Raw genomic sequence first — 144,179 nt, 5'->3', positions numbered from 1 at the left:
AGTGGTGTTTGTAACATGTTGTCAAGATTCATATCATTCTCCGATGTTTTATTTTTGAGCAGTGTATCACTCTAGGAGATGTGTGACATTGTCTCATCAGTTGTAAACATTGTGTTATCAAGGTTATAAATTTGTGTTAATCCCTTCATTTATAATTAATTTTGCACAATTCTGTGCTAGTAATGCACTGAACCTCATGGCTAACGTATCTCTGACAAAGAAACAGTTCGAGCCTTGCATTCCTCTAAATATGGAGTCTCATTTTTATATCACTCTCATTGCATAGGTCTCATCAGGTAACATTTTGTTTTTCTGGAATAATTATTTCAAAACCAGATTCAGAATTTACTAATTAGGACACAGGCCTACTCATTGTGTTGTCTGTATGTAGGGATCATTGCTTGCTTACCTTTACTTACACCATAAAATTGTGGCAGCAACATGCTATTTACTTCACCACCACACCTAAGCAAAGGTATCACTGATTATAAAAGAAATTTTTGCTTCAGTTGGCATGGAGATATTAATATTTATTCCCTTTGTGTTTCATGCAAGACTGGATAAATTTTATCAGTTATTAACTAAGCAACTATTTATGTTGGGACTGTCTATCATACTGTTTCCCATAGTTGTAAACCCTAAAAACCACTGAAAAAATGAATGAAATAAGTATTAGTGTCAGTTGTTTTGAGAAACAGCTGAAATCATTAAAATTGAACAAAGCTCCATGTCCCAATGGAATCCCTGTCAGATTCTATACTGAATTTGTGACTGGGCTAGTCCATCTTCTAACTACAATCTATCGTAGATCCCTTGAATAATAATAATAAAAAAAAACCATGCCTAGTTCTTGGAAAAAAGCACAGGTCACACCCATCTACAAGAAGGATGGCAGAAGTGACTCATAAAACTATTGTCATTTATTCTTGACATCAATTTGTTGTAGACTCTTAGAACATATTCTGAGCTCAAACATAATGAGTTGTCTTGAACAGAATAACCTCCTCAATGCCAACCAGCATGGATTTCAGAAACATAAATCATGTGAAACCCAACTTGCACTTTTCTCACAAGGCATAGTGAAAGCTTTGTATAAAGGCAACCAGGTAGATGCAGTATTTCTTGATTTCTAAAAAGCATTTGATTCAGTACCTCACCTACACTTACTGTCAAAAGTATGATTTTGTGTAGTATTAATTGAAATGTGTGACTTGGTTGAGTAAGTTTTGGTGAGGAGGTCACAGCATGTTATCTTGGATGGAGACTCATAGTCAGATGCAGACATACCTTTGGGTGTGCCCTTAAGGAAGTGTGTTGAGACCCTTGCTGTTCATGTCGTATATTAATGACCGTGCAGACAATATTAATGGCAAAGTCAAGGCCTCACAATGGCTTCCATGGAATTACTCACTCCACCTGAGCCACGTACCCCTACCTTCTACCTATTACCCAAAATCCACAAAGAGAACCATCCTGGCCGTCCCATTGTGGCAGGCTTCAAAGCCCCAACAGAACGTATCTCAGCTCTGGTAGACCAACACCTCCAACCTATCACCTGCAGGCTCCCATCCTACATCAAGGACACAAACCACTTCCTAGAACGCCTCAAATCCATTCCCACTCCTCTCCCACCTGAAACCTTTCTTGTCACCATAGATGCTACATCCCTTTACACAAACATCCCACACACCCATGGTCTCTCTGCCCTTGAGCACTACCTCTCCCAACGCCCACCCGAAGATCTTCCAAAAACCTCGTTCCTTATCACACTTACCAACTTCATCCTCACCCATAATTACTTCACTTTTGAAGGCCAGACCTACAAAAAAATCAGGGGAACTGCCATGGGAACCAGGATGGCTCCATCCTATGCCAACCTCTTCATGGGCTGCATGGAGGAGGCTTTCCTGAAGACCCAACAGCTGCTTCCCCTGGCCTGGTATAGGTTTATAGATGACATCTTTGTGGTCTGGACTCATGGTGAAGAAACACTCCTTAATTTTCTCCATAACCTCAACTCCTTTTCGAATCTGAATTTCACCTGGTCCTTCTCCAAAACCAAAGCCACCTTCCTGGATGTTGACCTTCATCTTGTTGAAGCTCACATCCACACCTCTGTCCATATCAAACCCACCAACAAACAACAGTACCTTCACTTTGATAGCTGCCATCCATTCCACATCAAACGCTCCCTTCCCTACAGCCTAGGTATTCGTGGCAAACGTATCTGCTCCAGTGACGAATCCCTCAACAATTACACCAATAACCTGACCAGTGCTTTCCTCTCCCGCAACTATCCTGCAGACCTTGTCCACAAACAGATCTCCCGAGCAATACATTCCTCCCCGTCCAACAACAATATTCCTAGCCTCAGACCACACAGAAGCATCCCCCTTGTCACCCAATATTATCCTGGCCTCGAATACATCAATAAATTACTCCGCCAGGGATATGACTTTCTCAAGTCAACCCCTGAAATGAGATCATCCCTTGACAAAATTCTCCCCACACCACCCAGAGTTGCCTTTCGTCGTCCCCCTAACCTCCGTAACATCCTTGTTAAACCCTGCAATATTCCCAGACTACCTTCTCTACCCAGCGGTTCCTACCCCTGTAACCGACCCCGCTGCAAAACCTGCCCCATGCATCCCCCCACAACCACCTACTCCAGCCCCGCTACTAGGAAAACATACACAATTCAAGGAAGGGCCACGTGTGAGACTACACATGTCATTTATCAGCTGACATGCCTGCACTGCACAGCCTTTTACATCGGTATGACAACAACTAAACTGGCTGAGCGCATGAACGGACACAGACGAACTGTCCGCCTAGGAGATGTCCAATACCCAGTAGCGGAGCATGCCCTCCAGCATAATTCTAGGGACCTAGGAACCTGCTACACTGTACATGCCATTTGGCTTCTCCCACCCAACACCAGTCCCTCTGAACTGCGGAGATGGGAACTTGCACTCCAGCACATCCTTTCATCCCGCCATCCCCCTGGACTAAACCTACGTTAAACAACCTCACTCCCATTTACTTTTCAGTCTTCTCCTCTTTCCCTTTCCTCTTTAGCCATTCATGCATCTTTCCATCCTATATCTTTATACTATACACCTCTTTACTTCTGTATGCATCCTCTTTGGTTTGAAGCTGGCACAGTACCTGCAGTAGAATATCTTTGGCTTCCCTCTGACAACCATGCCTCCATCCTTGCTACCTTCCCTGTTTTCCTTTCCCTGTTGCTTCATAACCTGGGTTGTGAGTAACTAAATCCACTTTCCCTTCTTCCCTTTCTTTCCCCTCTCTCCTCCCTGATGAAGGAACATTTATTCCGAAAGCTAGGAGCTTAAATTTTCGGTTGTTTTTTGTGTCTCTATCGGCTGTACTGAGCTGAGGTAAGTACTGGCCAGCCCCTCTATCTCTTTGTTAGTAATTGTTTCACATCTTTATATGAGATTTTCCATTAATTAGTTAAAGTCAGGCTTTCTGCAGATGACGTAGTTATTTTTAATGAATTACTCTCTGAAAGAAGCTGTGTAAGTATTCAGTCAGATCTTGATAAGATTTCAACATGCTGAGATTGGCAACTTGCTTTAAATGTTCAGGAATATAAAATTGTGCATTTTATGAAATGAAAAACAACAGTATCTTATGACAATAACATCAATGGGTCACCGTTGGAATCAGTCAGCTCATACAAATGCCTGGGTGTAACACTTTGTAGGCATATGAAATGGAATGATCACATAGGTTCAGTCACAGGTAAACCAGGTGGTAGATTTCAGTTTTTAGTAGAATACTAGGGAAGTGCAATCAGTCTATAAAGGAGATTGCTTATACATAATTCACGAGACTGTTTCTAGAATATTGCTCAAGCATGTGTGACCTGTACTAGATAAGACTGACAGGGGATATTGAACTTATACAGAATGGTCATAGGTTTGTTTAATCCATGGGAGAGTGTCACAGAGATAATGAAGGAACTGAATAGGAAGACTTTTGAAGATAAACTTACACTATCCCAAGAAAACCTTTTAACAAAGTTCCAAGACCTGACTTTAAATGATTACTCTAGAAATATACTACAACCCCCTTTTTATTGCTCACATAGGGATCATGAGGATAAGAAACTCTAATAACTGGTACAGTAGGATGTACCCTGTGCTAAGCACCTCACAGTAGTTTGCAGAGTATAGATGTAGATGTAGAAAAAGCAAAGAGAAACATTGCAAATGTATTTCACACACAATGGATATGCCATCAGAAGAACAAGAAACAAAATCAAGGTGGAGCAGAACTTACTTCTCAATTCAGGATCACCACCTACAACATAAATTAAATAAGGGGGAGTGGGCAACAGATCATTGACTTTCATGTTCTGAAAATTTTGCTACTTCTTGGAAAACTTCCTAAATGCTTTAATGAAAATTTCCCCCTACTGTACATCATAAAAAGTAAAACATAAAGTCATGTGGATTACTGAAGGTATAAAAAATGTCTAGTGCAACAAAAAAACAGATACATATGGAACTAAAACGTAACATAACAACTATTAATTCAAACAAAACATAACAAAAGATGAATACTCACAAGATATGAGTCTGTACACTTTACACAGAAATGTTAAGTTTCCTGTGTGAAGACCATGGTGGCCACAGCTCTGTTTCATGCAACTGGATGTACTTTTTCAGCAGAACAGGGCATTAACCCTTTAACTGCTCTGGACGTGTTAATGCGCACACATTTGTACCTGTCCCTGTGTGCTCTGAACTTGTTTATGCACATTGCCAGTCCTTCTACCTGGTACTCTGAACATGTCTACAATTTCAGAGTACCAAGTTAAGGACTTGTTGCCCATGTAGACACGTTCAGAGCACATAGGGACAGGTACAAAAGCGTGTGTGTTAACACGTCCAGATCAGTTAAAGGGTTAAATAACACTGATAAATTTAATATTGTGGTTTCACATCTGGACTTAGAAGTGACAGAAGAAATAGAAGAAATTTTGCACAACAAAGTTATGCTGCATAAAGGAAGCTCTCATGCATCATTACATATTGTCACCGGAGATGTGATTACAATAAATTTGAAAGATGGGCAACAAGTTGAAATGTAAATGAATTGGATGACACATAATGCAGAGAGCAATACCTGATCAGTCTGAAGATACTAAGTCACAGTGTACACACGAAGTAGGTAAACTCAAGGAGCTTGTGTTGTAACCAAGTGAAATGGCTGATTCAGCCTTGTTTGCATACTCGAATGTAATAATGATCTGTAATTGATATGTTATGAAAAATATTTTTTATCCAAAAGTACATTGAATGAACATAAACAAATACTGAAACATGCATTTATAAAATGCTTGCAGTTAAAATCTATATAAGGAGTGGCACCAATACCTAATTAAGTTTGGTGTTACTCAAGTTATTGTCATATTTGTTGTGACATGATTTGTGATGGATTAAATGTATCATAAAGCAAATTATTTAATCTTGGCCCCATAATTTCAGTAGAAGTTGATTACTATAACATAAATTGTCTGACAAATAGCAAATCCATGAAAATAACTGCAGAGAAGAGATATGCCTGACCTTCAAACACAAAGAAATTGAAATCTGAGTATCAACTTTCATAGCCAAATGATATATTTATGTTATAAAATCTCTGTAGCAAGCCCCAAGTAGGCCCTGAATTTCTGCCTGAACAATATATACACATGCTATGGCTTTGCAAATTCCCAGCAAACATCTGTGCCATCAATGTAATACAAACAGACTTATCACTGCAAGTCTTAACAAACAAGGCAGATGCCATCACAAACAGCTTTTGTGAAATTTCATGTGTGCAAAAATCAACAACAGCCAAGACAGCAACCCCAGAAAGTGCCCCAAAACCCTGGAACATGTAAGAATACTTCCCAACAGCAGCATGCATCTGAACCCACCATGGAACAGCTGGCAGTGCAAAATTGAAAATCTCAACATTTAGCTAGTGACACACCAACTAAAACTGCAAAGTCACAGCTGGAAAAAAGGAATCACTGCCATCACCAAGACTGGGTGGAACAATTGTGTTGTTGCCACAAGCATTTTGGAAATTCTGCTTATCAATGTATTCAGCCCTGCAACCACTCAGGCTTATAAGACGGGTGTTAATGGGTGCTAACATCCATCAGCAATAGTACATCATGTTCTCGAACCTGGGTATTATACAAAAATGGTCAAATGCCATACTTTCTACTGTCAACCAATCACACCAACATCATATGCAGGACCATATATCAGATGAAGAGTTTTTGATTGAACTGGGTTCAGAAGCCCATGTCCATTCAAGAGGGACCACTGACATTCTAATGACAATAGCAGCATTTGTGTTTACTGTGGCCAACAACTCCAGAATTTCTACCTTCAGTGAAAAACAGTTAATATTGCACTTGTACTTCAACTTCCACTTGAAATGGACCTTTGTGATTACAGATGTGTGTGGCCTCATCATCAGTGAGGAATTTTTATATACTTTTTGACTCATGCTCCATCTGGTCAACTACTTATTGGTGCCAATACCCAAAGAAAAGATTTTGCTTGCTACAGCTTATGCATCAGATCCAGTGTAGTGTTATGCACATGTGGCTTCCCACACGAAGAGGTCCAATTCTTCCACTGTACTATCTGTGCTGGGGTATTATGATTCAGTTTCATACCCACAGCAATGCAGAGCACATACATATGCATCATGTGTGAAGGACTCTATGAGCCATAATATTTTGTGTACCACAGGCAGTACCACAGCACTGTCAGAGGAAGCATTTTTTTGTAACTTGCTTTGGGGCTTCCCAGCACTCACCAAATCCACCAGTGCCACCAGAAAAGGCACACACACTGTTCAACCTGCAGTGTTTTTCTTGATGGTTAAGGATTTTATGTAGTTGCTCGTTCACTCTTTGTAGTTGAAGCGGAGTCAGAACACTGCTTGAGACCTGTAACCTGAAATAATGTCTGATATATTTATCTTGCCCCCCATTCCTGGTTGACATAGTTGATTTTCTTGAAGTAGAGGTCCTGCTAATCAGTGCTTCAGAAATCCCAAATCCCTTATGTGGCCGAGGAAGGCCTGACTGCACCTGTTATTGGAGCAAGAGAAGATAACTTCTACTCACATCTCAAAAAAGTACCTCGACTACTTCCTTTTACAAACATATATTTCCTTGAATGGGTGCACAGATCATTAGAGTGACTCTTGAATCAGAGTAGAATGCAAGATTTCATATGACATACACATCAAATGCACAACATAGCATTCAAGATTACAATATATTTTATTTGTCACAAAGCCATCTTGTCTCTTGTTTTCATTGTTGGAGAGTGTGATTGCTCTTTGAAGGTCAAGCCACTGCCAAGCCATGACGCCAAAATGTAAAAGGCCCTATCCACAACAGGTGATGTCCATTTACTTGTCATCAGCCCTTGCTATAGTCTTACATTCACAACTCCTGTTTAATCTCTTCACATATAGAAACAACACCTACACACAGTATATGCTCTGTAACTTACTCCCTGGTTAATATTACTCTGTCACAATCATCTTTCCTTATGTTACACAAGAAGTGTGAAATGTCATTTGCTTAAAAAGCATGTAACACTTTGAACTCGTATCCACATGACACCAGGTCAGTTTGTTGGGCCCATCCACATCAGATGGTTATAGAGAAGCTTCTCACATCACAAATTGAGTTTGACCAACTTATGAATGTAGACATTGTGATCAGGTTTGATAGTCCTTGGGGCTCCTCAATTCACATAGTTACAGAAAAAGTATAATCAATGGATAGTATGTGGAGACTGTAGGACAATTCTTGCACTGCTCCAATGTACTACCCCATACCCAACATATTTGGTTTTAACAGAAACATAATGACAAAATTGTAGGGTTCCCCTTAATAGGTCATTTGTGCTCTATGTCCTGAAAAGGGCAGTAGAGTATGTGTGGTGGGCATGTGAGGTTTATCAGATTAGAGAAATGCTCCTCTCCCTCAGGATCTGAGATGAACTGCCTGCCAAAACTAAAGTTACAGTAGCTACGATGTTCTCAGGGAATTCTCATCCTCACATATCAGATACAGAAAAGATTAATATGACATTAGTAAACTACAGGAGCATCTTAGGAGAGATCCCAGAATAAATATCAGTTATTGAAGCTTATATAATGCCCAGATAGCATTAGGAATGGAAAGTTGGTCAAAACCAGAAGTCTTTGTGTGACTAAGGCCTCCAATCGAGTAGAATATTCACTGGGTGCAAGTGTTTCGATTTGACGCCAATTCAGCGACTTGCATGCCGATGGGGATGAAATGATGATAAGGACAACACAACACCCAGTCCCTGAATGGAGAAAATATCTGGCACATCTGGGAATTGAACCCAGGCCCTTAGGATTGACATTCTGTCGCACTGACCACTCAGCTATTTTTTTTTTTTTTTTTTTAATTATCAGATTGACTTGGTATATTTCACGAGAATTCAGACAACCATAGTCAAATCATCATTTAATATTAGCTGCAAAAAGAAAATCAACAAATTAGTTGAAACACAAATAAAACATTACTTCTGAAGGGGAAGACCAACCCGTTACCCCACCCGTATGAATTTTGGGTGTATATATATATACATACAAAAGAGAAAAAAAATTCGAAAAAATACAACAAGGGAGGGGACTCAAGCTCAGGGAAGAAACAGGAATCACAGGGGAACTTAACCAACACCTTGACGGTTAAACACAAGAAAAAGCATATTCGCAAAAAGCATTCGGTAGTGTGGTAACCGCTGCCATTTCCAATGCGCAGTTGACAAGTAATGGTGAAAAACGCGGGGATCTGGGTCATTACTGCCTTCAATGACGTAGTGGACATAGTAACCCAAGAGCCAGACAATCGTGTTCGTTTTCGTCTGAGGAAAATAAGAGATGTCCGGATGTAAGAAGATGTCGTCTGGGAATGCGGTTTCAGGCCCTCTAGTAAGAAAAGCTAATTGACGGTGGACCCAGAGCCAATGATACCGTCCGCAAGCAACTAGCCTGTGAAGTAAGGTGTCAGTTTGATGACATTCCTCACACTGATCAGTCGGACGAAGGCCAATACGAAAAAGACGATCACCAGTAGGTATCAGACGGTAAATGACCTTATACAACGTTGAAACAATCTCCATCGGCAAAATGGGAAGACTAAGATGAGACCAGAGCGTTTTCCATGACGTTGACGGGGAAGCAAGTTCAACGGAAGAAGGGAAACATGCTGTACCCCAACGGATTTGTAGCATGTTGGTAGTAATATGCATCATAGAAAGTATATCAGCACCCAGAATACCGACAAGTACAAAGTATTCACGAATGTGCCGCAATTTAGGATTAATCCGTCCAACATCAACAGGAGGGGTCAGACTGGCCGGCCGGAGGCGGGAAAGTAAACGAGAGGTGACTGAATGCGGAGCCCGCGTACAGGTTAAAACATTGCGGCGGGCAAATAAGATGGACGTCTTCACTTTGATATCTGAAAGACCCAATCCTCCAAGCTTCCGAGGCCTGGCCACAACTTCATACCGGGCACGGAAGACATGGCGGCGCCACAGAAATCGACTAGACAGCTGTTTCAGCCTGCGGGCCATCATCGCGGGAAGCGGGAAGACCTGCGCGACGTAGTATATTTTACTGAGGACATAGGTCTCTAAAACCCGTGCCTTGTGAAGGAGGCTAAGGGAACGGCGGTCATGTTCAAGGATCGCCCCGTGAACACGACTCGTAACCTCACGCCAATTTAGTGCCGCCATTTTGATCGGATTACGATCCACTATGATCCCCAAGGTCTTATGGCGATCGACAACCGTCGCCCAAGGAATGACGACATGATCAAAGCCTCTCAACGGCAGGAACGTGCATTTGCGATCATTAATGTGAGCACCAGCAAGACCACAAAATGAATCCAAGGTATCCTTAAGCCACGGTATGTCCTCGGCATGTCGTACTAAAACCATGACGTCATCGGCGTATGCGCGGACTGCAAAAATTTCCCCCAATATATTCCAGCCACGTAATTGCATGGTGAGATGGCGAAGTAAGGGCTCTAAGGATAGAACAAAAAGTGACATGGATAAGGGGCTTCCCTGGGGTAACCCCCGTCTGATCGATATCCGGGGGGTAGGGTGGCCGTTCACAATCACCGAGACGCTGATACCGGTAAAAAGATTAGTTAAGACTTGTCGAGCATCATTATTAAAGCCGACAGCGGTGAGCACTCTCGATAAAAAATCATGGCTGACGCGATCGAACGCTTTTTGGAAATCAAGAAAAAGCAAAGCCCCTGGGATATTAGCGGCAGCCGCCACCGAGATTACATCGTGACATTCGAGAACGGAAGTCAGTATCGTGCGTCCAGGCACACAGCTTTGGTGGGCGGCAAGAATGGTATCGAGCAGCTTAGAGAGACGGATATTAATTGCTCGAGCGACAAGTTTATAATCAAAGTTAAGGAGAGTAATAGGACGGAGGGAATCAATGGCAGGTCGACCTGTGGATTTCGGGAGGAGGACCATTCTGCCTTCCTGAAAAGGAGCAGGAAGTGAGACTCCCCGCATCACTTCATTTACCATTGACGTTAAGGTGTCACCAATGAGTGGCCAAAATTGAACATAGAACTCCTTAGGAATACCATCTAATCCAGGCGACTTGCGGGACTGCGATCCTGCAACAACATCATATATGTCATCCTTCTGAAAGGGACGCAGAAAGGCGTCGTTTAATTGAGGAGTGACGACGCGAGGCAGCAAGGAGGTAAAGTCGTCAAGAGAGGTTTCTGCCGGGACATGAGTATCGTACAGATCAGTAAAATAGGTGTAAACGAAGTCAGAAATGTCACGGTGAGAGGTGAACACGCGGCCGTCAGTGGTTGTGAGGGAGGCAAGGCACCCACGTTTCCGGCGCGACCGTAAACGGACTAGATGGTAGAGTGACGTCAGTTCCTCTTGTAGAAGGGAACGTGGTTGAGACCTCGTCCGCAGGCCCTCCATTTGAATGCGTTTGAGCTGCAGCAATTTGGCTTTGATGCGCTGTATATCAGTAACCCGTAGGGGAGCATGCGTAGCACTATCGTACAGTTGACGTAAGACAGAATAGTAAAATTCTTGCGTTCGTCGATCTTCTGCCACCTTCACAGCCCCAAAACGCATGAGAGCCCTACGGATGTGTGGTTTTGCATACAGTGTCCACCATGCCACGATAGACGGGTACCGGTCCATAGTACGAGAACAACGAGTCCAAATGTCCTCCAGGATGATACCGAGGGAGGTATCTTGCAAATACGCGATATTGAGCATCCAAGGAGGACGAAACAATTTTACCGGTTGTCGCTCGTAATTAAACGTAACGGCTACAGCGCAATGATCAGTAAAACAGGCTGGTATCACATCAACAGCCAGAAGTTGCCCACACAAGGAATCGGAAAGGTAAAAGCGATCGAGGCGACTGCTAGACGTGGGAGTAAAGTAGGTATGTCGCACAAGTGTAGGATAGCGAGAAACCCACACGTCACGCAGGTGCAAGGAGCGCACAAGGTCGTCGAGTTCTTTACTGAAATTAAAATTAGGAGACTGATCTACCGGCCGTAGAACACAATTGAAGTCCCCACCTAAAATTATCTTTGACGGGGATTTAAGAAGCAGGTAAATGACTTCTTCTTTATAGAAACTCGAACGTGCGGTAGTACAACCCGAACCAGAAGGGGCATAAAGAAGGAGTAAACTGAGATCATAAAACGTGCACCCGATCCCCCTTCCACTGTCGAGTACTTCGAAATTCATCAACGGAATGCCTTCTCTATAAAACAAGGCAGTGCCCGTAGAAAGTTTGGAAGCGACATTAAAAAACGTCGAGAACCCAGGAATGGAAAACTGGTCGAATAGGACTTCCTGTAAAAAAACAACATCTGCCCCAGACTGATAGATAAACTGTCGCAAAGCGGCGAGCCGAAGCTCAGAACATATTCTGTTAATATTCAGAGTAAGAAATGTATATGCTTGCATGGAACTTCAACCCAGAAAGAAGAACAAAGATCGGTAGAGAGCCGTCAGCTGACGGAGCAACATACAAGTAATCATACCAGAAACAAGCGCTGAACCACAGAGAGAAAAACTACGAAACAGAACCCTCATCTTCCCACTGCTTTTTCTTCGGCCGTGACGCGGCTCTCTGTGGCTGTTTACGGATTCGACTGCGGCTCCGCGGCGCCGACGCTGCAGCGTTCGGCTGCGTCGGAGCATCATGTAGACATTCCGTGTCAGATTGCGGGAGAGAGGCCTCTACATCCCACTCGTCCACAGACATGGGTTCACGGTGGGACAGTTGGTGAATAACAACGGGATCCACTGGCTCTGGAGAATCAATCAGTTGTTTGATGGGAGGAGGCTGTGACCCAGAGGGGGCGACAGAAATTCCAGAAGGGGGATGTGAAACAGAGTCAATAGGAGAAGTGTCAGAGAGAACCGGAGAAGACACGTGGCAACCAGAAGCAGGTTCCGTCACGGGCGTCTCCGAAGAGGCTGCCGCGGCAGCAGGAACAACGTCAGATAAGGTGTCAGGGAGCTTCTGCAAAGGCGTGATAGCACCTGTGGCGTCCTCATCCACGATTTCCGACTGGGAAAGAGAGTCCTTTACCGGAGGCCCATCGGAAGGGCGAGCCAATAAGGAAGATTCATCAGCCGCATCATCCTGTGTTCGCCGACGCTTGTTGTGAGAAATCAGCGCGGGCACATCGGATTTAAGGGCAGCAACATCCCTACGCAAGGACAATGGGGGAAAATCACGGCCGTTGTCGGGCAACGGATCACTGCGTCCCTCAGTAACAGTGAGCGATTCAGTCCGAGATCCTTGCGGGAGAAGATCAGCTAAAGTCAATTTTTTACGCTGTTCGTATGTAGGTTTTAATACCACCACACGCCGCGGACAATTAGTACGGAAATGACCAGTTTCATTACAATAATAACATGTTCCTTCCTGGCCACTGTTCGTGATATGGACCCTATAACCACATACCTGTAGGTGAGAAGGAATAGGTTTTTTGACCACCATTTCCACCGACCGAATACCGCTATATACCTGTAAGCGGTGCTGAGCAGACCAGCGTTCCTTTCGAATATGGCGTACGTCCCCATAAGGAAGCAAAACGGACTTCAGAAAACAGTCGTCAACTTCGGGCGGAAGGTTAAATACCCGAACATTCGTATATATCACTTCTGCATTTGCCAAGAGAACCATACTAGTGGAACCATCACGGTGCGTAAAGGGTACCTGAGAACCATGACGAGAAAGTAGCCTATCAACCTGGAGCGGGTCAAGAAACTTAACAAAAAACACATATAATTCGCTGTCGAAATATGCGGTATGCACCTGATCAGTAGTGACCTTAACTGTATCGACTAACCAGTCATGTATCTCCAAAGAACCGGGCTGGACGTGACGCGTGGATTTGTCAAAGGTAAAACTGACTGTACCTGTACGCGGAACTTTCGTGGGAACCATGGTGGACATCACGGCGAGAGACGACGCCGCGACAGGAAGGGCCGCACGAACACCAAACACCAGCCGACAACCAGCGATGCGATGCGCACGGAGACCAACATGGCACTAAACTGACAGGAGGAAAACACGCTGCGCTACGGTAGAGGCGGAACTAAGAGCACAACCTAGTCGCCCGACGCGCGAAGCGAGAATTCACCAACTGAGCTATGGGGGGTGCACGAAACCAGAAGTGAATAGCAATTAATTCTAAGTTCAGATCACAATACTTACCATAAGGATAGGTGAGTCACTAATGGTGGCAGTGTATTTATTGCAGAAAAGAACTTGATAATATCTAGTGAGGTTATCATGAATTCCAAATATGAGTTAATATGAGTGACATTAAGGATCAAAGGTTGGTCAAAAGTGGTAATTGGATGCTTTTATAGACCACTTGGGTCAGGAGCCATAGTTGTAGAGGGCTCCAGAGAGAGCTTGCAGACTATTTTTAATAATTTTTCTGTTCATGCTGTTGTAATGGGGGGGGGGGGGGGGGGGTGACTTCAACTTGCCAGAGAGAGATTGGGAAACTCATACTATCAAAACTGGTGCCAAAGACAGTGATTCATGTGACATTGTTCTGCATGTCTTGTCCAAAAATTACTTTGAGCTCATAATTACATAACTAACTTATTAACATAACATCTTAGAACTCCTAACAACAAACAGACAGATCTAAACTTATCAAATCAGTTAACATAGAGCAAGGTTTCAGCACTCATAAGGTGGTGCCAGCAATTACGAAAAAGGAATTTAAAGAACGGTAGGAAGTGCTTAGCAAGACTGACAGGGTACCAACTACAGAGTATCTGAGTAGTCAGCGCCACATAATTAGTGATGGGGATGAAGATTTGAAGAAGAAATGGAAAAAAATTGAAAAGCATCATTCAACAAATCTTAGACATATATGTTCTGAGAATGGTCTTATGGAATGTGAGAGGCTCACCATGGTTTAACACCTATGTTAGGAAACTGCTAGATTAATAAAGAGAGTCGTAGACTCACCTCAGATGTTGTTGCCCACAGCTGGCAACAAAACGTCAGGGAGAAGTATTTCTACTATTGGACCACGGCCTCTTAGCCCGGAAGTTTTAATTACTGAAGACGCTGGCCGTGAAAGCCTACACGCTATGATTAATAAAGAGAGTTTCATCACAGATTCAAGAGAAGACAAAACCAAGCTAACAAACAAAAGATAAATGAAGCTAAAGTGAGTGCAAGGAGAGCAATAAGGTAATTGTCCAATGACTTTGAAAGTGAGATTTTGTCAACCAAGCTTTGTAAACATCCTAAGAGGTTTTGGTCTTATCTAAATCAGTAAGCAGTTTTAAGTCCTCTATTCATTCACTCAGTGGCCCTACTGGCACCTAAACAAAATACAGCAGAGAAAAGGCCAAATTATTAGATTCAGTCTTCTGAAATTATTTCACCATGGAAGTTCATAATATGGTACCTCATTTCAGTCTTCATACAGACATCAAAATGGCAGGTACTGAGTAACCAATCATGGAATAAAAAGCAACTACAATTGGTTATTAGTGGAAGGACACCAGGACCAAATGAGATACCTCTCTCATTCTACAAAGATTATACAAAAAACGTGCTCCCCCTCTAGAAGCAGTTTATCACAGATCACTGGAGCAATGAAGGGTACCTAGTGAATGGAAAAAAAAAGTACAGGCTATTCCTACTTTCAAAAAGGGCCCTAGGACAGATGCTCATAATTATAAGCCTAGATTGTTGATGTCAATCTTTTGTAGAATTATGGAATATGTTGTATGTTCAATAATTAAGAGTTTTTGGAGAATGAAAAAGCTCCTCTATAAAAATCAACATGGATTTTGCAAACAGAGATCTTGTGAAACTCAGCTTGCTCTGAAACTTCCTGGCAGATTAAAATGGTGTGCCAGACCCAGACTCAAACTCGGGAGCTTTGCCTTTTGCAGGCAAGTACTCAACATCTGAACTACCCAAGCACGACTTACGACCTTTCCTCACAGCTTAATCTGCCAGGAAGTTTCATAGCAGTGCACACTCCACTGTAGAGTGAAAATTTCATTCTGGAAACATTCCCCAGGCTGTGGCTAAGCTATGTCTCCACAATTTCCTTTCTTCCAGGAGTGCTAGTTCTACAAGATCTGCAGAAGGGATTCTGTAAAGCTTGGAAGGTAAGAGATCAGGTACTGGCAGAACTGAAGCTGTGAGGCTGGGTCATGAGTTGTGCTTGGTTAACTCAGACGGTAGAACAATTGCTCATGAAAGACAGAGGTCCCAACTTTGAGTCTTAGTACAGCACACAGTTTTAATCTGCCAGGAAGTTTATATCAGTGCACACTCCACCGCAGAGTGAAAATTTTATTCTCAGCTTGCTTTGTTCCTCCATGAGACCCAAGTGCTGCAACAACAGTATCAGATGATACCATGTTCTTTGACTTCATAAAGGCGTTTGACACCATCCTACACTGCTGGTTAGTGTCAAATATATGAGCTTATCTATCAGATTTGTGACTGGATTCAGTACTTACTTGGTGTTAACAGAATAAAATTGACAGATGCAAAGGTAATGTCCAGAGTACCCCAAGGAATTGTGACAAGACCATTACTGTGTACAATATACATAAATGATCTGGTAGAAAATGCTGAAAGCTTTTTAAGAGTGTTCACAGATGATGCAGTTGTATGTAACAAAGTTGCAATGCCAGAAGACAGTATCAGTTTGCAGAATGACCTACAGAGGATTGGTGAATGGTGTAGTCTCTGGCAGTCAACCCTAAATGTTAATAAATGTAAAATGACATGCATTTGCAGGAAAAGAAATCTACTATTGTACAACTATGCTACTGATGACAAACTGCTGGAAACAGTTTCGCCATAAAATATCTAGCAGCAGTTATCCAGAGTGGCTTTAAACGGAATGACAAATAATGGAAAAGCAGATGCCAGACTGAGATTCACAGGAAGAAACTTAAGGAAATGTAATTCATCCTTGAAGAAAGTGGATTATAAGGTGCTTGTTCAATCAGTTCTTGAGTATTGTTCATCAATATATAATCGTTACCAGACAGGACTGATAGAAGAGATAGAGAACATACAAGAAAGAGTGGCACGTTTCTTTATGGAATCATTTAGTTGGCATGAGAGCATTACAAAGATGCTCAATAAACTGCATTACCAGATGTTACGAGAGAGGCATTGTGTACCATGGTGAATTTTATTGTTTAAATTTTGAGTGAGTACTTTCCGGGAAGACTCAGACATGTTACTTCTTCCCACATACATCTTGTGAAATGAACAAGGTGGGAAAAATCAAGAAATTAGATCTACTACAGAGGTTCTTCCCATACACTACTTTAATGGTACAGGAAGTAACCCCTGTAAGAGAAAATATTGAGTGTTACAGATTACACCAACATATGTTCCCAAATTCCCACTGCTTCAGCTGGTATAAAAAGTACAGCAGTGGTCTCACCACTCAGATTGTTTCAGTATAATTTTATTCTGTATGGCCTCATAAATGCTGACCAAACTTGGTAACAGTTAGTGCTGAGGTGCTTTATGAACTATATTTATCTTCTGCTATATGGATATCATTCTAGTGTTCTCTCCTTCAGTTCAGCAATGGCAGAATTGTCAACAAAGCACAGTGTGCATTGGGAAGCCCACAGTGAAATTCCTAGGATACTTGGTCTCCACAGCAGGCTTCTAACCACAGCCTGAGCATATCAAAGTAGTACAACAGATGCTCCTTCCTCAACTTACATGGGGCTATGCAGATTCCTTGATATGCTAAGTTATTATCAGTGTCACTTGCCCAACCTTGCTGCTGCCTATAAGCCATTCACAGCGCTACCCCCCAGCAAATACACTGCATGGTATCATAAAATACAATGGGAGTCCAGACACTGAAGCAGTTTTCTAGTGGGACAACCATGACTGAGTGCCATTCTGGCACTTATGGGTGATGGACTCCAAAAAGCAGTGGTTGCAGCCCCTCAACAAAATGAGGATGGCAAATGTAAGCTGCGCACACTCTTTTCTAAGAATTTTATGCAGCAGCAACAAAAATGGAGTGCTACTGACTATGAGATATTAGCTAAATACATAGCTATCAAGCATTGCATCTGTCAAAGGGAGAAATTCTGCAATTTTCATGTACCTCAGGTCGCTAGTAGCTATCTTCAAGTGAGACACAGACCTCAGCCCCACGTGTCAGTGGAGGCAGGATAATTATATCCCACATTTCACAGCTGATGCACCTCACATAGCAGGAAAAATCAACCTTTTCACAGATTATCTGCCTCAGAACTCGCCAGTTTAAACACAGTTCACTGGATAGAGTTGGCATCCAAGAAACAGGAAAATCCTCTATGACACCTTGTTATACATGAGCTGGGAGCAACAGTGCAGCTCATACAAATGTCATCACTGAATGTGCTGGACGTAATTAGGTGTGATTTTTGACAAAGGCCTTACTGGCTAAAACCTTTGTTTATTTGTAACAGTCTTTTTGTTGCGCCTATCTGCAACTCAGAATCTCCTCTATATGGTGAGTGGCAACTTTCCTTTTCACAATATTGTTACATTTCAACCTGGATTTTCCATTATTTAAAATTGTTTTTGTGCTACTGAAATTCTATGGCCCCTATGTACTTCCCAATAATTATTAGGTATTGCTAAAGCCACAGTGTTAGAGAAATCAATTTGATGGTTTCATGGTCCTAGTGTGTGATCTGCTATTGCAGATTTTTCCATCTTGCCAAGGCAACGATAGCTCTTGTGTTTCTTGAGTGGGTGCTAATGGTTCTTTTTGTAGTTCCTCGAGTGAATGTGATTTTATATGCCCCTGCTGTGGCAAGCAGCAGGCGTAGTTCCTTTGAGTGTTCAAACACTTGTGCACCGCACCTTTCTTATTGGCTTAAACATTGTATCAATGCTATGTTTTCTGAGTACTTTGCTGAAGCAGTCTCTGTTATTTTTTACAAATGGAATGAAACTTTCCTCTTAAGTTGGTTCTGTATCATTAGAAACTCTGGAGCTTTTAGAAGTAGCATTGTATTTTTATCTTCATCAGAATACCAATTTCTTCTGAAGCTCATTCTTAAATGTTCTAGTTACTGTGGTTCATGGACTCTTTTAGTCCACTGTTTTGATCACATCTCTTTTGTGCTTGGGGTGGTGACTGGAATTTTTGTGATGGCATCTATCTGTGTGAGTGGGCTTTCTGTAGACTTTATGCCCCAAAGTTCCATCAGATTTTCTAATTACCTGTAGGTCCAAAAATGAAATTTGATTATCTTTCTCTTTTTCCACAGTGAATTTTATATTAGAATTAATATTGTTTAGAAAATTTACAACTTCAGGAAGTTCTTTTCCCCCATGAGGCCAGATAACACAAGTATCATCCACATACTGTAACCAACATGAGGGTTTCTTCTTTGTGGTCAGAAAGGCTGCTTCTTCATAATTTTCCATGTAAAAATTAACTACAACTGTGCTGAACAGGTTCCCCAAACCCACACCACCAGTTTTTCATACAATTTGTTGTGCCACTGAAAGTAAGTTGATGTGAGATGATGTTTAGAAGGGTCTACCATATCCTTTCTGTTGTTATAGTTGGAAAGTATTTCCAAAATGTATATAGTAGATCTCACATTGTCTCACATCAGCTTACTTTCAGCAAGTCAACAAATTATACCTATACCCATAACCCCAGTTTTTTCAAAATTTTAGAAACAATTATGTATGAGCAAGTTAGTGTCTACTTGGGTAAACTAAATGTAAGTAGCGATAAACAGTTTGGGTTTAGGAAAGGTAAATCCACAACAGATGCAATGGACTCCCATGTAAAATTAGTACTAGATGTATTCGAGGCTATGAACTATGCCCAGGTTACATTTTGTGATGTGAGAAGAGCCTTTGACTGTGTAAAGCATGACACTGTGCTGAATAAGCTCGTTTACTATGGTTTTGATGACAACAGTATAAATATGTTCAGATATTTTCTAGAGAACTATCAAGTTGTGTGCATTGGTAGGAAGAAATCAAATTTGGTTAATGCTAGGTACGGAGTGCCTCAAGGGCCAGTGCTTGGACCTTTACTGTTTATACTAATGATTAATGACCTGCCCTTGTTCATAAATTCTCACACAATACTGTATGCTGATGACACAACTTTTTTACATAAAAACTCTGATCTAGGTACACTGAAAACATTGACCGAAAATATGGTTCAAAGCTAATGGCTTCTTACTAAATGAAAACAAAACCCAGACACTTTACTTTAGCCTCAAAGAGATTCCTAATGACCAAGAACTAGAAACTGTCAAATTTTTAGGTGTTACTATTGACAATAAATTGACATGGGAACCACTCATTAAAAATATATTGGCTAGGCTTTCAAGAGTTATTTATCTAATTAGAAATTTAAAAAGACCTGTTCCCAATGACTATGTGAGATCAGCATATTTTGCCTTCTTCCAAAGCATCATTTCTTATGGAATCTTACTGTGGGGTAGGAGCTGTCATGTAAATGACATTTTACTTTTACAGAAGAAAGTAATAAGAATAATAACAGATTATGACAAAACAGTACATTGTAAACCTCTGTTTATTAAATTGCAGTGTCTTACAGTAGTAAACTTATTCATCTACAATGTTTTATTGTACATTAGAAACAATGTCTCTGATTTTGTGTTGAGAAGTGATATTCATAGCCACAATACTAGAAACAGAACATCTGTAGCTGTGCCATATCGTAGATTATCAAAATTGCAGAACTCCTACCTAGTTCTTGGACTAAGCATGTTTAATAGACTAAGTGCTGACTTTAAAGAACTGCCTGTAAATATTTTTAAATCTAAATTATACAAGCTACTAGTGAACAATCCATTTTACACCACTGATGAATTTTTTGAATATGGATATACTGCATTCTAATGTGTACCTATTTTATGTAAACCAGTTTACATCAATATTGTAGTTAATGTAGAAATATATGCTCTTGACTTTGTCTATTGCTGTAATCAACCGAATGACAATAAAATTTCATTATTATTGTTATTATTATTATTATTATTATTATTATTATTATTATTATATGAGAAAACCAGTGGTGTAGCTATAAGGAACACACTCAGTGCAGTTGTAACAAATATTTATATGGAAAAATTTGAAGAAGGAACCCTTCAGACCACGAAGAAGAAACCCTCATGTTGGTTTCACTAAGTGGATAATTCTGTTATTATATGGTCTCATGGAGAATAATAACTCTGTATTTCTAAATTTATGAACAATATCAGTTCTAATATAAAATTCACTATGAAAAAGAGAAATATGGACAAATTTCATTTTACAATCTACAGGTAATTAGAATACTTTAGGGTGTATATTCTATAGAATGCCCACTCACATGGACTGACACATCTACAGAAATTCAAATCGCCATCCCAATCAGTAGATGGGTTAAAAGACTCTTTGAATCACAGTTCTTTGAGGACAAGTTCAATCATTTAAGAATGGCCTTCACAAGGAATGGCTACTGAGACAACAAGATAAATAGGCCACTACATCCTAAAAGATCTAGAGTTTATAAAGAAAAATAACCAACTAAAGTTAAAATTTTCCTTCCATTTGTAAAAAAATGTCACATACTGGATCAGCAGTGTACTTTTTACCACAGTACTGATACAGTGTTTAAATCAACAAGAAAGGCTTCTAAGTATTTGAACACTGCAAGGGACTATGCTCTCCACTTGCCACAGAAGAAGTATGTAAAATGACATGCACTTGAGGCCAAGTGTACACAGCAACCACTACAAAAAGAAGCATTAACACCCACATCAAGGAACACAAGAACAATTATCATTTGGGCAAGATGGATAAATGTCCAGTAGCAGATGACACACTATGAATAGGAAACCACCAAATTTGTTTCTCTGGCACTATAGTTTTAGCAAGATGTAACTATATTAAGATATACAGAGGACCCAAAGAAATTCAGCAGCACAAAAACAATTTCAACAACAAATAAGAAGGATTGAAATTAGATAAGCTGTAGGCACTAGTGATAAATAAAATAAAGAGTGCCAACAAGCCCTGCAGCCAGGCAACTAGCGCGAGTTTTGGTGTTCTCATAAAGATAAGTCATTTTAGATTATAAAACATATAGTTCACTATTGATTACTTGATGAATAGGTGTATTAGTGTGCCTTTTAAGTTTACCATTAAAGGTTTCATTTTTTTCTTTACATAATATAGCAGAAAACAGTCGCAGCAAATCTATAGAATTTCGTTTAGTTGTTCTTTGCTCTCGCCAGCAATTTAACTGTAGCATACCTCTTCATTATTTAATTAGCATTTCTGAAAGTACCATAATTTTTAAGTTATTTCAGAAACTTTGCACTGTTGTTATTGTTTACATACAGTTGTGTATAGGTCAAATTTGTGGAATCATATTTTCGTGTTTATCTGTAATTTCACTGACTATACTTAATAAACTATTACGTTTATCATGAGTGAAAAGTGCTGGACTTGCCGTAGAACTGTTAGGTTGGGGCTTTGGTGTGATGGGTGCTGTAGTTTTTTCCGTGTGGGTGACTGTAGTGGCGTGAGAATAGGGGATGTAAATGAGATTCATCAGTGGTTTTGTAGGATTTGTAGTAGAGATAGGAAGCTACTAGAAAAGGAGGGGAAAACTGCCGCCCTTCAGGTTGAGTTAGACAAGGCCAGGGGAGATCTTGACAGGTTAAGGAGGGAGAATGGTAAAGAGAGGTGGGAAGTGGCAACAGGCAACAGGAGGAACAGACCTAGAACTTTGTCTGACAGCTTCATGGTCAATGTGGAAAATAGATTTGACCTGTTGTTTCAGTTAGAAGTTGGTGAGCCTCAAGCAGCTGCAGGTGTAGACAGGGAACAACAACCTTTCAGCAGCAAATTGAAAAGTAAGAATGTGGGGAAATCAGTAAAGAGAAAGAAAGTGTTGTTGTTAGGTAGTTCCCATGGAAGAGGTGTTGGCCAACGTTTGCAGGATGAACTAGGGTCAGAATACCAGGTCACCAATTTTTTAAACTTAGTGCTGGTCTGGAGCAGGTGACAGAGGATTTAGGATCACTTTGCGAAGATTTCACTGAGGAAGACACTATGGTTCTAGTGGGTGGAGCAGGTAATAGTATTGACAGAGATCCTGGGTACAGTATGGAGTGTGACCTGGCAAAGATTGCATCAGCATTGAAGCATACTATTGTTGAGTTTGTATCTGTTCTTGGGCACCATGACTGACCTCATTTGAACTCTTCTGTCAAGAGAGTTACTTTGGAGTTGGAACGGCTGCTTATGTCAGGTGCATGGTCACACATGGGTGTGGTTCCTGTTGATTCTCTCAATAGGTGGGATTATACTGGGCATGGCCTTCACCTCAACAGGAAGGAGAACGGTAAACTGGCTGGGAAAGTAGCAGGAGAGTTAAAGGGGCGAGGCACTGTCATGAGTGATAAAATACCAGTGGTTATAGGGTTCAGAAAAGACCCTTTTTTAGGGTAGCAAGGACAGAAAGAAACCAAATTTTAAGAGAGGTTAGGACTGAGACAAATCTTCAGTTTGAGAAAGAAACCAAAAATCATATTTCTAGCTTATTACATCAGCATAAACAGCTATTGGTTAAAAATTTTCAACAGTCAGCAGATATTTTAACTCTACCCAATTTTAGCTCAGTCAGTGTGAAATGTCAGCTATCTTCATTGCATCAAAATATTCGAGGACTGAGGAATAAAATTAATGAATTAATTATCTGCATAGATGAATTAAAGACTTCAAACCCAGCTGACATAATCTGCCTCTCGGAACATCATGTGACCACTGGTATAGAATGTTTAAGTGTTACAGGGTTTAGGTTAGCATCTCACTTTTGTAGATCAGAAATGGAGAAAGGAGGAGTTGCCACATTCTTCAGGAACTGTCATAAATTTAAGAACATAGATATTCATAAATTTTGCCTAGAACAGCATGTGGAAGCATGTGCAACAGAAGTAGAATTTCACAAAAAATCCTTCATAACATTAAGTGTATATCGAGCACCTGCAGGTAACTTTAATCCGTTCATAAACAACCTTGAAGCTGTACTGGACCATTTTCAACTAAAAACAAAGAAATATTGGTTGGTGGTGATTTCAATGTAGATTTCCTTAAAGACTCTCGCAATAAGAATTTATATGAGTTAGTAACACTATCATTCAACCTAATTCCCACTGTAAAGTTCCCCACTAGGGTAGCCAATTGCTCACAAACAGCCATTGATAATATTTTTATAGGAAAGTCCAATGAACAAAATTATATTACAAAACCAATAGTCAATGGCCTCTCAGACCATGACATGCAGTTCCTTCTGTTAAATGTTAATACTGAACAGAATATAAAATCTGTTAAATCTAAACTCAAGAGGGTAATCAATAAGCCAAAAATTGATTATTTTAGGACAATCCTCAGAGACATTCACTGGACTGGTGTTTACAGTGCTCATGGCATGAATGAAAAATATAACACTTTTGCTAATAAAGTGCTTACCTTATTCGAACACTGATTTTCCCCAAAACTAACCAAGGTTAGAGCAAAGTCTACAAAGAAGTCATGGATTACTTAAGGAATAGGGTACCTTGTAAAACATAAAGAAAACTATCTGTCGATCCAAAACAGTTCCGATGTTGATGCTATAGCATATTACAAGAAATACTGCAAAATATTTGTTTGTTTGTTTGTGTGTCTATCAAGTCTATCAGCATGCCAGCACTTTCGTTTGGAAAGTCACATCATCTTCGTATATATAAACAAAGATTCTGTAACTTACCAAACGAAAGCGTTGGTACGTTGATAGAAACAATAACAAACACTAACACATACACAAATTTCAAGCTTTTGCAATCCACAGTTGCTTCATCAGGAAAGAGGGAAGGTGAGGGAAAGACGAAAGGATGTGGGTTTTAAGGGAGAGGGTAAGGAGTCATTCCAGTCCCGGGAGCGGAAAGACTTACCTTAGGGGGAAAAAAGGACAGGAATACACTCGCGCCCACACACACACATACACACACACACACACACACACACACACACACACACACACACACACACAAACATATACATCCGCACATAACACACACAAGCAGACATATATATAACTCCTGCACAATTTCAGTGCAGTAATGTGTTCATTGCAAACTAGTGCGTGTGTGTGTGTGTGTGTGTGTGTGTGTGTGTGTGTGTGTGTGTGTGTGTGTAAGTACAATCTAACTTCTGCACCAATTCAGTGCAGTAATGTGTTCATTGTAAATAAGTATTTAGTAGTTTTATTACACATTTATTACCTTATAAATAAATAAAAAACTTTTTATTTTAAATTCAGTGCATTATTATTTGTAAAATGATTATTTCATATAGCGTTCATTAAAAAGTGATGACAATTCCACTTGGGACATGTGGAATGGTACATTAGCTTATTTGTTTGAGTTGTAAATATTTGTCATATATTGTTGTTTTTCTGGCATGTTCTACATCATGGAGGACCTCCTCACTACAGATCAATTGGAATGAAAGTAAATCTAATCTAATTCCCCCATTAGAAGCTCCATTGGATAAGTTGGCACCACTTTGTGTATTATGCAGTGGTCTGATGATGTCATGAACTGAACATTGCTGGGATGCACATAACCAGTTCAGCTTGCTAAGTTTGTTTGAGTCTGTAACAGCTTTCTAAGTTGTTAAAGCCTCTGATGAGGTCTCCAGCAGTGGAAGATGAAATGTTTGGTAAAGAATTATGCATTAGGCCATGGAATTAGCCATAAATCTAATATCAGCAATATTAAACATTCAGCATACCAACCTCGTTGGTCATGGAGACCAGAAATCAATTTTGCACAAACACCTGCAGGAAATGACCCACATGTGGATCAGGGATGATGCAGTGTGCCCACTGCTCATTTCCCCATAATCAGGACCCCGCACGGTAATCTCAAGAGGAACCCACAGTTTTGAAATTGGCAAGGATGGCAAGCAGGAGATGGTTTCTATAGAACAGCTCAAACCTGTATACACCTATGATGGTGTACTACTTACTCAGCCTGCATCATTGCACTCCAGTGTAGAGTACACTGAAGCAGCACTCAACGAACAGGAGAAGCCCATAGCTGCACCAGCCGTCTTCACAAGAACTAACAGACAAGTCAACTACAAATTCTCCCATATACCAGAGGGCTAGAGAGGGGCTGATATGACATCACAAATTTTCTTCACTACAGCAAGGGAGTGAAGTTATTGTTGACTATAAAAGGAATAGCTGCTTGAATCGACATGGTGACCTGGGGATTTATTCTCTTTACAGTTGTGTTTCATGCAAGACTGAATAGATGTTATTAGTATTAACTAATAGCTGTTTACGTGGAAATTGCCTATTGTACTAAGTTCCCTATACAGTCAGACAACATTTATGAAATATATTCAGTATTTAAATTTAAAACTGTACAACAAATTGTAGGGTGGCATTACTCCACAAGTTCTGTCTTTGAGTTAGCTGCAGTTTTAGTACTCTACATCACCTGTGTTTCACTTTCACTCTGCCCATTAAGTGTTCAGTTGATCTAAGACAGCTACTAATTTCTGCCAAGTGCTATGCAATGTATTTTCAAAAGTATAACTGACTGATCTTGGTAAGATACTCAACTAAATGGTTGTTCTACAGAGAAATACAAACATTAAGAATTTGTATTTCATTAAAGTTCATGGAAGCTGAATACTGATGCATTTTTCATCTCAGGAGATATGTAATATTTGCCTGAAAGTGATATTTCTTTTAAGTTCAGATTTTTACAGTACTAGATAATAGTAAAGCATCTAGTTACACAACTATACTTCTGGTGAATTTTTTTTATTTATGTACAAGAATTGTTAAAATTTGTAAAAAATACAAAATGTATTATAAATATCACATTAAGAAGCACCTTTGTGCTTTCATCGCACAATAATACTGAATTGGAGTATCATCTCATACACTGTGTTCCACAAAAATGTCTTGCACTGAAAGTGACATATTCACACAATTTGGTGTTGGAACAATTGTTCTTCAAAACTTACAACAGTAATAACTTCCAGCACTTTTGCAGCACTAAGAAATAGTTGACTGAATGAACCACATTGTGGCATTTGTAATTCATTTCTGGAGCAATAGATGTTCATATCTTGAGGTCAGTCACTAGTTTATCAGTGTGTTGTGTACTGAACACAAAATATTCACAAAATTTGGTGTTGATAGCAACTGTTCTTCAAAGCTTACAACAATAGTAACTTGCCGTACTCTTGCAGCAGTATAAAATACTAGACAAAATGAACCACATAGCATCATATGTTATTCATTTCAGAGCTACAGATTTCATGTATTAAGGTCAGTTACCAGTTCATCAACACTATAACTCTGTTAGCATTTTTAATAAGGTTTCATTGTTTGAGTTTTAGCTTCTCCTTCTTCATGAATTTCTTTATCTTCTCACTTTTACAGTCTTTTAGAGCCTGAAATGAATAACTCCCTGAAAAAAATGGAGAAGGAACTATATGACTCAAGTAAATATAATTGACAGATTACAATTGTTTACAAATCCTGCTTAAAATAAGTAAGAGAAGAATTTTTGAATAAAGTTGTCTTTTGTTCATGAGCTTAATATATTTAAATTGCTCACTGATGGCACAACTGATACTAAAAATTATACATGTAAATTTCAAAAATTTTAAAAACTTGATTTTCTGTTACTTATGCAATTGATGCTTTTTAGATTTATGTCTGAGTTTAACTTCTCACATTTGTACCAAGAATATGAAGAATTTGCTTAAACTGCAATGGTAAAACAATACTGTACCAGTTGATATTGGTCGCGTTAATCTTAAAAGCTGCTGCTGCACTGTTATCTGTGGGTATTCACTGAGAGATGGTATTTGAGAGAGCAGGACAAATGTCTCACCCAAGAAAGTTCCACTCATTGTAAATATGCTACTGCTTTTTAGAGTGAACCGAATGACTGCATTATTGATATTGCATTGTTCTGTTGTGAGATCACTGGAAAAGAAAAAAAGAAAAATATAGATGAGCTCTCATACACACAATATGTTTACTGACAGACATTCCACTTTTAAAAAATATTCCCAAGAAATTACTATTACTGCATAAGGAACAGAAAAACTCAAAACTCTATTGAGAAGAATATGTCAATCATATATGCGAAAAAATATCTCAGATGACACATCTTACTTGAAACTAAGAGAGGTAGTGAGCTTGGAATGCCTTAGAGTGACATACTTTGGGCTATTACAGTCACATATTTCGTATGGTCTGATTATATGGGTGCACTCCCCTCACATCAAGAACATTTTGAAGTTACAAAAAAAGTCTTACACATAATATGCAAAAGAGTTCATAGGGAGCACTGTCTGTACTCAATATTAAAAATAATATTTTAGAGTTCATTGCCAGAGGGGAAATACATGAACATAACACCAGAGCCAAGAGTAATTTAGACATAATGGTACGTCTAAATTACCCTTAGCTCTGTGTTATGTTCATGTATTTCCCCTCTGGCAATGAATTCTGAAATATTAGCAAGAACAGGAAATTCCCACAAAGTAAACCCATTCAAAATGGTCAATAAACTGCCAATTCTATGGATATACATTTTTTTAAAAATTAGGTGGTACAGCTGGCTGTCAGATCATCCATTTTATGACATTAAAGATTTCTTCAAGATTTCTGAGGAGCATATTAGCATTTCAAAGTTTTTTGTACTTAAACATATTGTTGTATGCTTTGGTTAAGTTGTGTGTAATTACATAGTGTATACAATACACTATGTACAAGGTATACTTTACTATACTATAGTATATTATAGTATAGCTTATTGCATTAACTTTTAGAAACTATTGTGCTGTAATCTGTTACACTGCCATGCTTTAAATACATACTATAGTGTAATGATGTTAGTTTATTTTATTATTATGCTTCTACTACTACATCCTGTATGGAAAAGCCAATGTAGTTGTAAAATGATCTATGGTGAATAAAATCCTCAAATTCTTTGATTCTCGAATTCTTGTACCTGTCACGCCAATATTCAAGGGCAAATGCTGTTCTGGAAACTTTTATTATGTGGTCGGTCTCACACAGTGTGTGCCCAACCAAGGTTGGTTTCTCCACATTCCCCAATCTCAAATACCATTTACATTCAGTGATCCTAGTTTTGATGGATTGTCCAGCTGTTTCCAACACAGACTTTCCTTTGTGTACAGGATACACAGTATATTCCCAACATTGTAAGTTAGTCCCTTTTGTGCTTTACTGATCTGAGACAATCTGTCATCTTATTGACCACTTTTAAAATAGTATGTCATATTTGAACAATATAGGACCGAATCTGTCCATCATTCTAGGGATGTGTGGCAGAAAGGCCACCCCCGACACTGCTTCTCCCGATGCATCACTTTGCTGAGTGTCAGATTTTGTGATGCTTTTTATGCAACTGGTTGAGTACCTATTACTCCTCAGAATGGTTTCAAAGTATTGCATCTCACATTTGAGGTACTGTGGCTCATACATTTGTCTTGCATGCATTACAAACTTATTAATTATCTCTCTTTGTTGGCTTGGGCAATGGCTTGCCAGACTGTGTGGGTATTGGTCCCTGTGTGTCAGTTTTCAATAGATGCTGTATCCCAGGTTCTCCCCATTTCCCATAACCAGAATATCTAAAAAGGGTAGCTGTTGGTCTTTTTCTACCTCCATAGTAAATTTTGTGTTGGTTTGGAGGCAGATCAGATGTCTAAGGAATTCAGTGAGCTGTTCCTACCAAGGCTCCACACAACAAAGGTGTCATTAATCTGTCTGTGCTACACCTTAGGTTTACAATGTTCTAAGTCTAGTGCCTGTGCCTGTGTTTTGAAATGTTACATGAAGAATGTGGCCACCACTGGACTGAGTGGATTGCCCATGGTGACGCCTTCCAGCTGTTCATAGAAATTGGCATTCCACATGAAATAGCTCACAGTAAGACATTCGTGAAAGAACTTGGTGATGTCATACAAGACAATGGAAACAATACTCCGTGGAATATAAGTGAGTGGCACTATTGTACACACAGAAACAGCATCAAACTTAACCAAGATGTCGTTTGCTCCAGTTGCAGTTTCATCAGCTTCAATGAAATGTTGAGTGTCCTTTACATATGTGTCAGTCTTTCCCACACGTGGCTGAAGCAGAGGCCAAATGTTTTTCTAGTTTATATGTCAGTGAGCCATGAGTGCTTATGATTGGTCTTAGTGGAATATTATCTTTGTGGATTTCTGGTAATCCATACAGCCAAGGAGGCAGAACCTCTGTGATGTGAAGGCACCTCTGTAGATCCCCTGAGAGAGAAGATTCCTTGATTAAGTGTTTTATTTCCATGTAACTCTTTGCTCATATATTTGCATACCTTTCACCAGGTCATTGGGTCAAATAGGTCCCAATCCTTCTGATCATAATCTTCAGTCTTAATTAAAATGGTCACATTTACCTTGTCAGCAGACAGTACTAAAATATTCTTGCAGTGTTAAAGTTCTTGATAGCTTGAACTCTTATTTTTGCAGGTTGTAGTCTGATGGTTTGCTTGGCATAAAACCCTGGCAGCTTGAGGAGATATTTCCCCAGTTTTTCACAAGGAAGGGTTCAGATTGCCACTTCTGTGTTAGTCACATCCTTCATAGGTACAATTCTGTGGATGACAGCAAAATTCACCCTATTTTGAAGGATAGTCTGTTCCTCTGATGTCAATGACCATTCACTGAGGTTGACTCCCATGCACAACAGGCCAGGAAATGACATGTCAATCTGCTTCCCACATCTTGAAAATTATTTCTTCTGTTGCTCTGTGCAGCAGTTGAGTTCACTTTTCATGCTCTTGTGAGTGATGCTGTCTATCTTATGCCAGTCATCTCAGTGCATGCTGACCCTTTTTTTCTGTTGTGGTGCCACACCAAAGTTCCTAATCACCACCACTATAAGGAATACTGCTATCTTTGATATTATGACATAGCAATTTTGTACTCCTCATTTATTGCTGGCTTCTCAAAATTTTGAAGTTGAATGCACCTTTTCTCTGGATGAAGTATTAGCCATTGTTGGCTTCAGCACAGAGTGGTCATGTACAGTCATGTCATGGATAAACAGTATGATAAATTTTCTAGAAAATATAATTAAGAGTTGAAATTATTACATCAGTTACTAGGAGAAAAGTGTTTGAGCGATCCAGTTATTTGATGGAAAGACAGAGGGAATTAATTTTGAGATTTCGGGCTGAAACCGTATCATGTTTATGAATCAGTAACTTTCATGGAAGAATCTATTGACATTAGAACATAAATGAAAAGGGCTCTGTGATCAGTGATTACTGGTTTTATTTGTGTGGAAACACGTTGTAGCAATTGTTACTTCAGTATGAATGTGAAATGAGCTTAACTGTTTACACATGACTGTATGAGTTGAGGAACTGTTAGGAAAATTTGAAACATGCTAAAGAGACGACAAAACAAAATTATCTGACTCATACTGTTATTATTTCAAAGTGACATTTCCTATTTTTTCAACTGAATAACTTTAATATTTAAAACATACAAGACACATGTGTTTGAATTAGGCACAGGGTCAGATTTATTTTGTGACAAAGCACAGTCTCTCAATAAAGCCGTCAAACTCATGTCTGATGACAAAGGTAAATGTATTACATCTGACAATTACGGCAGGATGTAGTTTACATTTTATCACTTTAGGCAATTGCTTTTTTGGTGAAGAATGGGGAGGTGGCATGGAATAATGAGTATTGAACAATAAAGTGATGTGTCTGCAAGTGGAGAGAGTGACAAGAGTGGATCATCAATAGAATTGCATGTGAAACAAAATCTATACCATCTCAGATTGCAATGGTTTGAGATGAGAAGAATATTCAGCTTCTTGAATTGAAGTGGTTTGAGATTACCATCTCCACAAGGTAGCTGTGCAGTTTTCAGCGTCAAACCACAACACAAAAACCAACAGACACAGCAAAAATCGGAAGTGCTGCAATAATGGCAAATCTGAATAGTTTGAAATTGCAGCTCAAGGCAAAACTTTAGAATCATTTACTGTGAGATGAATCTTGTGTTCAGAAAGTTAGTTAGGCTTGTGATTTGTGCTTTTGACTCTTAAATGTAAAATTGTCATTGGAAAAGGAGCAAACCAGCAGATAAGAATGTGGAAAATCAGCTTGATAAAGAGAGAGATTGAGTGTGATAATACAGGGTTCAAAGATTCTGATTTTGAAGATGTGTAAAGGAGACATGGAGCTAGTGGTGGAATTAAGCAAGAGCAAAATATCAGTTCCTCAGATACAAAAACAGGAAGAGAGAAAGTGAATCCTGACTAGTAGTAAAATCGAGCATCAGTTGCTCCTAGTTATCAGTCAGTTAGATACAGCAGCACTGTTAAACATGATAGAAGAAAACACAAAAGAAAGCTCAAGAATCCAGAAAGAAATCTAGAGAGGATGCCAATTCATTTATGGAAAGTCAAGAGAAATTTTCAAAAGAATTAAAAGGAAGTCAAAAAGAAATTGCAAAGGAACTAATGAAGGAATAAAAGGAGGAGCTTAAATCAGAGCTTCAGGAAAACCAAAAGAAAATTGTGAATGAAATGAAATCTTTATTGAAAGAGAGTTGAGAGGAAATGTCAAAGATATGTGAGGAGAGACAAGAAGAGAAAAATGCAAATGTATGAAATGAAATGCAAAAAGCACCTACTATTCTTATGAAATGTTAATTACCAATGTAGTTGCAGGTGGAAGTAACATCAGACAAGGGTTTTATAAGTGAGATATGTGGTTTTGACCTCAGTTTGTCATAGAGAATGACTGATACTGCAATCTCAACTGACAAAACAACTAGTACATGCACAGACAGTGATAATACTTAACTGAATGCTAAAATCTTTGGTATGAATTCAAATGACTTCAGTGGATAAGGAATGTACTTTAAAAAGGCATACTCATACAGAGGACATGAAGAATATTATTGCAGAAGAGCTGAAGCAGACTATTACAAAACAAAAACAAGATTTTGAGAGAAATGTCAGAGTTCATTAGATCGTCAGAAGGAACTTTGAAAGTATGTTGTTTGGGAAGCAAGAAGCAATTATATTCAGTATTTTGGCAAAAGGAATTAGGAAGGCCTCTGTATTTTGAAGTAAGTTTTAAGGAAAATAATATTGTATGCATGGCAACCCTATGGCTACAGCTTGAAATTCATGATCTTCCACCAACTGAAACTGTAGACCAGGCGTGAAGAAGATTCACAGAAAATGGGACAGAGAAGAAGTCAAGAGGAAATGCAACTGAAGGGAACAAGAGAAGAGACAATTACCACTGCAAATATATGTGAGAAAACTATGGCTTGCCAGTTTATGTACAGAAACGTAGAAAGGAATGGAATGAGAGGAGAGAATGGCCAAGCTCAACCATGCATGCTTACATGGTGTGAAGTCAAATAGGCAGAGCTGAAGTAGTGTATTGTTCTTTGTTTGTTTACAACGATGTAAACATGGAAGAGAAGAGGCAAAAAGAGGGAGAAGAGGTTTGCAATGATGCACTGTGCATGTTGTAGGCCTGCAAGAAGACTGAATTGTACTCACAAACTGCAGGAGTGTCAGATGTTTACGAAAAGTGAGTTATTTAGTATTTTGGATCATTTTTTATTCATGCTAGCAGCAGTGTAGACTGTCAGCAGAATTTTTCTTCTTATGGCATTTTACAATTGAGGCACTTACAAAGTAGAGTGTTATGCCCTATGCATGATCAATTTTTGTCGGTGTACGAATGCTGGGCCATGCTATTTGTTAGCGTGCTTGCGTTTTTCTGGCATCAGAGTCCAGTGGCACTCCACCCTCTACTGCCTCTACAGAGTGTTAACAGTGCAGTAGGGCTTGCATTCATGCCATTCACTTTTCGCTGCCTGCTCTTGCAGCTGCTGGTTGCTGACCAGCTGCCAGCAACCAAAAACAACAGCTATTGCCTCCTGCCATGAAGCAACTATTAATGCCTGTCATGTTCAATTTGCATTATCAGCAGAAATGAAGTGTTAAAATTAGCTGCTACAGCCACCTATCAGCGAGTGTGGACACTGTTCAAACTGTTGCACAGAAAAGTAAAAGGGTTTTGTTGCATGTAACTAATCAAAATCTTGTATTTTCTTATATTAGAAACTTATTTTTTCAAATTTTTTAATACAAATTTTTCTGGCTGTCTTACATTACCCCAACATAAATAAATTTTTGTTAATTTTTTTATGTCATGGTAGTTAATGTACTTGAACTTGAGGACATGTTGTTTGCTGTAGATGTATAAATTTTTAAGATGCTGTACCATGTTAGGGAAAGAGTTTGTAACTAACTAGGTTCCAGTTTAATAAAAGCTTACATTCTTTTAATTTCTTCTACGTACTGAGCAGTAGTTATAGATACAGGGTGTCCATAATTACAGCTCCAGTTTCAAAATGCTGTAGAAAGAGAACCACTGCTTAGAATGATGTCAAATATGAATAGCATATTATTGATACAGAGGGAGACATCATGGGAAAAAATTAATGAAAATTTGACCAATAGAGGGTGCATTATGTGTCAGAATATGCAACCAACAAAATGCAGCATATGGCTCTTCCTCAGTTTCTGTCTGAGGCAGTAACATGACTGTCTCCATGAAGGATCATGCACTGCTTGTAAAGCCTTTTTATGAGAATGGTGGCTGTACACCAGTAGCCCTGCAGAATTTCTGGATGCTCAAGGGTTTGAGAAGAGATTACAAAATGTTCAGTACCTGCTAAGCATCTGCAGAAAAGATTACAAAGTTAAGAAAGAAAACTCTTGTGAAGTGTAATGTGGCAGAGCGATTCACATCTGATGTGTTACATGCTAAAGGGAGAATAAAAAAGTAATTTGACATGCACTGTTATTATTTCAAAGTGACTTTTTCAACTGAATAACTTTAATATTTGAAAAATATAAAAGACACACATTCATGTTAGTCACATGTTCAGGTTTATTTTGTAATGAAGCATGTTCTCTCAGTAAAGCTGTCTAACTTGAGTCTGATAGCCATAAGAAAATTCATTAACAGTCTCAAGAGACATGGACAGATTTGTTACACCACACAGACACATCATATGTATGAGCTTTTCTTCGTGAGTGAATTCATACAACACAGAGAGATTTGGCAAGAACAGATGAGCTACTTTTGGACAGTTTATATCAAATAAGTGGCAGCATCAACTGAGACAACTAGGATATGTTTGACAGCTTCATCCACAGGAGAATGCAGAACAAACTTGACTGTAGCATCAAGCAACAGAAGAAAAAATTTGCAAGATATGGAAAGAAGATATACAAGTTGATTCCAATCATATCACACACAGTGGTCAACCTCAGTGAATGACCACTGACATCAGAGGGACTGTCTGTCCCTCAAAATGGAGGGAATTTTGGTATTGTCTCAAGAACTTTACCTGCTGAGAAAATCATTGCTAATATCAAAGTGGCCGTCCGGGTCATTCCTTGTGAAAAATCTGAGAAAATGTGATATGAAACAGTCAGGGTATTGTGTTGAGCAAAACTACCAGCTTGAAACCTGAAAAGAGAAGTGTTACAAGCTATCATGAGCCTTAACAGTTACAAGGATACATTAGTAGTGCCTGCCAATAAGGAAAATGTTACTTAAAATGAAGACCAAAGATTATGAGGAAAAGAATTGGGACCTATTAGATTCGACAATGTACTGAAGGCATAGATCCAGTGCAGCAGATCACAGAGTATATGACTCAATTAATCAAGGTGGCTTCTCTCTTGGCAGACCTATATAGAATGCTGTATGTCACAGAAGTCATATCATCTTGGATGTATGGATTATGTTGCTTTAAGACGGATGATAAAACCTCCTGGCTCACTGATGTATAAATTGGTGGTACACTAGACCTCTCTAATTCAGCTACACATAGGAAATACTGACACATACATAAAGAATCTGGGACATTTCACTGAGAAACTGAAGAACGTAAAATTGGATCAAGCAATGTTTGGCCAGCTTTGACATTGTTTCTTTGTTTACAAAAGTGGCACTCAGTGATTCCATGGAGACTATCAATTCCCTTTTCCTGCATGACATCACCAAGGTCTTTCATGAACATCTTACCACAAGCTATTTCATGTGGAATATTGATTTCTATAAACAGTTGGAAGGTGTCACCATGGGTAATCCAGTCAGTCCAGTGGGCCAATTTCTTCAAGTAACATTTTGAAAGACATGCTCTGGACTTTGAATCTTGTAAACATAAGGTGTGGTACAGCCACATTAGTGATAACTTGGTTGTATGGGGTTGTAGTGAGGAAAGGCTTTGTGAGTTCCTTTACTTCTGAACAGTCTCCATGCCAACATAAAATTTACTATGGAGGTAGTAAATGACCAACTAGATGTGCTGGTTATGAGGAAAGGGGAAAACATGGGACACAGCATGAATCGAAAACTGACACAAACTGACAAACCATCACCAAAGCCAGAAAAAAGGGGATGACTCTCAATGATTGAAAGACAAGCATTATGACAGCCATGGTGCCTCAGACAATGCAACACCTGAAAAGCATTCTGAGTAGTAATGGGTACTGAACCAGTTGCGTAAGAAGTGTCGCAAAATATATCACTCAGGGAAGTGCCATGTTGGAAGAAGAAAAGTCAGGATGGCTTCTCTGTCATACATTTCATGGTCAGAGACAAAACTGGCTGTATATTGTGCAAACATGGCATAAAAACTCATTACAACCAAGAAGATCAAACGGTGCAGCCAAATGGCAAAGAGCAAAAGAGACCAACTTACAGTGTTGGAAATGTATCATATATCTGTAAATGTGGGAAAATCTATGTTGGATTGATTGGAAATCCATAACGCCAGGGTCACTGAATATAAACCATATTTAATGTTGGGACAGGTGGAGTAATCACCCGTGACAGAGAATGCACATGTGTCGCTGATCACATAATAAAATTTGCCAACACAGAATTTCTTGCTGTTGAGAACTACCACAACCACTTCTTCAGAGAAGCCATAATACCCATAAATGTGATAACAGCTTCAGCAAGAGAAACTGATATGGTGAATGGATCCTGGATTCCTGTGCTGCAGTGCATGAGTGTTGCAGGCAGCACGGATGTGGAGAAGCCCTCAGACATTGGTACAACAGGTACATAAGATCTGTAACTGCAAGTTCCATTTCAGTCAGCTAGCAGCAATGGAGGGTGAAGCTTTGACAAAACCACCCAGTGTTACTTGTGAAACTTAAGAAAAATCATCAAAGAAATTTTCACCAAAGAACTTGAGATAGAAGCCAATAGACAGTTTGTCGTTAAACATATGATCAGGTTTCAGTGCAACTTCATACACATACACACCATTGGTGGGTATTTCGACTAGAATTGCAATTCTCTGTGGCAAATAGAATGGCCAACAGAGCGCATTAGTGTTGTTCACATTTAGGACTGATATGGTATATAAGGGGCATAATCTATGTCAGATGTTGGTGGATCACTGTGAAGGACATGAAGGTACCATGTAATTGTGTGAGAGCGTTTTATCAGCATCTGATAGGAGTTTTAGAGGGCCTCATTGTAGTCAAATTGTGCAATATCTAAATTTGTGGGGCACTGGAGTGTGAGAGTGTCTCAAAAAGTTTGACTTCAATGGAACATGAGGGCAGACATGCTTGTCAAGATTCTGGCTGAACATATCTGACCACCACAATGGAGGATCACCATATTCTGTACCAAGAACATCAAAACCCCTTCACAGCTGCACTTGCCATCCAAGAACCAGTAACGGGCTCCATGCAACCTTCTGTGTTATCCTATGTCATTGGTCAGAGACTAGCAACAGCCAGACTAGGGAATTATCATTTCATGGTTAAGCTGCCGTTGACACCACAAAACAAATGGTTGAGTTTGGAGTGGCACCATGAACAGGCAGCAAGCACTACTGATGAATGTCCTGCATTGACTTCAGTGATGAATCATAGTTCTGCATGACCCTAGATAGCCATTATTGTTGAGTGTGGTGCCTCCCTGAAGAGGTCCCATTCTTCCAATGTTTTTAAGAGGCACAATGATCTTACTCCAGGAGAACCTCAGGTAGGACTTCAGGTCACGGCTGTTAGTGATGACACAATTGTATGGCTCAGGTATCCTGTGTCATCATGCATTAATTCTCATGCCATTTTTCAACTGGGCAATGCTTACCGACATATGTCACATGTCTGTATGAAATAGACAAAGTATAATACCAACTAAAAAGAAATATATCTGCCATATGAATAGGTGTCAAAGAGAGCAATGGTTAATGACAATGGTAAAATGTGGATTACCTTACAACCCTCTTAAATTGTTCCTATGACCCTTGGCTGTACTCTTCATCTTAATCCTTACATGTTCCAACACTGGATTTCTCTTTTCTTTTCATGTATCTCTCATTCACACTGTGCCATCCCAGTTTTGTGACAGATAGTAGTATGACTCCACATTTTCCATTACTGATGATACAAAAAACCTTTCTCCTCTCCTACTTCTCAGTAGATTCCTAACTCCTCCTTGCCTAGCACATTATGATGGTCCACAATGCCCCAATTGTCTCTCTTAATTCATGCACATCTATCTGGAGAATCAATCATAAACAATCTCTTCATATCATCTCCATACAATGTCAACTCCATACGATGTCATCAGTTTCAGCAACAGCTTCACATCCAGTTTCTGCAATCCCTCCTCTTTCTTCCATATCTGAGGTTTCAACAGTCCTTTTTTGTAGCATATTTCAATGGATTCTGTAATTGTATAGAGTCAGATTGTATATCTCTGCTATAATGACACAAAGATATTCTGGAAAATGAACATTATGCCCACAATCATCATGGGCTATCACAGAACAATTAATAGATTTAACATTTATTGTAGCAACAGCTTTGTCTCAAGAGACAAAATAAGATGTTTCTTAGCAATGCAATTAGCCTTCATCCTGCACATTTCTTTCTGCTGTCACTGATTTGCCATTAACAACATGAAAATCTCCATCACACTCTAAAAGAGTCTTCACAATAATTTACCTGCTTATCCAACTTTCTTCAGCAGAGAGGTTTCCAATTTGTTGCTTATTGTCTGCCATAATTGATTATTATGATGTTGTATAATGTCATGATGCTGTCAAAAGCATTTACAACTATCTCAGTTGATTACCACAGAACTCCAGTATTCTTGGCAGAAGCTGTGCTGAGCTACTATGCCAGAATACTTTCACAGACTTTGTACATTTCAAAGCATAGTTTCATCTGCAGAGCTTCAGGTGAATCTTGAAGGACCTTCACTATCAATGTGACAGAAATATATGTCTGTGAATTTTACTGACTTCCGTTGCATTTATCTGTGATTTTTGCTGATTTATGTTACACATGGAATTACACTGAAGCATCTTCTATATTCTATGGTGAATTTAATGGAAAATGAACAGGGCACAAGCGCAGGGCCTTACCTCTTAGGGGCCCCCAGTAACTCAAAACTCACAATAAAAACTATGAACAAATATTGTATAAGTATTTTCAGATGTTATTTCTGTAATATTTTATCATTTTTATTCAATTTTCTGTCCTGTTATGTTGTAGGAGGATACATAATGATTCAGACAGAATTTGTACTTGGTGTGATGAATTGCAGCTTGTACATAACAGGGAACAATGTAAGCTAATGCAGATGAGCAGTAAATTACTCCCGTAATGTTCAAATACAGTATTAATAGTGTGGTGCCTAAACACTGACTTTAATTAAATGTCTAGGTTTGAAGTTGCAAAACAATATGACATGGAAGGAGCATGTAAGGCTTGCTATAGGTAAGGCAAATGGTTGGTTCATCTATAAAGGAGACCACATACAGAACACTTACATTATCCATTCTTCAGTACTGCTTGAGTATTTGAGACCCCACCTATCTGGATAAAAGGAAGACATTGAAGGGATTTGTTACCAGTAGTTTTGATCAACACCTAAGTATTACAGAAATATTCTGTGGTCTCAAATTGGAATCCCTGGAAGGAAGAAGACATATTTTTTGCAAAACACTCTTGAGAAAGTTTAGAGAGCTGGCATTTGCAACTGATTGCAGAACAATTCCACTGCCAGCAATATACATCTCACATAAAGACCATGAAGATAAGAAAAATCAGGACTCATATAGAAGCATTTTTCACCCACTCCATTTGTATTTGGAGCAGTGTATGTAGATGTATTTGTAAACATTAACCCACTTCTACAGTTTTGCAAAAGAAGAAGCTACTGAAAAATTACATAAAAGCAAAATGTAGATGGGAATGTTTAATTCCACTGTTTAGGAATATTCTTTCCCCATTATGAAGACACTAGGCTTTTCTATATCACTTTTGTTACTGACTTCCAAAATGCTTATATTTTCACATTCAAAAAATGTGTACTGTTTTACTGTACCTCTCAAACCAACTCAGATATCCTACTGAAGCATGAGCATGAAAAACTGGTACAAAATAATAGGTAACACCTGTATCTATTCTCTGGACAAGCTATCTTACAGTGCGTGGCAGTGTGTCTTCATGTTGCTGTGGTCACTTCCCCTTTTGTTGTTCTAATCATTAATAGTAAACTGGATGAATGACTGATAGTAAGCATCTTTATTAAGTAAAGTCTCTCTAATTTTACCTTTGCGGCCTTTTTGTTAGATACATGGAGGAGAAAATGATATGTCGACACACTCTTCAAGGAAATTATATTCTCACATTCTCAAAACCTTAACACCATAAAGCACACTGTGATGCACAACATTCTATTACAAACTCATAAAAAAACATGCTGCTCTTCTTTTAATAGTCTCTGTTTCCTATATCAGCCCTCCTTCTAAGGCTCCCAGCAGAAGGGTGGACTGCACTTCCTAAGGATTATTTCAGTGAGACGGACTCTAACATCTATCTTCCCTATGATTAGTTTTTATAATAATTCAGTTTTTAAGCTAGATGAACATATACTGTGGGTATATTTTTAGATCTTGCAAAGGTTTTTGAACTGGTCAACCATGCACTTCTCTAGCAGAAACTGAGGACATGCAGTATGATGTTCACATTTTTTGAACTCCTGTCTGCATACCTAAAAAGCCATAAACAAATAAATTATAAAAATGGGGAGAGAAAAATCAACAGTCAGTCTATGACTAATCAGTAATGAATGACATGCCACAGGGGTCAAGACTGGGCTCGTTTATTTTTCTTGAGTATGTAAGTAATATTGTACAACCTTCTAATTCCCATTAAATTACTTACACTGATGATACCTCTGTGTTGTTTAACACTCACAATGAAAAGGATATAACATGTTTTTCAAAACATGGGGCATCAGAAGTAACCAAAAATTTTAGTAACCAGATATTAAAAGTCAATTACACAAAATCATGGTTACTGTAACTGAAAGCAAATATGGTTAACATTTACTTTTATTTCCTTTTGTTATTATTTTTTTGGGAAAGCTCATAATTTTTGTTACATCTAAGTCCTTGACCATTCTCAGCCCACCTGTATACATACACACAGTTTGGAAAAAAGAAGAAAGAAATGGCAGTTAATTGAAACTCTGAAGACCAAGCTGTGCTTCAAGGTATACACTCATGAATAAAATTTGCTACTGAAAGTGCAGTAGAGAGAGGTTATTGTGAAATTTCATATTTGCCAAGTTTACTTATTAGGGATTAATCAATATGGTGACAACTGTTAGGTAAGATTATGAAATAATACTGGACATGATGTAAATATATATTGACATTTCCCACCGTAATACATTTTCATGGTGCCCATAATGGCTATTCCTGGCAAGGACGAAGACAGTAAAATGAATGGAAAATATTCTAATATATTTGTCATTTTGTGTAATCACTTCCATGTGAGAGAAATCTGTCCATGCTAACAAGCAAACAGAGTAGTTTCAAATGAAAGAGTTTATGGCTTGCAGCAAAGCATGGTCAGACCTGTCTCACTTTCATCGTTATTCACAACGAAAGCAGTCATTATCATTATGGCCCCAAAAGGATATGTGAAAGTACTTCCTGGAAATCAGTTGCTGTGTTGTCTATGAAGGAGACCACATTGTTCCACATATGGCAAAGGGCGCCTGTTTTCTTTGATTCCTATGGAATTTTGGGTCAATGTTAGATACCTTTTGCTTGCTTCATTTGCTATATTTTTATATTTTCTCCCTTATCAACTAAATTTAACATCTTGTGTATTATCCTATGATTTCCACTAGGTGTTGTCTTGTTGACCAGTTGTTACTGCACTAACTTTACTATTTAACATCTCAAAGATACTGATTACTATTGCATTGCATTCCTTTCCCAGGTTTCAATTAGTCATTGCTTAATGCTTTCTTTGAAATTCTCAATACTATCTGATTTTTCAACTTTTTAATTTCATACATCTCCAGATTCACTGACTTTACTCTGCATTTCATGACTAATATTATCCATCTGAAACTGTCCGGAGATCTCTTCCTCATATAAAAAAATTCCCATTCCTGCATTGCATTCCTTTCCCACGTTTCAATTAGTCATTGCTTAATGCTTTCTTTGAAATTCTCAGTACTATCTGATTTTTCAGCTTTTTAATTTTATATGTCTCCAGATTCACTGACTTTACTCTGCATTTCATAACTAACATTATCCATCTGAAACTGTCCAATGTTTCCAGATCTCTCCCTCATATAAAAACTTTCCTCACAACTCTTAAACTGGTTATAAGCAATGATTAAAGTGTGAATTGTGGAAAATTCTATCAAGTTGCTTCCCATTCATTCCTTTGTCCTACTATTTTTCTTTCTGTTATTTATCAAATCTGAGTTACTTAAGACTGTTAAATTTTCATTTCCTTCAAAATACTCCAAATTTCATTTATCTCCTCAGACATTTTTCCAGTATCTTCACCATCTGTGGAGTAAGTAGGCATATACAATTGTACTGCTGTGGTGGGTCATGGCTTTGTATCTACCTTGACTATGATAATCTGTTATTCATACTGCTTCAAAATACTCCAAATTTCTTTTATCTCCTCAGACATTTTTCCAGTATCTTCACCATCTGTGGAGTAAGTAGGCATATACAATTGTACTGCTGTGGTGGGTCATGACTTTGAATCTACCTTGACTATGATAATCTGTTATTCATACTGAATCTGTTATTCACCTGCATTCCATTTTGTTGTTCATTATTACCTACTCTTACTATTTGATTTTGTGGCAATGGACTGACTTGACCAGAAATTCCTGTTCTTCCTCCCATTGCACTTTACTAATTACCACTATCTAACTTCAATTTATCTCTTTCTCTTTTCAGATTCTCTAACCTTCTTGCATGTTTAAGGTATCTAAAATTCCACATTCTGACCCCACAGTTTTCTGATGACAGCATTCTCCTGAGTAGTCTCTGCTTGGAGATACGAATGAGGGACTATTTTATCCCTGGAATATTCTACCTTAGAGAATGTCATCATTATTAACCCACACAATAAAATTTTGTGTTCTGAGGAAAATGATGATTGTAATTTCCTCTTGTTTTCAGCCCTATCGGAGTACCAGCATAGCAAGGTCATTTGGCTAGTGTTACAAGGCCAGTTCAGTAGATCATCCAAAATGTGCTGTTAACTGCTAAATAGGCTGCCAATCCTTGTCAGAAAGCATATATCAACCACTCTTTCCAAAGAAATTCCTTCAATGTGGCTGCACCTATGGCTGTCTATATCATCGAGACACATATGCCACCCCACAAAGGCAAGGTCCATGGTGCATATTTCATGCACATCTTACAATGATCTCTTTCAGAATCTTAGAATTCTTACATTCACTTTACAATATGCATACTTCTGAATTACTTCATAATTTTTTGAAGAAGGATATTTCTATTAATCAATTCTCTACTGTAGATATTCTGATGCAGTACTTGTTGTTTAAAAATTACTTCCTACATACTATTATGGAGATAACTATAGCCTTCAGTACCAACAATCATAATGAGATACATTCTCTTTGTGAGTGCTTTTGCTGACCAGTTCAGTATTGCTTTGAAGAGCTACTATGTAACATATTTAGCGTGTGTAGCTGAGTATGGAAATTACTCTGATTTTATAATTTCAGTCCCAAATATTTTACTATCCCTCCGTTTTTCTTTTTTAAGAGGCCATCTGTTGATCAATTGCTAAGAAGTTAAATCAGTTCTTGTACCACTTACGTATACTGAGGCTAAAAAACATAATAAAACTTTTTGGATTATGAGTTACATCATTCTCCCAATTAAAACTTACACATTGAATGTTTCATCAAATATGGGATATAATGTATTTCTCTGCACCTTAGTCTTCATCTTCCCAACAGACTTATATTTTTCTTTGGGAAGGAGTTGCATCTTTATATATGCATTGCAATTTGCTGAAACAAAGAGAAACAATTATAAAAGTTTCTGTAGAGAGCATTACAATACATGTTTCAAAATTGCATCACCAAGCATGATAAATGTGATTGAAATTAAATTTTCAATATATATCAGAAACATTACGAAATACAAATGACTAAGATTACAATAATGTTCTTAATTTCTGATTCTGAGAATCTAGTATGTTATAAAACTCCTACTTGCTGTAATCAGAGTCTTTAAGCATCACTGCATGAGAAAAGAGATCTTGGATATGTTCCACAAGAATCTCCAGCAATGTGACTTGTATGTGTACCCACAAGTCATCCACAATAATTTCTGAAGAACGATGACAAACAAGTTGGTAACAAATCACGTACCAAACATATTTGATGAGCAACATGCCAAGCAAACATCTGGATCAAGGTAACAGTAATATTTGTAATTCTTTGAGGAAGATGTCATATACCCTGTTACTTGTGAATGGGCACTGTCTTGCTGAAATATGATGTTTGGAGTTGACTGAAGCAGGTTATACAAAATGAAAGCTATCTCAATGACATGGGCATTTATAGTTCAACCCACTGCAAATGGTGTAAAACAGCCAATGCACACAGATCCATACCTAATCCAGTACTCCCATATTGAACCAAGTCTCTGGAAAACATAGTATGGTCCATTATGGTTATGGCATGGTATTTCAGGTCTCATGTTGTTCTCACATTCTAATGTGTGCTGGTATGTCAACACCTTTACACCTCACTCTCATCATATGTTTATGTCATGTCCTTTGATTTTAAGAAGGCATTGGCTGACTAGCACTCAATTTCAGTGGTACAATTAATTTGATCACTCTCTAGTGCCTGAGAACACTATAGCATTGACCTTTCTATGTGTACTAAAGAGGGCACTGATGCACACTCATGTACTGTCTCTGAGAAATCTTAATCATTCCTGTGCACCCTGTTCTGTGCATTCTCTGAATTTAAAGTCATTTTGGACATTACTTCAGGATGTTACAATTTGCACAAACATTGGTACAATTAACTCTGTAGCACATTGTGGCTACTACAGTGGACAGCAGTTAACGGTCACTTCTTTGGCATTTTCGATCAGTCCTGAGGCCACAAATGTACACAATCAACTGCAATGGGCACTCCCTACTGGTGTTGTGCTCTGCATGCATTTGCATCTTCATGACTGATTTGCGATTTGCCCCAGAATACAGCTCACAACATGTAAACCAACAAAAGAAAAATTAAATAAAAGTACTTCATCAAAATATTCAATACTTTGGTAATGAAAAACTAGAAGCAGAAATACTCCTGAGTGGAGTAAGACCAGATATATTATGCATAAGTGAACATGGACTAACTGAAAGTAAAATACATAATGTAGCAATAAAGGACTACAAACTAGCTAGTTACTTCTGCAGATCTAAATATAAGGGTGGTGGCATTTGTATATATATTAAAACAGGTACTCTATCAAAGAATGTAAACAGTGAAGCTGCTACATTTCCCATAGCTAGAGAAAAAGACTTTGAAGTTACTGGTATAGTGGCAGAGGATTTTAGAGTGTTTTGTGTGTACAGGTCACCATGTGGCAATATTAGCATCTTTCTAAAAAAATTGCTAGCTTATTGAGAATGAACATGAAGAGAAATCTTATTATATGTGGAGACTTCAATATTAACATGGGAAAAGACACAAAAATAAGATAGGATTTTGAAGAATTGTTAATACAGCATAACATGAAAGTGACAATAACTGCACCAACAAGAGTGACTTCACAAAGTGAGACAATTATTGACAACATAATTACTAATATGTGTAACCATGAGTCACATGTAGTTCAGACAGAAATATCTGATCATCATGGACAACTAATCAGCTTTTGCAGAAGTAATGACTCAGTATCAGAACCAAAACAAAAAACAAAAGAAATTAGGATCATCAGTGAACAAATTATCAACATCTTTAGAACAATGTTAAGTAAGGAAACCTGGAATGAAACCCTACAGGCCCAGAGTGTAAATGAAAAATATGATGGCATTTATTTCAACAATTAAGTACCATTTTAATGTAGCACTCCCCAAAGTAAAGAGACAAGAAAGGCAGCAAGATCAAACACAGTGGATTACCAGTGAAATACTAGAACAGCGAATGAAGCTTCAGGATGTGAGACGGGTGGGCGAAGCTGAAAACTATAAAATGTTGAAAAGAAGTATAGAAAAACAATAAGAGAAGCGAAAGCAAGAGCAATTGAAACCACTATAGCGAACTCAAAAACAAGGCAAAGGCAACTTGGAATGCAATCAATGCTGAAAGAAAGGAAAAAGATGGGTCAAACAAAGAAGAAGGTATTAGGTCAATTAAAATAGACAACACGGTGGTCACAGATGGTATGGAAATAGCAAACATGCTGAATAATAACTATATCTGTGTAGTAGAAAACATAAAATTGGAAAGAAATAGTCAAAAACAGAAGGATATTAATGTACCAAAAAGATCATGCAGGAAGAAGGAGAAACATATGCAGATTTACCAAAATCCTTATTAGCTAATTCAGAAATATGGTAAGTGCGAAAGGCAATAATGTCTCTGTCAACAAAACTTTCAAGTCCAGGAACACTTGGTACTCCAGTACCTCCTCGAACAATGGCAACAGTAAACCATCCGTTACCATGACCAAACGTATCGTTTATATCTAAACTAAAGTTAAGTCTACAACCGACGAAAACAGCACTTACCATATTTCTGAAAACAGCAACAGTCACAGAAAATGAATTACGGAAAACTATACAGAAACTGGAGTCCAAGAAATCAGCTGGTGATGATGAAATATCAAATCATGTAATAAAGCTGGTATGTGAGGAGATAATAACACCACTGAAGAACATAGCAAACTGTTCTTTCAGAGATGCAATTTTTCCAGAAAAACTGGAGATAACGAAGGTAGTGCCAGTGTACAAGAAAGGGTGTAGGGATGATCCCAACAACTACAGACCAGTTTCACTGATATCAGGTTTCTCAAAAATCCTAGAAATGCTTATGTATACCAGATTAGTTAACTATTTGGACAAACATAACATTCTCATGCCCACACAACATGGTTTCAGAAAGGGTAAATCTACAGAATCAGCAATTGTCAGTCTAACAGAATACATTTTACAGTCCTTGGATGAGAAAAAGGTTGTCTCTGCAATGTTTCTGAATCTTTCAAAGGCATTTGACACCATTGACCATGAAATGCTGATACAAAAATTAAGCCTTACCTTTCGGGGGCAACCAGGCGAATGGATAAAATCATACTTGTGCAACTGCAAGTGGTATGTATTATTAGGAAACTCGTACCAATCAGAAACCAAATCCATCAAATATGGAGTGCCGCAGGGTTCGGTAATGGGGCCATTGTTATTTAATGTATTTGTTAATGATATAGGTGTTGAGGAGGAAGAAAAGAAAATATTATATGCTGATGACATGACAATACTAAAAAGTGACCAAAATATGGAACAGCTTGAGAGAAGAGCATACATGTCTGCAAATGTCACAGCTCAATGGCTGTTGGAAAATGAACTGGTTATAAATCTAAAAAAGACTATGTATGCAGTGTTTAAAAACAAGGAAAAGGCTGTAGACATGGATTTAGAGGCTAATGGAACAAGGCTGGAAGAAGTAGAATCTGCTAGATTCTTAGGTATTCTTGTGGATAATGAACTGAAATGGAAAAAAACATATTAATAATGTCTGTAAGAAACTGAGCTCTGTCATATTCTTAATGATGCAGCTATCACAGTATTCAGACAAGAACCTTTTGTGTACAGTGTATCATGGACTTTTCGAACCATACTTACAGTATGGAGTGACTGTGTGGGGAACCTCAAACAAACAAGAGACAAAACGAGTGTTCACATTACAAAAAAAGCAATTAGGACCATTTTAAGAAGAAAGACCTCTGAAACATGCAGAAACTGTTTCAAGAATTTAAATACCTTAACTTTTTCATCGTTGTATATATACAAAACAATAATGTATATCACAAAAGGTAGTGAGGGCTGGATTACAAATGCTAGTGTACACACCCACAATACAAGAAAGAAGAATGAAGTACGGAGCATACCCCACCGACTGGCAATGCTAGAAAAAGGACCCCAGTACTTTGGTATCAGACTACTAAGAAGTCTGCCCAAAACCCTGAAAGATAGTGTACTTCACAATGACTTTGCAAAGAAAGTTAAAGACTATCTCATTGAAAAAGAGTTTTACAGTGTTGCAGAATACTTATGCCATTAAATTTGTATATATTGTTACTCATTATCAGTAATGTAAAAATGTAAGCTAAAGGTGTAGAAAAAAATGTGATAAGAAATGTTAACGCTTTTATATGTCCTATATTACATGTACATTTACTGTACACAATGTAATCTTACAGGATCAAATAAAATTCAATTCAATTCAAAAATTCAATTCAATTCAATTCAATTCAAATTAAATTCAATTCAATTCATTTCAAAACATCAGAGAAGTGACCATTAAAAGCTGTCCACTGCAGCAAGGTTTATCACTGAGTTACAAGTTCTACTTCTACATTTACCTCAACACTTTACAAACCACTATGATATGCATGGCAGAAGCTACATCCTGTTGTGCCAGTTATTACAGTTTCTTCCTGTTTCATTCACATATGGAGCATGGGAAGAATGATTGTTGGGATGCCTCTGCACATCACTAATTATTCTAATCTTATCCTCATAAACCTTTTGAGAATGATACATAGGGGATTTAACATATTCCTAGAGTAATCATTCAAAGTCAGTTCTTCTCAGGATAGTTTATGTCTATCTACAAAAATCTTCCAGTTCAGCTCCTCAGGATTGCTGTGACACTCTCCACAGATTAAGTAAGCCTGTGACCTTTTGTGTTTTTCTGTAAATGTTCAATATCCCCTGTTAGTTCTATCTAATATGCATTACACTCATTTGAGCAGTATTCTAGAATAGGTTGCACAAGTTTATTTGTAAACAATCTCCTTTGTAGACTGATTGCATATCCTCTTTATTCTACCAATAAACCAATGTCTGCCACCTGCTTTATCCACAGCTGAATCTATGTGATCATTCCAATTAATTCCTCTACAAAATGCTACACCCAGGTATTTATAGGAGTTGGTTGATCCCAACAGTGACCCATTGCTATTAGTCATAGGATAGTACATTTTTTTCATTTTGTGAAACGCAAAATTTTACATTTGTGAACATTTAGAGCAATCTGCCAATCTCTGTATCACTTTGAAATCTTATCAAGAGCTGAATGAATATTTATGCAGCTTATTTCAGATAGTGCTTCATTATAGAGAACTGCATCATCTGCAAAAGCCTGATTTTATTATTAAGATTGTCTACAAAATCATTAATTCACAATGTGAATAGCAAGGGCCCCAACACACTTTCCTGGGGCATACTCAAAGTTACTTCTACATCTGACTATGAATCTCAAACCAAGGTAACATGCTGTGTCCTCCCTACCAACAAAATCCTCAATCCAGTCACAAATTTCACTTGATAACCCATATGATTATACTTTTGACATAAGCTTAGGTGTGGTACTTAGTCAAATGCTTTTCAGAAATCAATACTGACCTGATTGTGTTGATGCAAATCTTTCAGTTTGTCATTTGAGAAAAGTGTGAGTTGAGTTTCATACGACCAATGTTTTCGATGGCAATGGGGAAGTCATTTTTTTCAAGATACCTCATAATGTTTGAGTGTGGAATATATTCTAAGATCCTACAACAAATTGATGTAAAGGATGGTGGATGGTTGTTTTGTGGATCACTTCTGCTACCCTTCTTGTAAATGGGTGTGATCTGTGCCTTTTCCAATAACTGGGCATGATTTTTTTGTTTAGGGGTTCTATGGCAGATTATAGTTAGAAGAGGGGTTAACTCAGCCACAAATTCAGTACAAGATCAGACAGGGATACCATAGCCACAAATTGAATATAGAATCTGACTGGAATTTCATCAGAGCCTGGAGCTTTGTTCAGTTTTAATGATTTCAGTTATTTCTCAACACCACTGACACTAATACTTATTTCACTGATCTTTTCAGTGGCACCAGGATTGGGCTGGGGCAATTCTCATGGGTTTTTCTTTGTAAAGGAATATTTGAAAATGCATTCAGTTTTTGCTTTACTACCCTCAATTTCTGTTCCTGTTTCATTCACTATGGGCTGGACACTATGGTGCCACTAATAACATAAAACATTAAACTCACATATTACATGAAACAAATATGTAAGCTTTGCTCCTTGAAACAGTGTTAATTTGAAAATGGCACTATAATAAAAAAAGTACCAAAATGAAAATAAAAAAATACTTTTATTCTGTTATAAATGAAATTTATTTTTACAGTTGACATTAAAAGCTTGGAGAATTACAAAAACACTGCTGTAGGCAGCAAGTTTTTGTATATGTACCAGGTGGTTATAATTAAAGTGTAGCTACTTACAGAGGTTTATTGTGGGCTGTAATTATTGTATGGTAACAAAACTTGGTAGAAATACTAATGTAGAATTAGTATTAATTAAAGTTCTAGCCACCAGGTGCAAATGTGGCACTGTGAATGCAAGAAATATTTATAAAAATGTTTTGTTTTCATATGTATGTATTATGAACAGGACATTGGCAGAAAATGTCAAACAAGTGAAAAAGGCATATTGCTGATTTTCCTATTTACCACCACTTACACAGTTAGATCAACATGACCACTACAGACATTGATGAGATGCTGCATCTGTAAAATGATGTGACCAAGTTGCTCTCAGTTTCAGATCAGGTAGAGACCAAGTGTGTCCATGGTAAACACATTCTTTTAGATACCCCAGGTGATCCTGCAGGCCATGCATCTGGAAAATCTCTGGAGATAGCTTGTTCATGTAAAGTTACATGAAACAGATATTTCACTGGTTGAGTGACATAAACTATTGTTCACTCTTGCATGAAAACAGTGGCTTCCACACAGATGTGCTCTTCCAAAGCAGGAATCACACATTGTGCATGGAGGTGTTGATAATGTGCAGACACCAAGGTACACCTGACAGGCCCTATGGGTGTATTGTCTTCATAGAAGAATGGACCAAGAATAAAGGTGCTTGTGAATCCACACTACACAGTCACATATAGTGAGTGCAATGACTCATTGTGCACAACATGTGACTTAACAGCACCACAAATTTGACAAGTCTGTGTATTCACTGTACCCTCTAGTGTAAAATGTGCCTCATCACCCCATAGAATAGTGCCCTGCCACATCATCAATTTTGAGCCAAGCCAGAAACTCAAGAGCAAAGTCAGAATGTTGCTGCATCATCTGGATATTGTACAGGTACCAGCATAAAGTAGACTGCAAAACTTCCCATACTGCTGACCACAGGATGGACAATTCTCATGACACTGCATAAGCACTAGCACCACCTAAGGCACATGCTGAACAGTCAGTTACAGCAACAGCAAACCTGTCAATAACTTCAACAGGATATGATGCCTTCCTCTTCCATGTGCCACATCAAACTCACCTGTGTTTTCAAATTTGATTATCATTTTCTTCAAACCATTTAATGACATTGGGTCTCTCTTTAGACACTTCAGTTGCTGATATTCTTTCAATGTAGCACTGTAATTGTTGCCATTCACAAAAAAACAGTTGGACTAATAGCAAACAGTCTCTCTTCTCTGATAGTTATACTGTTCACTAATGTTACAGTTTGCCAAATGATATTATGGATGTCATACCATCATACAAACTCTGTACAGTGCCAGATTTGGACCTTATGACACAACTGGAACTATATTTTTTTTTCCTAGTGTAAATTGCTTCCACATTAACAAGATAGCACAGCTACAAAGTTTCACTGCCATACAATAATTACAGTCCACTGGGCCTCTGCGAGTAGCTGTTCTTTAATTATAATCATGCAGGGTTTGAAACTGAATGTTTTATTTGACAAAAATCAAACAATGGAAAATCCAGGATGGAATCCAATTCATTTGGCGTGTTTACTAACTGCACTCTGTGTACTAGTATTTCATGATACCTTTGTGAGTATACATGAAAACAATTTCCCTAATAAATCAGTGAAATATAATTGTAAGAAACCATCTAAAAAGCCATGGCTTAGTAAAGGGATAAAAATATCTTGTAAACAGAAAAGGGAAATGTATCTTGTAGCTGGAATGAATAATGATCCAGAGGCGGTGATACATTATAAAACTAGTGCACCGTATTAAGAAATGTTATTAAAAAGTCCAGAAGTATGTGCATTATGTCTGAGATTAGTATCTCTGATAATAAAATTAAAACAGTCTGGAATATTGATAAAAGGGAAACACAGCAACTGAGAACACAAGAAAATTGTATTTCTATCAAATGTAATGAAAAGCTTGTTAACAAAAAGTCTGAAGCAGGGAACATTTTTAATAATCTTTTTTTTTAACTGTTGTGGAGAAAACAGAATTCAGCTATTCATTAGAAAATGCAAGGTAATGTGTGGAAGAGGCAATACCTACACAATTTGATAAAACTGAAATTCAACCCACCTCTCCTACTGAAATTAGGAAAATAATGAATTCACTCAAAAGTAAAAGCTTGCATGGAATTGACACTATTTCCAATAGAATAGTAAAAGTTTGTTCTGAACAGATAAGTATGATTCTCAGCCACATATGTGGTAGCTCACTCAAAGAAGGCATTTCTCCAGATAGAATGAAATATGCTATTGTTAAACCATTGTACAAAAAAAAGGTGATAGGTCTGATGCTACCAGCTACTGACCAATCTCACTTCCGATAGCTTTATCCAAAATCCTTGAAAAAATAATGTATTCAAGAACAACACCACATATTTGTAACAATGAAGTACTAACAAAAAGTCAATATGGTTTTCAGAAAGGCTTTTCAACAAAAAATGCTATGTATGCTTTCACTAATCAAATATTAAATGCTCTGAATAACTGACCATCACCCACATTTAGATATTTTGTGATCTCTCAAAGGCTATTGACTGTATGACTCATGAAATTTCTCTGAAAATGAGTGTAACCCCTATGTTTGTGTCGTAGAGTAATGGTGGCATATGCGTACGTGGAGAACTTTTTTGTGCAGTAATCACCAACATAGTATAGGGGAACCAGCCCGCATTTGCTGAGGCACATGGAAAACCGCCTAAAAACCATCCACAGACTGGTCGGTTCACCGGACCTCACCACCGGACCTCACCACCGGACCTCACCACAAGTCCTCCTGGTGGACTCATACTGGGGACCAAGCGCTCCTTCCCAATCCGGAAAGTTCCTTTTTCTTTACTGCTATGTATTTTTCATCCTTACTTCTACTACCAGTTTGCCCTTTCCTAGTCTCTCTGACATTGATAAACTCATAAGTACTCTGATCCTAGTATATCACTGCTGATTTTTATTTCATACAATCCTGTGTGGCTCTGTAGTACTATGATTGCAAATAGTTTTCCTACTTAATCCCTTTTCCCAGCATCAACAAACCTAACACAGTACTCTATTAATGTCAGAAATGTGCACTGAACTATAACAGTCTGTCACAACTAGAAATTTCACTTTCAACAGTCTTCTGAAAGAAAAAAAATCAGCAGAATATTAATGGACACATTATGATAAATAATATAGGCATATGATGTGACTATTGAACAAGCATGTTTAGTCCCTAGTTTATGTATCTTTTAGCTGATGCCAGCCATTGGTATCTTATCTGTCTTTGTGTTTCCTCCTCACAACACATTAAAGATGAAACTGACTGGGATATAGTAAGTTAAAGGAACTTCAGTTTTTCATAAATGCATTTTAAGTTTTATGTATATTTTCTATGTGGAAATCTATTTACTTAAATTCTGGAAGGACAGTATACATTACTGTTGTAAAATGGTGTTTTAAAATTTCAATGCTTACCATTTGATTTCTTGAGTGGTAATATAATGTCCCTTGCATTTAAAATCTCTACATTGAGGACATTGTTGATAAACCACATTTTCACAGCAACAACACCAGTGCTAGTTAGTGAATTCTGCTGAGACATTCTCTCCAAATGATACCGATGAATACATTCAGATGATCCTTGAATCAGTTCTGGAGCCAGCAGATCATTAATACTTGTGAATATAACTTTTTTCCTTTCATCAAGCCCCATTAGAAATCTCTGTAACCTTTGGAGTGTTGCACTTATATTTTTATTGAAAGCACATCTGGAATTCTGAAACAATGCATTAAGTCATTACTGCAGCCAATTGGTGGTACTGTATTTATTTAAGTCATCGTGATAAACATACCTTTTTCACTCCATTTAGGAACGCACGTGCGCTGCTTATAGAACAGTTCCACACACATGTTAACATGTGTTCAAAATGGTGTACATGAAGTTGCAGATGCATAATCAAAAAGTTTTGTGACAGGTATTCTACCAATCCTTCACAGTGTTGTGATTTATGTGTTTTTGATTCTTCCAATAAAAGCTTTTTTATTGTTGGCTCCATCTATAAAACAAAAAAAGGTGGTGTCAGACATATTGTAGGCTACTGCACATATCAGTAACACAAACTGGTATGTAAATTTTTGACAGCTATGCATAATTTAGGAGCATAGATAAAAACTCATTGAACAGCAGAAGCATTGTCATTGTCAGGCATACAAATATGAATGAAAACTTCGCTTGCATTCAGGCTCCTTTATGAATTTGAGTTCACACACCTATATAGCTATAATGACCTTGCACAATATAGCTGTGTGTGTGTGTGTGTGTGTGTGTGTGTGTGTGTGTGTGTGTGTGTGTGTGTGTGTGTGTGTGTTGATTTGGGGGAGGGAATGAAACAGCAAGGTCATCAGTCCCATTGGATTAGGGAAGGATGGGGCAGGAAGTAAGCTGTGCTCTTCCAAAGGGACCATCCCAGCATTTTCCTGAAGTGAAACATTAATGAGGATGTCTGGATGAGGGTTTCAACCATCATCCTCACGAATGCGAGTCCAGCGTGCTAACCACTGCGTCACCTTGCTCAGTTGTTTGTTTGTTTGTTTGTGTGTGTGTGTGTGTGTGTGTGTGTGTGTGTGTGTGTGTGTGTGTGTGTCTGTGCACATACAAGAATATGTGAGTATGTATGTGTATTCTAGATCATAAAAAGGTTGCTCAGAAGCCAGAAGCTAGTGAAGTTTCATTTTTTGTGCCTGTTGACATATCATAGCTCCCACTGTTTAGTGAGAAACGAAATAAATAGTAAATTATAAGTTCACTAGTAAATACAGTCCTTATAGTTAGGGGCAGGTGAAGGGGATGGGAACCAGAGACAGACCAATACATAGGTAAAGAGAGAGATGCACAGAGAGTGAGAAGATCTCACATGTAATAAAGCTAATAATATTATATTTTTAGCCAAATGATGTGGCTGGTAGTGACTGAATTCACACATTGCTATAACAACTCTTTGTTCATTAACCTTTGATTAAAGTCATTATGGTTTTATAGGAAGTAGGGCCAACATGAGCACAACTGAAAAGTCCATCATGACTATGTCTAGTGAGTACCCACTCTGACGAAGTCCACAATCATTGTTAGTGATGATGAATTAGAAGGTACCATAGATGATCTGCAGTACTGCACCACAAGGCTGTGAGTTTGTGGTCCATCAAGATGCAGATCCATGCATGGAAGGGGTTGATGAACATACAGTGGATGATGATCCCAGCAAAGGTATGAGACAGCACTGTCTGACGGGTAGCAGCAGCAGCAGCAGGTGTGTATGGAATCATAGACTCAAAGCTGCTGATGGTCAGTATGGAGCACAGAATGGAACTGGCTATCAAGGGGCTGAGCAGCAACCTAAGTATCCATCAGCAGAGGAATACAGGTGCATAGTCATGTGGACATGTGACAGCACTGAAATAAATAGATGCTTGCAGCTGCAGAACTGATTACCTCGTATTACCACATATTAGCATGGCCTGTGGCTTCAGATGCTGTGGCATATGCATGGCCTAGCAAATATTCTGTTGATAAACAGCATCCCAGTGTAAAGCAGAGGCCATGCCTGACACATGAAGTATGTCCATGGGTGTGATAGCTGAATATGCATAGGTCTATCCCTGCTTATACTACACTCCTCCCTGCTTAAGAAAGATTGTGCAGCCATCTCACAGAAGCACAACATTATAAGGACATGCACCATGACTTAAACGAAACAACAGGATAATGGATAAACAATTTGTTGTTAATATTGTCACACAACCAAACCATTATGCAGAAAAAGACTCAAAAGTTCAGCAAAAGTTCTGGGAATATGCAGAACTGGACCAGTAATGGACAAAAAGAAATTATCCTAAAGAAAAAAGCACACCATTTCTGCATACGGGAATGACAATTGGTTACTGTAGGTGGTTTGTGTGACAGAGAAAGGTGGGAGCAGGTGCGGTTGGTAGCGGAGTCTCCAAGAAATTGCAGCTCATGGGCCAAAAGAACACATGATGGGATCTGCAGTGCCAGCTGGACTGTCTGCAGGACAGCCACAGGGGAGGCAGGAGACGTGATGGCCAGGAAGAGTGCCAAGAGAATCGGACATGACAGTGCTAGTGATGACTGCCAAAGCAGCAGTGTGGATAGCCGGGGCAGCATGAGTGGGGACAGTTGGGCTGGCCAACAAGATGGCCACAGATGCGGTGGTGCTAGCAGTAGCAGTGATGGCTGGGAATGGCATTGTGATCGCTGTGACAGGGCCAGCAAGAGAGCAGGCATTAGCATCAACAGGGATGGTGAAGACAGGAGGGCTGGCTGTGACCGGCCCAGTGATGACTTTATTGAGACCAAAAGGGCTGATGACAGTTGGATCAGTGTCTGATGATGGTGTCATGAGTAAGCACTGGGGGTGATACCAGAGGGACTTCCATCAGAGAATTCTGTGAACAAAAGTCAGTGTGCCACATGGTATGATGACATTGCAACAAACTCAGTGGAATGTGGCCGAGCCTGTTAAATGCGAATTACTGGTGTAAGCATCCAAATTCTGGTCCTGATCACTATAGGAAAGCCTGTAGCACCTAACTGAAGAGAGAAATGCTTCACAGCAGGTCCAGAATTGCCTGGAAGGGGAAGGCATATGTCTCCAGCAATTGAACATACACGGTACACAGAAAGACGAGGATACTCTAATAAACTGAAAACAATGCTGACCAGCAACATCAAGCAAGAAAATGTGCATTGAATAACAAATGAAAGGATACCTAAAATATACTCAAAACAAAACATTGTGAACAACTTACATCTACTGAGAAATCTGAAAAGTAATTGCAAAAAACGAACACCTGCTGAAATCAAGACAAGCATGCAATTTAACACAGTAAAGAATTGAAGAATGGAATGGTCTCTGCCTGGTACATGGATGGATACCCTCACACTGTGGTAGGATTTGCCTAGAGACAGTCACAACAAAATATCATTAATACGGTGTCCCATCAAGATGACGAACCAGACACATTAGAAACCCTGAAACACATGTGAAGAAGTGGCCTCTTCATCCATGCCCTTTCCAGGCACCACCACTCTCAAGAACAAGGCCGGCAACAGCTGCATCATCCACATGAAATACAACATGGCATGACAATGTTGGGCTCAACATGAAGGAGAGCAGTGACCAGATCATGGATAGACCAGAAGCCGATGCTGCAGCCAGCAAACCTTGGACAGCTACTGGAGTGGGCAAATTATGAATAAGTGCTATACTGTGAATCCTTGTAAATTATGAGTGTCACACCTTAGAGAGTCAGCCCCATCATCACTGTACTATACAGCAGACAAGGGAATAGTACTGTGTCACAAAACCATCATTCTCATCACCAGTGTTGTAGCTTTTGCCAATTAGTGTAATTGATAGAGATTGAATTCATATATTACTATAACAACTCTTTTGTTTATTAGCTTGAACTTAACTGAGCTCAGCTTTACAGCATTAAAGGCCACACAAGAGTACAACTGAAAAGTCCATCACAATGATGAGCGGCAGGTGCTCACTATGATAAAGTCCACAATTATCATTAATGGTTATGAGGTGGGAGGCACTGTGAATAATTAGCAGCACTGCCCCATGAGGCTATAAGCTCATGGTCCATAGAGACACAGGTCCATGCAAAGGAGCAGCTGACAGATGTCCAGCAGCTGATGATCCCAGTGAAGGATGGACAGCACTGTGTGATGGGTAGTAACAGTAGCAGTCATTGTGGGCCAAAGTTCAGATTCAAGGCAGCTGATAGTTGGCCTGGAGCCCAGTGCCAAACTGGCTGTTGAGGGACTGAGTGGTGATCTAAATACCCATCAGCAGAGGAATACAGGCACATTGTCACATGGACACATGACCACATGGACACAAATAGATACCTGTAACTGTAATGCTGATTACCATGACTAGTGTGCCACATACCAGTGTGGCTTTTGGCCCCAGATGTTGTGATGGCTGCAGGAGGCTTGGAGGTAAATAGCACAGGAAATTTTCTGTCAAAAAAACAACTTCCTTAGATAAACCATGGGCAGTACATGGCCCATGATGCACATCCATGAGTGTGGTGGCTGAATATGATTGGGCCCAGCTCTGCATATATTACAAGTACAACGTGTGCTACCATATGAAAAGACAATAAAGGTAAATATCAACTTAAGACACAAGATACAGGATGTGATATAGTTTTACCTTCAGTAAGTGGAAATATATAATGCCTCACCCACCCATTATTTGTGAAAAGTGATGCTTCTATTATGATCCTCTGAGCTGATGAGGCCACCATTAAAATTGTCTTCTACCTCTAAGTCTAAGTCAAATGACACACTATCAAAGAAGATGTTATCCATTTTACAGTTTCAAAGAAGGGTGTGTTAAAAAACTACCATTGACAAAAAATCAATCATAATTTTTTCAAGTCCTGTGAGACACCGACTATCCTTGCTTATCTTTCATCTACAATTCTAACCTCTGTGAATAATCTCATTGTTAAATATTTCTTTTGTAATTAGCTGTAACTACAACATGACCAGTAGACTGAATACAACTTTATTCCATGGAAGCTTTAACAACTTGGACACAGTATTTAATAAAACTCAGTAGGAACAAGTTATGTACACAGAGAGATATAGCAATACACTTAGTGATCTGAGGCCTAGTATAGCTCGGACGGCCTTAAATAGACTGGAGGCTCTCTCTCTCTCTCTCTCTCTCTCTCTCTCTCTCTCACACACACACACACACACACACACACAAGTCTGAGCTACCCTCTGTGGATGATATAGCACTGCCGCTTATGTGGCCTTTTAAAAGTACATTCACACATCACTGCTGCAGTCCTCTGCTCTTACAGAGACAATGGATTATTGAGATGTCCATGCTGTCCTCCTCATCTCCCGGGCTCTGGCTATGGTGGAATATGGCCTGAAGAGCTTTGTGTGTGGACACATTCTGCATCCACCTTCCCATGTCACATCACATGGCAACACCAGCAACGCTGGGGTTGTTTCCAAATTAATCTAGGGCATCAGTTATTGTCACGGTGCTCATGGTGCTGATGATACTGATATCAGTGGTTGCTCAGGAATGGGTGATGGAATTCTTGATAACAGTGCTGGAAACAAGAGAGGAACTGCTGGGTTGGCCACCAAGAGTGAAAGCCCTCGCCGCTGTGGGAGGGGAGAACCAGTGGCAGCAGCAGGTGATGTGATGGCCAATGTGGTCAGACTTGTAGGTGATGGTGTGACATCACTGGCTTGTCCATATGAAGGCAAAGCTGATTATGATGCCTCAAGCAGAGGCCACCCTCTGTGCAGATATTGCAGTGACACTGCCTCTTGTATCTGGCGATGACAGCAGGAATCAGTTTAGGGCGATGTCTGAAACTGCATGCCCAGACAGCCACACACAGCCAGAAGAGGCGTGGTAGCTGCATGGGTTTATGTCCAGGTAAGGACACAAGAGATGTAGCAGTATCATCAGCTGGCACCTGTGGAGTAGCTCTGCTAGGCTCCTCCCCGCAAACGGTGTTAAATGGTATGAAGAGAGAAACCTATCTAAGGCAATGTCAGACAAATAGTTCGCAAGATACTTTCTCATCTGAATTTGGAATATTTGCACTAGGCATTCTGCCTCACCATTGGATTGTGAATGGATCAGGGAGGCAAGAATGTGATGGGTACCATGGGAATCACAAAATGCCACCTACTCTTGCAATGAGAATTGGGGACCATTGTTGGACACAAATGTCGTGGGCAATGCTTTGAGTGACAAAACTTTGGACTAGGTTGCAATAGTGCCACTTGTGGTTGTGGAAACGCAGCAAACAACATTCAAAAAATAAGAATATGCATCAATGACCAGCAGCCAATAAGCACTGAGAAAGAGGCCAGAGAAATCCACATGTATACAGTCCCATGCAGGCAACAGCATCAGCCAAGGAGAAAACGATGCCCAGGGAGCTGCTTGGTGCAACACATAATATGAACAGGAGGCAACCAGGTGGGTAATGTCAATGTCCAAGCCAGGCCAATGCTTTTGTGTGTGATACACCACAATGATTTGCATGTAATAAATGGAGAACCTCTGGACGAAGCACTCCTCAGTGCTTTGTCCAGAGGTTCTCCATTTATTGTTGTGTACCCAAGGGGCTACATTATCTATGTCTAAAAGCTGATCACCACTGACAACAGAGAATCGATATCAAAAGATGTAATAATTATGGAAGGGGTCAGACACACTAGTAGGTGGTAAATCCAACCAACCATGTTGTACAAATATTATGACCTCCCACAGAACAGAATCTAAAGCTACCAAAGCTACAGCCTTCACAATCAATGTGTTAGTTACATAAAAAACCATCAATTGTCTGCTATATGACAACATCAATGTGGAAACAAACCAATTCCTATTGAAGAAATCCTGGGTTTAGACCAGCTGGCAGGTGGGACAAAGCATCAGAATTGGATATCTGCATCAGGATTGTTGTGCTGAATTTATGCATTACAAACAGAGACAATGTGACCTTCTTTGCTGCAATTATGACAGGTAGCCCAGTGGTTTGGGCAGTCATGCTCTTGGTTAATGAAACAATAAGAGCACGATGGAGCATTGAACACATACATTGCTGTTTACTGGACTGTTTACTTTGGTGGTGCGCCAACTGCTGGGAGCAAGGCTGGGTGCCGTAACTATGTCTTCCCCCTGCAAACCATCTGGACAACAATGACTTAACCCATGGAGTTCAATTGTCCATGCTAAATGGGGTGGATGTGGTTGGTTGCTACAGTGGTAAAACTCAAACGGGGGATGCAACAACATGGTTCTGCTTAGAGTAGTATTTTGAAAGAAGTTCACACATTTGGTCAAATGTTAAAGAAGATGCATCCTGAAAAGGGGTGAGCTGACATAGGACTTGATATATTCTTGGTGATATCCATGAAAGGAACAAGGCATGACATAAAATATTGTCAGAATCCCAAAAGCTTGAAAATATTGTCACAGACATTTCTCACTTGCATCCCATTCCTCAGCAGACTCATTGTATATAGAAAAGGGAGGTGGATAAACCATGAGGGCCACAGAGGGCAAAACAGCAGGTGACATAGAGTGAGGAACATGCCATCTAGACAACACAGAAACCAATGAATGGACTATCTGAGTTTGATTGTCCAGTGCCTGTCATTGTGGTGAAATACCATCATGAATGGTTCTTGCTGTTTGAACAACTGATGTAAAATATCCTCTGATCCACCATCAGCCATTGTGAGGATAAACAGAGGACCAGCCAGGGTAGAAATTTGTCTGGACAGCAGGACCACACTCACCGCCAATCATGTTTTAATTAGGTATAAGTACATCATGACCAATAGACTGAATACAAATTTATTCTATGGAAGCGTTAACAACTTGAACACAATATTTAAGTAACATTCAGCAGGAATCATTATGCACACAAAGAGCTCCAGCAACACACATAGAGAACTGAGACGCAACACACATAGAGAACAGAGGCCGAGCGTAACGTGACTAGTCTTAAATAGACTGGTGCCTGTGGCAGCCTCTGATGGTGATCTCTCCCTCCTGCACATGCACACACACACACACACACACACACACACACACACACACACACACACACACACACAGGCTGCAAACCACATACCACTGCCGCATGTGCGGCCTTTTGAAAGTATGTGACACACTCACACTGGGAACCACATCGCACTGCCACACACGTGGCCTTTTGAAAGTATGTGAATGCATCACTGCAGTTTCATAGTACCAAATCCACCTGATCTTAATTTATATTTATTCCTTGCACATTTTCTTCCCCACAGAATGGAAGAAGAAAGTTAGTGAACAGATAAAGAAATACTGAGAGGAAAAGAAGTGGTACTTTATTTCAAACATACTCCTTTGTTTTACAAACTCCTTATATAGAAATGTACTATCCTTCTGTTGTTCATAAAATGTGGCAACACTTTCTAACAAAAGTGAGAGGTTTAGGTCACTTTAGTTATTCGAATGTTCCATGGCTCACATTTACAATAATTTGTTTTGATGTGGAATGTGCTGATGGTTTCACAAATATTATACATTTGCTCAGTTTCCTTCTTTCTGTCTTTAGCTGCATTTTTCATTATCTATTTTCCAGTCCCTCATACCCTCTTTTCCATAATCTCCCTCCTCTCTTTTCTCTCTCTTTTCTTCTCCATGTCTTTATCTTTTGAGTCTATTTTCACTCTCCCATTTATTTCAAAATTAGCTTTGGTCTTTAATAATCTGTGTAATGATTAGATAGGATTTGTTAACAGAACATCCACAACTGAGCTGCTACTAATACTAGTATGGTATTAACAACAATATTCAATACAACTGTAATCCAAAAGAGTGAACAACAATAAAGAGGAAACCATTTTTATGAATATTTTTTTCCACCAAGCATTATCATATATCCAATCATACAGCATTAGTACTATTAATTTATTGCCAATTTAGCACTATTAATATTTCTTCTTCATTAATATTTCTTCTTCCTTCATGTACTATATTTCCTGCCTTGTTTCAGTAAATTTGTTCATCTGAAGATGGGAATATAATTCTCCCAAATAAAAAGTAAACAAAGTCACAACTGAAGCTGATATTTTAGATCTCACTATGTACTAATTGCTCATTATTGGTGCCACTAGTACCAGTAAACTCTTCTACCTTGGTTCTCTTATAATGGAGAGATATAGCAACATTTATTACTATTCAGCAGTTGTACATTTCTCATTTTTTTCCATTTCATGCCTTCCCCTTTTTCTCGAGGGAAGACTTGAATGGCTCATAATTCTAATAAATCAACTTTTTTATGGTCTTACTAGATGAAAGCTTTTTTTTGTGACAGTCTTTTTCTTGTGCCTATCTGTGACTCAACATCTTGGCTATATAGTGAGTAGCAACTTCCTTTTCATAATATTGTTACATCCTGGAATTTTGATTAATGTAATAAATGTTTCTATGTGTTGTTCTTGGAAAATTATTCTAATTCATAACTATTATTATGGTTATTAGTAATATTCTACTGTGAAATTAAGATGGGAAATAACAGTTTCATATTGTTAAACAATGGAACTAAAAATGAAGAAAGTTTAACCATTCAGCAAAGTGTGTGCTGATATGAAACTTCCTGACAGATTAAAACTGTATGCCAGACTGTGTCTCGAATTCAATACCTTTGCCTTCTGCACAAATGCTTTACTGACTGTCTTACGCAAGCATAGCTCACGATCTGTATTCAGAGCTCTATTTCTGCTAGTACCTCATCACTTACCTTCCAAATGTCCAAGTTCATGTCTCTGTGCAACACACAGTTTTAATCTATTCAAAATAAACTGTAGCTCTTCTTATTTGGAGTGGCCATCAAATGATAATCATTTATGGTCATTTACAGAAAAAGTGCACAATATTCACATACCCGTTCTATTATGGAGTCAAGCTGATGTAGAACTTTCTGCTGTGCTGATTCAGATGTGCGTTCCACAGTATTTGATACAGTCTCATACCATTGGGATGCAAACGTTTCAGAACGGGCAGATCCTAGATCCCATAAAATTTCTTCTAATTTCATTTCAGTCACAAATGGAGCTACTGACTGATAAACATATTCAGATGAATTAATCCCAGAACACATCTGTAATAAGAGAGAGTTATCAAAATCTCAGACTGGAGTAAGCATTTCCAAATTTTAAGTGTGTTAATCATATTAGATGAGGAAAACATGTAAAGTATGAAAAACAAGGGAAAAATTAAGCACATTTTAACAAATGTGAAAGAATTAAGTAGGAGTAGGCATTCACAAGAAATATTGTTGATAATCATCTACACTAATAAACTAATTTCTTTTTAATACTATTATACTGAGTTTCATAAACATGGAGGAAACGGATACTATACATGAAAAGACGTACTTTCATATGTTGGAATGTACCTATTAGTGGTTTCTAGTTTTTTCTTGGTGTCTCATTGATTGGAGATCATTGAATTTCTCTAAACTGGTTTTATGGTGACTTCTCCAATAATGTACACAACACAAATTTTAATTCATTTGGCTTGTTCCACATTTATTGTCACTACTGACAATAAGATGACTAGTTGCAGCCCTCACATAAAATGTTATTCACAGGTGGAAACTTCCAAAATGTTACTCATCAGTATGACAGTGTCCAACTATTCACAGTATGCATTTACAACCAAGTGCTAACAGAAAAATGCCACAACACTGGTTTTAGTTCACACAGTCAGTCAACATATCAGATTTCCAGATATGTACTACCAATACACAGAGGTTCATAATAACAGGACCTGAATCAATGTTATTCACTGACTGACTCAAATCATTTAGTGTAAGATAATACATGTCAATGCTTGATCTTAACACCTGGCATGAGTCATACAGACATGTTGATTGTACGAATACTGGTAACAGACTTCCATAGAAATATTAGTCATGTATGAACTTACCTGGAACTTGTTACACTGTTCTTATTTGCATGATTATCAACAGTAGACTTTATAATTGTTTGAATTATTTATTCAAGAGGAAGAGCTCCACAAACTGAGAAAGTCAGTAACACATTGGTCCACCTCTGGTTGTTATGAAGCAGTTATTCAGTTTGGCATTGACTGACAGAGTTGTTGGATTCCATCCGAGGAATCATCATCATCTTGGACAGTTTTCAGCCTCTGGCCATGTCTGTTTGGAACATAAGCCTCTCCATCGTCTTCTGTCTTGCCACCATCTCTGTCTTCACCTTGGTCCAGTCTTCTCCTTTCTTCTGGATGCATTCCTCCACTCCTATCAGCCACCTGTCTCTCGGTCTTCCTCTTGAGCTCTTTTCTTCCAGTTTCATCTCATGTATATTCCTGGGTATCCTCTTCTCCTCAAATTGCTTAACATGCCCATACCACCTCAGCCTTGATTTCTCAATCTTCTTCTGTAGTGGTTCCACCTTCATTAACTCTCTGATCCTCTCATTTCTTAACCTGTCTATCTTTATCACTCCAGTACTGTTCTTCAATAATTTCATCTCACTAGCTTGTACTTTGTTTTTCTCTCTTACTTTCATAACCCAGGTTTTGGATGCATATGTCAGGATTGGGACATAGTATGAACAGTATATAACCTTTTTACTGATTTGGGGTACATCCTTGCTTCATATCAGGCTTTCGACACTCTTCCGAATTGCTTCTGCTTTCATTTATTTGTCTGTCATTTTTTTCCATTTTATTGTATCAGGCTTCCTAGGTACTTGAAACTCTCCTCTCTCCTCAATGATTCCCCACCAACTGTTATTACAGTTGTTCCTCTCTTCTTCATTCTTGTTGATAATCATCTCACTGTTACTTATACTAAATTTCATCCCATATTCTTGCACTGTTCATTCCCCTACATCCAGCTGCTCTTGTACTTCCTCCTCCTTATTCCCCCAAATCATCAGATCATCTGCAAACACCATAGCTTTCATCTTTCCTTCACCAATAACTTGTGCCACTGTACTCAATACATCATCCATCACTACAATGAAGAGTAATGGTGAAAGTGCATTTCCATGTCTCAACCTATTCTTCTGTTCAATCCAAGGTAATCTCTCTCCTCCCACTTTCAAACAGCTCACACTTCCATGGTACATTTCCTTTATCCTCCAAATAATCTGGTTTGCTACTCCTCTGTTCTCCAGGGCTTTTCACACTTTGCTTCTATGTACACTATCATATGCTTTTTCAATTTCCAGAAAGGTAATTAGTAGATCTCTTCCATATTCATAATGCTGTTCCTACAGTTGTCTTACAGAAAAAATTAGATCCACCATGGATCTTCTTGCTCTGAAGTCACGTTACTCTTCTCTCATCCTTCCTTCTAATTTTTCCCGACTTCATGCTCCCAAATTTTTTCAAAAGTCTTTGCACAAGGACTCATAAATGTTATTCCCTGGTAGTTATTGCACTATTTTCTATTTCCTTTCTTAAAGACTGTTCATACCCATACCCATTCCCTTCCTCCAGTATTATGTGATCATCTTCAGTCTCCACACAATTTTCATAACTCAATATAGCCATTGTATCCCCACTTCTCTTGCTGCTCTCACCATCTCTACACTTAGCTCATCCAGATCTGGAGACTTCCCACCCTTCATATTGCCCAATTCCTCTTCCACTTCTCACCATGTAAGGTCTTTTTCTATTTGCTGTCCCTCCTCTTTTTTCTCCTCGGCTTGTTCCTCCTCATCCAGGTCTCCATTCGAGTTCAGGAGTTCTTCAAAATACTCCTTCCACATATTCTTGAGTTCCTCCTTATTCTTTATGTCTTGGCCACTCTTGTTCACCATTGAGGCATAATCTGTCATACCGTTCTTCCTCTTACTTTTAATCATCCCATATATCACCTTTTTTGAACCTTTACTATCCCCCTCCATCATTCTGGTCCATTAGTCCATCCACTTTCTTCTCCTCTGCCACTCACTCTTTTTGCTTCTTTCTTTCTTGCTTGATACTCTTCTCTTGTCTCTACTGTGCTCTTCTGAAACCATACCCTAAAGGCTCTATTCTTCATCTGTACTATATCCTTTGTTTTATTATCCCACCATCTCTTTTTTTTGCTTGTCCTCCCATATACTGTTTCAACCACACTTACTAATATTCCCTTGAGTCTACCCCCTTCCTTTTCTAACATTTTTGGTGCATCCTTTGGAATGCGTTCCTTTGCTACTCGTAGGTACTGTAGCCTGCTTTCTTCCTCCTTCAACTTCCATACCATTATACGTCTTTCCTGGTTTTCTGTCTCTTTATTATGCTTAGTCCCTTTCAAGTACATTACCAGCAACAGTGGTCACTATTTAAGGCCTCTGATGGTATTACCATTCATCTCACTATCATACAGGAAGTAGTCAGATCAACTTTCTCTTTAAGTCTTGACTGTACAAGCCATTCCTTTGACATAACTCCAATAGTCTTTCACCTCCCTCATTTTGGCGGCCCCAACCCTCCGGTCCAAGCACACTTTTGCAGCCTTGTCTTTCTCTTCCAACATGTGTGTTTAAATCCCCCATTACTATCACATTCTTCCTTGCCATCTGCTTCTGCATTTCCTCTTCAGACTCTTGCTTCTCCTCAGAAGTGCAACCCACCTGTGGTGCATACACTCATATTGCCTCTATGGTCATCTCCTTGAGTGATATTTTGGTCTTCATTATCTTATCACTTATTCTCTTCTCTTTGCTTCCTCATTTAATCCATCTCTTACTACTATTCCCACTGCACTTCCCCTTCCCTCCTCATTTGCACTCCAGTACAGTCAGTAGCCTTTCCTCAGTTCTCTCCTTCCTTCTCCTTTCCATCTCATTTCAGGTAACCCCAACAGGTCTAACTTCCTTCTTTCCATCATGTCTACCATCTCTTCCACCTTTCCAGTCAGTGTTTGTATATTTAATGTTCCAAATCTTAGTGTGCAAAATTCTATCTGACTGGCACATTATATTGTCAAAATCCTGAGCTAGTTGGAGGACTCTGCCCACAATGCTCCAAACATTTGCAATTGGAGCAAAATCTGGTGACCTTGCTGAACAAAGTAAGATTTAGCAAGCATGTAGACAAGAAACTTACACCATTTATAGGTGGACATTACCTAACTGAAATGTAAGCCAAGGGCAAGAAAATGGGGCACAGAATATTGTCAACATACTGCTGTGCTGTAAAGGTGCAGTGGATGACAACAAAAGACATCCTGCTATGAAATGAAATGGCACCCTAGACCATAACTCCTGGCTGTCGGGCCATGTAATGGGCGGCAGTCAGGTTGGTATCCCACTGCTGTCTGAGGCATCTCCAGACACATGTCTGCTGGTCACTGGGTCTCAATTTGAAGTGGAACTCATGAAAGTTGAATCCTGCTTTGAATTCTGTTCTGATGACCAGTGAAGATGTGTCTGGAGACATCCTAGACTGTAGTTGGTTACCAACCCAACTGTTGCTGCCATACAGTCCAACGACCAGGTATAATGATTTTCTGAAATTATAATCATTTGTCTGTCTGTATATGTACATCACATCTATCAATTTCCATCCAGTTTGGATACTTCTTTTGAGGTGTATGTGGTAGTTAGAAATTACAAAAATGTTATGGAACTATTACATGTAACTATGCTGTGAATATCAGTACAGTTGTCATATTTGAAATTATGATAAATTATACAGATTTTTAGTTAATGGCTGAACTGATTAATGATGGTTGTTATTTGGTCCAGAAAAATTAGGGCACCAAAATTACAATGGTGAACTTGTGAATTTAGCACAGAAAAGGAAACAATAGTTTTAGGTGGATGATAACGTCAATTCTAAATATCTGATAAGTTACTTAGTTTCAGAAATATTAAAAATGTTACTGTAAAGTCTGGATTCTGGGCATTCTAATGGTATACGTCAATGTTCATAAAATGACTGATTAGCAGTCAAGATCTAGAATTATCCACTACAGTAATAATTTCAGTTATTAATTACTCTGAATTAACCTGGTTTTCAGAAAACATAAATGCATCACTGCATTCTACATATTGAAAATTATTATCTGAATACCAAATTTACTTGAAATAAGGTCTCAATAATATTTAGATAGATTTAGGGATGCACAATATATGCATGATATGCATAACTACATTTATAAGGGAACTCAGAAAGTAAAAAAAATATATAGTTATTAGCAGGACTGCAATAATAGCAAGTGAGGTGGTTCCACCTTGCTATGTTATAATATGCACTTCATAGTATTGTGATTATGCAACAGAGCACATGCTCTAAAAATAAATCCAGTGAGTGTCAGGGGACGACAGCTACTTCCACCTTCTGGGGAAAAATATCTTGGGAAAACAAATTACCACAGAGATAGAAGTACAAACTCAGTATTAGTTTGAAGAAAAGCAAAGAGTGTAATGGATATTGACTAGTAGAAAGTGCACCTAGAGCCACTTGTTGTGAAATGTCAAAACTATATCACAATTCATCACTATTATTCTTCCAGCTGAAAATGGTTCCAGTAGCATTATACCTTCAATTCATGATGCTTTTCTTGTGTTACCAACATATGGCAAAAACTATTAAAAAGTGAGTATACAAAGATCTGCCAATACTGCGGTTCTCTTCAGATCACCAAAGTTAAGTGCTGTTGAGCTTGGCTCATACTTGGATGGGTGACTGTCTGGGTCTACCAAGCACTGTTGGCAAGCAGGGTGCACTGAGCTCTTGTGAGGCTAATTGAGAAGCTACTTGACTGAAAAGTAGCGGCTCTAGTCACAAAAACTGACAACGGCCAGGAGAGTTTTGTGCTGACCACAAGCCCCTCCATATCAGCAACCATCGGTTGAGGATGACATGGCAGTTGGTCAGTACTGTTGGGCCTTCCAAGGACTGTTCAGACAGAGTATACAATCATCTCATATTACCTTCCTTACAGCAAAATAAAATGCATAAATCTCAAACAAGCTATACTCCTTATGTTAAGAATGCTGTAGTAGGTACTAGATATCTATTATAAAATGATAGCATTAGTATGTTTGGTAATTAATAATCACAGATTTGCAATATACTTGAGTTTTATTTTGTAAGAAACTGTACTTTGATTCCCCTACTCAATCTGTCTTCCACAAAATTAATATGAGTTTCCACCACCAAGCACCAGCTCAGATCCTGTGTATATGCTCACACATATTATTTCGTTTTCCACCTCATATGCAGGTTTCTATATGATGTTGGCTCTCCACCTTTGTCTGTTTCCTGTCATTTTTATTTTCATTGCCTATCTGGCAATTTAACTTTGTCTATCATCTCTCCTTTTATTTTTCATTTAACCAATCCTTTCAGTGGATATACTGGTGAGGACTGTCTTCTTAGATAGTGTGAAAGATAATTATTGTTCCTCTTTATTATTTGCTGTAATATTAGTTTATTTTCACTAACCCTTTTTAGTGTTTCCTAATTTTCAACTCTTTCTGTCATGCTTGTACTTTTTAACTTTCTCTGAATCCACATCTCAATGGTGTTCACTCTCATTTTATCTCGCTATAATATTTCTTATGTCTCTGCTGCATAAAATGTCGCAGTGTAAGACACCTGACCAATATTTTCTCATGTCTGTAATCAATGTCCTACATAGTAGTTTTCCTTCCAGTTTAATTCTTGTTTGGCCATTGTAATTTTGAATCTTATTTCTTTCACCTTTCGTATCTTCCTTGATTAAGATGCTTAAGTGTTGACTTACTTGGTCAATTGTGGCTGGTTCTACGTTGTGTTCTTATACTCTCTCTCTCTCTCTCTCTCTCTCTCTCTCTCTCTCTCTCTCTCTCTCTCTCTCTCTTTCTCTCTCCCTGTTCCTTTCACCTGCCACAATTAGTGATGGGATGCTGTTAGTAGTGCTGAACAGACGAACACCATCCTGTAATGCTTTCTGCATAATCGCTATGAGGGAGCTGCAGAACATTTTGGAGAGAGCTTCAGATAATGCAAAACGTTAGTGCGCAGTATTCATTAAATGAAACATTGTCCTTGCAGTTTGTTAGGTCCTGCTGAGTAACAATTTGAAATGAAATAAAGAAGTTTAGCCCACCAAGTATTGTGCTTGAAAGTATTTGCGAGGTGCTGACTTAGAAATTAGTATGTTACTTCAGGTTGCATATTTTCATTCCCTCTCTCCTATCGTAATGCAGCTGAAGTAAATAAATTTTTTGTTCAGCTTATCTGAGCTCTAAGAATATTGTTTAAAGTATATATCTACAGATCTTCCAGAGGCTTTATCAGAGATCTTGGGATTATTACACTCACTTTCCAGTAGACCAACATTTATTCATTAATTGTACTTGTTGCTAGAAATAAAAATCTGTTTCAGTTGAACAGTGATTTACACAATCAGGACATAAGAAACAAATAACTTTCATCTAGACTTTGTCTCCTTCTCCAGAGTTGAGTGTAGAGTTGTGGAATTTGGTGGGAAAACTCTCAGTGTAGTTGATTCTTGTTGGCCACACAGCAAGTAGCACTGTTCAGAATAGACAAGGCTCTGTTGTAATTTTATGCTGTGACATATAACAATCTCATCACATAGATATGAAGCTAATAATATGAGCTAAATGACAAGTGGAAACTTGAGTTCAAAGCTCCTGTTTTTTAATTAGCTCTGTGCAATTTACAAAGTCAAAAAACATAATAGGCAAAGCAAGTCAAACTTCTATTTCTTTGTAAGGAGTTGTCACCATATGATTAGTCTTAGAACTTACATTTTTTTTGGTTTTCTTCAGAGAAATAGTGTTTTAGTATATAACAGTAAACAAAAATAATATAAATTTTAATTATTTTATTCTTTGTCAACTTTTATTTTCTGTTTCTGTTTCATTCTTACTGTTTGATAACTTTGAACTTTTATCTTCTTTGGGTCAATAATTAGTTATTTCAGCAATAGGAACAACAACATGTACCCTCTTGACAATTTTGTCAAAAATGCATGAGTTGTTCATTGGAAGAAGACACTCAGAAGAGGCAGTGCAATCTTCTGGCCACCTTGATCACTTTATCTCCCTCCCTGTGATTTTTGTCTGTGGGACAAATTGAAGAGCCAGGTACACTCAAATAATCCTTACACAATAGAAAAGCTACAGCAGAATATTGAAGACACTAGTGCTGTTGCTGCTGTCCCCCAGGCAAAGTTGCAATGCATGTCTCACAATTTGATAAATAAAATACAGCACTGCATCTAATTGTTGCCATTTACAGCATCTTTGATGATGTTAACTGATTAAGGTCAATTGGATGTTTCCCAGTTAAAAAATATTTTCCAGGCTAGTTTTATTTTGCTCACCATGTATACATTTAATTGCACCTTGCAGGCTACAGCTCTTCACATATTTTGAGGTTATACCTTTAGTTGGAAAGTTTTTATTTAACATTTACATTTACATTTAGAACTAAAAGGAAAGAGAGTAAAAAGAATAATTTACCAACAATACGTCAAAATATACTAACCTCAGGGGAAACTTTGAATGGCCTATTGCTCTCATCAGCTTCCTGGAGTGACTTAATCTTCTTGGTAATTTCATCAATAAAGAAGAGCACACAGCTACAAAAATCCTTGAGAAAGAAATAAAGTCATAACTTTTTTGAAGAAAATAAAAATGTGCTAAAACTTATATTGAAACATAAAAATAAAATTCAAATGTAATGACCAATACATGAGACCCATGTATGGTTTAAGAAAAGCCGTTTTTTTTATTTTATTTTAGTCATATAAAATCTTTATACTTTTACTGTCTTACACAAAAATGTTATGAGTGCTGATAGCTTTTGTCAATGTTGTTATCTCTTATACATGTTTCTCTTGTGAAAATTTAGGAGCAAAAGAATTGCACAGGAAATCTTTGAAAAAATATCATAAGAAAAAACTGAGAGTTGCATGTCTGCCTGTGTCTGTATATGTGCGGATGGATATGTGTGTGTGTGCGCGTGTATACCTGTCCCTTCCCCCCCCCCCCCCCCCCCCCTCCCGCAATGTAAGTCTTTCCGCGTCTGGGATTGGAATGACTCGGACTCGATACCCTCTGCCTTAAAACCCACATCCTTTCATCTTTCCCTCTCCTTTCCTCTTTCCTGATGAAGCAACCATGGGTTGCGAAAGCTTGAAATTTGTGTTTGTGTGTTTTTTATTGTGTCTATCTACCAGCGCTTTCTCGTTTTGTAAGTCACAGAATCTTTGTTTTATATTTATATAATAGAAAGAAACATTCCACATGGGAAAAATATATTATATTGGCCTTTACATATGTATGCTTGTGTCTGTATATGTGCGGATGGATATGTGCGTGTGCGCGCAAGTGTATACCTGTCCCTTTTTCCCCCTAATGTAAGTCTTTCTGCTCCTGGGATTGGAATGACTCCTTACCCTCTCCCTTAAAACCCACATCCTTTCGTCTTTCCCTCTCCTTCCCTCTTTTCTGATGAAGCATCTGTGGGTTGTGAAAGCTTGATATTTGTGTGTGTGTTTGGGTGTTTTTTATTGTGCCTACCTACCAGCACATTCCCGGTTTGGTAAATATTGGGAACTATAGTCTGTATTTGAGTAGCAATATCTGAGAAATGAATGTAAAATAATATAAACTCTTGTATTTCTCTTAAAAGTGTTTCCTATTGTAAATCATAACACAAAATCAAATGCTTTGCAAATTGCATGTGATAAAATGAACAAATCACATTTCATGTTTCACATATTGTTTGTGAAACATTGGCTGTAAACTGAAGTATTGGAGCTAGTTTTTATGAAACAAAAATACACTTGCAGCATAGCACTACACCAGTGAAAATGGCACTTAGAGAAGCATTGGTGCCAATAATTGGTAGAGAATTTGGTGTTACTACACTACAGTACAAACAAACAATATGTTTTTGCTTTAAAACTACACTTAATGGATTTTGTAAATTATCTGAGTAAATTTCTGTTAACTGTAAAGTTAATTGAAATCCTTAATACTTTCAATTTCTGTATGATTACTATTCTTATCCTATGTTGAAAAAAGAATTTATCATGTAATACATACATCCAGCATTTTTGCAGCACATTTGTAAGATACTCCTTGTTTGTAAGTGGCCCTTTTCAACTGTGAAAAAATAAATGTATAGGCTATAGACATCTATACATTACTCTGCACAAGTGTTTAATCAAACACAAACCACTGTACATAAGCCATTTATTCAGAGGTACTCACTTGATAAAAGAGCTCCATCATATCCAGAGCTGATGACGTGTACTTAACATCATTATCAATGGGTTTTAAGGTGTCTTTCCTTATTGCTGTTTCAATCATTGTCATGATCCTAGTAAGTGAAATATCAAGCCAAGATATTTTTCCATTCTTTGATACTTCACACATTTTATGAAGATTAAATAGTTCCCAAGTATCAGGTTCTTGTCCACTCCCACTGCTGCTGCTGCTGAAAATATGTAGTGCATCGATACAGAAGTTTATTTATTTATGAGAGCCTTGTATTATGTATCAAAAGATAATTCTTAGATTTATACAGCAAACTATAGAAAATGAAATGTGAGATACAGATCTAACCCATTGAAATCACTTGTGTAGGAATGAAAGTGGATGCCACAAGAAGATTTATTTACTTTGAAATTGTGATAGTACTTTACTGGTCATTTGTACTGCAAGAGGAACAGTATGATACAGGACAAGTCAGCCTTTAGGTTCCACAGTTGATATGAACTTGATGATTAAAAGAATGGGTCTGTTTGGACTCTAAATGTTTGCCAACAATTAAAATTTATTAGTACATCATGACTGGCCATTTTTGGGCATAAAGGCCATTTTGAAGTGATACCAAAAGCAGCCAAATGTGTCAGTTATCATAATCTTGGGAGACAGGATAGAGCAAATGTTTCCTCACAAGTATTAGGCACACGCTATGTCTTGTTTCCCAAGATTACAACAGCTGATGTATCTTGCTACTTCTTGGCCTTCTTATTCTTCCTGCAGCCACAGTACCCTCTCTTCAGCAGTCCTCTTTATCTCGATGTATGAAGAACATCTCCTATCTCATCAATCATATTTTTGAAATATGATGTTCTCAATTGTCCCGTCATTACTTTCCCTACAATCTTGCCTTTGAAAATGTTTTGTAAGAGAATATCATCTCTAATTAAGTATTGAATTAGTCTTGATTAATGTTGAGCTACAGCTTTCAGCAATTATTTCTTCTCTCCTATTTCTTGTAGAATTATCTCATTCATTTTTTCTATCAATTCAGCTAGTTCTTGCAGCACTTCTCCTGAACTACATTTCCACAGCTTTAAGATGAGGTGTCTCCTCCTTTGGTAACATCCAGGTTTCACATCCATACGTCAGGACACTCCAAACAAAGCTCTTCACACATATAGCTTCTTGCTATCACTTGAAAATTGTCTCTGGAGTAAAAACTGCTCAGTTATGACACAAATAAATTTTAATTTCTGATTTACACACCTTGTAGAACTGTGTTTTTAAAATGATTGTAACAAGGAAGATTTCCCAACAGGCGCCTCCCATCAGCAAAAGTATTTTACTCAGTAGACAAGTGCTTCTGAGAGGATAGAGCATTTGTGGTGCCTCTAGGATTTAATGGCTGGTGGTGGCTGCCGACATAATGTAGACAATGAAGAGAACTTGTTGCTGACAGTTGTGAGGAACTGAAACTAAGCACCAGGTCTCACAGCACTGTATCATGAGTGTCAGAAAGTTGAACTGTTTAAGTATTACCCAGTAACAAATTCCATCCCTTTCAAAACCAGTAGGTACAAACTTTGTTGCTGAGAGACTATCATCAGAGACTGGATTTCTGGAGCTTCGTTGTAAGTCATTGGATGCCAGATCAGCAATTTTCAAGAACAGTATTTTTGCAATAACAAAATTATTTCATAAAGGATGGTTCTTTCTCATAACATCCACAATGGAGAACAGAGAATCCCCACACCAGGAAAGTATGAGGGTATCAGCAATGGTATTGTGTCATAGGCTGATGTGGCTCTATTGATCATTACCTCAATGGACCACATGTGCTACTTCCAAGATTGACAGGAGAACAATATTTGCATTTCTAGGATACTTATTCACAGGAAGAAGTTAGTGTGGTCATTAAATGGAAATGTGGTTCATATATGATGGAGTTGCCAGTCACTTCAGTGCCACAGTGTGATGCCAGCAAAACAATTTCTTTCCTTCAAAATGAAGTGGTTCCGGAGGCCCTGTAGCATGATCCATTACACCTTCTTGCCACAATTCACTTTTTCTTTTTTGAACCATCTGAAATCTTTAATTTATTGAGGTGAGATCTCTGACAGCATCAATTTGTGATGCAGAATATAAAATAACTTGACACTACGTTAAAAGACACAGACATGACACATCATGTGTAGCAGTCATTTCTGGGAAGAGTCATAGTTTGCCTTACTCATCATAGACACCATTTCAAACAATAATTGTGGAATGCCAAGAGAGTTCATGACCTTGTGTTGCTACATTATTTTTATTTTTACACTTACTGCATTAATTTGATTTAACTGACACAATATTTCAATTATTTATTGCAGTTATTTGCATGGACTCTAGAACATATATATTAAAAAATGAATAACATTAAAAGATTTTTTTTAATATGTGTAAAGTCTGTTTTCTCAAACATGTCCAAAATAATAGCACCATTTATAATACAGCAGCCTTATTTACATGATGAAAAATAAATGGTGACATTGTTGTAATCAGGTGTTGAAACAAATCCAATGCCAAAAAGTAAAAATTTGTATTGGGCTGGGACTCAAATCTGGATTTCCTGCTTATAATGAGCAGTCACTTAAACTGCTTTGGCTATCTAAGAACGATTCCCAAATGTCTCAAACTACACACACAGTGTCCCCATCAATTATCCTCATTGCTTGCAACCTCACCTGATTCCTGTAAGAGGCCAAACAAAGAGTACATCCACACTGAAGGTATCATTATGTATATATATATGTATAAATATGGTGTCTGTCTTCCCCCCATGAACCATGGACCTTGCCGTTGGTGGGGAGGCTTGCGTGCCTCAGCGATACAGATGGCCGTACCGTAGGTGCAACCACAACGGAGGGGTATCTGTTGAGAGGCCAGACAAACGTGTGGTTCCTGAAGAGGGGCAGCAGCCTTTTCAGTAGTTGCAGGGGCAACAGTCTGGATGATTGACTGAGCTGGCCTTGCAACATTAACCAAAACGGCCTTGCTGTGCTGGTACTGCGAACGGCTGAAAGCAAGGGGAAACTACAGCCGTAATTTTTCCCGAGGACATGCAGCTTTACTGTATGATTAAATGATGATGGCATCCTCTTGGGTAAAATATTCCGGAGGTAAAATAGTCCCCCATTCGGATCTCCGGGCGGGGACTACTCAGGAGGATGTCGTTATCAGGAGAAAGAAAACTGGCGTTCTACGGATCGGAGCGTGGAATGTCAGATCCCTTAATCGGGCAGGTAGGTTAGAAAATTTAAAAAGGGAAATGGATAGGTTAAAGTTAGATATAGTGGGAATTAGTGAAGTTCGGTGGCAGGAGGAACAAGACTTCTGGTCAGGTGACTACAGGGTTATAAACACAAAATCAAATAGGGGTAATGCAGGAGTAGGTTTAATAATGAATAGGAAAATAGGAATGCGGGTAAGCTACTACAAACAGCATAGTGAACGCATTATTGTGGCCAAGATAGATACGAAGCCCACACCTACTACAGTAGTACAAGTTTATATGCCAACTAGCTCTGCAGATGATGAAGAAATTGAAGAAATGTACGATGAAATAAAAGAAATTATTGAGATAGTGAAGGGAGACGAAAATTTAATAGTAATGGGTGACTGGAATTCGAGTGTAGGAAAAGGGAGAGAAGGAAACATAGTTGGTGAATATGGATTGGGGCTAAGAAATGAAAGAGGAAGCCGCCTAGTAGAATTTTGCACAGAGCACAACTTAATCATAGCTAACACTTGGTTTAAGAATCATGAAAGAAGGTTGTATACGTGGAAGAACCCTGGAGATACTAAAAGGTATCAGATAGATTATATAATGGTAAGACAGAGATTTAGGAACCAGGTTTTAAGTTGTAAGACATTTCCAGGGGCAGATGTGGACTCTGACCACAATCTATTGGTTATGACCTGTAGATTAAAACTGAAGAAACTGCAAAAATGTGGGAAATTAAGGAGATGGGACCTGGATAAACTGAAAGAACCAGAGGTTGTACAGAGTTTCAGGGAGAGGATAAGGGAACAATTGACAGGAATAGGGGAAAGAAATACAGTAGAAGAAGAATGGGTAGCTCTGAGGGATGAAGTAGTGAAGGCAGCAGAGGATAAAGTAGGTACAAAGACGAGGGCTGCTAGAAATCCTTGGGTAACAGAAGAAATATTGAATTTAATTGATGAAAGGAGAAAATATAAAAATGCAGTAAATGAAGCAGGCAAAAAGGAATACAAACGTCTCAAAAATGAGATCGACAGGAAGTGCAAAATGGCTAAACAGGGATGGCTAGAGGACAAATGTAAGGATGTAGAAGCTTATCTCACTAGGGGTAAGATAGATACTGCCTACAGGAAAATTAAAGAGACCTTTGGAGAGAAGAGAACCATGTGTATGAATATCAAGAGCTCAGATGGCAACCCAGTTCTAAGCAAAGAAGGGAAGGCAGAAAGGTGGAAGGAGTATATAGAAGGTTTATACAAGGGCGATGTACTTGAGGACAATATTATGGAAATGGAAGAGGATGTAGATGAAGACGAAATGGGAGATACGATACTGCGTGAAGAGTTTGACAGAGCACTGAAAGACCTGAGTCGAAACAAGGCCCCCGGAGTAGACAACATTCCATTAGAACTACTGACGGCCTTGGGAGAACCAGTCCTGACAAAACTCTACCAGCTGGTGAGCAAGATGTATGAGACAGGCGAAATACCCTCAGACTTCAAGAAGAATATAATAATTCCAATCCCAAAGAAAGCAGGTGCTGACAGATGTGAAAATTACCGAACTATCAGTTTAATAAGCCACGGCTGCAAAATACTAACGCGAATTCTTTACAGACGAATGGAAAAACTGGTAGATGCAGACCTCGGGGAGGATCAGTTTGGATTCCGTCGAAATGTTGGAACACATGAGGCAATACTGACCTTACAACTTATCTTAGAAGAAAGATTAAGAAAAGGCAAACCTACGTTTCTAGCATTTGTAGACTTAGAGAAAGCTTTTGACAATGTTGACTGGAATACTCTTTTTCAAATTCTAAAGGTGGCAGGGGTAAAATACAGGGAGTGAAAGGCTATTTATAATTTGTACAGAAACCAGATGGCAGTAATAAGAGTCGAGGGGCATGAAAGGGAAGCAGTGGTTGGGAAAGGAGTGAGACAGGGTTGTAGCCTCTCCCCGATGTTATTCAATCTGTATATTGAGCAAGCAGTAAAGGAAACAAAAGAAAAATTAGGAGTAGGTATTAAAATTCATGGAGAAGAAGTAAAAACTTTGAGGTTCGCCGATGACATTGTAATTCTGTCAGAGACGGCAAAGGACTTGGAAGAGCAGTTGAACGGAATGGACAGTGTCTTGAAAGGAGGATATAAGATGAACATTAACAAAAGCAAAACGAGGATAATGGAATGTAGTCAAATTAAATCAGGTGATGCTGAGGGAATTAGATTAGGAAATGAGACACTTAAAGTAGTAAAGGAGTTTTGCTATTTAGGAAGTAAAATAACTGATGATGGTCAAAGTAGAGAGGATATAAAATGTAGACTGGCAATGGCAAGGAAAGCGTTTCTGAAGAAGAGAAATTTGTTAACATCGAATATAGATTTATGTATCAGGAAGTCGTTTCTGAAAGTGTTTGTTTGGAGTGTAGCCATGTATGGAAGTGAAACATGGACGATAACTAGTTTGGACAAGAAGAGAATAGAAGCTTTCGAAATGTGGTGCTACAGAAGAATACTGAAGATAAGGTGGATAGATCACGTAACTAATGAGGAGGTGTTGAATAGGATTGGGGAGAAGAGAAGTTTGTGGCACAACTTGACTAGAAGAAGGGATAGGTTGGTAGGACATGTTTTGAGGCATCAAGGGATCACAAATTTAGCGTTGGAGGGCAGCGTGGAGGGTAAAAGTCGTAGAGGGAGACCGAGAGATCAGTACACTAAGCAGATTCAGAAGGATGTAGGTTGCAGTAGGTACTGGGAGATGAAGCAGCTTGCACAGGATAGAGTAGCATGGAGAGCTGCATCAAACCAGTCTCAGGACTGAAGACAACAACAACAACAACATGGTGTCTGTTCTTTTTGATATGTCTGAATACACTATGTATATAGTGTGCAGCATAAGGGAATTTGGGTTAAATGAGAAGTATTCTTGGACAGATGAAGTAGTTAAGGCAACCACTTGTGAAAAGTGGGAAATTTGGGTTTGAGTCCCAGGCTTACATAGATTTTCACCACTGGATTTGTTTCAGTGCCCAATCGCAGATGCTGTCAGAATTTCTCTTTCATTATTGATGCATGTGTTTCTCGATATCCTTTCCCAATGCCAACTAGCTGTGACACACAGCATGCACGCACGCACGTACGCGCACACACACACACACACACACACACACACACACACACACACACACACACACACACACAGAGAGAGAGAGAGAGAGAGAGAGAGAGAGAGAGAGAGAGAGAAAGTTGACACTACCTTGACAGCTTTCAGCTAAGCAGACCACTGCATGATGACTTGTGTTTTGCCACATAATCTGTAGCAAGGACTACTTTGATGCATTAATGTTGGGCAGTCTTGTTTCTCTTTCCTCTTAGCTTTTGCAGTCTTATAAATACACTGAAAAGCTCTTTTCACACTTCAAGACTTTTGTGAGGTTCAGTTGCACTGTCATTTCTTGCCACGAAACAAAAGGAAAACAATTTTGTGTGTAACTTAATATGGCACTATGTGCTACTTATACACCATACTACTTCTTCGACTCATGGCGTTACAATGCTGCATGGGTCTTAGCCTCTTCAACAAGGTTCCTCCATTCTACCTTCTCCAGTATGGTTCTCACCATCCTCTGACGTTAAGGAATTTGATATTTCCTTTGTAATCATCTATCCAACAAGCTCTGTCTTCTTCCAGTTGGTTTCCATTCAGAAACCTTTACTGTCATTCTTTTGGTATCCATCCTAAGGATATGTCCAAACCAGGCCATTCCCCTACTTTTACCAATCTAATGTCAGTTTCTAGTATGAGGAACTCCAACTCAGCTTCCATTCTATATCTCCAGAAACAATTCTTTTACTGAACTACTCTACAGATCTTGCACGGAACTCTACATCAGAATTTGTACTGTTAATATTAGATCACTGTCTGTCATAGTTATGCACATGTTCAAGATTGAAGCAAGCTGCTGATAGTTTAACCAGGTTATTACTTTACTTCCTGATGAAATTTATGTATTTAGTCTTCATTTCATTGACAATAAAGCCTCTTGGTTGTGTGGTTTCTTTCCGTTCACATATTGTTTTCCCTAGTGAAATTCTCCTTCTATTAATAATTGGTACATCATCAGCATATGTCTGTCTATATATGAGCTGACTGTGCCAACTGCACATTTAAGTTTAAGGATTACTAGATTCCAGTGCAACAATGAATGTGAATGTTTGTCAAATGAAGTGAAAACCTTCTTTAAAGAGAAGGGAATCCTGTATGAACTGACAGTGAGATATAGGCTACACCACAACAAAATGAAGTAAGTGAGTAGGTGAACAGGAACATTACAAACAAGGCTCTTTTTGGTCAGAAGCAGTACAGACTGCTGTTTTGTTAATAAATGGAACATCAATGTGTTACATTAAAAGTGACAGTTCCTGCTACTCTGTGGTACAGTGACATGCCCAAGTTTCAGAAACTGAAAGTGTTTGGTTGTGTGGCATATTTAAAACTTCCTGAAGAAGTGAATGTTGGAAAGTTTGATTCTATTACAGGGAAGTGCTTCATGGTTGGACGCTGTGTTAGAGGATATTGGCTATGGTGTCTGGAAGAGAGATACATAATTCTTGGAAGAGAAGCCAAGTTTCATGAAAATCATTCTGATTTTAATAATGAAGATTGGTTCTCTTGGAGACAACAATGAGGTTACCATTGATGAAGAGAATATTAATGACTACAGAAATTACAATATATCAAGTGATAATGAAGTTGAATAAATGAGATCTCCTGAAATATGCAAAAGTGCAGAGAAAGAAAATGTCTGGCATAGATAAAAGACTATGCAGTATTACAAGTGAGTGCAGAAGTATACATCAAGGATGTTCTGAGGACTTTCAGTGACATCTACATCAGATCAGACAAAGAAGAATAACTTCCCAGCAGCAGAATAGATTGAGTAATAAATGAAAGCAGTATTCCCCCTCAGGGAATTTCCAGCTATTTCTAGAAAACTTGGATGCTTTGTTGTGCTATCTGTCAGACAGGGGGAAGCAAATTATCATTTGTGGGGATTTCAATGTTGATTCCCTGAAAGAGTGTAGTAGGAAGTATGGCCTTGTAGTATTACTCAGTTCTTTCAATTTGAGCTCCGTCATTGATTTTCCTACTCTGATAACAAAGAACAGCAGGACATTGATAGATAACTTTTTTATAGACCAAGATAAGTTTAAGGACATAAATGCTTATCCTGTTGAGAATGGTCTTTCAGATCATGGTGCACAGCTAGTTACAGTACATGACACAGCTCCATGCAGTATATCAAATCAGAATTTCAAAGCAGTGCATTCAATTAACAATATAAATACTGCAAACTTTAGGGAAAGCCTAAAGGAGCTAGACTGGGATGAAGTGTATATGGAACCCGATGCAAACTTGAAATATAACTTATTTCACGATATATTTTTAAGGGTGTTTGAAAATTGTTTTCCAAAGAAAACAGTGAAACATAATTCCAAGAAAACATATAAAAAACCTTGGCTAACTAAAGGAATAAGAATATCTTGCAACCGTAAAAGAGAACTGTATCTGACAGCAAGAGGGAGTACTGACCCCGAAATTGTTCAATATTATAAAAACTATTGTGTGGTTCTAAGAAAAGTTATTAAAAAGTCCAGAAGCATGTGTATCATGTCTGAGATCAGTAACTCTGATAATAAAATTAAAGCAATTTGGAATATTATTGAAAGGGAAACAGGGCAATCAAGAGCACAGGAAGACTTTAGTGCCATAAAACTGAATGACAAGTGTACTAACAAACAATCTGAAATTGAAAATGTTTTCAATAATCATTTTTTAAATGTTGTGGAGAAAATAGGATCTAGATCTTCACTAGAAGAGGCAAGGCTTCTAATAGAAGAGGCCACACCTGTGCAGTTTGAAAGAACTGTATTTCCACGAACCTCTCCCTCTGAAATCAGTAAAATAATAAACTCACTGAAAAGTAAAAGCTCTTACTGAATTGATGGCATTTCCAGCAAGATACTTAAAGCTTGTTCCATACAGATAAGTAGGATTCTCAGCCACATATGTAATAGTTCTTTGGAGCAGGGTGTTTTCCCCGATAGACTGAAATATGCCATTGTAAAACCATTGCATAAAAAAGGGGATACGTCGGATGTCAACAACTATCGCCCAATCTCTCTTCTGACAGCTCTATCAAAAATTTTTGAGAAAGTAATGTATTCAAGAGTAGCCTCCCATATTTGTAAAAATAAAGTACTAACAAAATGTCAGTTTGGTTTTCAGAAAGGCTTTTCAACAGAAAACGCTATATATGCTTTCACTGATCAAATATTAAATGCTCTGAATAATCAGACATCACCCATTGATATTTTTTGAGATATCTCAAAGGCCTTTGACTGTGTAAATCGTGGAATTCTTTTAGATAAGCTAAATCATTATGGTTTGAGGGGGGCAGTGCACAAATGGTTTAATTCATACTTAACTGGAAGAATGCAGAAAGTTGAAATAAGTGGTTCATGTAATGTTAGTACAACAGCTGATTCCTCAAACTGGGGGGCTATCAAGTACGGGGTCCCACAGGGTTCGGTCTTAGGTCCTTTACTGTTCTTGATATACATTAATGACTTACCATTCCATATTAATGAAGATGCAAAGTTAGTTCTTTTTGCTGATGATACTAGTATAGTAATAACATCCAAAAACCAAGAACTAAGTGATGTAATTGTAAATGATGTTTTTCACAAAATTATTAAGTGGTTCTCAGCAAATGGACTCCCTTTAAATTTTGATAAAACACAGTATATACAGTTCCGTACAGTAAATGGCACAACTCCAGTAATAAATATAGACTTTGAACAGAAGTCTGTAGCTAAGGTAGAATTTTCAAAATTTTTAGGTGTGTCCATTGATAAGAGGTTAAATTGGTAGCAACACATTGATGGTCTGCTGAAACGTCTGAGTTCGGCTACGTATGCTATTAGGGTTATTGCAAATTTTGGTGATAAGAATCTCAGTAAATTAGCTTACTATGCCTACTTTCATTCACTGCTTTCGTATGGTATCATATTCTGGGGTAATTCATCATTGAGTAGAAAAGTATTAATTTCTCAAAAACGTGTAATCAGAATAATTGCTGGAGCCCACCCACAGTCATCCTGCAGACATCTATTTAAGGATCTAGGGATCCTCACAGTATATATATTCACTTATGAAATTTGTTGTTAACAATCCAGCCCAGTTCAAAAGTAGCAGCAGTGTGCATAGCTATAACACCAGGAGAAAGGATGATCTTCACTATGCAGGGTTAAATCTGACTTTGGCACAGAAAGGGGTAAATTATGCTGCCACGAAAGTTTTTGGTCACCTACCAAACAGCATCAAAAGCCAGACAGATAGTCAACCAACATTTAAAAATAAATTAAAAGAATTTCTAGATGACAACTCCTTCTACTCATTGGCTGAATTTCTAGATATAAATTAAGGGAGGGAAAAAAACTAACTTAAGCATTAGTGTCATGCAATATTTTGTGTAATGTAATATCTTGTACAGACATCTTTCATTAACCTGACACGTTCCACATTATTATGAAGTGTCGTATTCATGATCTATGGAACAAGTATTAATCTAATCTAATCTAATCTAATCTAATATATTTGAATTAGCTGAAAACAAGAACAAGAAAACCATTGAGACCAAGTGAGTTATTAAACTGAAACATGATGATGTAGGCAACATAAGACTATTTCTCATGGTTGTTTTCAAAGAAAATGTATTAACTATAATAAAACATGCTTCTGTAGCAAGGTTAAACAACTCCCAACATTACTTGCCATTATGTATCAGGAAAAATTGATTTCAAATAAAATAGATATAAAAGGTTTTTTTTATTCATGGAAATTTAGCTGAAGAAATTTACATAAAAATACCAATAGGACTTTATGTAGAACCAGGTACTGTATGTAAGAGAAACAAGGCAATTTATGGTTTAAAGATGGCCTCAGGATCTTGGAATTTCATGTCTGAGAAGTTTGTTTTCTCAAAGTTCTACACTTTGTGCAAATCAGTGCCGATAGGTGTCTATATACTTATAGGAACTTAAACACTGAGGTTTATTTTTTGTTGTATGCAGCTATTGTTATCATTTTAGAGAATGATAAGATGAAAATTGAAAAATTCAAATTAGCTTTAAGGGTAAATTTAAAATGAAATATTTTGTAGGTTTCATTCTGTTATTGTGAATTAAGACACATAAGAGTGAAGATGGAATAATTTTGAGTCAGAAAACTTACTTGGAAAACCTATTGAAGAGGTTTGATATGAATGAATGCAAGCCAGTTAACACACTCCTAGTACTGAATTACAAACAAGATTGTATGATAAAGTGCCTTACAGAGAATTAATAGAATGATTGCATCATTAGCTCAAACAACATGACCTGATTTAAGCTGTGCTGTTAATTACACCAAGGAGCCAAAGAAACCGGTACACCTGAACAATGTGTAAGGCCCCCACAAGCACACAGAAGTGCTGCAACATGATGTGACATGGACTCTACTAATGTCTGAAGTAGTGCTGGAGAGAACTGACACCATGAATCCTGCAGAGCTGTCCATAAATCCATAAGACTATTAGGGGTGGAGATTTACGGAACAGCATGTTGTAAGGCATCCCACATATGCTCAATAATATTCATATCTGGCGAGTTTGGTGGCCACTGGAAGTGTTTAAACTTGTAAGAGTGTTCCTGGAGCCACTCTTTAGCAATTCTGGACATGGGGTATCGCATTGTTCTGCTGGGATTTCCCAAGTTCATTGAAATGCACAATGGACATGAATGGATGCAGGTGATCAGACAGGATGCTTATGTGCATGTCACATGTCAGAGTCTTATCTACATGTATCAGGGGTCCCATATCACTCCAACTGCACATGCCTACACCATTAAGAACCTCTACCACCTTGAACAGTCCCTTGCTGACATGCAGGATCCATGGATGATTCATGAGGTTGTCTCCATACCTGTACATATTCATCCACTAGATGCTATTTGAAATGAGACTCATCTGACCTGAGAACGTGTTTCCGGTCATCTACAATCCAATGTCAGTGTTGACAGGCCCAGGTGAGGTATAAAGCATTGTGTTGGTAGTCATCAAGGGGAGACAAGTGGTCCTTTGGCTCCAAAAGCCCATCTTGACAATGTTTCATTGTGTGGTTCACATGCTGACATTTGTAGATGGCCCAGCACTGAAATCTGCAGCAATCTACAGTACGGTTGCACTTCTGTCATGCTGAATGATTTTCTTCAGTTGTCATTGGTCCCATTCTTGCAGGATCATTCCTGATATTCACGCAACATCCGTGAAATGGTTGTATGGGAAAATCCCCACTTCATCACTCTCTTGGAGATGCTGTGTCCCATCACTCGTAAACCAACTATAACACCATGTTCAAACTCACTTAAATCTTGATAAGCTGCCACTGTAGCAACAGTAACTGATCTAACAACTGCACCAGACATTTGTTGTCTTATATAGGCACTGCCAACCACAGTGCTGTATTCTGCCTGTTTACATATCTCTGTATCTGAATATGCATGTCTATACTAGTTTCTTTGGCAATTCAGTGTATTTCAATCTTTACCAAAGTTGTCCATTGGAAAAATTTAAAGAGGAGGGACACTGCAGATTATAGGATGCATTATAAAAATGAAGAAAACAATGAAACTGTCATAGCTTATTCTGATGATGACTGTGCCAAGAGCTCACATAGAAAATCAAGCTGTTTATTAACACTGTAAGTTGGAGAACTAAAAAGATGAGGTACTTTAAAGTAGCCTGTTACAGAAGTAGAATTTGTATAACTTGCAAAATGTGCTGTAAAATATTTGTGGTTTGAGAATGCTCTGTGATCTAAAAATTTTGAAGACTGAAAAACTCATAATTTATGAAGACAATCAGTCTTGTATTGCTTCTTTTTGTAAATGGAATATAAAAGACTAAAACATATATATATTAAGTATAAGTTTATTAGATACTTATATTTTAAAAGGAAAACAAATATTATGTACATTGCTACAGAAAATCAGTTAGCTGACACTTTTACAAAATCATTGGGTAAACAAAATTTTGAAAAATGATCACAAGGATTGAAAATATTTAAAGTTGCAGACTGAAGTGTAGTGAAAGGATAACAGTTCTATACTGTCTTCTTGTGATTTGTTTGATATGTGTACATCTTTGGTAGAGGGAATGTTTTGGATTTGTTGTGTTCATTGAGTGTGCATATACTGTCTGCACAAATTAAGTTAACACTTTGTGTAATGGCTGATAGAAGTGACTGTAGTGGCATTTTTAATTTACAGTTACTCCAGTAAGCCACTGTGCTAAGTGTCAATTTAGTTTATGTAGACTGTGTGCATTGTCGTAAAGTGCATCTAATGTATTTTCTTCATTCAGTGAATAAATTAATTAAAACTGAAATTTCTTGTTTGCAACCACACTCTGCTACCAGTTTATTCATCAGAAGGGAGGGACAGAGTAGGGCATAGGTTGGTTGCCCTCAATAATTTTTGAAGAATATACTTAACAGAAGTTTCCAGCTTGCATCTTAGTTCCCTTTTCTTAGCTTTACATCCTTTTTTTTAAGTTTTGCATGGCAGATGTAGCAAATATCTAAATCTATTACAAATATATTTAGTCCTAAGACATTTAAATATGCTGATAATGATTGTATTCATATTAACTGTTGGGTTAAGAACTAAACTGCTACCTCTGTCTATTGAAGTTAGTGTTTCCATTTAGTGACTCACTGGAACATGTTCTGTAATGAGAAGCACTAATAAAGTCCCTTGCTGTTGCATTTTTTATTGCATCTAAGCAAACTATATAAAATATTGTCTTAGTTCATTGTCCTATTTCTCTATATTACCCAGTATCTACAGGCCACAATGAAGGACACTGTAATAGTGTCATATAATATCAAAAAGTGACAATTTAGAGAGATCAAAAATTTTAGGAAGTTAGGGAGCTACTGAACTTCTACAGCAAATTTATTCATTTATTAAAACTTTCTTGGTCTTTAACTAGCTTGAAAGCTGGCTTGTGGCCTAATGAATGAATGAATAAAAAGAAAACATGCAAAATCTCTTTCCTGCTCAAAGCTAGCATTTGTCTTGACATAAAAGACACAACTGGCTGTCTCTAATTTCCATTTTACAGGCTCCTAGAATCTGTAGCAGGCAATGAATACAAACCTATCTCTGCAGAAGTACAGTTTTCATGTTAGAGAAACAAATACTAAAGCAATGTATGCAGCTCTCTCGCATCTAATGGATAAAAGAGGAATACTACTTTATTGTGACTGAGCAAATTATTATTATACACCTAATTAACCAATGTCAAAATGGTCAATGAGTATTCCAAAATGCTCTTTTAGCACTGTGACAAGTAAATACTTTATATCTTGTGTGTACCACGGCAGTAGGAGTTATTACCACCTTGTTTAGTTGATTTTAAATACTGTAATTGCTACTGTTCTTTTGCTTATCAGACATCAAGTTGTCGGGTACTTTGTTTTATGTGACCATTGTTGTATCACAGAAATATCTGACATGGGCCATTATTGGTTGTATCAGTGCCCTAGGACTTTTATAAGTGGAAATTAGAAACATTTTTGATTTCACCTTGAGTTAAGGTTTGGGTCTGTTGTTCCTGAATTTATACCATTCCCTGTATCAATGTGTCTCAAACAAAGCACTTCATGGATTACATAAGACATAAATTTTAGATTTTGTTGTAGCTTCAAAATTGTCATTCAGAGAGCTTGAATATATGCTACTGGCCATTAAAATTGCTACACCAAGAAGAAATGCAGACGATAAACAGGTATTCATTGGACAAATATATTATACTAGAACTGACATGTGATTACATTTTCATGCAATTTGGGTGCATAGATCCTGAGAAATCAGTACCCAGAACAACCACCTCTGGGTGTAATAATGGCCTTGATACGCCTGGGCATTGAGTCAAACAGAGCTTGGATGGTGTGTACAGGTACAGCTGCCCATGCAGCTTCAACATGATATCACAGTTCATCAAGAATAGTAACTGGCGTATTGTGATGAGCCAGTTGCCCGCCCACCATTGACCAGATGTTTTCAATTGGTGAGAGATCTGGAGAATGTGCTGGTCAGGACAGCAGTCAAACATTTTCTGTATCCAGAAAGACCCGTACAGGACCTGCAACATGCGGATGTGCATTATCCTGATGAAATATAGGGTTTCGCAGGTATCGAATGAATGGTAGAGGCACGGGTCGTAACACATCTGAAATGTAATGTCCACTGTTCAAAGTGCCATCAATGCGAACAAGAGGTGACCGAGACGTGTAACCAATGGCACCCCATACCATCACGCCAGGTGATATGTGAGTATGGCGATGACGAATACACTCTTCCAATGTGCGTTCACCGTGATGTTGCCAAACACGGATGCGACCATGATGATGCTGTAAACAGAACCTGGATACATCCGAATAAATGACGTTTTGCCATTCGTGCACCCAGGTTCGCCGTTGAGTACACCATCACAGGCGCTCCTGTCTGTGATGCAGCTTCAAGGGTAACCGCAACCACGGTCTCCAAGCTGATAGTCTATGCTGCTGCAAACGTTGTCAAACTGTTCATGCAGATGGTTGTTATCTTGCAAACATCCCCATCTGTTGACTCAGGGATCGAGACATGGCTGCACGATCCATTACAGCCATGTGGATAAGATGCCTGTCATCTCAACTGCTAGTGATATGAGGCCATTGGGACCCAGCACAACATTACCCTCCTGAATCCACCGATTCCAAATTCTGCTAACAGTCATTGGATCTTGACCAATGCGAGCAGGAATGTTGTGATACGATAAACCGCAATCACGATAGGCTACCATCTGACCTTTATCAAAGTCGGAAATGTGATGGTACACATTTCTCCTCCTTACAATAATGTTTCACCATGCAATGCCGGTCAACTGCTGTTTGTGTATGAGAAATCGGTTCGAAACTTTCCTCATGTCAGCACATTGTAGGTGTCACCGCTAGCGCCAATGTGTAAATGCTCTGAAAAGCTAATCATTTGCATATCACAGCCTTCCTGTCAGTTAAATTTCATGTCTGTAGCACATCGTCTTCATGGTGTAGCAATTTTAATGGCCAGTAGTGTAGTTACATTGAGGTATCAATAATTGTGAGAAATAATTTTGTAGAAATAAGCCAAGACCCTGGGCTTTTCACCCAGTCCTACAATTATCTGCCTTTGTAAACAAACTACAGGGAAGATAAACCAAATTTGTGTTCAGGTATTTTATGGAGAACCAGTAATATTAGATTAATACTAATGAGTAGGCACTACAGAAAAGAGCTGCTGGTGTCAGAAAATAAGTGGTGGTGAAAGACTTACAATGCAGATCAACTGAATTAGAGACAACTCTCCAGTAATATGTAGCCACCCTTCTCTGCCCTGGTGCCAGGGATTTGAGATTTTTTCATGGTGTGGACTCCACATCAGATTCATTTGGGAGCCATACTGATTCCTTGCTGTGTTAAACAGTAAAATGTACACTAGTTTCTATGAGCTACTTCATAATCATTATTGAAAAACTTCATAGGTTTTTTTGACTTGGCTGTGGTTATAACCTAATATCTTGTCACTTATGTAGGATACCTCATCTAACATCAACTACATTTAGGATTCTGCGTCCATGAAAAACATCCATCTGCTCTGATATTAATCACATCATACATATGACTTAAATGAGTTATAACACTTTCCAGGCACAACCTTGACAGAAAACTCTCTTTAAGTACAATCATGAATATAAGTAATTTTACCTTATACATCTTTCCGTTCTGTCTGTTCCAGAACAAGAATCATCTTGTGAAGGGATTCTCTTTCTTCTACCATTCTTTGGTGTAAACCTCTTACTGTTTCGCTGTATTCCAGATCTGGGAGTTTCTACAGTAACAGTCCTCTTATTTGCATTGTAATATCCAGCATATTTTATCCTGTCTTTTTTATGGGGGCAGCCACATAGTACATAAGCTGTAACAGAAATAATATTTTATGATATTAGTTGTCACTTGCAAGATAAATTACATATGCATTTGGGAAAGAACAAATTTCTTGAAAGTTATATCAGTCTTGCAAAGCTGTTCCTTTTATCAGAGATATTAGATTCATCTTATTTTTTTCTTTTACATATATCACATGTTACCATTCTGTGTCTCACCGATGGCTAATTCCATACCTTGATATATCTTGGAACCAACAACAAGAAAATAGCAATAACGACACTTGGACATTTGTCACTCTTCTGATGATCCCTCCTCTATAATCCTGTAATTGTTGAAAAACGTTTACCTTCAAAAGCTGGTACATTATCTAAATATACAATGCCTTCTTTTCTCATGATATCCTACCAACTTAGTTTGAAGTGGATTCTTCATGATGTCTCTCCCTGTCTTCATCCTACTGACTCCCTAAAAACCAATGATTTGTACTTCTAGATACTCAGGAGTACTCTTGCCAGGATTATAATAGCCAACATCTACATCAAGATAATGGTTGACCAAAATTATGCCCTTCTATGAACCCCACCATACTATTTTTTCTAAAAAAATATCAATCTACCTTTTCAGTGTTCTCCCAAACTTTACAATAATCTGGTCAAATGCCATACTCCTCCTCACACCATTTCTTACTCTTTGAACATGACACACACTGTCAAAGGAATAGGCATTTGTGAGTCTACATCAATGTCTACATCAGTATCTACATCTACATGTATGTTCTGCAAACTACTGAAGTGTATGGCAGAGGGTATGTGCCATTGTACCAGTTATTAAGGTTTTTACCATTTCATTCATGTATGAGCACAGGAAGAGTGACAGTTTAAATACCTCCATGCATGCTGTAATTAATCTAATCATGTCCTCACAATCTGCATGCAAGTGAGCTGTAGAGGGTTGTATAGAGTCCTACAGCCATGATTTAAAGCCAGTTCTTGAAACTTTGTAAGCTGGTTTTCTCAGGATAGTTTATGTTTATCTTCAATAGACTGCCAATTCTGTTTCCTCAGCATCTCTGTGACTCTCTCCAATTGACCAAACAAACCTGTGACCATTCATGCTACCTTTCTCTCTATATTTTCAATATCCCCTGTTGACCTGTTTGGTATGTGTCCCACACACTTGAGCAATATTCTAGGGTGGATCAAATGAGTGACCTGCCAGCAATCTCCTTTGTAGACTGACTGCATTTCCCCAGTATTCTGTAAATGAACTGAAGTCTAACATCTGTTTTTCTGTTTTACCCATGATTGAGACTATGTGATCATTCTATTTCAAACTGGTACAAAGTCTTACATCCAGGTATTTATATGAGTTGATTGATTTCAGATGTGACTCATTGATATTGTAGTCATAGCATACTATAGTTTATCATTTTGTGAAGTGCACAATTTTACTTTTCTGAACATTTTAAAGAAAATTGCCAAAACTGGCACCATTTTGAAATCTTATCATGATATGAGTGAATATAAATATATCTTATTTCATACTGTACTTCACTATAGATAACTGTGTTATCTGCAAAATAATGTTGTCCATAAGATCATTAATGAACAGCATGAAAAGTAAGGATGCCAACACTCTTCCATGGAATACACTCAAAGTTACTTCTATGTTTGTAATGAGCCTCCATCAGAGATAATATGCTGCATTCTCCTTACCAAAACATTCTCAATCTAGTCACAAATCTCGTTTGATACCTCATAAAACTATACTTTCGGTAATAAGCATACATGTGGTACTGAGTTAAATGCTTTTTTGTAGATCACAGAATACTGTGTTTAACTGATTGCCTTGATTCAAAACTTTCAGTATGTCATGTGAGAATAGTGCAAGCTGGATTTCAAATTATCGATGTTTTTGGAATTGTTACTGGTTTGCATAGAGGAGGTCATTTTTCCAAGTTGTGTCATTATATTTGAGCTCAGAATATGTTCTAAGTTTTCTGAATCACTTGTATTGCCCTTCTTGTAAATGGGTGTGGCCTGTGCTTTTTTCCAACTACTGGGCAAAGTTCTTTGCTCACAGGATCTGTGATAGATTATATTTAAAATAGAGCTAATTCAGCCACAAATTCAGTGTAGAATCTGACAGGAGTTCCATTGAGCCCAGGAGCTTTGTTCAATTTTAACGATTCTAGCTGTTTCTCAAATTGAGACAATTCTCCTCAATTTTCCTTTGTAAAAGAACATTTGATAACTGAGTTAAGCATTTCTGCTTTTGCTTTGCTAGCCTGAGTTTCAGTTTGTGTCTCATCCCTGAATGACTGGACACTAACTCTGGTGTGATTTTACAGACTTTACATACAACCAAAATTTCTTTGGTTTTTGTGAAAGATCATTTGACATTATTCTGCTAAGGTAGTCATTGAGGGCCTCATGCACTGCTCTCTTGACAGCCAAATGTATTCCATTCAGCACCTCTCTATCTATAGACCCATGCTTTGTTTTACACCTATTATACAGTAGCCTCTGTTTCTTCAGAAGTTTCTTTACAGCAAGTGTATATCATGGAGGCTCCATCCCATTATGAACTGTTGTACTGGGTACATATCTATCCAGTGCCTGGACAACTTTCCTTTTAAACATGGGTTATATTTCCTCTATATCCTCAAGTTCCTGTGCTCAAAGTTTCAAGTTCCTGGAGTTGATGAAGTTCAGCCCAATCTAAAAAACCCTTGTGTGCACCTCATACCATCAATTACATACATAGTAGCCTCTGATGTACACTGCACACCTGACCCATTTAGGGGATCCTACAGTTCTCAACCCTATGACAAAATGCCAGGAAATTGTAGCCTATTTGTTCACAGAACCTCCAGCGTCTCTTGTTCAATCCTTCCACTCAACTCAGAAGCAGGGAGCCACAATTGGTTCTGGTGACAATGCTGCAAATCGTGAGCTTCATTGAAATTCCATGCACGAGGCTGGCCTTTTCAACCTTCTGTGCCCATCACTGGAATGATCCATGTTTGAACTTGTAGCCCAGATGAGAGATGTCATTTGTTCCACCGTGCACTACAATCTGCAGCTGGATGTATCCTGTTTCCTCAAGGACTGCAGGAATAGCCTCATCAACATGTTGAATAAGGCCCCCAGCCATACATGCAGAGTGCACCTGATCTTCCTTCCTGTCCATTGGTGCCATTTTCCTAAGAGGTACCATTGTTCACTGTACATTTGAACTGCCAATGATTAATAGACCCCTACCCTTTTTTGTTTGCCTCCTCTTCACACAGGGCACAGCTGGTTTCACAACAGGTGAAGTGAGTCCCACTAGCACACTTTTCAATTTCAGTGGAAGACAGCACCTCGGATTTGTCAGTTAGGAGGACTGGTATAACGTCCTCCTGGTTCCTATCTACCCTGTACTGAATGCTTAGACCTATCACAGGCAGGACACTTGCAGTCAACTGGACAAATAATAACAAATACTGTACTTGCTGCAGAGGAGACAGGACCAACAGAAGAGAGTGGTACCTCTGTTGCGTGACTCTTGGGAGCTCTCCCAACATATCAATTCATAACAGTTCCCAGTCATCTGACAATGGTCAGGGCGATTTACAGCTGTTTATGGCTGTCAACTAACTCATCCTGTGTTTGAGAACAGCATTTGCACTGGTGCCATATGTGGCTGATGCAGTGTTTTAGAGGGCAGTTAATAAATAACTTTAAACTAGGCCAGCTGATTATCTTTCAATATATTGGACTCAAAATGTTAGTAATTCCCCCTAAGAACTGAGCAATTAGAGCAAAAAATGAGATTTCTATTAAGACAATAAAAAAAATGTGGTAAAAATTACTAGTTACTTTTTGAGTTTATAGTAGCTAACAATAGTGGAAATCTCATTCTGGAAACATCCCCCAGGCTGTGGCTAAGCCATGTCTCCGCAATATCCTTTCTTTCAGGAGTGCTAGTTCTGCAAGGTTCGCAGGAGAGCTTCTGTAAAGTTTGCAAGGTAGGAGACGAGGTACTGGCAGAAGTAAAGCTGTGAGTACCGGGCGTGAGTCGTTCTTCGGTAGCTCAGATGGTAGAGCACTTGCCCGCGAAAGGCAAAGGTCCCGAGTTCGAGTCTCGGTCAGGCACACAGTTTTAATCTGCCAGGAAGTTTCATATCAGCGCACACTCCACTGCAGAGTGAAAATCTCATTCTGGAAATAGTGGAAAAAGTGTTAATTTATGATAAATGTAGATAATATACACTCCTGTTGAAAAGGGAATACTAGATGTAATGTGATATGTTACCATAGAATGGGGTGAAGTGGAACAGATTTTCGGGTTTTTAGTAAATTTACCTACCAATTTTGTTTCCAAACTTTATGAAACTTTAAATATATAATCTTCTAACAATGTTTTACACTAGGTTAGGATTCATATTTTTTAAATGTTAGCTAGAGGGACTGTTTAAGATTGGGTAAAGTGGGACAGACATTTATTTGTGTTCAAAATATGGCGGTGAAACAGGACATGGAAATAACACAAATGAGTATGGTAAGCAGAAATTCTTTTTGTTATACACGCTACCATACAAAAAAGTTTTGTAGAGAAAAACTTTTATTTTAAATTCAGGAACTTTTTCTGAAAATAAGACTATTTTAATGAACTATAACATGATAATAATTGTCTTACAAATCTATACACAGCTTTGTACACTGTTCATCGCTAATTTTCTCTCATCGGGCTTTTGCAATGTCAACAATCTCGGATGGTGTGGGAAGACAAATCTTCCTCTTCTGACGTCTTGATACATGTCAATTTTCCAAACAATATCAGTGTAGAGAACATTTTGAATGTCATTCACTTGAGGGAAATGGAATATGGTCACTTTTTCCCATACTTTTTTCCTCAGAAGCTTTATTTCAATTGTCTTATCCTTTGGTACACCCATGATTTCTCCCACATAGAATTTTGTTCGGTGGCATTGCTCTGTGATGGATTTCACCACAATGAAGTCTCTAGGTTGTTCTCTAGTTGACGGTGCAAATTTAGGTTTAATTTCCCTACTTCTCTTCTTACCTCTAGGAATTTGAATTCTTGTTGGGTACCAATTGACATCTGGTGCTTGCAGGCACTATAATGGTTGGCAGAAGTTGTGGAAACATTCATGACAAAATCTGCACGAGAAATGCTCATACCTGGATGAACATTTAGTTTCCTACCTCTGCTTCTTGTGGAATCACTAGATCTGGATATGACAAATTTTTCAGTGAGAACGTGCATTCTATTTCCTGCAAGTAAACCTGTACAATGTCGGTTGTCACTGGCTTCACTTTAGTCCTTAGTAGGACAATTCATTCACTGTATTACTCATAGTTACTCATAGTTACTCATAGTTACTCATAGTTACCTTATTATTCACAATAAAGCAAAGATTTGCTATGGTACCCAGTTTGTTTTTACCCTTTAACAATTTCACAAGATATCTATATGCTCTTGTATCTCTGGGTTTACAGTCATCATATTTGGATACAAGAAGCTCTCCTTACAGCTGCTGAGTAGGCAGCAATGGCAAGATGACGTAATTGTGGTGTGAGGTACCGATGACAGATGGTTTGTTCGGTTTGGGTGTCGTGAGAAAGATCGCCTAAATTGTGGTCATTCTCCATGATTGGCTCCTGCATTCGGAAGTTGCGCGCCAAAACGATGATCTTCTGTTATTAATATTTAAAAAAACTAAAGAGCGTATTTACTTCCATTTCATATTAAAGTAGCTCTCAATAGCGTGCTACCATTCCATTATTTCACAAGCATTAATAACTAGCAGAATAATAAACAACGGCTACACGAAAAGGCAGACGAAACATTTCGGTGATCTTCTTATCTCACCTAACTAGGATGGCGGGCGAAGTGGTTCGGCTGTAAGATCAGAGCTGGTGCGGCAGTCTCGGAGGATAGACATGTTGTCTGTCGTAGTCGGTATCAGTTAAGACTTAATTAGCAATGTGTAGTTTGTAAATGTTAGAGCTGATTGGGCAGTGTCGGAGGACAGACACTTTGTCTGCCGCAGTAGGTGTCAGTTGCAATTTTACTAGCAAAGTCTGCTTATTTGGACAAGCAATTGTGAACAGTGTGATAGTAGGCCTAATTACGGAAATACGCATTTCATTATTTTATAGAAGAATGGAATTTATTTGTGGCTCTGAAGTTTCTCGTGTTCTGCTAATAAAAAGCGAGTGGAAATTTGTTTCTAAAATATCGGAGCCTCGCTAAGACTTTATTGCAAACTCAAGATACGGATTCACGACCTACGCGCTGTTTTCTGCGCAGGGGAAAACAACTATAGAAGACTGCAGACTGGCGAACATTAATTAGAACTTCTGCATTCCACTCAGGGCGGTGGAAGCAGATAGGTATAGCGCGTGTACTGCAATCTTTAAAAGTACAAATGAGATCAGTGCCACGTCATCTGTGGTAACGCAGAGAAGGTATGGAGAAATTTTCGATGGAAGGGATTTAACATATGGACGTATATATCTCACTCTCTCTCCCACCCTCTCTTTTTCAACTTGCCGTATTCTTTCCATTTTGCTTCATTAGTACTTCCTACATATAGCTTTACATCTACATGGATACTCTGTGAATCACATTCAAGTGCGTGGCAGAGGGTTCATCGAACCACCTACACAATCCTCCATTATTCCAATCTCGTATAGCGCGCGGAAAGAATGAACACCTATATCTTTCAGTACGAGCTCTGATTTCCCTTATTTTATCATGGTGATCGTCCCTCCCTATGTAGGTCGGTGTCAACAAAATATTTTCGCATTCGGAGGAGAAAGTTGGTGATTGGAGTTCCGTGAAAAGATTCCGTCGCAACGAAAAACGCCTCTCTTTTAATGATGTCCAGTCCAAATCCTGTATCATTTCTGTGACAATCTCTCCCATATTTCGCGATAATGCAAAACGTGCTGCATTTCTTTGAACTTTTTCGATGTACTCCGTCAGTCCTATCTAGTAAGGATCCCACACCGCGCAGCAGTATTCTAAAAGAGGACGGACAAGCGTAGTGTAGGTGGTCTCCTTAGTAGGTCTGTTACATTTTCTAAGTGCCCTGCCAATAAAACGCAGTCTTTGATCAGCCTTCCCCACAACATTTTCTATGTGTTCCTTCCAATTTAAGTTGTTCGTAATTGTAATACCTAGGTATTTAGTTGAATTTACGGCTTTTAGATTAGACTAATTTATCGTGTAACCGAAGTTTAACGAGTTCCTTTTGGCACTCATGTGGATGGCCTCACACTTTTTGTTATTTAGGGTCAACTGCCACTTTTCGCACCATTCAGATATCTTTTCTAAATCGTTTTGCAGTTTGTTTTGATCTTCTGATGACTTTATTAGTCGATAAACGACAGCGTCATCTGCAAACAACCGAAGACGGCTGCTCAGAATCATGGAGGTGTGCTGTGCACGGTCGGTATAATTTTGTGATACGCGCTGGTTTCTTCCTGGGACGTAGTGGGAAAAATCGAGCGGGGAATCACCTGCTCGATCTTCCGTTTGCAGACCTAGGAAGGAGGGAAATGCGTGACCGCAATCTTGTGACCTACGATTCTCTCGCACAGCTACCACCCACGTGCACCTGCCCCCTTCCACCTACTCGAAGCCTTTACATCCACGGAACGCAATTTAGCCCTTCATACCACTCAGCTGCACTTGGACACGGTATACACGTTTAATATTTGTTCTCAACCTACTTCATTTAAAGATTTTGTAGGCTTAAAACAATATTTTTAATAATCTGCGATTTCTCCATCTCCTGCTATGTGGAGACTATTAGTATTTGAGACAAAATTAAATATGGCAGTTGTTCAAAACACTGTACAAAATTTGGTGACTACACAGATGTTTTCCATTGATTTTCCTTCGTTGACTGGACTTAAAGACCACAAGGTCGTGCCAGCATGCAAGCATTTCTAAGTAACTCACTCTTCGCAGACCTCGCCATCGTCCTGTGACAACTTCTCATTTCAGACACTTCCAGATTTCCGCTCTGTCATACGTTACTAAAAGTTGATCGGCCTCGAACAAATACCATAAAACTAATTCGTTTTCGTGACCAAATTCCTTTTTATGTGGTAGTGATCCTGCCATCAACAATTTAATATGAAAAACTGCATTTTCATACAGTTGTCCTCCTTTGTTAATCATTTTGAAAATTCACATTTTGTGGTGATCATGTGAACATTGTCATAGATTTGTATTTGCGCAAGACTGAAGGTCATTTGCTTTCCTGTTCAGTTGTGTCAGTCAAATAGTGGGATTTGATTTAATTCTACCATTAATCTTCATTTGAGCTTCTGTCATTGGAACTTCGCGCTCTGTGCAGCCTGTACGTAAAAGATGAAATGAGAGATACGATACTGCGTGAAGAGTTTGACAGAGCACTGAAAGACGTGAGTCGAAACAAGGCCCCGCGAGTAGACAACATTCCATTAGAACTACTGACAGCCTTGGGAGAGCCAGTCCTGACAAAACTCTACCATCTGGTGAGCAAGATGTATGAGACAGGCGAAATTCCCTCAGAGTTCTAGAAGAATATAATAATTCCAATCCCAAAGAAAGCAGGTGTTGACAGCTGTGAGAATTACCGAACTATCAGTTTAATAAGTCACAGCTGCAAAATACTAATGCGAATTCTTTGCAGACGAATGGAAAAACTGGTAGAAGCCGACCTCGGGGAAGATCAGTTTGGATTCCGTAGAAATGTTGGAACACGAGAGGCAATATTGACCCTATGACTTATCTTAGAAGAAAGATTAAGGAAAGGCAAACATACGTTTCTAGCATTTTTAGACTTAGAGAAAGCTTTTGACAATGTTGACTGGAATACTCTCTTTCAAATTCTGAAGGTGGCAGGGATAAATTACAGGGAGCGAAAGGCTATTTACAATTTGTACAGAAACCAGATGGCAGTTATAAGAGTCGAGGGGCACGAAAAGGAGGCAGTGGTTGGGAAGGGAGTAAGACAGGGTTGTAGCCTCTCCCCGATGTTATTCAGTCTGTATATTGAGCAAGCCGTAAAGGAAACAAAAGAAAAATTCGGAGTAGGTATTAAAATCCATGGAGAAGAAATAAAAACTTTGAGGTTCGCCGATGACATTGTAATTCTGTCAGAGACAGCAAAGGACTTGGAAGAGCAGTTGAACGGAATGGGCAGTGTCTTTAAAGGAGGATATAAGATAAACATCAACAAAAGCAAAAGAAGGATAATGGAATGTAGTCGAATTAAGTCAGGTGAGGCTGAGAGAATTAGATTAGGAAATGAGACACTTAAAGTAGCAAAGGACTTTTGATATTTGGGGAGCAAAATAACTGATGATGGTCGAAGTAGAAAGGACATAAAATGTAGACTGGCAATGGCAAGGAAAGCGTTTCTGAAGAAGAGAAATTTGTTAACATCTAGTATAGATTTAAGTGTCAGGAAGTCGTTTCTGAAAGTATTTGTATGGAAGTGAAACATGGACGATAAATAGTTTGGACAAGAAGAGAATAGAAGCTTTCGAAATGTGGTGCTACAGAAGAATACTGAAGATAAGGTGGATAGATCACGTAACTAATGAGGAGGTATTGAATAGGATTGGGGAGAAGAGAAGTTTGTGGCACAACTTGACTAGAAGAACGGATCGGTTGGTAGGACATGTTTTGAGGCATCAAGGGATCACAAATTTAGCGTTGGAGGGCAGCGTGGAGGGTAAAAATCGTAGAGGGAGACCGAGAGATAAGTACACTAAGCAGATTCAGAAGGATATAGGTTGCAGTAGGTACTGGGAGATGAAGCAGCTTGCACAGGATAGAGTAGCATGGAGAGCTGCATCAAACCACTCTCAGGACTGAAGACCACAACGAACGAATTGCATATGTTGACTAACGACTGGGGCGGCCGTAATACTTCATTGAAAGTAGTCCTACTCTGTCTTAAAGGATACTGGAGAAGTCGACTGCCGGATCTTTCGCTGCCGCCCAAGCCTCTGCCCGTAATGACTCCACTGTCGACAGGACTTTAACTCTAATATTCCTTCCTTCAGCTCAAACCGGTGCCAGCAAAAGCTTAGGCTACTAGCAGTAATACACCTTATTCGTGGAAATGCTATCTACGTCGCCAGACGACAGCCTTGCATACGTAAGTGCGTGTGGCGGCATTTGATTAAGACGGGAACACATTTTTAAAACAGTTTGAAGGTAAGATGAGATATCTGACTTTGTGACAAGAGAGCTATTTTCTCTTCGAAAAATAATGACGTAATTTCTCCACAGATGTTGTCTATATCATGTAAGACAAAAAAAGAAATTTTTGCACCAATAGAAAATATCAAAAATGCGCGTAGGAACAATCATTATTGCCCAGTCAATTCCATTTGTGGCCAGTACAAACGGACAACGCTGCATCGTGCCACCAACTAAGTTGCGGCAATGGTGAAGACACTGAATTCGCCTTCGGGAGGACATTGGTTCACGTCCCTCTCTGGGTTACTAGCTTTACGTTCTCTGAGCTTTCTTAAGGCTAATGCTGGGAAGGACACAGCCGATTTCCTTTCAGATCGTGCCGCACACCGAGGTTGTGCTCCAGAACTAATCAAACCGTCGTCGACGAGAAGTTAAACGATAATAAGTAAAATTGTTGATGTGCTCCTTCAGGCACGCTCTTTCACTCTTGAAGAGTAATAAACCTCAGACGCGTTAATATGTTTTAGCTCGTGGAGCACAAAGGACAGGCATTTGAGAGAGGGCTCGTCCCGTCGACGTCAGGACCATTACAGTTTTGTCACAAACTCGGCTGGGATAGAAGAAGCAGATAAATCGGCTGTGACCTTATTGATCAAATCGTTGTGGCATTCACCTGTATTGATACGATTAAACCAATAAAAGCCTTCACCACGATGGCCAGAAATGGGTTTGAACTATTATCCTTCAGAATAAGCGATGATGTTCACGTGGCATACTGACAATGATAGAGTATGTAGACCTCTGTTGAGTATAGTCATGCACAAAGTGGTGATAATCACTCGTAAAAAAAATTTCATAGAAAGCCTAAAGGAGAGAAGATAGCATTACCATACCTTCGAGCCAGTAAAGAACATTTTAGGATCACGAGGAGATCCTTTAGTCCGCAAACGTCGATTTCTGCCCACAATATCTACCTCCACGATATCGGGACATAAAGCATGGAAATGTGTTGTCTAGTGCAGCAGAGTTCGCATTCAGTCCAGGTGCTATTCGTCAGTTGAGCAAGTCTAAACAGAAGCTCATTAGGAACGAAAAACCAGCTCTATTTATTGTATTCCCTTGTAATATAGTTACCTGTCTTCAGTCTTTGGACACTGCAGTTCGTTAATGTAACAAACACCGGGTGTAATCATACATCCTCGCAATGACTTCAACTATATACTGTGCGTCGTACTGCTTTTTACTCTGATTAGGTTTGAGCGAGAGGTACCGATCGTTTCTGCTTGTAATGGTTCATAGACGGCCTTGCGCGTAATCTCTTTGAACGCTTCCTATAGTTTTAATGCGAATTCTTGTGACGTAATTACACTTTGAGCCAGTTTAGCGTCAGTTTCTTCCTCACCTTCTGTCAACTCTTCGATACAGATTATGTCAAAGAATATTGCAGACTCACTGAAGCGCAAAGAAATTGGAATAGGCGTGCATATGGGAATACAGAGATACGTATAAAGGCCGAATGCGGCGCTGCGGTCGGCAACGCCTTTATGAGACAAGTGCCTGGCGCGGTAGTTAGATCGGTTACTGCTGCTACAATGGCGGAGTATCAAGATTTAAGTGAATTTTAACGTGATGTTATAGTTGACGTACGAGCGATGGGACACACATCTCCGAGGTAGCGATGAAGTGGGGATTTTCCCATACGACCATTTCCCGAGTGTACCGTGAATATCAAGAATCCGGTAAAACAACAAATCTCCGACATCGCTGCGTCCGGAAAAAGATCTTGCAAGAAGAGGACAAAAGACGATTGAAGAGAATCGTTGAATGTGACATAAGTGCAACACTTCGGAAAATTGCTGCAGATTTCAGTTCTGGGATATTAACAAGGGTCAACGTGCGAGGCATCCAGCGAATCATCGTCGATATGGGCTTTCGGAGCCCAAGACCCACTCGTGAACCCTTGATGACTGCACGGCACAAAGCTTTGTGTCTCGCCTGGGCCGTCAACACCGACATAGGACTGTTGATACTGGAAACATGTTACCTGGTCGGACGAGTCTCGTTTCAAATTGTATCGAGCGGATGGACATATATGGGTATGGAGACAACCTAGTGAATCCATGAACGCTGCAGTCAGCAGGGGATTGTCCAAGCTATCGGAGGCCCTGTAATTCTGTGGGGCAGTACAGTTGGAGTGATATGGGACTCCTGATACATCTAGATACGACTCTGACAGGGACACATATGTAAGCATCCTGTCTGATCACCTGTATCCATTCATGTCTATTGTGCATTCCGACGGACTTGGGCAATGCAACACCCCATACGTCAAGAATTGCTACAAAGTGGCTCCAGAACACTTTTCTGAGTTTAAACACTTCCACTGGCCATCAAACTCCCCAGAAATGAACGTTATTGAGCATATCTGGAATGCTTTGCAACATCTCCACCCCTTCGTACTCTTACGGATTTATGGACAGTCCTGCAGTATTCATGATCTACAGCATTACTTCGGAAATTAATCGTGTCCATGCCACGTCGTGTTAAGGCACTTCTGCGTGTTTACGGGGCCCTCACACGATATTAGGAAGGTGTACCAGTTTCTTTGGCTGTTCATTGTCATTGAACCACATTTACTATAAATTCTGTTCCTGTCTAATTCTAATTTTGGCTATGTAAGCGCAACGCGCCTATCTTTCGGTTTTATTTCAAGCAAACCCAACCCAGCCGCTCTTCCCAACGTTTATCAAAATATCTCGACTGATCGAGCACTGTTTTTACTAGTGGGGGTAACTGGGTATCGGTATCACACTGACTTCGGCGACTGAAATGTTACCAGCTGCTAAGATGCCGCCAATACAGACAACTTCAGGATGAATGCATAGCGGAAGGTGTAAGTAGTTCAGCTGAAGGAGGACGCATACAGCGAAAATGCAGAGCCAGCGGCGCGTCTGTTCTCCGCTGCGATAGCGCGGTGCTTGCATGCTCTCTGCAGATGCCACGGCTGTCGGAACATGAAGACTGCCTGCGGCAAAAATGTACAATTTACTGTTTCACCTCACAAACCATTCTACTCTACAATGTTCTTTTTAATCAGGCGTCTTCCAGAATGGTTCTGTTCAACTAAATTTGGACTGTCACCAGCCAGTTTAGCGATAAAAACGTAGTTTCTACATAACATCTGTAGTTTCCGATCAATTTTAGATATCAACACCTTGTCGCCCACACTTTCAGGCGCTTTTCAGGTAGTTTGATGTTCACGAAGTTTGAAATTTCTCCAAGCATTCTGCAGTTACGCTGTTCCCGTCTTTCCTCCCCTCTCTCTACGCACACACACACACACACACACACACACATACACACACACACAAACTGAAGAAAGAAGGTGGACTCCTAATGATGATTCATCTCTATCATCTATATAGACGTCTGTTCCTAATGGTCTTTTGCAAGTGTTTATCTTTTTAACCATTAAAAATGACATAAAAATTGACGCTTTAATACTTTAAATCATTCTTTAATGTCACTATTGCTTCTGACGTTTGCGTCAGTGTTTTTCTTGTCTGATTTTTTATACAGTCATTGCTAGATCGTCTGCATCTGCATCTTCATATGAACGCAGCAAACTATTCTGCACTGTACAGCGATGAGTACTCAGTACTGTTATTAGCAATCCCCATTTCCTTTCCACTCGCAAATGAAACGCACGAAGGAAAGTTACTTGTAGACGACCTCATCTCGTATCTTGTTCTTATGGCCCTATATAAGATAAACAATGGACGTAGTACTATCATTTACGGCCTGTTCCAGGTAGGAGATTCAGAAACTATGCCAAAGTGTTTCGTATAAACATCATTGTTTTTCTTCTGAACATTACCGTGTAAGATCACTAAACGCCATCAAGTACTTTTGTTCTGAATAAACCAGTGGGTTACAAATGTAGCAGTTTATCTTCGAATTTACTTAACATGACATGCTTCGAATTCGAAACACTCGAACAGTAGGCAAGTTTATCTCACACAAATGTCTTGAATGCGATCTACTTTTCAGAGACATTATTATTTCTCAGATTTCTCCCAATAAACTGAAGCTGCCAGATTAACCTTCTTGCAACTGACCTAGTGGATTAGTTCCATCCCACTTCATTTCGTAAAATTAAGCTTGAATATTTATTCAACGGGACTGAATCTGGCAGTATATCGCTACTTGTGAACTCAAAAGACTATCCATTATATATGCTTCTCTTTAATGCAGTGCCGTACATTCATACAGTTTTCAAAACAAGCAGCCATTCACTATGCACGGCCAACATTTTATCCGATTGTAAGTCGTTCAAAATTTCTGGGTCATAAACTCAGGAAGGATAAAGTTTTGTACATAACTTCGTCATGAGCGAACAATCTGGACATCTGTGATTTGGGTTATTACCAGGCTTTGCGTGAGACAGCGCCGAAGTTGCTGAGAAATGAATGGGTTGACCCAGCAGCGCTCACGACCTGAAGAATGTCACAACTCGGACACGCGTCGCGTTGCCGCAACTTGGCGGAAGCCGATCGCCTTCACTGTGCTCCACTAAACTCAACTGCGCCATCAGCTTCCTTGGTCTCTGTTATTCATGAAATGAGCTTGAGGGGCAGATTTAGGAATTCCTCATTACCATCCAGGGCAATGTCCAAGTAGAAGTGGTTTGCCACTACCTTCCCTCAACCTGTTATGAAGTGTCTGATGTGTATCCGTATTATGTGTATGGCTGTCATACTCGGCAAGGCGAAGTGGCGACACAGTCATGTATACGTCTGAGAAGCAGGGAGGAGAGGTAGGAATAGCGTACACTCCAGTATCCTGTAGTGGGGCCCTGTCACACACTACACGCCTTTAATTACCACTGAATAAGTGACCATCTATATTCTAGAACAAGAACAGAAACAGAACCTACAGTAATGTCTCACCTTGGCTGCTCGTGACGCTTCCCTGACAGTATCTGTAACATTGCCTCCCCTGTGTTGTCACTGTTTTCCACGGCTGCCTGTGTTGATTTCACATCTACCGTTTCAGTCACGGATGACACTGTCGACTCCTACCCATCGAAGCAATGGCGACTGATTTTATTACAGTTTCAGGTCCTTAGTCAATGAGAGTGTCTTGTCTCCAGTAGTCATCACACAAGTTTCTGATGTGATTCCTTTATCTCACAACGGTGAAAACTAATATTACAGCAACATAATATACTAATTTCGCGGTTTAGTAGTTTTAGTGGTTAGCGTTTGTGGCTCTCGTATTTGATTCCTGGAGGCCACCTCAAATTTTCCTCTGGTGGAAATGTCTGAAGAGAAGTCTATTAAGCCTTGTGAGGCCGAATGAAAAGCTGGTTGTTTATAAAAGCAGCGTAATTGATTCTGGTCAGACCTAATTACTAGCAGCAAAATCAGCAGCCATATCTTCCGGGTTACAGAGCGAGATATTTGTCGTTTTACGACCAAGGATCTTATTCTTTGCAAGATTCCAGACCATTTCTCTGAAATTTAGGTCCTGTTTGGCGGCAGTTGAAAGGAAACCATTTTCTGGCAAAAAGTTGTCAGTGGAACAAGGAGAGAAGGTAGATGGGCCTACTCCTTCATTAATGGCAAAAGTTCGGGTACCTAGTCTCAACATAATTTTTTCTTTCCTCTGTTACGTGATAGAAGTTTTCCTGTTACAATGAAATGAAATGAAATAATCGTATGGCATTGCTGGCCAGAGGCCCCATCCGGGAAAGTCCGGCCGCCGAGTGCAAGTCTTATTTCAGTCGACGCCACATTGGGCGACTTGCGTGCCGGTGATGAGGATGAAATGATGATGAAAACAACACAACACCCAGTCCACGAGCGGAGAAAATCTTCATGCTTCAGCATAAAATATGTTACACAAGTCTATAATACATTGCGTCAACGATATTGGCCTCTTTCTCCAAATGACTTGATCTCAACTAAATTGACGTCATTGTCGACTAGATGTTAAACATTTTCAATTATTCCTCTTCTTCTTTCTTCCTCATTTGTTACAAATAAAAGTTATTACTGTACGAACGTTATAAATCATGTCCAATTATTTCTCGTTTCATATTTCGTGGATTACCGTTACTTCCTCCTGACGAATAACCTAGAGTTGAACTTTACCACAGTAGATATTAAGATTGTCCTTTACTGTTGCTAGTTGATACTAAACTATCATAGGTTTTACGAAGATAATTAGGTACTTACACAATATCTTCTTCCAGATGCTTAGAAGACTCGGTGGCATCCTGAAAATAGAGTGCATAATTAGTTACACGACACAAATTTCCTTTTGATAAAGACGGTGCAATGTTCTACGTTCCAAACATTTATAAAAACACAAGTAAAGTGCTTAAAAAGCTAATGAAATGTGAGTTCCTCAAACAGATGAAATGTCTCGCACGAGACAATTACTCTGCCTCTATTACGAAATATTCGTAAGTGGTATACCAAGGAGTACTGAAAAGGCTCTGGAGTCGTATTTGATATGAATAGGGCTCGAATCCCAGTCCTAACTTCCTGATTCAGCTTTCTCGTGGTTACCCCAGATCAGTTCAGGCGAATAGGGGACAATCTCGCCAACAAAGACACCGCTGTCATCTTCTCATTCTTGCCCAGCCCACTGTGCCTCTAATAACCTAAATGTGACGACACGCTTACATACCTCCCACATTTGAATACATCTGCAGTGTAATTCATTTATTATTTTCGACATTACGTCTTCGCAATTTGTGAATGGGTGACTAAAAGACTATTTGGTTTTACAAAAGACCGCTCGTCGGTTTTCTCTCAGTACATTTCTCGCGCCACAGCAAATCGGCGAACAACAAACTATCTTTAGAAGTGTTGCTAACAACTCAAATCCTCTTTTCATACATCGTAATTTCAGGCATGTGCAGCTTGAAAGTATTTGTGTATTGCTTTAATTAATCCATTATAGTATTATATAAATTTCATTACATTGTACGACTTCTCTTCCTTTGTATCAGCGTCTAGACATATTGTTTCTAATATTATTTAGATAACAAAGGTATTTTATCGAGAAAGGGTTTTATGATATTCCCTGAAAGTCGGTTTTGAGTATGCATAAGGTAAAAAGCTATGAATGATGAAATTAAAGCAAAACCTCGTGTCGGATATTTACCAGTGAACGTTAGCGACACTTAGTGATGTGCACCATTCTCTCTCTCTCTCTCTCTCTCTCTCTCTCTCGGTCTTTTGTTGTGGTTGATACGAAAGGATTTTTAGTAGATTCAGGTGCCGCCATACAGTATACTCTTCTGAAGCACTAGCGAAAATATGAAAACCAACTTTCCGTCAGACAGAGGGACCGCCTTCAACAAAGTCACGTATCTGGCTCCATCAGGCACGGCGGAGAATACTGAACTATAACACAGAACGATCTTGTAAGCAGGAACTATTCTTTTACCTTTAAAAATTCCATTTAAAGTTTGGCAGAATCGTATGTCGAATGCCATGATGAACACAACCGTTTTCCTCCAGGGAGTGGGGGAGGGATATTAAGCCTGGCTGAGAGGGAATATTACAAAATCCAAATCCTAATGATGCAATACTAAAAAATGGCAACGGATTAATATTTAAATGTTTCACTGCATCTCCGGTTTTTAATCAAATTATGTACAAGTAATAAGTAGGCATAACCTAAGTTAGTTACTTATCTTAAAGAAAAACATTATGAGAATCAATAAAATTATATGATTGCCTGTAATAACTAACATTTACAGTCGAGGCTTTTTTACAACATATTTGTTTACGACATCACCAAAGAAAAGTTTCTGTAGGTTGCTAGTCACCTTCTGATCCTATGTCTTAACTTTGTCATCACGCTATTCATTGTGCTGAGTGACTTTTCTATGCCAGCAGACGAAATGGGAATCCACAGCATACATAACATTCGGACAATGTCTTTAGTGCTTCAAAGCCGATGTTTTCACTTAAGATAAAAGAAGTACCATCAGAAGACGAATCTTCTGATTTATTACGAGCCTCAACAGAAATAGTCTGCAATAACGGCGTCAACGTTTTTAAGTCCTAACGTCATTTACAGTTCTTTAGAATCATTGTCATTAAATTCTTGAAATATTTTAAGACTTCCAAAATATGTACGTAGTTCTATCACTTTCATAGCCTTGTCATTGAACGGTTGGTCAAGTTCATTAATTAAATTTTTCACAAATTTCCTTAAATTTTTAATATTTTACTTGTAGTCGTCCGTGAACAGCACACTTTTAACTTGTGTTGCATCCACTTGTAGTTTCTTAATTTTGTTTAGAGTTTCATTTTCCGCACGATTTTCATCGCAGTCTCTTCGCAGTTCAGTGTTCCAGAAACATGTACAAGGAATTGTGAAATTCCGAGTGATTGTTTTTGTAAAACTTTACCTGAGTCTGAGGCGGCATTCAATGTATCGTGCGAAATCAATAACCTACAATGAAGCTGGTACTCATAACTTCTAACAAGATTCTTCCTTCCAAACTTGCTAAATCCGCACCGGCCTTGTGTATATGTTCACATGCCACCATAATCATGCACTGTTCAATAGGTACTCAACCAACGGATGTCAACAGCTTTGGGTACTTTTAAAAAGGTTGGTTTTAAATCACACTGAGTTTTACCAAAAATATTTTTTCGTTTAGGAGAAGCATGAACCAGTTTATAAATGTCCTTAACAATATGTAATGTGTGTTTTACTATAGGATGTTCGCTCTTATAGTTAGTGGCAGCAATTCACAAAAGAAACACGTGCTCTGCAGTGGATGTACGGCAATTGAAGCCGCCTTTTTGTTGATAATAGCCGGCCGAGGTGCCCGAGCGGTTCTAGGCGCTACAGTTTGGAACCGCGTGACCGCTACGGTCGCATGTTCGAATCCTGCCTCGGGAAGTTTGAACCTTTTTTTTTTTTTTTTTTTTTTTTTTTTAGAAGAACCTGCAGATTTTGGTTGTCTAATGCCTCAGCAATGCAACTTAATAATTCTCAAGCAATGTCTTTGCTACTATATGTGGGCATTTACCTCTGGGATTTAACCCACTTTTCAAGATTAATGGAGCTTCTTAGTACCATCTTACGAATTAGAAATTCATATTTTGTTGTGTGGGGGATTTCTTCAAATGGCTCTAAGCACTATGGGACTTAACATCTGAGGTCATCAGTTCCCTAGAGCTTAGAACTACTTAAACATAAGTAAACCAAGGACATCACACACACCCATGCCCGAGGTAGGATTCGGACCTGCGACCGTAGCAGTCGCGCGGTTCCAGACTGAAGCGCCTAGAACCGCTCGGCCACTAAGACCGGCGGGATTTCTTCCTTACTGAGGATATACACACTTCGAATTAAAGAAGACTCTGCTTGGTGATATAACACTTTTTCAGTTTCAATTTGTTTAATTATCTGCGCATGAATTGGAGTGTCCAATGCCTGTAATTTCCAGTTCTCAAGTGTAGCGGATTCTGCACTTTTTCATAGTTTTCCCATGCTTTCGGTAGCTTTTTTAAATGCATTTCAAGCAATTCGCAAAAAAGCCCCTCCCGACCTGTTGCTCGATCACGGTCAAAGTATAACCAGTTGAAGCCGGTACTTAATTTCGCGTTCGACGCTTTGTTTAGGATGACCTTTTAATGATGGGCCAGAAACAGTGCATTTTACGACGAAAACTGAGAAAGAGTAACTGAAGACGCAGAAAGCAACCCATCGCACATGGACTAGCATTTCATTCAATAGACTCATACCCAACTATGTCTTCTGCAATACGCTCTTATCAGAAAAGGAAGCAAATAAATTTTGTTGTTTCGACATTGTTTTTCTGCACTTAGACTTTTTTTTTAATACGACGAATTGACGAAGAGTGCACGCCTGTCTCATAATCATATCATTCTTCCATAGTAAGCTATCGAGTGACTAACCGTTAAAAGAGCTGCTTATTAGAAACTGAAATTTATTACAACGATGGAAGCGTATTATTGTTGTTGCTCGAACAGGCGGCAGCCTTTGTCTTTAGATAGATCCTTTTCGCCTGTATCTGTATACCCAGAGTTATCACAACTTTTCCGTTGCTTCGTAAACAGCAACTGCCGGCACAGATGAAATTACTCAAAACAGTACAAGTTTGTTAGTTATTACATTACACCAGCCTAGAAGATAATTTAACTTCACACATTATTATTTTGACTTTTAATGCTATATACTAATAGATATGAATTTCTCAGCGGGGAGGGGGAATTTCTAATTTCTGGGGTGGATTCCCCATATCCGCCGCGCACCCACTGAATTTATCCCTGGTCGAATGCCTGCCCGTTAATATGCTTCAAAAACTAAGCTCACGGAAGGAGAAAAGGACTTAATAACATGTTGCTAAAAAGGTCATATTCGCGGTACGGTTGGAGTTGCTGTCGGATTTATAAGAACCATGGTGGTAGTTTCGTTATAGGCTCAGTTTGCTTGCTTGTCTTCCCACGTGGTACTAGTTTACTGTGTAGTGCGGAGTGAAGAAATATGCTCGACCTGAGCCACCCTACGTAACGCCACCCAAGGACGGTTGCAGCCAGCGACTGGTGGTTTGTGTCTCATTATTTTTCTTCTTTCTCCTCGCTCGCTAATTGGGGTCGTGCGCTGACACCAGATAGTTTATTACGACATAAAACGTTCTGCAGTCCAAAGATAGTGATGACATCCATCAGCTGTGTTATGTTTCCTCCAGCAGTGTAGGTGTCACTGAGCACAGGTCAGGGGTTTCGGTACACCGATAGCACAGCTGGACCAGCTGTGGGATATCACAGAACAGAGGGGTGGCTACAAAGTCATGGCGCAATAGTGATTCTGAAGCCAAAGTTTAAGTGAATATGAATAAAAGTAAATTTCCTGTCACTTTAATCGCGCACAGTCGTTCATTTAAAAGCTCTTAGACTACGCGAGGGGTAGGCACTCAGTTTGAATTATCACCTCGAAAAAATAAAGTTACTTACCAGCAATCAATTATTTGTTTGTTCGCACATATTTGACTGAAATACTGGTACACAAATGAAATCCCTGCGCCACAGTAACGTAGCACGTCACTATTGGAACCAAAAACAAAGGGCTAACCCGCTAGAGAACTGAGCGGTGATTCGGTTTTTGCACTTCAAGGAGTATTACGCAGTAACAATCCATGCTGATATGCTGGATGTTTACAGCGACAACGTATGATACATTGTTTAGGTTTGGCGCTCAGGCTTCTTTTGTGGTGGAGCGAGCCTGAATGACGAAGTCCGGAGTGCCAGACCAACTCTCTGTGAAAAGCCGGGAAACCTATCAGAAAGGGAGGCTCTGGTCCTCGGAGGCCGGCAAATCACAATGGGGGCGATACTGAAAGAAGTGAAAAACAGTAAGGCATCAGTTTCCAACATCTTGCAGCACATTTTGAATACAACAGAGATTTTAGCCCGCTTGGTTCCGCTACTTTCACACCCATTCAGTAAGCCCGCCGAACTGAAGCAGAGGTGGAAATCTTGCAGTTGTGCAGGGACAGTCCAGATGACATTTTCAGCAGTCTGATCACAATGGACGTTTACTGGATGTATTACTACGGCCCCAAAACAAAGGAGCAACGCGAAGCAGTGAAAACACATGGAGACATTATCGTTGATAAAAGCGAGGACGCAACCCTTGATCGGGTAAGGTGGCGCTCAGTATTTTTGGGACTGCTGTGGTCTGCTTCCATCAGACTATACTCGGAGAGACAAATCGTCACACGAGCATACTACCGAAATCTACTGGCATGTTTACGGGAGGCTGTCAAGACGAAGCGCCGAGTGCAGCTATCCCAGGAGACGTTTACGCTCCACAACAATGCTTCAGTCCGAAATGAAAATAAACGCCTGAAGTCGTCTCCTCAAGATTTAATTTATTTACGCAGCCAGTTTCTTTGTTCCATTACAGGCCCCTTGATGACGTAAATTGGGAAGAATCAAATCTAGTGTGCAGTCATAACAGGAGCCAATATTAAATTACCGGTGTCCGTAGATGTCTGGTCTATAGACCGAGCGAGGTGGCGCAGTGGCTAGCACACTGGATTCGCATTCGGGAGGACGACGGTTCAATCCCGCGTCCGGCCATCCTGATTTAGGTTTTCCGTGATTTCCCTAAATCACTCCAGGCAAATGTCATGATGGTTCCTTTGAAAGGCCACTTCCGACTTCCCACCCCCTGCTTCCCTAATCCGATGAGACCGATGACCTCGCAGTTTGGTATCTTCCCCCAAAACAACCCAACCTCTCTGGTCTACAGGACACTATACGTTCATTCGTCTACTGACGACTGTCAGGAATGTTGTCCTTACCGTCGTTGGCCGATGAGCGAAGGGAGAGTGTCCTGTAGACCCGAGATCTAGGGGCACCGGTAATTTAATATTCGCTCCTGTTATGATTGCACGCGAGGTTGGGGTCCTCCCAATTTACGTTGGGCAAGAGGCCTGAAGATGGTGTAATGAAACACAGAAAACGGATACGCAAATAAATTAAATAAAAAAGAGACGGTTGCAGGAGCTATAATTGTCTTTTCTTACTGGACATCCGAAGTTCTTGTAACGGACTGTAACAAGGATGGACGTATAAAGATGCCTCAGCTCGTTCTGTTCGGTACACAGTCAGGCATATTTCCTCATTGAGCTATTGAATTTTGCCTCACTCTCCCCTGCTTCTCCATATTCTCCATATCTGTTACCCAGTAACTTCTCTCTCTTTCCTCGCATGAAGAAGCTGTTGCGTGGCACACACTTCCAGAATGACGACAAGGTGATTTCCTGAACATACAAAATACAGATTGCTGCAACCAAGGTCTTCGCTGTGAAATGTACGTCACGTTGAACGATGGATACATAAAGGAGGGCTGACTTCATTACTAAGTTTCATGGTCACAGTTAAACACTTTATAACAATCTACTGTATTTTACTCTTCCAGAATTTGTTCAATTAGATAACACCGCTTCATTCCCAAAATGTTTGTAAACACTAACAGTGTACGTGAAGCAGAATATGGGCTGGTATGTCCTGTGCCACGCAGGTATATCGCATGAAAGAAACCGTAAATCTAAAACATAGACGTATATCACTTCAAGACTCGAATACTGCTACTCCTCCGGGAAAACATCGATTTAACCTTCATTGAGAAACATTCGCAATGTCAACAAGGTATCTGAAATCTAGTGATAATTTTCGTATCAAAGCTTCATATTTCAGTCCTCCTTTATATGGTTTCCTCATTCATTCAAATGAACTAACACAAAGCTCGATACTTAATACACACTACTTCGGATGATGGTAACCCAAAAGATTTCTTGGAATTCTTACACTGGATGACAACGTGCAAATCTTTGCGCTTCTTTCATCGTCCATCGACCAGAGAAGGTAGCTCGCATTAACTATCTGAGCTTTTCCCATAAGAAACGCAATTGCAATATATTTATGATAGTAAACCAGAAAGAACATTATGTATTATGCTATGAGACAAAGACGGCACTGTATTCGATTATATTACTTATTACGATAGGCCTGTTTCGGCGTGACTGCCACCTTTAGGTTATTTACAGTGGTCTTAATATCCGTATGACATCGGCGTCTCAGGTGCTGTGACACTATTGTGTAAGGTTGCTCCTTTGATATTCGTGGAGCTATGGTAGGTGTTAAACTTTTGCTGGAGCAGTTATTTGTGAAGTTGTCGAATTATGAAAGTTTATTTCAAAACTACGTTACTTGACAGCTGTACTGGCAGTTAAGTCAGCAACGTTACATGCATGATTGAAAATGAAGAGGCACACAATATCCTATTAAGTGAAGCCTAGAATGGGAATTTGAAGAAAGAAAGTAGAGATGAAAGTGACGTTTACGTTTAACGTCGCGTCGACAGTGATACGATTAGAGATGAAACACTAGCTTCGATGCTCGGAGGTGGAGAATAAAGTTATCCCTGCCCTTGTAGATGAACAATTCCGGCTTTTGCCTAAAGAGAGACAGATAAACGACGGAAAGCTTAAATCAGGGCGGCAGGTAGAAGATTTGAAGCCTGCCCTTCCTTATTTAGAGTCCAGTATCTTACTACACCACTTCATTCTGCCTGCGACGGCTGGAGTACTTTGTTACTCATCTGGTAACTCAGTTTACAGTCTACTTCAATGGCAAACTGAACGAAAGCGAGGAAAACGCCGTCAGGATAAAGAAGGTACAATAAGATTGATTAAGAAGCTGAAAAATCTCATTTCACAAGGCACAGAATAAGTTCATTATGTCTTCAAAGGCAAGCCACGCTAATTATAGATTTATGGCCGAAAAAGGTAGACTGTTCGAAAAAAGCGAAATGTGCCCTAAAAGGAACATAAATGTACACCTAACGAGGATGGCGGAAGTAGGTTGACAGAAGTGTAATCTTAAAATAATGCGATTAAAAGTCCTCTGAGAATTCCACAACTGTGGTGAAACGTAGGTAAACACAACCTTATAACAGTGTTTTACTAGAAGGCAGACCCTGTTACTCACATTCTAGCAAACATTGGCTCAGAGCTTAAAATACCAAAAACTTCTACTCGAGTATAGGCCTATGCATAATCCAGCATTTCTGTGAAGTTAAGTGGTCTGCTCGGAAAGTAAGTTCCGATCGGTCGAGAAATGAAAACCACAGTGAAAATAAACCTTCCAGCTACCTCTCTAAATTGTCGCCGCTCCGATCTGATATTTGTCGTAGCATTGTACAAACTTTCCACTACCTCGTCACAGAAAGCAGCCGCCTGCGCATTCTGCCAATTCTCTGGGTAATTCTGTGGGTAATCAAACACTCCCCATCGAGAACGCTGCAGGAGCCTCTTCATTGCCTCTGCAGAATGCAGCTGAAAATTGTCTTGAAGAAAAAAACGCATGAAATTTTTGTTATGTGGACTGCATAACTTCAGGCGTAATCTGTCACCAGAGCCACATACTTGGCGGAGGACACTATCGTTTTAAGCATTTCTACGTGGTCACTTAATGCTCTGAATGCAAAAGAGCGACGTTGAAGCGATCGACAGGTACACTAAAGACACTGTCCAATACATCTGTGCAAAGTTCCATCGGATTTTCACAGAGATTTCCATTTCACGCCTAATCTGACCTTACTTTCTGAATACGCCTCATAATATTGAAACCCTAGAAAATGTAAATAAGAAAAGCTATAATGATTAATGCTATCTTCTCCTCAGAATTAACTTTTTTGATAATTCTAGCTGTAGTTCGATGTACAGCACGAATCAACGTGTTGCGTTGATGGACTTACAAAAATTAAGAAAAGTGGAGAAATAAAATATTAATGTTGTAGGTTGAAATGTATAATTTTGGCTCTTTACTGTCTGTGAACAATGTTTATGATGGATGCTATTTACGTGGAGCGTTTAGAACAACAGATCAAAAGAAAAGTAATGCAGTCTGAATACTTTACAGATACCAATCCATGACTTGCGCTTGTGTGACTAATTACAACTATTCCCCATTCAGAAGCATCGATTCAAACGACTGGTTACATAGGAGTTTCTATCGAACGGCCAGCTGGACTATTCCGTGTTTAGGGAGCCGACGCTTAAAGATCTTCGTCCAACTGATTGATAGCCGAGTCCACCACTCAGCCCAAAAGATTTCAGTCCTATGATCGTTAGTATAAAGAGCTCAGGCAATATCAGGTTACAAAAACTTGAAAGCTAAAATGAAATATTTAAATGCTGTGCTAGTAAGAAAGAATATAAACGGTGCGAAATTACTGAGTGAATCACAATCAGTCACCAGCAAAAAAAAAAAAAAAAAGACATCCGCAGCAATCCTTCTATTCTGCGACGCTACTTCATGCAAGAGAAGGGAGATTGATAGGCAAATATTGTATTAGGCTCGTGTTCCCACCATGGCCGAAAATTAAAACGATGATGCGTTGAGTGAACAACGTGATAACTGCAAAAATTACGTAAGGGAAATCATCTGCGTGGTGCCCGATTTTTTTCTGGCAAATCAAGTTCAGAAGTGTCAACGATAGCGGACCATTACGTTACGAACTAATATAAGGTCAGATTATATGATATCACGCTTTATCTTTCTGGGACTCTACTGTGGAGTAATCTGCAGAACTTCACTTCTTTACCCGTACGTTTAAAAGAGACTGGTTGTTTCCCTTCTAGAGCACGGGGACAGTCACAAAGAGCAAAAATAAAGAACTCAGTATCAAAGAGGAGGAGGCATGGTGTTGGGGTGGTCTCCGTTCCCCAACCACTCCGTAATTCCATCGTGGAGTTCCTTGGCTTACGAAGACGGATGACACAGCCCCTCATCCCACGTGGCAACACTTTGTCTGTAGTAAGCCTCAACCACAATGTATCGATCTCGACAATCGACTTACAGTCACTGTCGATTGCTTAACTGCGACCAAAAGTCAACCAACTACACTATACATGTCAAGGATCTCATCGCCTTTGTTTTGTATATAGACCCTACATAAACAAATACTATTTCACATACACTGGGCTTATAAGATTTTTGGAATCACATCATCCCAGAATTAAACTGAAATTCATTTCTGTTCCTTGGCTACGAAAAAGATTTACGGGAGGCTTCCCTTGGTTGTGAAGCAAATGCTGTACGTTGGAATCCCCTTCCAAATGTTCCCAATTGAGACTTCCTCCGCCCCACTACCAGCTTCCCTAGTACGTTGCTCAAAGTCGAAAATTCGAGACTGAACTGAGGAAAGTGATACATATAATCAAAGCTATGTTTGTGGATAGTGGCTTATTTTAGCCTGATGCTCTCGTGTAGTATTTCAATCTACATATATGAAGCCACAGATAATACATTTCTATTATACTAAGACGTTGATTTTTGTCAGCCCTTGTTTTGTCCTGAACTACGCATACACTCTGTAATTTAAATTATGTCGAATTAAAAAGTTAAACGAAGCGAAAGAGCTGAGAATGACATCCTCTCTACTTGAAGATCCATTTGACGATCTTCTCGACCATTCTTGCTATCTTGACGGTCACGTCACGAGCGATATATTTATACAATATCTTGTTCATTAGGTGTAAAGTATTGAAAGAAATATAGGTGGAAGATTAGCACTCTGTCGACATCTAGTCCTTTAGAGACGGAAAAATACTGCAGGCACTTAACTGTGAATTATAGAATAGTCATATAGACAACGTAAAGCGGGTTAAGATATAACAGGTTACAGTGGCGTTAGTCAGCACCATGTGGAGCTATGCAGCAGGTATGTCCCTGATAGTAGAGTACACCCACCTGTTATTCCTCCAGTTACTGCAGCAGCTGGCTTGTTCTGGTAAGACGCCGCACGTTTTTGTCCTTTTCACTTCACTGTTAAAAACCGACGCACACGTATTAGTAGATAACGTGGACCAAACAATGTAGCAGTCGCCTGACGCGGTACAGAGACACACATGTGACAATAAAGACGAACACCAGTTCAGTCAAAGAAGAGTGCTGGAAGAAAGGGATTGTTGTGCTACTGGAAACGGCAGTCTTACCTATTTCATGGAAGCAGTAAAATTAAATTGGGATAATCGGAAGGGGAATTGAATTATTCCCTTTAAAATACTACTCCAGCGTTTTGCACTACAGAGTCATTAGACATGTGCGGAATGAGTGATCAAAAGAAGAAAAATTCTGATTTTACATTTGATTATTGTTCAGGACGGAGACAAGGTAATATTCGCAGTTTCATTTAATACAGGAAGTAAACGAGGCGTTTGATTAAACAACAATGTGCACTTTTCCTATCACCGTTCAAAACGCAGTCGCCGGTTGAGATCGCAGCTTACCTTCAGGGAGCATCGCCAGCGGTGCTGGAGTCACCGTCGCAGAGTGGCTTTTGTCGCAGGAAGAGCCGTCGCGCCGTACACAACAGGAGCACATTCGCGAGGACCATCTGTTGGGTACGCGGGCGCACGATAACCTCGCCGTCACGCACAACACTGAAGCCAGTCCAGGCCGCTCGCTTTATCTGGCGCTCTCCGAACGGCCGCTCTGCCGTCTAACGGTCTTTGCTGAGTACGTTCGAATGGCATGAGATGCTTACGTAATTGCTGACGATGCATAAATCAGGATTCATAGTCGCAGACTGTCTGGTGCCAATACGATTAACTCCAGCGCTTAATTTATCTTAATGGAAACGTTTCAAGAGTTATCACTCTGTCAACGACTGTTTTGACGTGATTAGTGTCGTATTTCTCGGGGTTCTGTTGCTCTTCTGCGTTCCAAGGCTGGAGCCGCTGTGCCGAATGTAGAAAGAAAACATGATCACGCATTCGTCGTCACTAGAATGCGAACGGCCATTACACCCGACATGTCAAATGGAAATACTGCTTTTTCCTTTCTGTTGTTGTTCGGCTTCCTGTCGAAATCGAACGCTAACTCAGATGGATGCACTGAGAGACATCACCTTGGTCAGATTGAAGCATAATCCATCAGATCCACCAGATGAACTCTAGTAAAATTAAATTGGCACTGGCGTACTTGAAATAATATAAAGCTGATATTTTAACGGTTGTGCTGCTTTGTGATGCTTCGTCCGGTTCTGACAACATTCAAAAAGCGTTCACATTGCATATTAACCAGTGCGCATGACGTGAGTAGCATATGTTGGTTGGTGCAGCCAATGTATCCCTAGCCACGTGGAACTCAAGTCCGACGATCCACATCGGAATGTGAGACGGTTGTCGTTAGCCACTTATACATAAATGATACACTACAAATTACTTTCAACAACTGTGCATTTAAAGCATTTGACGCAGTGGAGAAAAAAAAACCTGTCCGAATCCTGTTTTGGCTAAATAACGGCATGAGGTCCGTCTCACTCAGACGAGATCTTTTAAGGTATGTTTAATAATGTGTATCCACTGCAGTCAGCGGGCGTAGACGCTGGTCCAGCAGAACTGGATAGTGTCCAGTTTCGCCTATAATATCCAATAATATTGAAATCAAATGCTAAAATTCCTTTTCGACGTCAGTGAGCACATTATCAGCATATGGGGTGAGTTCGAATAGTGTAGAATGACCGGCCTCAGGAGAAATGTATTCGAAGTGTTTCGGTTCGTATCCGGCATGCCGTCAAGACAGTGACCTCTGAGTGGGGGTAGTAAACAGGAGAAAGTCATGCACAGTGACGAGTGGTTACTGGACCATGCGATTGATTGATGAAGACTGCTTCTAAATATGATGCTTAGATAACGAATTATGCGAGTTTTAATAGAGTAGTGCATCAGTATTTGGCAAGGGGCTCAGAGCCGTATTCGACCACTGGTGGGCGAGGCACACCCTCTGAAGACACAAGTCATCCAGATGGACGGTAGAGATGGCCCGTGGAAGGACGAAGCCGTGGCGTCTCGACAGTTCTGGAAGCTTGCTGCAGCAATAATTTCGCCGAACTAAAACTTACGACTCCATTTTTATGGGAAGACAGCTGGATTTACCCGTTCCACAGCCGTTGAGGGTGAGAGAGACAACATAATCTTTATTACAAGAAGAGTTTCTAGTGAGTCTACGCGTCGGATACAAGTGTGGAGTATCAAAGTAACCATATTATGTATGTTCGTAAAAGTGATCCATCTGACGTCATACTCGACTAAAGGGCAACATGCCTTTCTTCACAGCAGGGTGACTCGAGTGTTGACTGAGGGCAGCTGTGTAGATGATAGCTGTACAACGTCAATGACAGTATTATCGTTCAAATGGCTCTAAGCACTATGGGACTTAACATCTGAAGTCATCAGTCCCCTAGTCTTAGAGCTACTTAAACCTAACTAAACTAAGGACATCACACACATCCATGCCCGAGGCAGGATTCGAACCTGTGACCGTCGCAGCAGCGCGATTCCGGACTGAAACGCCTAGAAACGCTCGGCCAATGACAGTATTTGTTTCCTTTTGTTTACTCTGATAGGTAAGAAGTAAAACTATGAACAGACGTGGATGAAGTAACTTTAATTGATTCTCTAAAGTTATACTTTTGATTGTGTCAGTAACTACATGTGATTAGATCAGAGGATCAAGTCTTATGTCGTATCGTTACGTCATCTCACACACTGATACTAGTAGACAGGGCTACGCTCATTTACTTACTGTGAGTATATGCACCGTTGTGGTAAATAATCGGAGGTGACTTGTTGGTTGCTATTGATTCTGACATTTTGAAAGTAGTGGAGAATTTAGGATGCTTTTGGTGCTAAGCAGTGTCGGAACTATCCTTGTATTTCAGTTATAAAATACTCAGTGGCAGATCTCGCTTCCCGCGCCCGGGTTCTTGGGCTCGATTCCCGGCGAGGTCAGGGATTTTGTCTGCGTCGTGATGACTGGGTGTTGTGTGATGTCCTTAGGTTAGTTAGGTTTAAGTAGTTCTAAGTTATAGGGGACTGATGACCTCAGATGTTAAGTCCCATAGCGCTCAGAGCCATCTGAACCATTTTGAAAATTATTATTAATGTATGTGAACTTAATTGGAGGACGCAGGGCTCCGCTAAGATAATCTGTTTTGTCCAGACTTTTCTTGCTGCCCAAACAACCTTTTCCCCCAGACTTCTTATTCAAGTCAAAAATTATATGTGTACTACCAATTGGAGCGCAGCGTCAAAATTGTTGCAAACATATTTTGAATCTGTCCTGGCCGATTAAAACTATGTGCCGGACCGAAACTCGAACTCTGGACCTTTGCCTTTCGCAGGCAACTGCTCTACCGACTTTTTTTTGCCTCATTTTGTTCGTTGCATTTGCTCGGGTCGGACATCGCATGACACGCATTGAAGTTCAATGTTGATCTATTCACACAGATTTTTATTAAAGAGGGCAGCCAACCCTCTGACTGAATACGCTGAGATACCGTGCCGGCTAAAACTGTGTGCTGGAGCCGACTGAGCTACCCAAGGACGACTCACAAACCGTCCTCACAGCTTTACTTCCGCTGTGAGGAGGGGTAGTAAGTCATGCTTTGGTAGCTCAGTCTGTAGAATACTTGCCAGTGAAAGGCAAATGTCGCGAGTTCGAGTCCTGGTCCAGCAAACAGCTTTAATCTGCCAGTAAAGTTTCATATCAGCGCACACTCCGCTGCAGAGTGAAAATTTCACTCTCAAAAATATTTTGTTGACACCGACCTACCTATGGACAAATGGTAATTGTATTAAAATAAGAGAAATCAGAGCTCGCACGGAAGGATTGAAGTAGTAGTTTTTGCCGCGCGCGGTTCTACAGAGGGACGGTAGTGATATAGAGTAAAAGTTGTTCGATGAACCCTCTGCCAGGCGCTTAATTGTGAATTATAGAGTAGTCATGTAGAACAGGTGAAACAGGTAGGCTAAAGTGGCGTCGATGAGCACAAAGTGGACGATTGCAGCAGGCAGGTCCCTGATACTACTAGTGTGTGGACACCTGTTATTCCACTGCTGCAGCTGGCGTATTCCGGTAAGACTTCGCATGTTTTTGTTCTTTTCACCTCTCTGTTAAAAACCGATACACACGTATCAGTAGACGAGCTGACCCAAGGTTACAATATGATCTTCCACCAGTGGCGAAAGTGGTGTGTATAACCCGTCGGTTGCATGGACTCAGCGCAGTACGATGCGTCGACATCACAGTGGTAGAAAGGAGTTGTTGTGTCCGGACCTGCCCGTCACCACATCGGGAATGAGGTTGCTCGATTTGTTCGTGTATCAACTCGGACTGTCCAGCGTGTCTAGAAGGAATGGCGTACCACTCGCGACCTTATGAACGGCATAGAAACAGCGGTTGTCAAAAGATCCTAACTAACGGGGACTGGAGAAGAGTGACACGCGTAGTCAGTGACATTCGGTTTCAAAAATAAAAGTGAGAGTCAGCGCAGGGCTACGTCAACAATTACCGAGAGAACTGTGCAAAGGGAACTTCAAGTAGTGGACGTCTGGAGCCCGGTACCTTGCAGTAGGCCATTACTCGCGGCAGTGCCTAAAGCTGCACGACTCAGTGGCCACTCAATGCACAACAGTAGCTGACTGAAGTAATACAGTCCGACGAGTCGCTATTCTGCCTCTTTTCTCACGATGCAAGATGTTGAATGCACCAGTTGCCCAATGACGCATTCAACCCGAAGTGGATTAAGAGTGTACTTCAGAGGTGTGGTGGTGCTCGAATGTTTGGGGGTGTTTTGTGGGGTTGTTTGGGGGAAGAGACAATACAGCGAGGTCATCGGTCTCATCGGATGACAGGAAAGGAAGCCGGCCGTGCCCTTTCAAAGGAACCATCCCAGCATTTGCCTGGAACGATTTAGGGAAATCACGGGAAACCTAAATCAGGGTGGCCAGACGCAGGATTGAACTGTCGTCCTCCCGAACGCGAGTCCAGTGTGCTAACCACTGCGCCACCTCGCTCGGTGTTGGGGGTGTTTTGAGCACCACGACTTGGGCGCACTCATTCCAGTTACCGTCAACACGAGCCAAGACGTCTGTGTCAATATTCTCAGTGTCCAGGTGTTGCCCTTTCTTCTACGTGTTAATGGTGACTAAGCATGGACACTCTCGTCTTTCAATATGTCATCAGCCGTATTCACAGTGCTATATATTTACATCACTGATTTGACAGACTCAAGCACGCTGTCGTACCGTGATAGGCCCCCTTAATGAGCCGATCTTAATCTCATAGAAAACGTCCGAAAGTATTTAGTATAGGGGTGAAATGTGGTAGTCAACATCAGAGAAATTTGGTTGGTCTACGAGCTTTAGTAATCATCGAGTGGCCTCAGCTAGATGTGGTTCACCCGAAGAATTTTTTGGACTCCCGTTCTTGCTGAACTGAGACCATTATCAATGCTACTGGTGGTGTTTCGTGGCATTAGCCGTGGAGTTTGCTGATGGCTGTGGGCGGAGATACACATTTTTTGGTCCGGCGTTCTTATACCACACTGAAAAATGCACTATGTCCTACGCACGTGCATTTCTCACGATTGTAGCTCATAATGGGATTGGGTGACCCAGATCACACCTCAGATGTGGACATCTTTGAAAGCCGTGTTTCCGGCCGCTGTGGCCGAGCGGTTCTAGGCGCTTCAGTCTCGCCACCGCTATGGTCGCAGGTTTGAATCCTGCCTCGGGCATGGATGTGTGTGATGTCCTTAGTTTAGTTAGGTTTAAGTAGTTCTAAGTTCTAGGGGACTGATGACCTCAGATGTTAAGTCCCATAGTGCTCCGAGCTATTTTGAAGCCGTGTTCTCGCCAATACAGATTTGCCGTTGCGCCCCATCTCTGTGTTATCTGCACTGTTGACGACTGTAGAGAAGTTACGCAAACGTTACTATGGCAACACCGCAACACCTTCCGTAGCACATTTAACGGTTTTGCGTCACTCAACCGCTCATGCGACAACGGTGGAAACCGCGCATCGGCAATCCGCTACGTTCCCACAATCAACCGTGCTAGGTCGCGACCTGTTTGAGAGATACCATCCCACACTTGTTGAGCGCAGCGGAGCGTTCCCCGAAAGCTCTCTCCAGTATTACCCAGAGGCCATCTGTCAGCGACGGTGACAGAATCATGCTGCTGCCTGCCCACGCTGCGCTGATTCGCGATGACCAATTTGTCCCCTTTGAGTGCCTCTCCAATTGATGGCTCTAGCGTTAATTTATCAGCTAAATGGACTGTGAAAGGCAGCACAGCGAGCCTGATGCAACGAAACGTAAAGTTGCGTATGTGGTATTGCTGCTATGCAGCATCCATACTCAAAATTACGAGACAACTCTAGTCCACACTGCCGATCAGAACTATGAAGATGGACTCAAAAGTCTTTTTTGCGTACTCACTTACACCATTCCTGCGCAGACTGCCACTAAACAATGAACGTAATTTCCTGTAGAGCAGTAAGACGGAACAACTCAAACTAAAGCATAGCACATCTCAAAATATGCTGCACTCTGTTCGTATCGTGTAGGTCACAAAGGTAACTTGAGTACCAGATATTTAAAATATACAAAATTATTGTTGCACTGCAGAGAACTTTACATGGTAAAACAGAAGATTGTTTCAACGATACTCCAGAAAAAAATTATCAAAATAAAATAATACGGAATTTTCGAGATTTCCAATGAAATCTTTATTTAGGCTTACCTCTGTAACTAAAAATATCCATTCAGACTAACTCACCCAGAATTTCCTATTCTTCTATTATATCTCCGATCTATCTTTCGAGATTCGTGTTCGAATCATTTGTAGGGTAGTTCTTCCTTCTGTTCATTGTACTGAGTACAAGCAGCCTCTACACATAGCCTTTCACGGGCAAGTGCTCTATCGACTGAGCTACCCAAGCACGACTCGCGAACTGCCCTCACCGTGATAATGCCGCCGGTATTTCATATCCTACCTCTTGGCACACAGTTTTAAAGTGCCAGGAAGTTTCACCTCAGTGCACACTCCCGTGCGAAGTGAAAATTGGGTATGGGACATCTGCTCAGTGTCTACTACTGTTTACCAAAATAAACTGACGCAGCAAACGCCAAAGAAACACCGTTTGCCTCACCAACAATTCGGGCCCAAGCGCTGTGACCCATTTCAACGAATTTACGTTCGACTAACCGAAACACTGTCCTAGGATCCGTCTTGTTTCGTCAGTGTTATATGTCAAACGTGTACTAACGTCTTCTAGATGGCTATAGCCAGTACTGGTGCATTAAAGTGTTGCGTACCTGTTGTTGTGGATGATTACGGAAAGAGAAAATGAGAGAGAGTAACAAGAAGAGAGCGAGCTTAGCGTTCTTAGTCGACAGCTGGATCACCTTCGACAGTCTTAGACTGACTAGCTTCCACATGACAGCGTCAAGAGGGCTGGGATTTAATCACGGGCACTTGCGTACAGTGGTGACTAGCAACGACTCGTCGCTTCCACTGTCCGCCAGTTACGAAAGCTTAACATTTCCTTCAACCACCACTATTCTATCCGAGTACCTCCGGGTCGGCCGGCCGCTGTGGTCGAGCGGTTCTAGGCGCTTCAGTCCGGAACCTCGCTGCTGCTGCAGTCGCACGTTCGAACCCTACTTCGGTTATGGATGTGTGTGATGTCCTTAGGTCAGTTGGGTTTAAGTAAGTCCCATCGTGCTTAGAGCCATTTGAACCTCCGCGTCGCGCGTCATTAAATAGCGTGCGTGTTCCACCTGGTTTCAGATGGAAGTTTATCAAGAAAGACACAGATGAAAGGACATCGTAATGACTCTAAATCCTATTAATTAGTTAACGTGCCGCAAAGGAATTTAGAAATTAAGAATTCGATATTAGGCTGCTGACAACTACTGCACTTCGAGAAATAGAAGGTGTACCTTACTCATTCCTCTGTACTTTCTTTGTGCTACCTTGCATTACACGCGAACCATTATATTACATTCTTTATTGTCATTAATCATGGAAAAATTACGAGGCTGTACTGTGGGCTATGACACAGCGATCGAATAAAGGTCGTGTTAGTCGCACAAGGGGTGGCAGGTGCTTCAAAGTAATCTTCTACCCATTGTTAAGAATATACATAGATTAATTATTGTAAAGATAGATTCACGATTTGTCAAGAGCTCTATCGAACAGTGTACTAAGCACAGCACAGAATACAGTACATCTTCAAGTTTTATTTACAAATGTTCAGTATGGCTACCTTTTGTAATATGACAAATGTCCCACCTGTAGTCAGTTTTCCGTCGAATCCCAAGAAGCAAGTCTAAATATATGGTGGCAGCGAAGGCGGAGCGGAGGAAGAACAACTTTTTTTTTTAATGTAACCCTATACGCAGATGTCTGTGGGCGTTGAATCGGGTGATCTTGCTGGCCAAGATATTGCTGCACCGCGTCCAATTCAAGTCAGCGCATTCCTACGGAGATAAGTGACAACTTCACGACGATAATGTGGTGGCGCGTAAATCTTCTCCCCTAACTGTTTGATTACGCGACGTGGTTTCCGCTCACCCCATATCCAATCATTATTACGATTCATCTCACAGCAGGTATGGTAGATGACTTCGTCACTGAACACAATTTTGTTAAGAAAATCATTTTCATTCTGCATTCTGTTAAACACTTCTACTCAAAATTTAGCTCTTTTTTATTTGCCATTTTCTTTTAAAACTTGCAACAGTTCCAATCTGTAGAGTGTAATATCTTTCACACTGTAACACTACGCATATTCAATTCTAAGATGGCACGTCTCGTTGATTTACCCGGACTGCCAATGTAAAACTGAGTAATTTGTTCAGCTGTTGCTTCCGAGACTGCTGGCAAACCCTGACCTGAAGTCCTATATGATACACAACCAGTTTCGATGGAGCGATTTTAACAATTAATGCGTTTGTATCTGAGGTGGTAGCTTGCGATATTTAGTCCTGAATTATCTCTGAACCGTAGTAGCGGGTTTGGACTCATGAAACCACAAACAACAACGAGCACGCTCTGCACCATTATACGACCCCTTGACGTCTGTTGGAGTAACTCATTCGTGCATGCCACCTAGCGGAAACGTCAAGAAATAGGAATGTTAGGTGGGAATAAAACTCGAAGATATACTGCATCAGTGGTGCGTCAAATATTTCCGTAAGTTATTTACCTTTCTTCCGAAATAGAGCTAACTTTTGTATAACTAATTTATAAACAATCTGTACTGTGTACCGAACAACGCTGGTCAATGATTAAGACAAAGGGCTGGCAAACGCGAGAAGTGTGGTTCAAATTATCCGTTCTGGAATTGTGACTCAGGTGTTCCATGATTTCTCTAAATCGGTTCACTCAAATAGCAGGATAATTCCTTCGGCAGGCACATAGCTGTACTTTGTACGGCTCTGAGGCTCTCCGGATACAAAAATATCTTAAAGAAAATTGTATCGCTTCCTCAAATTATTAATTAAGCAAAGATTTCTGTATACCCGTTACGCACTGTGAATCATCGATTCCTTACCATGGGATATGGTTGTGCAGGGCAAAGTTAAAAACATTATGGATGGTGGACCATAGTGCTTTTGTCTATACGAGGAATGGGAATAAACGAAATCAGTCTGTGAGCGCTATTCAGCAACATTACCAAATCTGGTATTTAGTGAGGCGCACTGCCTATGTCTTGTTCACAAGCATAAAGCAGTAACGCATTTAGTGTCCTGTATGGAATATTTACATACACACTTACTTTTTCGCATAGTGACTAATATTTCTCTAATGGTCCCATTAATAAAGATAGTTGCATCCGCAGTGTTGAGGTTATGATGTCTCAGGCGCATTCAGATTCTGATACAGGTATTCCAATAGATTTTTCTCCAGGTGGACGCCCTGTAAGCTCTCAGGAAGCGGATTGGCAGCTTGTGAGGAACAGACGCATATATGAGGTTCATTCAAATCAAACCTGGTAAGTGCCTATATGTTTGCCTTACACGTAAGATGTCACCAAGTAACTGCGGTACGGTGACGCCATCTATTGGTAGAGAGACTGACGCGTGCGCATCGTTTGATGTTGCATAGCGCCAGTGTGGTTTCGCGCCGAAGAGAAGGTGGTCACACAAGTTATCGTCCACTACTGAACATGCAGGCGGCGAAGTAGGAACAGTGAGGAGCGATTCGATTTTAGGCGGCGGAGGGAGTTGGATGCCATGAAATCTAACGACGCATGAAGGCTGTGTGGGGTGAGCACAGTCTGAGTCGTTGAAGTGTTGTGGAATGGCGCGAACGATTCCTCGAGGGGCGCGAGTTACTGGAAGACGATGCTCGTCCTGGACAGGCTCATCGTGTCATCACACCGGAAGTGGCTGCGGAAGTGATTGCTTTAGTCTTGGACAGCCTTTCACCGAGTGACTTTCATATGTTTAGACATCTAAAACAAGCTATTCGCGGACAGCGATTCACACGGACGACTGCTAGTGTCCCAGTGGTATAAACGTGCCAATAGTTTTGGCGAATATTTTTGAGTACGTGTACTGTGTATAACTACATTTTTGAGTTAATGAAATTGTTACCGTTACTGCACACTGGTGACCGAGTTTCATTTCAATGCCCGACTCAGTACATTCCATGTCAACACAGCCCACACCATTATGAAGTCACCACCAGTTTGCACGGTGCCTTGTTGACAAGATGGGTCCACGCCTTCTTGGGGTCTGCGCCACACTCGAACCCTATCATCAGCTCTTATCAACTGAGATCGGGACTCATCTGATCAGGTCACGGGTAGGGTCCAACCGATATTGTGACTAGCCCAGGAGAGGCGCCGCAGACAGTGTCGTGCTGTTAGCAAAGGCACGTGCCTCAGTAGTCAGCTCCCGTGGCCCATCAACGCAAAATTTTGCCGCACCTTCCCAACGGATACGTTCGTCGTACGTCCCACATTGATTTGTGAGGTTATTTCACGTAATGTTGCTTGTATGTTAGTACTGACAACTCTTGGCAAACGTCACAGCTCTCGGTCGTTAAGTGAAGGCCGTTGGCCACTGCGTTGTCCGAGGTGAGAGATAATGCCTGAAATTTTGTATTCACGGCTCTGTCTTAACACTGTGCACCTCGGAATATTGAAAGCCCTAACGACGACCGAATTGGTTCAGCTACGACTGAGCGTTCAAAATCTCTTAATTTCTTCGTGTAGCCATAATCACATGGGAGACCTTTCTACATGAATCAGCTGTGTAAAAATGACAGCTCCGCGAGCGCACTGCCATTTTAAAACTTGTGTACGTGATATTACCACCACTTGTATATGTGTATATCGGTATTCCATGACCTTTGTCACCTCGGTGTATAGTACTTGTACCAGTATTGTGGTAGACCACATAGTTTTACCTGCCTCCGAGGACGAATTTTTACTCAGCATGATTTGGTTGGAAACGGGAGAGATGATGCCGTACATTTCTTTATAACTAGGTTGTGTAAAATGTTTTCAATTAAAATACAAACTTCCTTGCAGTTCATTAAGGTGCGAGAACATGTAACGCAGATGATAGGACTCCGTCTATTGTCGGATATTATTCGCTAAGATTAGCTTACGTACAAGAGGCACGTTTCAGCCTCAATATTCCTTTCATTTCCATAATCAACATACCAGCACTGATTTATAAGTCCTTGAGGAAATAAGTTGTATTTCATTACTCTTCAAGTTTTTCGTATCACATACAGTACAACTCTTTGCTCGCAAAAATCGATACCAAGATCCTGTTTTTATTTTTTTGTTTTTCCGCCGAAACTCCCTGCTTACCTCTAGTTTACCAGGACTCTGACAGGCTAGGGTATAACCATTTGCACCAACTGAACTTTGTGAAGTGTTTGCATATGTGGCAGCAGACGAGTTTTAGAGTAAGTATAAATCACGTAAGTTCGTGCTTCTAAAATGAGGCCCGATCACACGAATTCTGAGCCTCCTACAGTATAGGCAACACACCTTTCATAACACTGCCGCGGGGAGCATATATGGTAGTGATTGCCCAGTGTAGAACATTACTACTTTCTCTTAACATATTCTTATATGCACGCACTTGCTGCTGTTTTAGAGTGTGTGTGTGTGTGTGTGTGTGTGTGTGTGTGTGTGTGTGTGTGTGTGTGTGTGCGTGTGTGTGTGTGCGTGAGCACGCGCGCGAAGCTAAGGCGCTCCTTACAAAATCTAGTTCAGATAAAGTCCAAACTATGTTTTTGTCATTAGAACCTTGCGTAGAAGCTGATATTGCTGTTGAAACCCACTTAAGAAAAGTGTTTAACTTGCTGCCGACGACTGGGTCATTAGGGGCTGAACATAACCTCGTAACGGAGAAGAAAAGGCCAGGTAATAAACGGTGACATTTTGAAATGTACCCTCCCATCGCGCACCTTAAGTGATGTGGAGAAACTACAGACACCCTTAAAGTGGACGGTCTGACAGGGCTTTGAACTCTTCTCTCTCTGAATCCCAATTTAGAGCCTAAATCACGGTGGCACCTCATTAGGTACCAGTTTCAATATTTCTGATTGTTTTGCGATGATTTGCTGCAAATCTTCATAGAAATATGGAAGATGCGTACTTGCTAAAATGAAAACACATTATTGTTGGATGGAATTATTTAATTAAATATGTTAACAAATACTCGGTTTTAGTCCTGAGAGTAAATTTCGGTTTTCTGTTTCTTGATTGTGCTTCATTTATTATGGTTATCTGCAAGATTTCCCTCCGTCTACGTGATTTCATTTTATCAGTAATTTTTTTCATATATCTTTAATATTGGTGGAATATATATCTATTTTTCAAAAGCGTTTCATTGTAAGAACTCTTCAATTTGAGTCTAAAATTTAAAATGATATAAATAGAATGGGGAGAAATTTACGCTCGTGCATCTGAATTTAATTCATTTCTGAAAGTTTGTTGAGATTAGTTACGCAAATGTATTTAGCGCTACAAACTAAAAATATATTTAGTCGCAATACGCCTGCTTCGGCAAGCTCATAAAGTTATTAAAAGTAAATGTGTGAATGAAAAAGTGTTGCTTGATTGAGTTAGACCCGTTTATAACAAGCATAAGTTACATCTATTTATAATTTTGTGAAACGGTGCGTTTGAGGAATAGTACCCTTTGGAAGGAAATTACGGATACCCAGAATTTGTAAATTAAGGCTACCGTAAACTTTGTAAACACCTTGCTTTAGGTAATTAGTGTCACGATTTAACCCGAAATTACTCAGAGCGAGATAATGTGAGAGGCCATGTAACAGGAGGTATCTACTGTATTCTACCCGAGCGCAGTTAACTGATTCGTTCCAACCGTACGTGTCTTCTTTCAGAACGCGGCTGGGATCACGGGGAGACGTGACGCAAACTCCAAGGTATTTCTGCGTACTGCGACGACGTGGCGGATCGTCTGACCCTGTGGAGGGAAAACTGCGGTCCGAGTTCTTGACGTTCCGAAGCGGGTACTTACAGAGTAAGGCAACAGGCTCAAAAGCGGTGTGCTTCAACGACATTATTACCAGCATGTCTCTCGTACAAATTGAATTTAAATTTGGCATTTACACCGTTCAAAAATTATTATTTTGAAAACCAAAGTTGCAGACCAGCTTCAACAAGCTTAATATTCCTTACGAAAGCTGTTTCGGCTTTACTGCCTTTCTCGAGTAACGTCTAATTTGATTTTACGTTCAAATGCCATCTTGGTAGTGAATACATGACAAACAGTAAACGAACTCTCAAATACGTGTTTATAATTACTATATATCACGTAATCACTATGCATTAGACAGTGACAGTTTACTATAGATGGAATGTGGGCGTCAAATCAAATTAGACGTTATCTGAGAATGGCAATAAAGCTGAAACGGCTGTCGTAAGGAATATTAAACTCACTGCAGCTAGTCTGGACCTTTGATTTTCAAAATATCATACTGTGACGTGTGCTATGCAGCAGCCCAATCGTGTGTAAAACAAAAACTTTTATTTTCTAGGAAATAATATATGACGTCACATTATCTTGGTGACTGAAACTACCTGAACTTTCTTGACGGTTTCAGTCTTTAGGACCAATACTTGTGCAGATAGTCTAACTTAGCAGTAGCATTTATCAAGTGGCCGGCAATATAAGGAATGTCGGTTACAATGCTGGGAATGTTAACTTTCTTTCACAGAAATGTGTGGGCATTAGGAATTGTAAGCGAACTCCTACGTCGTCATCATTTAATAGAAGCATTTTTTTTTGTGCTTCTCTGCTCGACACGGCCCTTACGGAGTACAAAATGGAGTACATGCCCACGTTACCACTTGTAACAAAAGACAATTAATGTAATAATTCATTAAAAGGACCATATAATTGAGTAAGAGAGGTGCAGGGCACAATACAGGACTCCTGTTGGACAGATACAGGTTGGAACGCCTGAAAAGAAAAGGAAAATGCGAAAAGTAGCATTCACGGAATCAATATACAGAATACTTTATAGATATCAAGAGGTTTTGCATAATTGGAATTACTGTAACATGTTTTTATCTAAAGGACATCCTGTGCTATGGACTTAAAGGCAGCAAGGTAGCATGACCTGTAACAGAAATGCTTGTGATTTACAGCACACTGTCGCTGGTTATACGTTGCTGCGCTTTGATTTGCTACGAATCCGTAGCGTGGCAGCTGCCAGTTGTGTTTCTCGGAGACACCGATGTAAAAAGACAGACAGATTTAGCCGTGAACTCGCCGGGAGACTGGGTCGTGTCCTCGGGCGAGCGCAGTGGGGAGGAAAATTCGCAAGTCTGGTGCAACGTTAGCCACCGGACAGACAGATTCATCAGCACTGGCGTTCTGTACAAGCCTATCCCCGTGGCACTGCGCGCACCGACGCAGTCGTACAGCCATTTGGTCGCGTCATTCTGGAAGAGTAAATGAGGTTTTTATGAACACTCCGATAAACTCACTTTTTGAGTGCAGTGAGAATTTTGGCTTGGAAAATAGGGAAGAAGGGATGGACATTTTACACCTTCAAAAAGTTTATCTTTACACTAATTTCGCACCAGAATGAATTTTTTTTCTCACTTTCTGTTAACTGAACTCTAAGAGCAGCAGTGAATGTTCCTTGAAAGTTTTTGGAAAGTGCATCCTGTGAATGCAGCCTTAAAAGATCTCGCATCACCATTTCTTTCGTTTTTCTTCCCGTGAGCCTTATCAGTGTGATTGGGCTACCAACTTAACACTCACCTTGATCAACTGTGCCACAGGTGGCATACAAGCCCTTAGATATCTTCTGCTAAACTTCGAGTTTGATTAACTGTATTAGCACCATTTTTTGCATCAGTATCCCGTACTATTCACGGTGACAAATCTAATGCTGGGATAATACACGACAACTTTCAAATGAGTTAACTTTATCTGGTGCAACAGCTCTCTTAGTGGTCGAAATCATCTTTCGATCTCCTCCGCAGTAAATATATTGATGAATGAATTTGTTCCAAAAGATGTGAAGCAGCGTGAATGACTGTCCTAGTCTTGCATTCCAACAGCTCGGACCACAGTCCCATCTGACAAACGAGTTGGAACTCCACAGTAAACATTTCTCTACTGCTTGACTTCCACAAAGAACTTCTTGACCTTTCTCTATGTTCGCTGCCGCAGCGCCTTGATTAACACAGTTTTTTACCTTTCCTTGAGTAATCCGAATGCTTCACGCTAAATGTAGGATGTACGACAACGCAAAGGAATGCCGTTCTTGAACGACGTTCCTCCTCAGACACGGTTTCCTGCGAGTATCACTTGGATGATACCATTTCTAGGTGAATCAATAAAACGTACAAGTTAGCCTACTGGTTGAAAGCTACAACGCTTTGAGGCTGATAGCTCTTGTCAGGATGGTATAGCCTCACCTTTTTCTGTCCGGTGAAAACAGTTTCTTTGTGACTACAATCCTGACAAGAGTACGAATTGATCTTTTAAATTTGTGATAAAACTTTGGGACATGTGGAAGCAAGCACTCTGGGTGCACTGTGGAGTTCACTAAATCATAAAATAAGGCAGACGTAATCCCGAAGTATAATCCGAACATCGCAGAGCTTTAAGAGATATAATCCAAAGAATAGGACTTTTTTTGCTTTATTGTGACCAATAAAATACTTTACACAACCATCTTTCATATGAAAACCCATTATAAACATCTCTTTTAACAGAGTATTTATTAAACAACAAGGTCAAAATACAGTCTTTGAACGATTACTGGTTTCCGGCCTCTAGCAAACTACCTTCAGAACAAATCATTCATTTTACTACAAGAGTAATAAGTCTATTCCATGATCAAATCGTGTGACATCCTGCGACGGATATGCTAAACATAGTCTGATGTAGTTTACCATACCAAGTGAACACTGAACAAACGTACTACTCTCCAATAGGAAGGAATTATCTGATCCTACGAGAGTTTACCGCAAAACCGAAACCAATAATCCCCAATTATTTACACAGAGGTGACAACAGTCACGGTATACGTCCTAATACTGTTTCGGTCCACCATTTACCCGGCGTAGTGCAGCAGCCCGGTGTGACATTGACTCTGCAAGTCGCTGGAAGGCCCCTGCAGAAATACTGAGCCACGCAGCCTCCGTAGCCATCCATAACTGAGAAAGTATTGCTGGTGCATGATTTTGAGCACGTATTGAGCTCTCGATTATGTTCCATAAATGTTCGACGGGATTCAGGTCGGTGGATCTGGGTGACCAAATCATTCACTCGAATTTTGTTCAGAATGTTCTTCAAACCAATCTCGAGCAATTGCAGCCCGGTGACATGGCACATTGTCATCCATAAAAATTCCCATCGTTGCCTGGGAACATGAGTCCATCAATAACTGCAAATGGTGTGCAAGTAGCAGAACATAACCATTTACAGCCAGTGATTGCTTCTCTTGGACCAGAGGACCCAGTCCTCCCCATGTAAACACAGCACACACCATTCTCGAACCACCACCAGCTTGCACTGTACCTTGTCGACAACTTGACTCCATGGCTTAGTGGAGTTCGTGCCACACTCGAACCCTACCATCAGCTCTAACCAACTGACATTTGGACTCATTTGACTAGGCCACAGTTTTGCAGCCCTCTAGCGTTCAGCTGACATGGTCACGAGCCAAGGAGAGGCGCTGCAGGCGATGTCATACTGCTAGAAAAGGCGCCCACGTCGGTCGTCTGCTGCCGTAAGACATTAACGCCAAATTTCGCCACCATGTCCTAACAGATACGTTCGTCGTACGTCCCACGTTGATTTATGTCGCTATCTCACACAGTGCTACTTGTCTGTTATCACTGACAACTCTACACAAACGCCGCCGCTCTTTGTCGTTAAGCGGAGTCCCGTCGGTCACTGTGTCGTCCATAGTTGAGACTTAGGCCTAACGCCTAAAATTTGATATTCACGGAACCCCCTTGACACTGTGGATCTCGGAAGATTGAATTCCCTAACGATTCCCGAAATAGAATGTCCCATGCGTCTAGGTCCAACTACCATTCCGCGTTCAAAGTCTGTTGTTTCCCACTGCGAGGCCGTAACCACATCAGAAACATTTTCACATGAATCACCTGGGTAATGATAGCACCGCCAATGCACTGCCAGTTTATACCTTGTGTGCGCGACACTGTAGCCATGTGTATATGTGCATATCGTTATCCCATGAGTTACGTTACCTCAGTGTATATTATAACCCTCATGGTTAATAATGAACTCTCGAAATAACGAGTTACAAGAGTTTTTCTGGACACAATCTCCTTCATATAATACAGTCCGAGTTGACATTTCTCTATAAATATAGCTTTTTCAGAGGTGAACTTCACGTCAACGGGATCATCCAAAAGACAACATAGAGCGAAAATATGCTAATTAAGCAAACACCTTTGTCTTTAGGTCAACACAATCAGATCGATTAGTTTATCTATGTATTGACGCCATTTTAACCTGATATCCAACTGGACACCAAGGAACTGTGCTACATTTAGTTTATTACCATTAACTTCCAGTTATGGTGCTAACAGATCATTATCGCGTGTTTGAAATCGCATTATATGAGTCTCTGTGAGATTAAGACATAAATTTCTTGCTGTGAATACCCCGTAAGCCTGACCAGCATACATAAATCATACTGCTGTGTACACTCCAAAGTCTCCACAAGGAATCTATGGTCCGTTGCTTTTCCAAGCAGCTACAAGGAAATGCGAACCGCGGCTCATCTTTGCATAGTCGTCTAAAGCAAAGATTTTTACATTTGAAAGTTACTGTCGGAGTCAGAAAAAACTTCAGATCCCACTGTTATTCAAGCTGTAAGTGTGGAATGTTTCCACCTATAACAAACAGAGGCACGGAGCTGGGACGTAATTTCTGTTGTAGGAAGAGCATCTTCCACAAACAGTGTATACACAGGGTGATTCTGTGATGATACTATAAAATCTCAGGGATGACGGAGACACGTAAATATATCAATTTGAAGAAAGGAACCCTAGTTCAGAAATGAATGAGTCGAAAGCTGTAAGTGAAAATCATTCTGATACCTCTGGTAGTGGACTATACGTACCGGTACTGTTGCTAGGATCGTAGGTTAATCAACTTTCAGAGGTGGTAGTATGAACCAAAGCAAGGTTAGTTGGTTGGTTGGTGGGATTGAAGGGACCAGACTACTAGGGCCATCAGTCCCTTTTTCCATGAACTTGAAACCCCCACAAGGAATTTAACAAACAATGGAGATGACAAGAGACGACACAGGACAAGAAAGACACAGACAGAGACCAGACAAAAGGAATTAAAATCACACCGAGAGTGACAGTGGTAGGCCGACCATAAAAAAAAATAGCCAACCACCAAGAAATGCACTAAAAATCCCAGTCTAAAATCATAGGCCAAAGGCCAGACTTAACACAAATGCATCAAATAGAAAAGGTGTGTTTCTCAGAAGCGAAGATTAACAAGTACTCGTAGATCTTAAGATATGCGTTATCCATGTTTGCTAGACATTTTTTCCTTGTTTTAGTCCATACCACAACCTCTGTAAGTGGTATACCCTACAACCTTAGTTAGCAACGACAGTACCGATATATGTATTCCACTTTCAGAGATATAAGAACGATTTTCTCTTATTACTCCCGACTCGGTCTTCCGGAGCAGAGTCCCTCGCCTCAATCTGATGCATTCGCCCTTCCCCATCATCCCTGTAAGTTTGTAACTTCATCACAGAATCACCCTGTATGTATTAGTCCGGACATACGTACAAACGTGCACGTATGAAATATAAAACATTTGTTGTAGCTATGCTATTTACGTGAAGTATTGTAAATGAGTTGAAATTTCAAATCGAGTAAGGTTGTACAGTAATAAAGGCGCTGGAGCCAGATTCGGAACGATCGGGGTCACATTCTCGTCCGACCATCCCTCTTGAGGTCCCTGTGGTTTCTCTAAACGATGAAGGGCACTGCCGGCATGATATCTTCAGAAAGAAAACGCCCGATTGTCGTGCCCAACATGAGCCTGTGCTCCATTTCTAATGACCTCGCTGTCGATGGGCTGTCGGCCGCTTATCCTTTCTCTCGTTTTTATTTGAATTCACCACTCTGCCTCTGTGGGGGTGTTTAGAAATATACCACTGCTACCGTTGGTAGCGATATGAGCAAGAACTTTAAATTAAAAGTGCAAGAAGATTTGGGCTTGGGGTGAAAAATAGTGAGGACTGACAACGTTGCTGTCGGAAATTGTCCCCTGTTACCAAATACAAATATACAGGAGCAATAACTAGCTGAACTTAAAACACTGAATCCACAAAAGAAAATGCAACTGTTATTGCATGCTAAACTTACACGCTTGAAAATAGTTTTGCTAGTGAGTATTCGTTACAACGTCATCTTATGAAATTGAAAAAACTCCCAAAAATGACGACTCTCTTCCCATATGCGACTGGAAGCCATAACATGCCCTCTGCTCGAATTTGCTTAATTCCTTAATTTCCCAAGTTTCAAACGTTGGTTTTGTTTGTGGCTAGACAGACTGACCGCCTCTACTGGAAGTATGCAATGAAGGAGACATAGTTAACCGGAGAGATAGTCTTGACACAATTTTGTGCATAGAGAATGATTCTTAGATTTATAAACGAGGTAAGAAAAGTCTTCTGTGGCATGTGCAATCTTTAACCACAATTTGGTCACAACGGGCTTCACTTACAGGCGACAGCACCAACTTGTCATCACCGATTTCTCTCACATTTACGGTGCTCATCCAGACAGGGTTGGCTAGAAATGAAAATGGCGTAAGTGGGAGCTCCAGTTGACCAATTCTTTAGAAAAAAATAGCGTTTTTGAAGCAGGTCGGGTGATGCATGAGCCATCCATGTTAGGTGGCTGGTGCAGTTGGGAGAGAGGAAGACCTAAGTCCAAAAGGCGGGAGGTCGGCTCTCAAAGACGAATATCTTTTTATTTTTTATTTTACTTTCAGTTTTTACGTTACTTACGCTACAAGTAAACGGAAATAATGCTGTATATATTGTATTGATTAACATTTTTGTAAATGGCATGGAAAGGAAAGGCAAAGGAAAATTTGCGATTGCAAATAAATTTCCAGGAAGGGACAGTAAAACGTACACGAGAATACGATATTCTAGAAAATTTTCGTTTCTCGTCGAGAAGCAGCAAGGTAATGAGCTCCGTAGCCGTAGACAGCGTAGTCTCCAACTGCCATGGGGCCTGCCGCGGGCTGCTCGGTGGTCAAAAAGAAACTAAGAATACCAAGTCTGTATGCTTCAGGTTACAATCCTTTCATGGAAAATTATTTGCGGAGTTCTCGTGGACACTGTAGCTAATAATCCTTCCCCGGAAATTTATTTACAAACTCAAATTTTCCTTCGCTTTTCCTTTTTATGACATTTTTGAATATGTTAATGAATACAAAACAGTGAGCTTTCAAGTTATTTTTAGTGTAAGTGACGTAAAAATTGAAAGTAAAATAAAAAAAGGAGTTCCCCACTACCTCCTCGTAACTATAGTGTACACCTTCCGCAGTGCCAACCACTGCATTTGATCCTCACTATCATTAATGGCAATGGGACACGCCTCTCTTGACTTGCGTCAGAAATGCTGTTGCTTTCATTTTTTTTTTTTAAATCTTGCTCATCTGGAGCTGCTAAGTATTTCAGTTTCATTTCTGGCCAAGTCCTGAAAAAAAAAAAGGTTCAAATGGCTCTGGGCACTATGCGACTTACCTTCTGAGGTCATCAGCCGCCTAGAACTTAGAACTACTTAAACCTGACTAACCAAAGGACATCACACACATCCATGCCCGAGGCAGCATTCGAACCTGCGCCGTAGCGGTCGCTCGGTTCCAAACTGCAGCGCCTAGAACCGCACGTCCACTGCGGCCGGCCGACCTTCAATTACCATAAATTTAGACGAATTCGGCGATTACGAGCAAGCGCGGTCCCCTTGTTAGCGAGCAGAGTAGCAGACTGCTAAACCTGAGCGAAAGTTTGCCAGCCACTGTGCCTCTCTGCTGACGCCGGTCACACTTTGCGGGAAACGCGGCAGCGCCGCCCCACGGCCCGTCACCTAGCGTCCGCACACCGGAACAAAGCAGCGGCTGCCTGCGTTCCCGCCCATCGTAGCGACCGGCTTTTTGTCCGGCTCGGCCGACAGCAGACAGCTCGGAAAAATTGCGCAACGTGGTGCAGCTGACCTTGTGCGGAAACTACGAACCAGGATCGCGCTAGACCGACCGGTTACTAGGAGCGGAAGTGGGCGCTTCTGTGTCACATCTATGAATAGCGCATTACGCGTGAACCCATACACAGATGTTGACAGGCACGTAATAGATGTGAACCTGCATGTCCGAACGCTAGCTTACTTCACCTTGTGAATGGAGCACGAATGAATGCAGACAGCACTGTGCATGTTTTCTGGGGCCGAAAAGTGGGCTCGTATGGATGGGTGTGCATGCAACGCTGCTCTTCTCAGAGTTTCAAAGGCAACCAGGTATCCTAGCAATGTAATATTATCTAACGATTTTGTCCTATAATAGCTCAATAAGATCATAAAGCTAGGACATCTAGTTTTACCTGAATGTGAAAAGTACAAAAAAAATGAAACTTCCTGGCAGATTAAAACTGTGTGCTGGACCGGGACTCGAACTGGGGACCTTTGCCTTTCGCGGGCAAGTGCTCCACCATCTGAGCTTCCCAAGCCCGACTCACGCCCCGCCCTCACAACCATACTTCTGCCAGTACCTCGTCTCCTACCTTCCAAACTTTACAGAAGCTCTCCTGCGAACCTTGCAGAAATAGCACTACCAAAAAAATGATGATTTCAACTACATATAAGGGACATTTTGAGGAGGCAGTGCTCGTGTCACTTCGGTGAATGTGATAACATGGCGTCGTGCGGGACAGTGATTTTGTCAGACCTAGGACTGGTGACGTAAGTTACCCTATCTGTCTCCCTGCCGATTTGCGTTCTTACAAGCAGGCATGGGTCCAAAAGAAGGGGTGCTCATGAAACTCATAAAAAACCCTTTAATATCCAACAGTGATTTGGATTCTCCGCTCAGCCTGATAATCGAAATGGAGGAAGGGTCAGAGATACTCCGGCTTCGTACAACGGGTGCAGCTCTCTCCCACGGAGGGCGCCACAACTGCAAGCATGTCACATGGTCCCGTCCCCTGACACGAGAGTGCACCTGTGTACCGTGGCCTTGCGCTCCTTCGGCAATTCTCGCCATTTTCGGAAGCCTTCAGTGAGTGCCATTGATAAAGTGATCGGTCAGCTAGTGCCTATGTGTTTCACTTACGACGACTTTCGCTATGCTCTTGGCTTTGCTACTGGCTATCCTTTCACTTCATGAATTCCTCCACCATTGACCGACCACAGGAACCACCCACCTGTTGTGGTTTCTGCGTCATTATCACTGTGTGTGGTCCTAAACTGTGTTCTACCACGCTGAGTAGGATATAAAATATGGCATACAAATTTCCAAATTTCTTAGGTACTTCTGAAAAATAAAGGAGCATAGAAATAAAGAGTCTCGAAAATGGGAAGATATTTTAAGAAATTACAAGAGGCTTTTCAATTTCTCTCTCGTATGGATGCACCTGGAGTAAACACTGCAGCCACGCAAAAGCACCCATTCACACGCTGCTCGAGCCGGTTGCAGGACCTATTCCTCCCGAAATCAAAGTAGCGGGTAACAGGATCCACTCCTCCCGAATTCGCCAAATGGACTGCAGGTAATAAATAGTCCCGATACCCGTCCTCCGATGTCATTGTAGTTTCAGTAAATAGAATGGGAAGGAAAGTGCTAGTTCTTAAAGATAACACCTTTCGATTTCATAAACTGTTGAAAAATTGGTGTGTCGCGATGGACGCGCAACATTAAGGTTGGAGAAGCTTTAGTGAAACTATTTCTATTGAGGAGCTGGATGTTGTGAAGGCTGAAGAGGACCACAATAAAGTGGAAATACCTTGCGGCAATATTCAGAGGCAGAAAATAATTTGTATTCTGAAGAGTAAAGGTACAGAAGATATTTGTGAGATACCGTCAAAGCTAATTTACAATCCCATGAAAGGAGAAGATACAATAGAAATAACAACCAGTGATGTTGACAGCTTTGGTAAAACTACTTAAAAAGCTTCTGAAATTGCCGACAAGTATTGAAGAGATTCATGATACTATCAACATGCTAAATTTGGAAACCATAGTTGGTGCAAATTTCTTGCTAGAAAATGTTTCTGAGAAAAAAGTTGTAATATTTTGTGAATCTGAAAACCTTAAAATACTTACTCAGTGTGACACTGATGGAACATTCAAGTGTTGCACAAGGTTTTTTTGTCAGGTGTTTACAATACTCAGGCTAGTTAACAGACATTATACTCCAGGGGTTTTGAACGACAAGAAAACTTCGTCGTATCAGTATATCTTTCAAACACTTATCGATAAATGTAATGACCTAGGTCTGAAATTTTCACCATCAACGATGTTTTCAGATTTTAAAGACAACATAATGAAAGCTGGAACTGAAATCTGGACAGATACAAGAATACATGAATTTAAATTTCATTTAACGCAGAGCTGAAGCGAAAAATACAACCATTGGGGCTTTTGGGGCTTGCACATGATATTACACACGAAATGAAATTGGATGTTTTCTGTCTTATATATATATATATATATATATATATATATATATATATATATATATATATATATATTTGCCCATGCTGGACCCTGATACAGTTGCTCACTATTTTGTTGAGGATTTTATGTCAGTTATGCCTGCGCCGGAAAAATTGCAAACGGTGAAAATTGCTGAAAGAGACAGGAATCCCTCATCTACGCACTTGCACAATCATATTGTGCAGGCCTGTGTTAATAACACTAGTGCTAAGTGAAATGTTGCTAATGATAAATGCTCTTTTCGATTTTATATTCGGTAAATTCTGAAGTTGTCAAAATCGAGAGAGTTTGTTGCTATTATAGTTCTTAAATCAACTGAGTGACACACGTACTTCTGAAATTGTTTGGCAAATGTTTTTCAGATGCTGTATTTCTCTGAAAAGAAGTTTATTGGAAGTTACACTAAAGATATACTCATGAATGTAAACAAATTATTAT

General features: G+C 39.7%; 1 protein-coding gene across 1 annotated transcript; it reads right to left on the bottom strand.

The window, feature by feature from the left end:
- Window positions 1-26,499: 26,499 nt before the first annotated feature.
- LOC126365627 (protein unc-13 homolog 4B-like) lies at window positions 26,500-119,543 on the bottom strand. Its single transcript, XM_050008162.1, has 12 exons — window positions 119,393-119,543; window positions 108,308-108,348; window positions 91,668-91,878; window positions 74,518-74,746; window positions 74,350-74,409; window positions 72,785-72,889; window positions 64,200-64,415; window positions 54,536-54,739; window positions 54,159-54,459; window positions 44,072-44,195; window positions 27,498-27,694; window positions 26,500-27,170 (listed from the first exon to the last, which is right to left on the bottom strand). Exons 2-12 carry the CDS (start codon window positions 108,345-108,347, stop codon window positions 27,082-27,084), a joined length of 1,776 nt encoding a protein of 591 aa, XP_049864119.1. The 5' UTR covers window position 108,348; window positions 119,393-119,543; the 3' UTR covers window positions 26,500-27,081.
- Between the last annotated feature and the right edge of the window lie 24,636 nt (window positions 119,544-144,179).

Source organism: Schistocerca gregaria, chromosome 1 (assembly GCF_023897955.1).
Source record: "Schistocerca gregaria isolate iqSchGreg1 chromosome 1, iqSchGreg1.2, whole genome shotgun sequence".
NCBI classification, from domain to species: domain Eukaryota; kingdom Metazoa; phylum Arthropoda; class Insecta; order Orthoptera; family Acrididae; genus Schistocerca; species Schistocerca gregaria.
The sequence above is the reverse complement of the archived record's forward strand: the minus strand, read 5'-3'. Positions and strand labels throughout refer to the sequence as shown.

Coding starts and splice junctions, on each gene's coding strand:
- LOC126365627 (XM_050008162.1), bottom strand. CDS start 108,347: ATGCCACCGAGTCTTCTAAGCATCTGGAAGAAGATATTGT. Junction 91,879..108,307: donor CATCTGGAAGAAGATATTGT/GTAAGTACCTAA, acceptor TTTCTGTTACAG/CTTATGTACTATGTGGCTGC. Junction 54,460..54,535: donor TCCTAAATGGAGTGAAAAAG/GTATGTTTATCA, acceptor GCATTGTTTCAG/AATTCCAGATGTGCTTTCAA.